General features: G+C 39.3%; 1 protein-coding gene across 3 annotated transcripts; it reads left to right on the top strand.

The window, feature by feature from the left end:
• The first annotated feature begins 18,474 nt into the window (after window positions 1–18,474).
• PRTFDC1 (phosphoribosyl transferase domain containing 1) lies at window positions 18,475–112,241 on the top strand. 3 transcript variants are annotated; one of them, XM_041768077.1, is made up of 9 exons: window positions 18,475–18,690; window positions 27,654–27,760; window positions 33,472–33,655; window positions 93,925–93,990; window positions 104,810–104,827; window positions 106,182–106,264; window positions 106,754–106,800; window positions 109,755–109,831; window positions 110,992–112,241. In XM_041768077.1, exons 1-9 carry the CDS (start codon window positions 18,643–18,645, stop codon window positions 111,037–111,039), a joined length of 678 nt encoding a protein of 225 aa, XP_041624011.1. In that variant the 5' UTR covers window positions 18,475–18,642; the 3' UTR covers window positions 111,040–112,241. The 3 variants fall into 3 exon arrangements, with proteins under 3 accessions (XP_041624011.1, XP_041624010.1, XP_041624009.1); XM_041768076.1 differs by lacking the exon at window positions 109,755–109,831 and having other exon boundaries at window positions 18,510–18,690; XM_041768075.1 differs by lacking the exons at window positions 109,755–109,831; window positions 110,992–112,241 and adding an exon at window positions 109,258–109,714 and having other exon boundaries at window positions 18,510–18,690.
• Window positions 112,242–134,216: the final 21,975 nt, after the last annotated feature.

Raw genomic sequence — 134,216 nt, 5'->3', positions numbered from 1 at the left:
AGCTTAAGTATATTTTAAGCAATTACTTGGCATTGATTTAGCATCTGGTATTGGGGGATTTTTTTAGACTGAGGTATTTTTCACGGAAATTCAGTTCAGTTCAATTATAATGAGTGTTTAGATTGATATATGTTTTTAAAGATTTATTTGTTTTAGAGAGATAAATCACACATGTGAGGGGGGGGGAGGGATAGAAGGAGAGCGAGCGAGAGAGAGAATCTCAAGCAAGCTCCCCCCTGAGTGTGGAGCCCAACGTGGGACCCTGTCTCAGGACCTTAAGATCATGACCTGAGCCAAAAATCAAGAGTTGGATGTTCAACTGACTGAGCCACCCAGGCACTCCTAGATTGATATTTTATCATTAAGATCCTTTTAATACACACATTGAGACTAATTTTCTTAAAATAGATTTTAAAAACTGTTTTAAATTATTAGATTCTTTTAAAAGTCATTTCAGATTTCATGTGTGCTATATAGTTTATTCAAATGTTTAAGAGAAAACTAAATCTAAAATTATTATATTTGCTAACCAATATTTTTCTTAGGATCTTCTGTGGTATGACCTTTCACCACCCCTTCCACCTCACATATTGAACTTTTGCTTTTCTATTGCGTGTCTTCAAGATCACATTTTCCTTCTTCATCCTTCTCCTATGCCCATATTTCATTAAACTTAAGATGTCATTGTAGATATATCATTTCAGGTACCATTAAGAAAAAAAAAAAATCTTAACAAACTGTCACAATCCTTTCTTATCACTTAGAATTTTTAAAAAGATTTTATTATTTATTCATGAGAAACACAGAGAGGCAGAGACATAGGCAGAGGGAGAAGCAGGCTCCCCGCAGGGAGTCTGATGCAGAACTCTATCCCAGGACCCTGGGATCATGCCCTGAGCCAAAGACAGACACTCAACCTCTGAGCCACCCAGACATCTCTCACTTAGAATTTTTATTTTATATGATTTTCAAGCCCTTTCAACTTAAGATGCAGACTTCTTCATGTATTTTTATGTGAAATAAAAAGATTAAGGTTAAAGTAATCCTAAAATGTCTTTACATTCAGAGCTAGACTCAAACCCAGCTCATTGTGGAGGCATTCATAACTCTAACCCCACTCAAAACTTCCCATTGCCCACAGAACCCTATGTGGTGCTCTGTCACATTTGCTCTCTTTTTCAGAATAAATTCTTATGAACCATGCTATAAGACTCCTCTTTGATATTGCTTGGCACAGCTTTCCTCAAAGAGTTGGGGTGATGCCCTTCTGAGAAATTAGAGCAAAATTTTAAAAAAAAGGAATAGGCACCAAAGTGCCTATTTTGATGGCTTACTGAGCAAATCTAGTTTGATCATTGTATGTACAAAAATTTTCCTTATATTATAGTCCTTATCCTCCCCCTCCAACATCAACCTATGAAATCCACAGCCTGTTGGATTTCATTCCCAACTGATGCTCAATTGGTGTAGCTTAGATATTTGTGTGGAAATTTACTAATGTGACTCCCCTTCCATCTAATGGGGAAAAAGTTTTGTTCCTATGGTAACTTTCAGACCAGTGCATACTTACTATACTTCTAAAATATGCAGCCCATCCTTACGGGAATACACATCATCTTGAAAAACTTTTTTTACCCCTTCAATAAGCATTGATTTTTAAAAATTTTCACCTGATTTCTGAATAAAATAAGGCTTTGTTTGTAAGAACTGTTAAGGAAGAGCTTCAGGAAATATGAACCATGGATGAGCCTGACCCCTGGCAGCTGTCATGAAAGAGCAGAGACACAGTCCTCAAGTGATTTCTGGGAACACATGACCAGTCAGTCCATTGCTGTATTTCTCCCAGACTCTTTCTATTTTCCATGCATCATCATGTTTGCTGTATTTGAGATGTTGCTAAGCAAAACGATATAAAAGAGTGTTTTTTTTTTCCTAAGGCAATTAAGTTTAGCAAATGCTACTCTAAAATGATGCAGAAGTTCCTTAGAAAAATTTTAGAACTCCTTGGGTAATGATCTAAGAATGCTCATGATAAGAAAGGATAAATGTCAATAATGAACTAAAATGTCATTCCACAGGATAAAATTTATCAGTTCCAAGGACTTTGTAACTATTGACATCACTTAAGCCACAGTTTTGAAAAGTGTTCCCTGTATTTTGCAAACAAAAGGCCCTCCTGATCTTTTTCTTCAAATTCATTGGCCTCTATGAATTTTTCCCTGTAAAAATTATATACTGCAACCTTACTTTAGCAAAAAAATGAAAGAAATAAAGAGAAGAAAATACCAAAATTACAACTTAAGCATTTGTTAGAAAAGTTTGCACTGTGGTCTCCTTTTCATCTTATCTTTCTTTTGTCAAGTTTTCTTCAGAGCTCACTCTCAGAACGAGAGATCTATGGATTCTATAGTTCTGTGATAGACTTTTAGAAGAGGAGTTATAAAGCATGTTCATAGTATCTCAAGCACATAATCCCCATCCTCAGCAAACATGTCCTCTATAGAGTTTAAAATTGTGAATCTTCATGACTAAAGGGGAGGAATGAGCTTACCGAAGGGTGGCAGCATCCATCTTGCTACTTATATAAAGAAGCCAAAATGCAATGGGTTGGGAGAGTAAAGAGTAAGCGATTATACTTTTGGGTCTCCAAAAGGTAGCACTCTCTGTGTGCAGGTCAACCCAGAGTAAGATACAGGGTTTCTAGATGATACTATGGGTTTCCAAACAATCTGCCTGTCCTCCTTAACATGCTGCAGTGTCTGAGATTCCACCATCAAGTCTCATCAGGTCCTCTGGAATTAGATTATCCAAATAGGTAGAGGGGCCCCAACTGAAGGAGTCAAAAGGCACATAAGGAAACAGGAGCAGCATAAGGGCCTGAAAAGAAGCCATGGGCATAGAGTGATGCTGTTCAAGGCAGGTCTAGGGGGCAGGACCATGGGAGGAGCTTGGAGAGCAAAGGATATTATGAAGGACATTAGCTGCTTGAGGACTGAAGGAGTGTGGGCATCTTTAAAAGGAGATTGCTGAAAGACTGAGAAGGTTTTCCTGCTTGCTAAGTTTGCCTTGCAAGATAGCAAATTTGTGCAGTCTTGTACCTCATGGGCAGGAGGACCTCTACGTGGCTAGGTTTCCACTTTGTTTGCCTTGTTCGTCTGGCCTGGATGAAGATTGTTGTCAGAGAAAAAGGAAACAGAATTCTCTTTCCTCTTGGGCCTGGGAAAACCCCACTCCCTGTATGGGGATCAGAAGGAAGAAGGAACGGTACAGTATAAGATCTAACTTACCAATAGGCTTTTAAAAAGTCTACCAGGTGATGACATTTTCCATGAACATTTTCCACTCTTTTGGTCTCCCAATGATGATTTTGCTGATAACCAGAAATACTAGAAGCCTAGTTTATGGAACTCTATTAATATCTTTTTTAAAAAATTATGCATTGCTTTACTACTTCTTTTTATCTTTAGGATGACTAATTTCATCCAGTCTTGGGTGTGTTAAGCCAAAATTATTTGGTCAAAATTAAATATATATATGTATGTATATATATAAATATACTAAATAATTATATTTTTTACACACCTATGTACATAGAGGTGTGGTCACTACTATCCAAGTAAGGACATAAAGAAAGGTCAGGATCACAGTGAGACTGCTGGAAAGTCTCTTGAAGAATTTTTATTCAAGGATCTAAATACTGAATTACCCAAGAAGTAACACAGTGAGAAATACTAGGGTTTTACTGAATGAGAAAAAAAATACAATCCATGATTTTTTCCTACCCTACCTCCGTGGTGAGTATTCAGCTCATTTGGAAGGATATTCTCATTTGTAAGATCCAAAGCCTTTCATCATTTCTGAGCATGATGTCCATTAAAGGCAGGCCAGGTGGTGCCAGCTGCACTTGCTGAAAGAAATCACACGGTTTCATTATGTAGAGTAATGACAGAAGAATGGGTAGTTCAGACCAGCTGGATCCATCTCTGCCACGTTCTCAGTGTGTGTGGGCGTACATACACACATGCTCGCACATACACATACTCCAGAAAAAAAAAGACTCAGAAGTTCTGAATTTCTGGAGGCAGAAATTCCTGGTGCCTGTGGAATCTGGTATCTTCTGGTCTGGTATGATCAGCAAAGCAGTGGCTCTTGCTCATCGTGGAGACTAAATCTGCTCATTAAATTAAGTAAAAAATAACTAAATTATTATATGACTTATAATATAAGCCATGCATAGCCAATAACATGAGACACAGCTATTGCCACATTTTCTTCTCTGTTACAGTAATAATATCAAATATATACAGTAGTTATACAGTCTGTATTGTTCTAATTGCTTAACTTAAACTCACTGACTCCTCATAATAACCTTCTGGTGTAAGGATGATTACCACCTTCCTTTACCAATAGGGAAACTGAGGCACGATTAGTTAGGTTATTGTTCAAGATCCCGCCATTAATGGTTGGTACTGGAAGTGTTGATCGAACAGTGTGGGTGTCCATAAATAAAGGCATATATTCGGGCACCTGAAGTATATCTTACAAAGATTTCAATTCATCTCTAGCATCCTTTGTGTACCATATTCCATTCACGTCAAGCCTATCTGTGTGGAGTGACACATTCTAACAGAAAGAGGGAGATTGCATAACGGAAAAGGTGTCCGGGAACCAGGTTGGCAGCATGGGCTGCTCAGTTGACCCTGGAAAGTGACTCAGAGGAAGGTGTTTCTGGTGTCCAGAAAAAGCCCTATGGCACTGAGAGGAAGGATGAAAGGAAACCAGTGAGTGTTATGGTCCCAGAGAGTGTAGGCATTGCTTTCAAATTTAGTAAGAAAGTTGCACATACCAAATGTAATGGGGTCTCCCCTTTATTAGCCACGTTAGTATTAAGGCCTTTTCATATATTTCATTTAAAACATTTTTTTCTTTTGAATACAGTTGACACACATTATATTAGTTGCAGGTATATAATAGAGTGATTCAACTATTCTATACATGATGCTGTGCTCACCACAAGTGTGTCGCTACCATCTGTCACCATACAGTGTTATCACAATATCACTGACTACATTACCTATGTTTGTACATATTTCATTTTTCTTCTCCAATTACAAGGGTGACATAAATGCCTACATGGGAAATTCTGTAAAAGTCATGTTCAAGTTTCTTTTTCTATTTTCCAGACCTACCTGGAGGTTTTATTTCATACTCCTTTCGGAGAGTGTTTGAAATTTATTCTTCTGGAGGAAGACTGTAAATCTGAATATATTCTGTAAACCCTTCATCTGAAGTTCAGATCACTGGGAGATCAGTCATCTTCCAAGTTATATAGTCCCCATTAAATGCAAGAAATGAGACTATGTTTCGGGGGGTTGTGTGGTTGCAGAATTAGTTTCATTATTTTGTATTTGATGTATTCACATATAAAGCCATTAAGTGCAGCAAATTTATGGGCTTGTGGCCTGCCAGTGGCCATGCAGCTCATTAGTGAATGAGGAAGGAGATTAAATCAGTAATGTTCCAGAAGAAAACCCAAAATATAAAAGGTAGGGCAGTAGTAAAATTAAAACTTAGTGAGATGGGTCTGAGTACCCCTCAGTGAAAGTATCCTGACCATACACCAGGCACACTCTACAAGGAATCCTTGCTGGTCTGGATGACTTGCAATATTCCTCCTGCCCCAGCTCTTGAAGGTTATTAATTCATTTCACAGAAAACTAAATTTTTTATATGCATAGACATCTAAGCATTTGGACATTTAATGAAACCATTTCAAATAATAAGAAATTAAAATACAGCCCTGTTAAATTTTTTTGAAGCATGTGAACTTGGTTTTCTAAAAATCCAAGAGATTGTGATGAGCTTTCCGTAGTGCTGGGGCTCAGAATTGGGGCTGAGCAAGTAGGCAAGGGCTGTGGTTCCTGAGGCCTGGTCATGTCCAAGGAACAGACATGGTAGAGAGAAAGGAAAGGGAGGGAAGAAAATTAAAATAACACGAATGATGGTGATCATGATGCTAAAGTAATCATCACACCAATCACATCAGTTAATCATGGAAGTTCTCATTTTTTACAAGACGGACTGAGTCTCAGGATCTTGAACCCCAGGGTCACTTAAATTGCCAGAAGCAGGACACAGATTTCAGAGCTGTGACTCTTAATTCTCCTGATTGCCTGTGAGATCAGGTGGGCTCACCTATGCAGTGGCTTGCTCAGCCCAGTATGCACAGCTCTCTATAAAAGACTGATCTAAAAAGGGAAGATCACTTCTGAATTCTGCTGTAAGCCTCATGAATTTAAAATGTCAGTACTTTGGGGGGTGCCTGGGTGGCTCAGTCGGGTAATCATCTGCCTTCAACTCAGGTCATGATCCCAGGGTCCTGGGATGGAGCCCCTTGTTGGGTCCCCTGCTCACTGGGGAATCTGCTTCTCCGTCTGCTCCTCCCTCTCCCCATTTTCTCTTTTTCTCTCCCTCTCTCGCTCTCTTTCTCTGTCAAATAATTAAATAAAATCTTAAAAAAAAACCCAAAATATCAGTACTTTGGGCAGTCTAAAGTATATTGCACATCAGCCTCCTCAAGACTCACCTTTCTTTATATTAAATGGAAAGAATATTAATGAACCTTAGAGGTCTATGAAATATTATAAGCTCAATTCCCTATTTTGATGGACCAGTAGAAAATTAAAAATGATTGAGTCATTAAGAAAAAGACAGTGTAAAAAAAAATAAGATAAATAAAATAAAAATAAAATAAAAAAAGAAAAAGACAGTGTAGCAGCCAAGTTTTGGTTTTGCTTTGTGACCCGAACTTTGTTTTGTTTCTCTATGTTTGAAACATAGTGTTTTCTTTATGTTTGGTTGTATTTCTCTATTCCAGGAAGCATGAAAAAAAGAAAACCCTCCCTCAGACTTTTCTAGTATTATTCCATAGCCAAGAGGACTATTACTGTTTATGGGTCTATTGGCTATTGGCTAAAGTTTCCTTTACCTAAGAGTTGTCACTCTAGGACAGTGATTCTTAACTGGAAATGACTTTGCCCCCAGTCCCTAGGAGGGATATTTGTTAATCTCTGGAGACTTTTATTTTTTTAATTGAGAGCATGTGCTCACACTTGGGGTGGGGTAGGAGAAGAGGGGCAGAGGAAGAGAGAAAGATCTCAAGCAGCTATGCCCAGCATGGAGCCCTATGTGGAGCTTAATCTCATGACCTGAGCTGAAATCAAGAGTCCAGCCTTTAACCAACTGAGCCACCCAGGCATCCTTGGAGATATTTTTAATTACCACAGCTGGCACTACTACTTTGTGTGGGTAAAACTCGGGGGTGCTGCTAAACATCCTGCAATGCACATGACAGCCCCAACAAAGACTGATTCAGCCCCAAATGTCAGTATTGTTCATGCTGAGCAACCCTGATCCAAGACCAGGTAAAATGCATATGAATTTACCCACCTGGGCTTTTAGGCCTTCAAACCTAAAGAATCTCAGCATAGTGGAGTTGCCTAGAGCTTTTCGACAGGTGGAGAGGGAACATCTTTCCCACATTCCCTGTTAATTTTCCAAGTTCATCGAATGGGCTTAGGTAATTACTTCTACCATCTCCTTTCTCTGTTTTTCTCATTACATAAAAGTAAACTGGCTTTTGAGAATTGCTGCTAGTCTGTTGTACATCGTTTTTCATAGCTTGATTTTAAATCCAGAGTTTCCTTCCTTTTTTTTTTTTTAATAAGGAGCAGAAAATGTGTAAGATTTGGAAAAAAGAACCTTTCTAAAATATCCAATCTCTTTAAGAAGAAGAGAAATCATTGGAAATCTATGTTTTAGGTTTTCTGGATTCACACAAAGGGGCTCCTGAATAACCACACAAGTGACAACCTCAGTAACCATTCTCAATATTTATCATTTTTAAAGGTCTGCTACTTTAGGGGCGTCTGCATGGCTCAGATGGTTAGGCGACTGCCTTTGGCTCAGGTCATGATCTCTAGGTCCTGGGATCAAGCCCATGTTGGGCTCCCAGCTCAGTTAGGAGTCTGCTTCTCCCTCTGCCTCTCCTCCTGTTTGTGCTCTCTGTCTCTGTCTCTCTCTCAAATTAATAAATAAAAAATCTAAAAAAAAAAAAAGTCTGCTACCTTAAATAGTGCACTCTAGTTGATTAGATAACTGAACCCAAGAAATGTACCCAAAGCAAGAACTTAGAAACACAAGTGAGCCTTAAGACTTAGGGATTTAATTTATTTATTCATGAGAGACATAGAGAGAAAGGCAGAGACATAGGCCGAGGTAGAAGTAAGCATCCTGTGGGAGAGCCTGATGCAGGACTTGGTCACAGAACCCTGGAATCACACCCTGAGCCAAAGGCAGATGCTCAGCCACTGAGCCAGTCAGGCATCCCAGTCTTAAGACTTAGGAAAAAAAAAAAAAAATGTTGAAAAAGAAGGCCAAAAAGTCCTGGGTAAAAAAAAAAAAAAAAAAAAAAGTCGTAACATAAAAGGTAATATGACATGACTATCAAGGTGAAAAGGTAATGAGTGCAAAGTCCAGGTATGGCATTCATAATTTTGTAGGCTGTCTGTATCACTTAAGCTTTGGCAAAATCCTCAGACCCACAGAGAAGGCTGAGTCACCCATCTCTCATTCCTGTATTCTCTGCAAAGGTGACCTGGGTGTATATTCTGTGGCTAAGTGTGTAGAACATGCTGAGGAAATCTGAGCACAAAAGGCCATTGGTGTCAACTGTAGGATGAGAAAGAAATTATTTCTCAGGTAAGCATTTGGCCTTTACCATACAAACTAGATTTTTCTAGTCTCCAATTCCTTTGAATGGCCCTTAATTTAAAGACACGTTAAAAGCTTTCATTTCTTTGATTTTCTGGGTTGTTTGCCATTTGTGTGTCTGGTATGAACCAAAGAGAATCTGAAGGTTATTTCTCAAGCTAAGAACGAAGTCAGATAATGTCAATGTTGGCCTGAGCTTTGAGTGCAAGAGGCTCATGACAATTTGGCTGAGCTAAGAAATAGTGGAACATCTGAGGCAAAGTGAGAGCTTTAGCTCTGACCACAGTAACTGATTAGCATCTAACATGGCCTACAGAAACAGAAAGCTATTTTGCCAAAGCACCCCTTCTGCATAAAGGGACAACTTTTTGCTATACTATTTTCCCAATTGTACCTTACAGAGACACTGAGAAAAATGTTAAATTATTATAATTTTTAAAAAAAATATTTATTTATTCATGAGAGACACAGACTAAGAGAAAGAGGCAGAGACATAGGCAGAGGAAGAAGCAGGCGCCACGCAGGGAGCCTGATGTGAGACTCGATCCTGGATCCTGGGATCATGACCTGAGCTGAAGGCAGACGCCCAACCACTGAGCCACCCAGATGTCCCTAAACTATTATAAATTTTTTAATTAAATAGGTTCCACGCCCAACATGGGGCTTGAACTCATGACCCTGAGATCAAGAGTCCTGTGCTCTACTGACTAAGCCAGTCAGGTATCCCTAAGTGATTTCTAAATTTGGTCCATTTACACTTATTCTTTAGATATAAACTATAAATATTGAGATTATTGATGTATTTATATTTGACATAAGCTTATTTGAAGTATATTAATACATTGGGAAGTTAACTTTTATTGTTGTCTTTCCTATTCCAAACATTAAAAGCATAAATCAAGTTAATGTTTTACTTTCTAATGTAAAATTTAAAAACATAAAAATAGATCTCTTAATTCAGAGTCCATCATTATTTGTACTATTTAAATAGACTCTTTTCCTGTAGATTTTTTTTGCTTTATACACACACACACTTTTATAATTTCAAGGAAAATATGATCACTTACATGAGAACACTTTTATAGGTTATAGGTTTACTGATTCAAAACTCCTCAATGGCTCCGTTTATTAATGCAGAAATGCCAACTGGCCAGAAATTCCATTTAAAATTATTCTATTGTAGCCGGTGGCTCAGTCAGTTGTGCATCTGACTCTTGGTTTCGGCTCAGGTTGTGATCCTAGGGTTGTGAGATTGAGCCCCATGTCCAAGTCTGCTTTGTCCTTCTCTCTCTCCTGCTCCTCCTCCCCCCTTCCAGGGTGGGTTCTCTCTCTCTCTAACAAATGAATAAAATTTTTAAAAAACAAGAAAATTATTCTATTTTGATAATAGATTAAATGTGCTGGGTGCTCCTGACTACAATACTCTGAGTACATTATTTTATCTACGCCTCACAACAACCTCAACAACTTTAAGAAGTAGGAACTGACATTATCTTCATTAACAGATGCAGAAATTAAGGCAAAGAAGTTAAAAAAAAACTTGCCCAAGTTCAGGCAATAGGTGGTGAAGCCTGATTTTAAAGCCGTTTGCCTGACTTGGAGCCAAACCCCTGAAACAGAGCACCATAAACTTTTCATTAGTCTAGGTACTACTTTATGGACTACGGCAATAAAAGCACATTGTTATAAAGTCATCTTTAGTTAAGAATTAAGCACAAATTCAAACTGACTTTTCTTCAAGTTCCAATTACTAAGCTTTTAACATATGTTAACTAATACCTTTTTCCTCAAACTTCAAATTGTTTTTGCAGTAAAATTTTATTCAATTTCAGTTAAAAATTGTATGAAATTTACTATAATTTTTCCATCCAAGAGAGCCACTAATATTGTAAGCTACATTTAGCAATATATATCAAGAGCCTTAAAATATTTATACTCCCTTATTTAGGAATTCTATTTCTGGATAATTTATCCTCCATAAATGGTTAAAATGCATGTAAGTTTTTATTACAAACAGATTTATTTATATGTAATTATGAAATCAAAATTTGGAAGTACTGAAAATACGTGGAGAGAGGCTAAATAAATAATGGCATTGCCATTTCAAGTGACATTTGTACAGAGTTTAGTAGACCATGGAAAATACTTGTGTTATATGTTTATTTTGCTTAGAGTGTGAGACAGAGAAGTATAGAAATGCAGAGCAAACGTTTAGTCACAACTATGTGAGACATTTTCGAGAGTCACAAAATTGGGAGACCTCAGAACATGTTTAAAATGCCTTCATACTTTACTTCTGTTTTTCTCAAATGTTCTGATTTAAAATTATTGGCACATGCTAAATTTAAAATGGAAAAATACACTCAAATTCTCTTTTTAAAAAAGTTATAGGTCAGCAAGATGGTGGATGAGGAGGTCCCTTGTTCATATTCCTTCATAGCAACAATTATTTGGCAGACATCCTAGAGGAAGAATGCCTTTGTGGAAGCTGTGGATCCAGGCAGGAGATTGTGAAACCCTGATGGAGCCCAAGACTTAAGAAGGCCGCCATTTGGAGAAAGCAAGCCCATACCCACATGGTAGACTCAACACCTGTGTTTCTGGCTACAGACCCAGAAGTGGCCCTGGGCTCCTATGGACTTGCTACAGCCCTGTTTGGCATTGGCCCACTCTCTGGGAATCGGGTTTGATTTGCCATGAATCCTACAGGTACAGCTGAGGTGATTAGTAAAGAGATTCAGAGTTAGAAAAGACAAAGAACTCAGACCCTTCAAGTACGAACCACAGGACTATTACTGTGTGTGCTGCAATAGATGTCCATTGTCCTGGATATGATAGAGACCTCCTGGGAAATACCAGGAACCCATCATGCCCACACCCTATATGCCAGCTGGTTCACCTCAATATTCTCTAAGCGGGAAGCGTCTACAAACGGTTGCCTTTGAAAGCCACCACACCATCATTGAGAGACCAAAGGGAATTGATGCAATGAGATGGCTTTCATCTTTCTTGCTACTCAGAAGGTTGCTCTTATTCACAAGCTGGGGGGAAGGAGAAAGTACAAATGGGGGTAGGAATAAGTTCCTTATCTTCTAGGACTGTGCAAAGTTTCATGTCAACTTGAAGGACTGAACAGAGATGGAGAAAGGCCTCATGTCCAGGTAAGTTCTTAGTGCATATATTTTCTAAAGATTTCTTTTTTTTGAGAGAGAGAGAGAGAGAGAGAGAGAGAGAAAGAGAGAGAGCACATAAGTGAGGGGAGAGGCAGAAGGAGAGGGAGAAGCAGACTCCCCAGTGAGCAGGGATACACCCCTCCACCCCCCCCACCTCGACCCGGGGTTCCATCCCAGGACCCTGGGATCATGACCTGAGCCAAAGGTAGATGCTTAATTAACTGAACCACCGACGCGCCCATTAGTGCATATTTTTAAAAAGAAAAACATACCAATACATAGTAGGAAATGTTATATTTAAAGATTTAGTTCTTTCAGTGTATTTTTGAGACCACATAAAACTTCTTACTGGGAGATAGTATTAAAGTTATAAATTAAAATATTTACCATAGTGTAACTTTTAAAACCTTTTATAAAACACCCCCTGTGAAGGTTGCCATGGTCAACAAAGTTAGGGAAACAGTCCATTTTGCTACAAGCTTCTTGAATATTGACAGTGTGTGTTGGCATATTACAAGCTCCGAGAAGCCCCACAAGACAGAAGTGTGTTGAATTTTGTTTATCTCATTGTTTGTCCAACCTAATGAATCACAATGTCATCTTTTTCAAATCTAAAGGAAAGTGACACAAAGCACACCTTGGGAAAGTTTGCTCTAGGTCCCCCAGTGTCCAATCCCTTTTTCTTTCTTAGTATCCTCCCTCATATGAAACAACTCCAGACCTCAAGCCACGTCTCCCCAACCTCTTTCCCAAGCACACCCTATTTTCATATCTAGAATGCAGCCCAGACACTGGCGTACCAGGAGTAGCAGTTCCTGGGGTATTGCCAATGAGGACAGACAGCACATCTATGCTTATCTGAAGAGAATCTATGTACAGCTAAGAGAATAAGCAGCTCAGTTCCCATTCTATTTGGTCTTTACTCTCCCCACACCAGCCAAAGTTTCAGGAGATCTCCTTGGGTTTTTTGTTTTTGTTTTTGTTTTTTTAACTGGACATCTTTCCGTTAGAAGCTCAACACTGGCTGAGGCATCAATTAATTTTGCATAAACTGCCATGACACTGTTAGATGCTAATCCGTTCATTCATAACCACAAGGTATTGTGTTAGGGTCATGGACATGACTTGTGCCTCCAGCCCTGTGGATTTATTTAGTGCTCAGACTCTAGTTCCTGCAGCTGTGTCCTTTCAATGACTGCTTTATGGTGGCCAAGAGAGTTGAGGTCGGTTGCCAGGACTCTGAGATCTGCAGGAACACATGGACACATTATTCTTCTACTCTGAAGCTATCCAATTCCTGTTCCGGTCAGATGGGGAGATAGTGAGAGAATATCTCTGAAACAGCCCAGCAGTTAGTGTTGATGATATTACTTAGGCCTGACATTAGTGCAAAAAACAGGCTTAAGTCTACCCATAGTGTGTTCTTCAGTGGAAGGTTAATTACTAATGAAAGTGTAATAATACAAAACATATTTCTGAATGTAGCTCCTGGCTTTATTTGTAAGAACTACCATGGAGCCATTATTTCCTTTATTCTAAGACTACACATTGGACCCAGTCTGCTTCAAACAAGAAGCCATGAAAGAGGGCTTACTATGCTAATTGAATACTAATGAGGCTTTTGGTTAAGTTGTTTTGTGTTGCATTTTTTTGCAACTATATTTCTTCTGTTCTTAGGTACAAGGGACAAAATACCTCAAAGGTAGCAAGATTCTCACTTCCCCTGAATATTTGGAAGAAAGTTTCTTGCCACTTTTTCTTCCGTAGTTGTAACATTTGTAAAGGGTTTTGTTCAGCCCTAAGGAAAAGCAAAATATCATCACCATTATTACTGGCCTTTGTCCACAGTGGATTTCATCCAGATTCTAACCAGTGACTCTGTGACTAACAATCTGAGTCACTAAGTTTCATATGTTTATGTATTTCAACACAATTCCCAGGCTGAGAGGTTTTTTTTTTTTTTTAATTTATTTTCATGTTTCAGAGCTCAGAAAAAATAAATGCCTTTCTGTTATTTTGAATCCAGTATTACAGTGACAGACTTTGGGCAACCCAGTTGCATGGACTGAATTGCTCCTTCAGTAACAGATTAGTATTGGCAAAAGCTTAAAAACTACCAAAGTGTCATTAAACCAGTATGTGTTTTGGGGATAAAAGTCGTTTAGCCTGCTGGAGAATTCAGGTAAATATAAATATTTGTGATTTTACCATGGTAGTGGCACAAGATAATCCCAGAATTTAAAATGCAGGGAATCTCAGGGCATCTGGGTGGCTCAGTCAGTTAAATGATTGACTCTTGATTTCAGCTCAGGTTATGAGCTTGGGGTCCTGGGATTTGAGCCCTGAGAACCCCACATTGGGCTCCCCACTCAGAGGGCAGTTGGCTTAAGGATTCTTGCAATCCCTCTGCCCCTCCCCCTGCTCTCCTATGGACACACACACACACACACACACACACACACGCTCTCTCTCTCTCTCTCTCTCTCTCTCTGTCTCTCCCCCTCTCTCTAAAATAAATAAATCTTTAAAAAAATAAAATAAGATGCAGGGAATCTACAACTAAAAGGTAATATAGAGAATGACAGAAAAACTCAAGTATATTTATTGGTTATTAATTTAGCAAAGATGTACTTCTACAACTCCTTCAGAGAAATATCAGAAAATGGGCATTCTGAGCTAAAATATCCCTTTTTTTGTGTGGAAATTTCCATTGTTTTAATATTTTTCTCATATTCCTTATCAGTTCTCATACCAGCCCCAACTTGTCCCTAGACTATAAGCGTTCCTGATTGATCACATCACACCCATCTTAGAAAGGCAATTACCCTGTCATTTTCAGATCAACTAACTTTACAAGCATTTATTCATATATTTTCACGGTATCTCAGATTAATAAAACACCTTACAGTTCATAGGACTTTTCTAAGGATTCTCCTGCCTGTTATGTTAATCTTGTCATTATATGCAATAGAACAGCAATGTATTGCCCTCTCTTATAGACGAGAAAATTGTGGCATATTATATTGATGTAATTGGCTTAGCCTCATTGGCTAAGACCATATGGATTGTTACTAAAAAAAAAAAAAAAATCAGAATTCTTGTGGAAAGCTATTCCACTAGGCACATAACAGAAATTTGAGATTTAAAAAGAATTTTGCCTCTAAGTTCTCATAATGCAAGAAGAAGAATTAAGCCTGGCCAGATAAGCTGTTATTCTTGGATATTGGTCATTGTAATTACGATTTGTGATATCAAGTATTACATCGTATTACATTAATGCTGTCCAAAGAAAAATTAGATCACACAAAATGTTATCAAAATATGACAAGATAACAAATTTGCTTTTAAAAATGATTTGTTGGGCAGCCCAGGTGGCTCAGCGGTTTAGCGCTGCCTTCAGCCCAGGGCATGATCCTGGAGACCCTGGATTGAGATCCATGTCAGGCTCCCTGCATGGAGCCTGCTTCTCCCTCTGCCTGTGTCTCTGCCTCTCTTTCTCTCTGTCTCTCTCATGAATGAATGAATAAAATCTTTATTAAAAAAAATAAAATAAATAAAAATGATTTGTTTAAAAAAAAGTATATTTAAAAACTAAAACATCCAACTAGTTGGTGTCAACTTTTGTATTGCTAGTATAATTTCTATCAACTTCTTCATGGAAAATGTATTGATCAATTATATTTGAAATTTCATCCTTTTCTTCTCTAGTTCCTTTCACTCCTAAGGTCTTCAAGTCAATGCACTAAATTCTAGAGTACTCGAGATTTGCAGCACCCAAGTGTGGGAACCACTAACCACAGGTGGCCACTGAAAACTTTAAATGTGGCCACTTCAAACTGAGACATGGTATAACCACAAAACACACCAGCTTTCAATGATCTTTTTTTTTGAAAAAAATGAATAAACATCTCAATCTCAATAAATGTTGAGAAACTTTTGCTATACCGGTTTCAATAAAATGAATTATCAAAATTAAAAAAAAATTGTTCATCATTCTGTGGTCTTCTTAGGATATCCTGTACAGGATGTTCTTGAGCATACATTCACGATTCCTGTTGTCATTCAAGCATGTTATATTTTTTTCATTGTGATCCCATTTGGTTTTAAATCAATGGCTTTTATAAGGAGAGATTTTTTTAAAAGATTTTATTTATTCATAAAAGGCACAGAGAGAGAGGCAGAGACATAGGCAGAAGGAGAAGCAGGCTCCCTGCAGGAACCCGGGATCATGACCTGAGCCAAAAGTAGACAGACGCTCACCCACTGAGCCACCCAGGCGTCCCTATAAGGAGAGTTTTAGCCACAGTTTCTCTCCTACCTTCCACAGTGCCTGCGCTGGGCCCAGAGCTGTTCCTTTTTGGTTTCTGCTTAGCAGCTACCTCTGTAATTTATTTTGAGACCCATTGCCCCTAATCTGACCCATGCACCCACATTGAGCCTCTTATGGGTAAGTTTGATTTTGCAGCAATAAGAGAAAAAGAGGTAAATAAGAGGTAAAGCATGGTTCGAGAACCACAAGCATTTGGCTCATCTGAGAGCCTTAGTTGTGTGGATTTCCATGTCTCACCCCCATGCTTTTGGCTTCTCCACGTCACCTGCCTGGTAGGGGGCTGGCCTGAGGCTGCTTTATCCAGCTCCACCAGCCGGTGTGGTGAAACCCAAAGCCTGATCACACCACAATGATAGTACTTCTCAGTTCCTGGAAGTTTTAGTGACCAGTGGTTGTGAAAATACTTCTGGGCTTGGTCTTTGGCAACGTCAATGGGAGGTAAACTGTCACCTTTGGGAAAAGAGGTGAGAGGCAGATTATACACGTGGCCCTGAACAAGGACCTCTGACTAGTATGAGGAAACGACATCACCCAGGCAGAAGGGTGGGTCGGCAAGCAAGGTGCCCAGTGTTGGCGACTCACACGCTGTCTCCCTTCCTCTGCGTTGGCATCTGGGGGAAGCCTAATAACAAACAGTGCTGAGCACGGCCACGTCTGAATGACTAATAATTTTCCAACCTAGCGCGACATTAACTGATTGATGACTATTTTCCCCTCAAACCAAGCAAAATCAGCATTCCTCTCCCTGCCGTGTGCCAGAACCCAGACATGAACAAAATAGCCTTTTGGAGAGAGAGGCCTAAGTCAGAGAACTGTGTTCAGAAGCTCGGGGCTTCAGGGGATCCCTGGATGGCTCAGCGGTTTGGCGCCTGCCTTTGGCCCGGGGCGCGATCCTGGGGTCGCGAGATCGAGTCCCGCGTCGGGCTCCCGGTGCATGGAGCCTGCTTCTCCCTCTGCCTGTGCCTCTCTCTCTCTCTCTGTGTCTATCATAAATAAATAAATCTTAAAAAAAAAAAAAAGAAGAAGAAGAAGAAGAAGAGGCTCGGGGCTTCAAACCCAAAAGCGGGGCTGCAAAGAATGGGGCGGGTCAGCAGACACCGGGGATGAATCTCCCTGCCAGGAGAGCTGGCCCTTGAGGGATGGACAAAGAACCGGCGCATCGGCTGGGGGCAGGCTGGGATTAGGGGTTCAATTAACAAAAGATTCATAAAAGCAGCTTTCGAATCTGAGAGCAGCGATTGCTTTAAACTGCAACCCGAAACCATTCCAGTCGGACCATATGGTCTCACAAAAGTGGTAAAGTAGATAATCTGTAAAAATGCTCCCCCCCCCCCCCAATGCAGGGAAGGCCGGGCCCCTGCTTCGCATTCCAGATCCTCAAGTGCGGGCTTGGGCCGGGGTAAAAGCAATCACGGGGCTCTTTCACACTCCCGGCTTGGAGGTTTCGAGGATTTAAAACCAAAATTAAAAAAAAAAAACAAAAAACATACAACAAAATCACGGTCGGGGTAGTTTCGTCTACAGCCATAGTTCGAGAACATCCCACATCGTGGACTCTCACGGCTTTGCTCAGAGCGCAGGAAAATCGGCAGGAAGGCTGCGGAGACCCTGCGGGCCTGAAAGCGGGGACCACGGCCTTGGGAGGCGGGGACCACGGCCTTGGGGAGCGGGGGCGCGGGCCGCCTTCCCACGGGAAAATAAAATCGCAGCCGCGGGCCGCCGGGGAGCAGGCGGGGGGCCCCGGGGCTCCCGCCGCCAGGGACGCGCCCCGGGGAGCCGCGGGGAGGGGGGCGGGGAGGAGGGGGACGGGGAGGGGGGGCCCGGGGAGCCGCGGGGAGGGGGGCGGAGAGGGGGGCCGCGGGGAGGGGGGCGGGGAGGGGGGGTCCGGGGAGCCGCGGGGAGGGGGGCGGGGAGGGGGGCGGGGAGGGGGGGGCCCGGGGAGCCGCGGGGAGGGGGGCGGAGAGGGGGGGCCGCGGGGAGGGGGGCGGGGGGGGCCGCGGGGAGGGGGGCGGGGAGGGGGGCCGCGGGGAGGGGGGCGGAGAGGGGTGGCCGCGGGGAGGGGGGCGGGGAGGGGGGCGGGGAGGGGGGCGGGGAGGGGGGCCCGGGGGGGGCCGCGGGGAGGGGGGCGGGGAGGGGGGGCCCGGGGAGCCGCGGGGAGGGGGGCGGAGAGGGGGGGCCGCGGGGGGGGGGGCGGGGAGGGGGGCCCGGGGGGGGGCCGCGGGGAGGGGGGCGGGGAGGGGGGGCCCGGGGAGCCGCGGGGAGGGGGCCGGGAGCCAGGCCTGGGGTCGGCGGCGCGCGGGCCCCGGCACCATCCCCCTCCAGCTCCCTCCCGCGCCCGCTTCCCTTCCCGCTTTCCCCGGGAGCAACATGGCCGGGAGCAGCGAGGAGGCGCCAGACTACGGGCGCGGCGTCGTGGTAAATGCGAGCTCCGGGTTTCGGGGCTGAGTCGGGCGCCCCCGCTCTCTCCCCTCCCCTCCCCTCCCCTCCCTCCTCGGCACCCTCCTTTTAGATTAAATGCCTGAAATGCACTCGCGGGCCGCTGCTTTGCCCCCGTCCCCGCGCGGACGGCTTCCGCGCTCCCCTCCCCGCGACCCCCGACAGCCGTCGCCCCGCGTGCCCAGGGCCCCCCGTCCCGCCCCCCGACCCGGGCCTCGGGGACCCCCGCGCTCAGGCTGCGCGCGCCGGCTCCGCTCCCCGGGCGACTCCCCGCGCGCCCCTCTGCGGGCCTCCCCCACCCCCACCCCCCCGGGCTTCCTCCTGACCCCTCCAGCGCCGGCCTCAAGTTTTGTTTCCCAAAAGGATGCTGAGGGCTCTTGAGGCCGGCTAGGAAAGAAAGTGGCTCCCATGGCCGGAGCTGGAGCTTTGAAACCTGGGCTGGGGCTCCGGGGTCTTGGCATGAGCCCCAGAGCCTCTGGAGCGTCCGTATCCTTGTCAGCAAAAGGGAGACACAGCGGGCTTGACCCGATGAGCGAGCGAACTGGAGAGCCTGTATGTGAGGTGCCCATGTAGTAGCGTGTCTGGATGGGAGGATGTGGGACGATGGATCCCCAGACCAGAGCCTCTTTATCCCTGGGAGCCCCTCAGAGTCAGCCAGAGGGTACCCATCTGTCAGTGTCCAGGAATCAAATCCGATCTTGCCCTGTGGCCACAGGCCTCAGCTCCGGGCTCCTGTCCAGAATAGTTTGTGTAGAAGGTGGTGGTTATTAACAGAGGTGAGGGTGGAGAGTGGGGCGAACTTGCTGCATTAACAATCCTTTTTATCAGAGATCTGTGGTATTCACTAATAAACTAATTATGTGCATGGATTGCTGGAGTAAGGAGCTTGGGGAAGGAAACACTGCACCCGCAGACAGAAGGAGTCAGGTTGAAAGGTGTTGCTCAGTTCGTAATTTATCAGCAGGACCTTTTCATCGTAAAGGACCAAGAATTCATTTATTTATTCATTCCACACCTGTTGTCAGTCCTGCGGGGTTCCAGGTGGTGTTCTGGGCTCTGTGGATCCAACAGGGACCCGGATAAAGCTCTGTCTTCATCGGGCTTACATTCTAGAAAAAGGGACATAGGCAAGCAAAGAAGAAGATTTCACATAGTGACCTGTGCAAGGAAAAGAAAAGGGGGAATGAGATATGGAGTGATTGAAAGAGGGCTGGGGAGCACTGCTTGTGCTCAGGTGGTCAGGATGTCCTCTTGACAGTGATATTTGAGCCCTGACCTGAAGGGCGAGTAGGAGGTAACCATGTGAAGAAGAGAAACTGGGCATACCGATTGCAAAGAAATCATTGTATCCTGAGAAGAAATCCTCACACCCAATTTATGCTTTAAAAAAAAAAAAATCACTCCAGTTGCAATGGAGAGAACAGTCAGGCCCAAGGGGGTGTGTGTGGGGTTGGGGGGAGGGATGAAAATATACAAAGGGAAATAAGTTTAATTCTAGGCAAACTGAGTCTGCAAGGTGCACAGGTCAAGATGCACTCACTGTAGGCAATTTGAAATTCATATTTGCAATTGAGGAGGGTGATTGGATAGACTTGGAAATCTTCAGAAAATAGACAAATATTTGATGCTTGGTATGGATAGGGATACCCATAAAAATGAGGGGAAAACTATAAGTTTATGGATAGAAACCTGGAAATCCCCAAATGTAAGAGGCAGCGTGTCCAGCAGAATCCCAATAAAGAGACCAATATTGAAGAGCCAAGTCGGAGAGGACAGACAGGGTGGTAGGTGTCTAGGGAACAGGGTTTTGTGGAGAGGTGAGAGGGGCCATTAAAAGTGTCAGATGCTCCAGAAAGAGCAAGCAGGGCTAAGGTGGGAAAAGAGTCCATTGTATTCAACAATCTCAAAACCATTAGCAGTGAGAATCATTCAAACAATCATCCCATCAGTAGAATGGCTACAATATAGGCTATCCTTTAATTAGATACACCCTTAGAAAGGAATTAGGTAAATTGATATGACTAATAAGATAGGCAGATCGTTAAAGTCTAAAAAGCAACTGATGGAACAGTACAAATAGCCCAACCTATTAGTGTCAGAAGCTCTCTGGGAAGCAAGGTAATTTTGTGAGAAAGATGGTGTGAAGCAGCGTGAGGACCTCATGAGAGGATGGAAATAATGTGTCATGGGGAGAGCCCCTGCGTTTTTGCTCTCCAGTAGAGCTGGGCATAATTAGATGAATTCAAATTGGATGCAGGTTGGGAAGGCAGATTCAGAGTGAGTTCGAAGCCCATGGCATCTAGGGTAGAGAGGAAAGGCGGAGCTCAGAAAGGAAGCTTTCCAGGGAAAATAGCCCTCCAGGATGGTTGCAAAAAACAAAAGGGAAGATCTGGTACCGGTGAAAAAGGGGGCAGGTAGTGATAGCGAGCATGTATTGAGCACTTACTGTGTGTTTTTGCTGTGTTATTCATTTACTCCTTGCAAATCTGTGAGGTAGGAGGAATAGAATGATCTCCATTTTACAGAGGAGGAAACAGACCCTTAATGATTAAGAAAGTCACCAAGGTCACATAACTAGCAAATGACAGAAGCAGGATTGAAGTCACTCACTGTGCTATGTAGGAAGCTGTGATTGCAGGGAAGTACTTCCAAGATGAGATTGCTCTGGAAGATTGGATGTGGCATATAAAGATGAGGCCGTTTGGGTTAAGGCAGGTGAAGGATGTAGTGGCTAGTAGGATGTAGTGGCTAGTAGGATGATGATGGAGACAGGTTTGGGGGCTGTTCAGAAATGAGGTGCAGAAGAAAATTCTGAGTTGGTAGAAACTATATGATGTAGATGGCAGGGAGGGCATAGAGCCAATGACTTAAGCATGAAACAAGAAGCATGGTTTGTGCAAGAAAAGGGAATATTAAGAGTTAAGATGACTCTTGCCTACAGATGGCTTTCCATTGAATGGAGGACGTAGGACATTAGTAGATTATTAACAATGAGCAGTAGCAAATGTTAATTGCCAAATAGAGTTGTAGACCCTGAGTTCAGAAACTTTGCTCAAGATTGACTGGTTATTTGATCTGGAGCCAGTAAGGTCACCAGCCCATGGCTGGTACATCTTTTTTACTTCTCAGGAAGAGATAAAGATCTCTACTAATATGGCCTTTTTGGATCAGGTTCTTAGCTATGTTTTATTTCTATTTCTATGTTTTATTTTCTCTTGAAGCATTATCAAGAGAATCACAGTTAGTACCTGCCCAGTGAGTTTGGAAGGCATAAGGAGGAGAGAAAAATCTAAAATGATTGTGTTTCTATTATGGGTGCTCCCCGCCCCCCAGTATTGTGGCATTATTGGAGATAAGTAATGAGATAACCATCTAAAACACAACTTTACTAGGTTGGGTGCCGAACCCACCACAGAAGAGAAGGGCACGTGTGATACAAGGTGTCATTTGGTCTGGCGAGTCCCCTTCATTCTTCTGGTAGCAGAATCTGGACCCCCTCTTTTTAGGGAGCCGCTTCTACACATTGTCTCCACGTGTGGTTTGAGGCACCCATCAGAGTGCACCTCGTTGGCCTGGGCCAGTCAATGTTCGATGTTTGTGTGTGGGGTTCCTGGAAGCTGCTGAGGGATGAGACTCCTTTTCTCTCTGACAGCTGAGGGGTAGATGTGAGCCTGAAAATTGGCACCAACCAGGCTCCCAGTCTGAAGGAGAGAGTGGGGCCCAGGGTGTGGGGCTCAGAGGCAGAGAGGAGTAGGGATGTGTTTTTTCATGTGTTTTCAAATTGTTTTTCTCCCTAGGGGAAAAAAACTGGAAAATGGTGCAAGAAACATGCTAAGCCAAAAAATATTTTTAATGACTTCTAAAGAAGGTTTTCAGTATATCTTCAAATAAGAAAAAAAGAGAAGCCAAATGAGTTCTGGGGTTTGAATTTTGTATAAAATGGCTCAGTTGATGTGTTTGTCACTTCCCTAGCCTAGCCATGTTTTGTGTTTTTGAACAGAGAAAGTATTGTTCTGGCTAAACTTAGAGCATATTATCTGTGATGCTGAAACTATTTAAAGATTTCTTGTTTTGATTTTTTAAAAAGCCAATGAATAACATAATTATCTACAGTTCATAGCAGCCTCTATTCCTTCAGATTTAGGACTTATTTGCAATGCAATTTTCATGTGCCATTAAGAATTATGAGGAGTAAACCAGTAGTTGCTGTCTTTTTTTTTTTTTTAACGGCATATTCTTTTTTTTTTTCTATCATGGTGAGTGTACAGTTTAATGCCCATCACCTATCTCACCCATTCCTTCCACCCATCTCCCATCTGGTGACCATCAGTTTGTTCTCCATAAGCAAAGCCTGTTTCTTGATTTGCCTCTTACTCCCTTTTTTTCTTCCTTTGCATGTTTGTTTTGTTTCTTAAATCCCACGTATGAGTGAGGTCATATGGTATCTGTCTTTCTCTGACTTATTTCGTTTATCATAATACTCTCTAGCTCCATCGGTGTTGTTGCAGACAGCAAGATTTCATTCTTTCTTTATGGTTGACTAATATTCCCTTGACTATATACCACACCTTTATCTATTCATCTATCGATGGACATTTGGGTTGCTCCATAGTTTGGCTATTGTAGATATAAACATCAGGGTGCATGTATTCCTTTCAAGTAGTGTTTTTGTATTTTTTTAGGTAAATACCTAGTAGTGTGATTCCAGGTTCATAGGGTAGTTCTATTTTTAATATTTTGAGGAAACTGCACCCTGTTTTGCACGGTGGCTGCCCCAGTTTGCATTCCCACCAACAGTGCACGAGGGTTCCTTTTCTTCACATCCTCACCTGTTGTTTGTAAACCAGTAGTTTCTTTACCTCTAATTGTCTTTTATCTCAACAAGGAAAACTCATGATTTCAGACTAATTGGAAAAGTCCAGTTTTAATTATAAAATAGTTTTAGACAAATACTCTTCTTCTATTTTTAAATGTGTAACTTTTACTAAGGTAACATGACATTGACAAAAAGGTTTGAGGTTCTTCTGTAAATCAAGACCTTTAATTTGCAAGTTAACTAGTGATGTTTTAGCACATCTAGATGGTTAGCAGTTACTATGTAGGTACTATAGATTAAATAATGATATAAGAATTTTATTTCCATTATACATCTTATTGAATCCTCGCAATAGCCACGTGAGGCAGGCACTGACTCCATTTTATAGATGAACACACCAAGGCACAGAGAGATAAAACCCTAAGTTAATTCCCAAGCTATAAACCCCCCACTTCACATGTGCTGGACTTCTAAGTCCATGTGCTTGACCACTACTCCATGCCACCTCTGACTACAGGTTACCATGATGACACTTAAAAATAGGTTGGTTTTGTCATTTGTTTATCATTCTTTTCTTCTTTTTGACATCAGTTATTAGGCACTGATTATATACCAGGAAATGTCCTAGAAACTCTAAATAAATTCTCTCTCTCTCTCTCTCTCTCTCATTTTGTTTGCTTATTTTAAACAATAGATGCGTATTTCTCATAGTTCTGGAAGGTGCAAGTCCAAGATCAATGTGCTGGCTGATTTCATTCCTGATTAGGACCCTTGCTGGCTTATAGATAGCTGCCTTATTCTTCCCATTGTGTCCTCACATGGTAGAGAGACACAGACAGAGACAGAGAGAGTAGGGCGGGAGCAAAGGAGGAGGAAGAAAAAAAAGAGAGCATGCAGGAGAAATTGCTGGTTTTCTTATAAGAGCACTAATTCCATCATGCGGGCTCCACTTTCATGACCTTATTACTTCCTAAAGGCCTCACCTCTTAAGGTCACCACAGTGGGAGGTTAGGGCTTCATCATATGAATTTTAGGTGGGGGGAGTGCAATTCAGTCCATAATACTGGAGAGGCAGCTGCTTTGTAGCAGATCCTCAAATGGGGTTGCTCCTGCCTGGTTTGGAGACTCTGTTCTTTCTTAATCTTCACACCAACCCTGTCCGTAGGTTTTATTGTGTCTTATTTAAAGGAAGGGGAAACTGAGTCTCAGGCAAGATGAGTACTTTCCCTAGCATCACAGCCAGTATGTGTCGGAGCTGAGCTCTAGAACACCGAGAAGAATGTAGGCTCTGAGATGCAGCAGGGGGCAGGGGGCAGTAAAGGATTTGCATGGTAGGAAGAATGGGCTCAGAAGACCACTAGTTAATGATGCCGCCACCTGGAAGGGCTCCAGGAAGTGGAGTGGGTAGTGTGTGTGGTCTGGAAGGAGAGCCAGAAAATGCTATGCACTTGAATGGTCTCCCTAGGGCCTCATGCCCATTGGGGTTCTTGTCTGGCCTTTACCGTGGCCTGCCAGAGGATCTTCTGGAGGCTCTGCACGTACAGCTGGTGTTCAGGCTCTGACAAGGAACTGTGGTGTTGATGGTTAAGGGCCCAGGGAGTTCTCAGGGCTAGGAAACAGAGTTGCTCTGTGCAAATTCAATCATTGCACACAGCCAATTTGCTGATAGAGGCAGAGCAAATGTGGTACTTTTCAGATATGCAGATGACATACACCATTTGGCTAACAATCTGCCCGTGGTAGACATGAATTTCCAGAGCCTTGGGCAGTGGTGATCTTTATGCAAGGAGACAAATCAAGGCAAATCAGTTTGGGTGGGAGCTCAGGTAGTATTAAGTAGTCTTCGGATGGAGAATTGTGAACATTTTTAAGCACTTCCTGTATTCTAGATCAGTGTTCTAGGCACTGGGGTTTCAACAATGACTCAGACACGGTCTCTGTCAGAAGGCATTGACATTCTAGTGGGAGGAGACAAGACAAAACACACAGATGTATATGCGTCACATCCAGTGGAAATGTGCTGTGAAGAAAAATAAAGCTGGGGAAAAGAGATTCAGAGATGAGTAGGAAGGAAGAGGGTGCTATTTTATATGAGTGATCAGGTAAGTCCTCTTCATGGAGGGGAGATTTAAATGGAGACTTGAAGGAAGTGAACTGTAAGCCATGTAGAAATCTGGGGGAAGAGTATTGTAGGCAAGAGAAAGAGCAGGTGCAAAGCTCTTGAGGCAGGAACATGCCTGGCATATTGAAGGATCAGGATCAGCAAGAAGAACGTAGCTGAAGCAGAATGAAGGAGGAAGAGAATGCCTACAGATGACAAGTCGAGAGAGTTAGCCCCTGTGGGCCATGATAAAGACTCTGGATTGTACTCAGAGAGAAATGGGAAGCCCCCCCAAAGAAGATAAGCAGAAGATGGCAGCAATCCAGCTGCCATGTTAGAATGGGGCGGGGGTGTCAGGGTGGAAGCAGGGAGGCATGTCTGATAACCATGGCGGTGGTTCCTGGAGAAATGGTGGCATGGACTGGGAGGTAACAGTTGGGATGCTGAGTGGGAGTCCTGTTAAATTTTAAAGGAATTGATGATAGGATTTGCTAATGGGTTACATGAGGGAATGAAAGAAGGAAGTCAACAGCAACTCCAACATTTCAATCTGACCAAGTAGAAAAATATGTTGTCCTTTGCTGAGATAGGAAGGAGATACATTTGGAAGAAAATGCTCTGAATTTGGTTTGGCTGGCATTCCAGAACCCAGAACTGCGATGGGTGTGGGTGGAGGCTGGACTAAGGATTTGAGTCCTGGTTGAGGAGAAAGGTGGAAAGCTGGAGGACATGCCAGAATGAAAGGAAGTACGAATGGGTTCTATAGCAGACAAGATTGAGTGAGCTGGAAGAGGCAAGAGTCGTCTCAAGGAGGCTGAAAGGGAGCCTTTAAAAAGACAGAGAGCTATGAGGACCTCATCTATGAGGAGTTTCAGAGAGAAGATCAGAGAGTATGAGCAGTGAGCAAGGCCTCCAGAAATAAGTGGGGCCTGTGACCTGAGCTTCTGCGGATTCCACTGGAGATACAGAGGGAGAGGATGCAGAAGCAAGACAGACAATGAACAGAAGACAGAAGACAGAGCTGGGAAGGGTCACCACTTGACCAAAGACCAGTCTGAGGATGGGAAGATGATGGTGTAGGGAAATGGGCTGGAGATTCAGGATAGCTCTGCATTATAAAAGCTTCATGCTGAATAGAGGAGTCTGATGGAAGGGTGCAGGGGTCATCAAAGATCAGGAATCTGCAATACAGCTCTGCAATGAGTTGAGTGCTAACACTTCCCTGTTGTATCCTCTCTCGGTGATCTGAAAGTAAAAGGAACTCGCTCTTCACCTTCATTTTCTCTCCCACATTTTTCCTGTTCTAACCATAAAAGTTGCACATCTAGTGCTAAGAAAGAGGAAGACTGACTAGTATTGTATTCACTGCATGAACAGGCTGATTTTCTGTAACAATTTTTCCCGATGGGACTTGACTGAAGTTCCCACCATGTTTGAAGTATTTATTGTAATGAGTAGGCCACTCAGAAGTTTGTGTCTATATTAATCCCAAGACATATTTACTGTAACAGGTAATCTTTCCCAGACATATGAGGCATTTACAATGTATAAAAATGTAATAGTATATGTATTAATATTTATAATAATTTATGATGATACTGTCCATATTAATATACTTATGAACATAGTGTTACTTATATTCATGATACTATATCATTTATTTTTTTGATACTATATCATTTAGATATAAATGATATATTCACAAAAACACACTCTTACAAACAATACTATCAGTTTAGCTATAAGACATCAGGTTGATATTTCACTGTATGATGCCAAAAGTTAGGATTGCAAACTCTGTTCATTTCAGTACTAGATTCTTTGTCAGCTTTCATGAAACAAATTACTTTCTCCCACTGAGCTTTCAATAGATTGACGGAATGTAATCTAATGTATTGATTGTCAGACCTTTTCTCTGTTTTTAATGCTATTCCTTTTTTCCAAATGATATACATTTTGTTTATTTACATTTTCCAAATAAATTTCCCATGAAAAATATTTTGACCAAAGTAATTTGATTTACAGATTATGGACAGTTGGCCAGGATATGACTTGGATTTATTCACATACCCACAGCACTATTATGGAGATCTGGATTATGTCCTCATACCTCATGGCATCATTGTGGACAGGTGAGTGTTATTTCTTATGTCAGTCTTGGTCCTGTGCTGTCTGGCCCCCTCTTGTGCAAATCATACAGTACACTTTATGACCCTATTCCTGAGTCTGCCATATAGAAGTAGACAGAACTTTTTTTAAGGCAGAGAATTTGGAATAAAATGAATTGATGCTTTAACTGAACTATTTACCTGGACATTTGTCCCAGAGAAATGGTAAGAAAAAAAAAAATATATATATATATATATTTGTCTACTGGACAAAATTTGTCTACTGGATATATATATATATATATATATATATATATATCAGCCTCAAAATAACAATGTCCTGTACATACTGATAAAAATAGGATTTGGGAAAGCATTGCTCTTTACCCGAGAATGTCTGTCTTAAATTATTCACAGACTCTTGAGTTAACTAGGGATAATTAACAGGTGAACTTTGCCTTCATGGGACACACCCCTGAAGCCCTGACTTTTCCTGAAATTTGGCATATATCTTGGATCAAGCAATGTATCATAGATTGGCCAGTCTGTGCACAATTATGGTTTCCAGGCAGTGGTAATGTTTTGGGAATAGGCATATTTTCAGCTTAAAAATATCTGCACAGAACTATTTCTAGAATACTATTTCTAGTTCTTTCTGACCCATCTATATAGATATCCTTTAGCTCTTGTCTGGCCAACTGGCTTTGTAAAAGACAACATTTTCTCCTGTTCTAAGTCACTAAGTCACCATTTGTTTCTTGGTTTTCAGAGAGCATCCTCCACTTGAGTCCACTTAAAGCATCAGGATTTCAAGGTCATACCCCTTTCACAAAACTGCCTAATGCCCAGACTCTTATCATTCCATGTACCTCTGTTTTCTTGTACAAATATCAACTACTTAAGCTTCACGTTTACATGGAAAGCAAGCCTCACAGTGCACTCCCAGGAACATAGAGATTCTTTAAACACCCAGAAATGGGGGTGAAAGAAGCAATGGGAAGTAGGAGCAAATCAAAACTTTGGACTCCGCATGCTTTCCTTTTTCTTAAACTGTAATACTTTTGCCTCCATTTAAAAAAAAATCTATTATATTCTTCTGAGTTAATATTTAACTTATGAAATAAGTCCTTAGCCAAAGTAAAGTTTGAAAAACATTAGACAGTCCGTATTCCCAGGATATTATCTTTCCATTAATTCCTGTCTATAGCAAAAGGAAATGTCATTCTTTTGCTCTAAAATTTGTCTACTGGATAATACTTGGATATTGCACGTTCTCTCAGACTATTATATTTTATCAAAATACAGCCTGGCTTGGAGTTTCTCATGGCCTACAGTGGCTTTCTGTGGAATATAAGTCCCAATCCTCAAAGGGAACAAAATGTTCTGTGATCAAATAAACTTGGGAAATTTCACATCTCCCAAATGGTCAAATCTCCCTGTTAGCAATTCATATTAAAAATAAGGAAATTCCTGCAAAAAAAAAAAAAAAAAAGGAAAGAAACCTGCTTGACTTTAACAATTAAACCAACTTTTGTTGTGTAGTGGAGTCGTCGTATTCAGTTCACATCTTAATAATTCAGACATACTTTTCCCTTAACACTGTTTTGGGAATCCCCCAGTTTAAGCAAATTCCTGCTTTTTTTCACCTGAATTTTATGACTTATTTAAATGCATCCTGATCTAGTACATGATTGGGTCCTGCTAGGGCTCCTCAAAGTCAGTTCCCAGTACAGGAGACTTAACCAGTGATTTGTTAAAATATGTATTTTTTTAATGATTTTATTTTATTTATTCATGAGAGAGAGAGTGGGGACGCTGGGGGAGAAGCAGAGGGAGAGAGACAAGCAAGCCAGTGCTGAGCACAGAGCCCTACACTGGACTTGATCCCATAACCTTGAGATCATGACCTGAGCTAAAAACCAAGAGTCAGACGCTCAACCCATTGAGCCACCAGGTGCCCAATAAAATGTGTATTCTTATGCTTTATGTCTGGAAATTCTGATTCAGTGGTCTGGGGTGGGCCCCAGGAATGAATTTAATTAAGTGTGTAATTTACATACTACAAAATTCACCCATTGCAGGTCAATGATTCAGTGATTTCTAGTAAATTTTTATGGTTGGGCAAGCACAACCATCATTTTATAGTATTTCTTTCATCCCCCAAAATTTGTTTACTGTCAATCCATGTTCCTCCTTGCAGCATCAGTCACTAGTCTGATTTCTTTCTATATAAATTTGTCTTTTCTAAACATTTCATATAGGTTAAATCCTACAATATCTAATTATTGATTTACCAATCAATGATTATTTGGATGTCTAGTTTTGAGTTACTATGAACAATGCATCCATGGACATTCACATATAAGTCTTTGTGTGAATGTATGTTTTCATTTTTCTGGGATAGATTTTTTGGAGCAGTATTCTGGATTTTATAGTTCAGTTTAAGAAAATGCCAATTATTTCCAAAGCAGCTGTACCATTTTATATTTCTACCAGCAAGGATGAGGATTCCAGTTTCTCCACACAGTTGTCAACATTTAGTGTTGTCTGTACTTTTCACTATAGCCATTCTAGTAGATATATAAAAGTATCTCATTGTGGTTTTAATTTGCATTTTCCTAATGATTAGTGTGCTTGTTAGCTATTTATGTTCTCTTTGAAGAGATGATTATTTAAGTCTTCTGCCATTTTTACTTTGGGTGGGTTGTCTTCTTATTGAATTGTTAGGGCTCTTTATATATTCTGGATACAAGTCCTTTACCAGATATGTGATTTTTTGAATACCCCACCTCCCATCTGTGGCTTGTCTTTTCATTTTCTTATTTATATGTTTTGAGAAGAATGTTATAAATGCTAGTTAGGTCCACTTGATTTATGGTACTATGTGATTCAACTATATCCTTAGTGGTTTACTGACTGCTGGATCTGTCAATTACTGATAGAGGGGTATAGAAGTCTCCAACTACAGTAGATGATTTATTTCTTGTTGTAGTTCTATCAGGTTCTTAACACTGTTGTTAGGTGCATGCACATTAAAGATTGTCATGTCTTCTTGGAAAATTGACTTCTTGACTATTATATAATACCCTCTTTATTCCAGATAATTTCATTGCTCTGAAATCTGCTTTGTCTGAAATCAATAAGCTACTCCTGCTTTCTTTTGATTGATATAAGTATGGTATGTCCTTCTCCATCCTTTTACTTTTAATCTATTAGTGCCTTTATATTTATAGACAATATATGTGAGAGTCTTTTTTTAATCTACTCTGACAGTCTGTCTTTTAATTGCTGTATTTAGATCATTCACATTTAAAGTGATTATTGATATAGTGGATTTAATACCTACCATATTTGTAATTATTTGCTGTTCATTGACCTTTTTCTTTGGTTTCGTTTTCTGGTTTTAGGGGTTTTTGTTGTTGTTGTTGTTGTTGTTGTTGTTGTTTGTCTTCCATTCTGTGGAATTTGTCTCCTCCACACTGTGTAGCCTCTGGTGATATGCAGTTTTCTTGTTTCTACTTGTAACCCTCACTTACTAGGACTTACCCTGTGTCAGAAGAGCTTAGTCTTCAGCCTAAGATTGGTTGGAGATTGTACTCAAACACCTCAGGCCAGTAATGCTTCTACTTTCTGCTGATGAATGTGTGTGGGCCTGACAAGCACATTCAGATTTCCAGCCTCTTTCAAGTCTTCCCTGGCTTTTATTGTTTCATTGTGCTTTCTTGTGTCTCCTCTGCACATACAGCCTCCATCATTCAGAAATGTATAGGCAACCTGAACCATGCTGGTCTCTGCTGGGCATGTGCATAGATTCTGGTCAATTTGGGATACATGAAGAGTTTATTATCTGTCCTTTTTCCCATGACTCTACCCTCCTGGAACTCCCTATTAAATCCTTGACTAGACTAGTCCCAACTAGACTAGCAATTAAACTAGATTATTTGCAACTTCACGATAATGGAGCCATTGGCTCTCCCTGTTTACAGGCTACCAAGATAGCCATACTAACCGACGATGCTCCCTATCAGGTGAGCTTCCTCTGGCAGTGGGCCACCTTCGTTGAACTATCTGGTTGAACAATGGAGCTGATGAAGGGCTCAGAGAGGTGGGAGCATTCTCTGGCAAGAATGCCAAATTTGTGCTGTTTCTACCCATTGTTCAATGTTTTCATGAATAAATGATTCACAGTTTGTTATGTGTCTCTGGTTAACTTCCAGAGTGCCGAAATGGTTGCTTTTGGCAGTTTTATCCAGCTTTATAATTACTTTTTTGTGGAAATGTGTTGACTGCCTCACTCCATTATGCTGAAAATGAATGTCCCTTTGTCTTGCATGCTGATGTACATTTTCTTGATGATCATATTTTGAGAAACATTGTCTGAAACCATGGTTGCTATTTAATATGTAAATGTATATATATGTATAACATATGTATGCATATACATACATAAGTTATATAACATAAAATATATTATGTAATATATTATTACATATATGTAATATATGTAGAACATACATGATATAATGCTTTACATATACATACATACATATATATATATACGGATCATTCAGTTAACATTTTTTTATAGATTTTATTTATTTATTTATTTATGAGGGACACAGAGAGAGACAGACAGACAGAGAGAGAGAGACAGAGACACAGGCAGAGGGAGAAGCAGGCTCCGTGCAGGAAGCCCGATGTGGGACTTGATTCCAGGACTCCAGGATCACGCCCTGAACCAAAGGCAGATGCTCAACTGCTAGGCCACCCAAGTGTCCTAAAAGGTTAACACATTTTAAATCTACTTCTATCTGAAGTGCCAGTAGGAATTTTTTTTTTAATTTTTATTTGTTTATGATAGTCACAGAGAGAGAGAGAGAGAGGCAGAGGCACAGGCAGAGGGAGAAGCAGGCTTCATGCACTGGGAGCCCGACGTGGGATTCGATCCCGGGTCTCCAGGATCGCGCCCTGGGCCAAAGGCAGGCGCTAAACTGCTGCGCCACCCAGGGATCCCAGGAATTTTTTTTTTTAATATGCAACCCTAGCTCCTGCCTCCATTCAAGGTTTTAATATTGTATGAATGCTTGGGCAATGGACTTACAAGACATGAAACAATTAGAAAAAACACAGTGACAGTTTCAAATCAGGCATTGGATACCAGCCCAAGGCTGCCTAACTCCAGGAAAGGATCATTCACATGGTGCTCCCTGGAAGTGATGCCTATTGGAATTGTGTTCTAGGCACTTTTCACATAGGTCATGTGCCATTTTTGTCAAACAGAAAACAGAGATTATTCTTTTGATAGTTACTATGGAGTTGACTTTTCTTCCAGTCTCCTCTAATGTCATAAGGTGGGTGAGTCATTTTCCCATGTCCTCTCTCTTTGCTATAAAGTGAGCAGATACCTTCATGGCATTGTTAACAACCAGGCTCTGTAGTGATAAAATAATAGCATTCATGATCTTTGACATCTATTTTACACCTTACTCATGCTTGTGACACAGAGGAGCAAAAATGTGCTATGGATGATGTGGTTATCAGAAATATGTTTCGAACACTCTCTCTTTGTCCAACCTTAACAAAGCTTCTTTATCTGTGGGCTTCTGTCTCCCAAGCTCTCCTCCACAATCCCCTACGTAATCTAATATGGGTAGTACATCATGCATTTTCTTTGAAAGGAAAAAAAATACTCAGAAGTACTTATGCTTTACTATATCTTTTAATTCCTCTTTCAGAATTGAACGGCTGGCAAAGGATATTCTGAAAGACATAGGATACTGTGACATTGTGATCCTGTGTGTGCTGAAAGGAGGTTACAAGTTCTGTGCAGATCTTGTGGAACACCTGAAGAACATCAGTCGAAATTCAGATAGATTTGTCTCTATGAAGGTTGATTTTATTAGACTGAAAAGTTACAGGGTAAGTTGTTAATTCCGTTTTCATTATCTAATGTTTAGAATAATGGATTTTCTAGAATAAAAAAATTGATAATATGATGAAAATGAAGAATGTCATTTTTTAAATTTGCAAGATACTTCAGCCTATAATTGAAATACTGCGGGAGCCCCTCTTTCTGTTATCACATATATGGAAAGATGCTTTGGGAATGATTCATATTTTCTTTTATGGTTTTAAAGTGAGTGGTTATTTCCTGGTGACTAACCTCACAATTGAGTGTGTTAACAATGAGTGTTAAGAAAGTCCGGTGAACACTGACCTGTTTCCGGTCTGGATGTCACCGTTGGCCCTTGAGACCCATAGGAAGGTGTCCAGCCCAGAGAGGACAGTATTAGTACTGAGATGGCTGTAGTCATGGCCTGAAAGTGTAAAAGGGAAGCCTGTAGGGACAATGAGTTACCATGTGCAGTGAGCCAAGATGAGAGAACCTCCAACAAAAGGCCCCTCCACCAATCTATACTGGGTTTTCTTAGACAGCACTGGATAGAACCCAGGGAGATTATCCTCCAAAGACATCATCCACTGGGTCCTTCCTCTTCTCTGAAGTTACCTTCTGTGATGCTTTTTGATTCAATATATAGTAAATCATCAAAACTAGCCTACTGTTCGGTGAGGAACTGTTGGAGTCAAAGCCATAAAAGTATTCTCTGATTAAACTAGCTTGACACATTTTAATTCATTGTTTAAATGGCTTTTCTACTGCAGTGTGACAAAGCCACCACAAACTTAGTTGCTTAATCCAACACACATTTATTACCTCAGTTTCTCTAGGTTAGACATCCGGGCCTTGGTTCTCTGCTCAAGAGTCTTCCCAGGCTGAAATCAAGATGTTAACCAGGGGTATGATCTCCTCTGAAGTTTGCAGATGAGTGACATTTCCACGATCACTTGTTGGCAGAAGATCATTTGTTATTGGCAGAATTCAGTCTCTACTTCCCTGGTGGAAACGCTTTCAGCATCTACAGGCTGCCCTCAGGCTTTGCCTCATGGTCCCCTCCACCAGGCAGTTCCTGGCACAGTGGAACCTTTCCATTTAGTGGTGCTCTGACCCCTCTTCTAATAGCTGACCTGGAGTGCCCAGTTGGCACAGTCAGTTAAGCGGCCAACTCGTGATTTCAGCTCGGGTCAAGATCTCAGGGTGGTGAGACTGAGCCCTGTGATGGGCTCCACACTCAGTACTGAGTCTGCTGTTGATTCTGTCTCTCTCCCTAATCATGGGAGTGCATTCCCACATTTACTAGTCTCACCCACACTCAAGTGGAGGAGATTAAACAGGGCGTGTCCACCAGGGACCAGATGGGCATGTGCCTTAGGGTTCCACCTACCACTCTCTGTGATTCAGTTGCTTCAGCTCTTGAGCAACTGGCAAATTATTTATCATTTCTTCAGACATTCTGTATTCTCCCAATGACTTCTAAGCTATTTTTTATAGACATGTGAACCTTAAATTGTTAGTTTCATCTTTTCTTGGAAACCTTTTCTTTAGGTTCCTTTCATCCTAGATTAAGTCGCTGAGCTTCTGTAGAAGATTTTTTTTTTTTCTCATTTGCTTGGCTCTGATCCTTATTGGATTTTCCCCTGGAAAACAGGTTTTTAAACTCTTTTAAAAATTAAAGTTAGATTTATTGAAGTATAATTTACATGGAAGAGAAATGATCTGTTTTAGTTTACAGTTCTGTAAGTTTTGACAATTGCATAGTCATGTAAATCACCACAATCAGTATATAGAACATCCCTCACCTTAAAAAATGCCCTTGTGTCCCTTTGTACTTTGTAGTCACCTCTTTCCTCAGCTCCTGGATAGCACTGATACATTTTCCGTCTCTAGAGCTTTGCTCTTCCCATAATGTCATAGAATGTAATCATACACCAGGTAACCTTAGTACATCTGTAAATCTTAACATAATTCATTTGAGATTCATCCATGTTGTTATGTATACCAGAAGGTTATTTCTTCTTATCGTCAAATACAATCTCATTATATGGAACTATCACAGTTTTAAAATCATATATTCAGGAGCCCTTGGGTGGTGCAGCTGGTTAAGCATTTAGCTCTTAATTTCAGGTTGTGATCTCAGGGTCGTGAGATTGAGCCCTGTGATGGACTCTGCTCTCAACATGGAGTCTGTTTATGATTTTTTTTTTTCTCTCTCTCTCTCCTTCTGCCCCTTCCCCTGCATTCATGGTCTCTCTCTCTCTCAAATAAATGAATAAATCTTTAATGAATAAATCTTTAATGAATAAATCTTTTATGAGCAAAGCTGCTATAAATATTCAGATAGGGGTTTTTGTGTGTACTTATATTGCATTTCTCTTGAGTAAACTTCTCTTGAAATTGCTAAGTCATATGGTGGGTGAGTGTGTACAAGAAATTACCAAACTGTTTTTTAGAGGAACTGAATAATTTTGCACCTCCACCAGCAGATGAGAGTTCCAGTTGCTCCCTATTTTCCACAGTACTTGGTATTGCTAGTTTTCCTTTTTTTCTTTTTTCTTTTCCTTTGTTTTACCCCTTCAAATAGGTGATAATAATCTCATTGCGGTTTTAATTTGCATTTCCCTAAGGAGTAATTATATTGAGCATACTTTCATTTGCTATTCATATTGGTTTTTTGTTGAAGTGTTTGTTCAATATCTTGCTCGTTTCAGTAATTTGGATCATATGTTTTCTTATTATTGAGTTTTGAGAGTTCCTTATATATTTTAGGCACAGATTCTTTATTAGGTATGTGTCTTGAGTGCATTTTCCAGCTAGTGAGTTGTTCTTTTATTTTCAGGAACAGTAATTCTTTTTTTCAAAGAGCATAATTTAAGCATTTTGATAAACTCCCAATTTATCCATTTTTTCTGTTATGAATCATGCTTCTTGTGTATCTAGGTAATCTTTGCCTTATTCAAGATCACAAAGATTTTTTTTCTGTTATTTTTTAAAGAATTTTGATAGTTTTGGGGTGCCTGGGTGGCTCAGTCATTTAAGTGTTCCCTTTGGCTCAGGTCATGATCCCAGGGTCCTGGAATTGAGTCCCATATTGGGCTCCCTGCTTGGCAGGGAACTGATTCTCCCTCTCCCTCTGCTACCGCCCCCTGCTTGTACTCTTTCTCTCTCTGTCAAATAAATAAAGAAAATCTTTTAAAAAAAGAAGTTTTATAGTTTTAATTTAAATCTAGGTCTATGATCCATGTTGTGTTAATTTGTTAATATGGCACTTTTTTTCTTTTTGCAAGTGAATATCTGATTGTTCTGGGATCATTTGGTGAAAAGACTATCCTTCCCCATTGTATTGTCTGCTCTTTCACTGAAATTCACTTGAGTATAAGTATGGGTCTATTTCTGAGACTACCTAGTTCTGTTCATTTATATGCTTATTCTTTGGTCAATACCACACTGTTCTGATTACTATGACAGTATAATCAGTCTGGAAGTCAGGTAGCATAAGTCTTCCAACTTTGTTCTTTTTCATAAGTGTTTTAGCTATTCTAGTTCTGTGCCTTTCCATGTAAATTTTAAAACCATGTTGTTAATTTCTACAAGACAACCTGTTAGAATTTTTATTGGGATTGTTTTGAATCTATAGATCCATTTGGGGAGAATTAACATCTTAACACTCTTTAGTCTTCCAATTCATGAACAGAATATATTTCTCAATTGTTTAGCTCTTATTTAATATTTAATATGTTTGTCTAGTTTTCAAGAGTCAGATCTTAGATATCTTTGGTTAGATTTATGCCTAAATATTTAAAATGTTTTGGGTCCTATTGTATTTGGTAAATTTTTCTTTGACATTCAATTTCCAATTGTTTACTGCTGGTATATAGATATACTACTAAAAACGAAAAGAAATACTACTGATTTTGTATATTGAATATTAAAACTTTTCAAAACTCTTACTAGTTCTAAAACTTTCTTGTAGAATTTCTTATAATTTCTTCTATGAACAGAGATGGTTTTACTTCTTCCTTTCTAATTTGTAGACTTTTTATTTCTTTTTATTGCCTTATTGCTCTGGCTAGGACTTCCTATACAATTCTGAATAGGAATGGTGAAAGAAAACATCCTTGCCTTGTTCTCAATCGGTAGGATATTGACTATTGCATCCCCCAATATTTAATGCTTTGTTTTCATTTTCATTCAACTCAAACTATTTTCTAATTTCCTTTGTGACTTCCTCTTTCTCTCATGAATTATTTCTTGTTTAATTTCCAAATATTTGGGGATTTTCCAGAGATAGTTCTGTAGGATTTCCAGCTTAATTCTGTTTGCAGTAACTATAATTTGTATGATTTTAATTCTTTTAAATTTGTTGAGGCTAGTTTTATGACCCAGAATATCATCAGTCTTGCTGAAATTAACAACAATGTAATCTAGGTCAGATTAAATAATACTGCTGTCTCTCATTGTCCATTTCTCTGCACATTTTCTCTTTATTTGATCAATATTTTAACCTAGAGGCATACATTCTAACACTTATATGCCCTGTTAACTCATATTTATATGATACTAGTTCAAAGGAAACATATCCATTTCTAAAACTCCATTAGCATTGTAAGCATTATTGCAGCATCTAGAAAGATATTTTCAAATCAACATATGTTTCCTGGGGAGAGGGATATGGGGGTTCCTGCCTAGGGTTCTGATGAAGGAGGAGGCAGTAGTAGACTTTAAATTTTCACTACCTTCACCTATTTTCATACACTGTCCTGTAGGACCTGAGGATAATTGTCATGTGTTTTCTTTTCTTGCTAAATGTGTTTCCTCATATCTATCAATAGAGCAACACGGATCATCTCCTGAGAAATTACCTCACATACAATATAAAAGCCTACTGCTGGGGTGCCTGGGTGGCTCATTTGAGTATCTGTCTATGGCTCAGATTGTGGTCCTAGGGTCCTGGGATCAAGTCCTGCATCGGGCTCCCCACAGGGAGTCTGCTTCTTCCTCTACCTATGTCTCTGTCTCTCCCTCTACCTATGTCTCTGCCTCTCTCTGTGTGTCTCTCATGGAAAAAAAAAAAAGCCTACCTGCTCAGTCAGAGCAAGTTTTTCCCCTAATAAAATATCCTCAGAAATGAATGGAAAAACCATATTCATAGACTGAGGTGTGATGTGAACAGCTTTCTACTTATAGCATGTAAGCAAGCTGTCTTCATCCAGAGATGAATTAATTGCTGTGTCAAGCTAGGCTTGAGCTGACCATCCCTTTATATACTTGAGTTCTTTCAGCATTCCTGAGGGCAGAGATATATTTTTAAAAAACCAAAACCTAATAAACACCACCAAATAAGGGGAACAGGACCAGCTAATTTTCCTCTGAGCATGTTTGGTGTTCCCACATACCTCCGAACCTGTTCTTGAGAACTTCTCAGCAGAAACAGTGACCATGAAATGTTCTTTCTATTCCTTTGGAAGTTTCTGGAGAGAGAGCAGGACTCTGTACAATTGTGGGTGCTGGTCAAAAGCATTGTGTAGTTTTTTACTTCCTCCTAGCCTCTTGCTCTGTGATTCTTTTTAGATTTCCTATTTGGGGCAGAGGCCATATTTCTCCCTGTCACAGCCATCATGTTCGTAAGTCACTTGAGGGGCTCTTTTCCCGAGAGGGATCTCATTGCTTGGTGCTCTTCACTCTTTACTAAGGGACCTTCCTGAAGGGGTGGATGGATTCAAGCATTCCAGGTTCCAGGCAATTTGACTCGTCTTTGTTGTTATATGAAACTTTTCATAAGACATGGAATGAGTTTGCATGAATGATAGCAATCTGGCCAAAGCTTATTTAGAAATTAGCATTAAGCTAATTCCTTGGAAAGCAGGGTCAACACACTCCTGTCCTTTAATGAAATGGAGAACACTGGCAGCCTCAGATCCTTAGCATTTCAAGTTTTCCCTTCTTCTCCTTGCCTTTTTCCCTTCTGTCTTTCCTTGTCTTTCCACCAATGTTCATTCAGCACTTGCTATATGAATTCATTATCTCATTTAATTCTGTCTACAACCCTGCCAGGTATCTCTCATTTCTTCTTTTAGTGATAAAGAAAAGGAGGCTCAGAGAGGTTCATTAACTCACCCAATGTCACACGGCCAATAAAGAGATGGCCGCAGAACTCAGGCCCATCTGTCTCTCAAGCCTGTGCCCTTTACAACATATCCACATTTCCCACAAATTTTTCTAAGTTTTCCCACAAAACTTTATTGTTTTATAAGATATGAACATGTTTGCCAACATTTATGAAGGAGTTAGTTATATTTTTCTCTGAAAATATATGTTAAATACATATTAAGTACATACATACAGTTATTATCATTATGCAAAAGTGCCTTAAAGAAGTGGTGGCCTTGGAGCACCTGGGTGGCTCAATCAGCTAAGCGTCTTAATTTCGACTTGGTCATGATCTCAGGGTCATGAAATCGAGCCCCGTGTCAAACTCCATACTGAGCACAGAGCCTGCTTAAGATTCTCTCTCTCTGCCCCTCCATCCCACTGCTCATGTGCTCTGTCTCTTGAAATAAATAAATAAATAAATAAATAAATAAATAAATAGTGGCTTTACTTGAGAAAATCTAGAAGTTGCATCAGAGAGAGAACTTATTACATGTATGACATCCCATATGCACACAAGTAGCCATAGTTTGTGGCTTTTCTTATAAAATCAATGAAATTTCTGAAAGTATTCAGTGTTTATTTAACAAAGAATCAAATATCAATTATTTCTCATAATAAGAATTTATTCACCTATTAGGCCAGATTTTTCAGCAGATCTAATCTAAGGAAACACTACATCTCATCTATTTGAATTATACCACTACATGACAAGTTTTAAAAACATTGTCTTTTACTCAAAGTAATATGCTCAGGTAGGTTAATAGACCAAACACAGTTTAATTGCGGCAGTTTTATGGAACAGACAACTTGAAAATCCTCTTTATACCAACACCTAAAACTGCGAGGTGAAATATAATGATAGTTTATTAAACCCTTTTCAATGCTCCCTGGAGCTCACAAGAAGTTACCGCGTTTCCAAGAAATAGAAATGAAAATTCTGAGAATCAGACAAGAGATGAACTTGGGACTGGGCTTGTGAGGGGGTTGTGGAGGAGGAGTTGAAGCCTCAGCATCTGATTTTCACACCTATACTGAGACAGATGATAAAGCCTTGGACCAATATAAAATAGGAAGCTGAATGAGACCCTCCAGCAAAGCCAGTGCCCTCAAAGATGCATGCCCTCAGGGAAAAAATCCATCCTTAAATAATGGGAGACCCCAAGAAACTAGCTGGGCTGGAACAGGAAAGTAAAATATCCTGTGGGGATTTTTAAATTCAAGTCTGTACCACATGTGAGTTAAAGGTTTTAATTTACTTTACCTGCATTGTCTGGGAAACTCCAAGCAGAGAATTTAATATTAAAATTGGTCTCAGACCACAATATCCCCAAGGTGCCTGGTAAAAGCCAGAAAACCTTTCTGAAAGGAATGCCTCCACCTAGGCCGGTTCCTTCAGATAAGCTGTACTTAAGCTGAGTGCACAAATCCAAAGCACAATGGATGCAAAGAAACAATCCACCATGGGCAAGATCAGCTGGCAAAAATAAATAGCAGAAATAGGTACACAAACTATCTGAACAAGAATATAAAATAATTATAGGTATTATGACTAAAGACATAAATGAAGGAATTTAAAGAAAAAAGTAAGATAGCACGAGAAGACAAAAATAAATGAAAACTTTTAGAAGTGGGGGCGCCTGGGTGGCTCAATGGTTGAGCGTCTGCCTTTGACTCAGGTCATGATCTCAGGATCCTGGGATCTAGTCCCACATCGGGCTACCTGCGAGGAGCCTGCTTCTCCCTTTGCCTATGTCTCTGCCTCTCTCTGTGTCTCTCATGAATAAATAAATAAAATTTTTAAGAAAAAAAAAACTTTTAGAAGTGAAGCAATAGAAAGTCTAGTGGAGAAAAATATTGTAACTGAATGGATAAGATAGTAACTCAGATGATAGGATAATGTTGATATGGATGTGGATTCTGAACTGAAAGATAGATCTGAAAAAAATACCCAGAAGATAGCACAGATGGAAATGGAATATAAGAGGGAGAAGTTAAGGGGCATAAAAGAGTGCATGAAAAGCCCAAATTATGTCACCTAGGATTTCCAAAAGGAAAGACTATTCTGTAGAGAGAATTGAGTAGAGGGAATTTTTGATCAGATAATGCCTAATCCTGGGGCACCTGGGTGGCTCAGTTGGTTAAGTGTCTGCCTTCTGCTCAGGTCACCATCCTGGAGTCCTGTGGTCAAGCCCTGCATCAGGCTCCTTGCTCAGCAAGTAGTCTGCTTCTCCCTCTCTCTGCCTGCCATTCTGCCTACTTGTTCTCTCTCTCTCTCTCTCTCTCTCTCTCTCCCTCTCTCTCTCTCTCTTTGTGTCAAACAAATAAATACAATTAAAAAAACCTAATCATATTCTAGAGCTGATGAAGGAACATGACTATTCAGAGTAGGAAGCACAGTAAGATCATACCTAGCACATCATCGTGAAACTGAAAAACAAAACACCAAAATCAAAGAATAGATTGTGAAAGCAGATGAGGAACAAAGAGAAATTGTCTCTAAAGGAATCACTAGTATAGGATCAACAGACTTCTCAAAGGCCACAACAGAAATCACAAGACATGGAGTATTATCAGCAACATACTGAGAGAAGATAACTGTCCACCATGATTTTCATTCTCTATTAATCTTTAACTCAAGTGTGAGTGCCAGCTAGAGACATAAGCAATCACATGCTGAAAGTTTCCCGGTAACAGACGCTGGCTGAAAGCACTTCTTAAAGGGTGTATTTTTGTAAGAAGGAAATTGAACCCCCCAAAAATAAATGCAATGAGAAGAAATTGACAAGCATGTGGGTAAATCAAAAAAGTTTTGATTGGTTAACATAATAATTGACAAAATAAAAATACTGAATACTAAATGCCAGTCCACATTCAATTAAAGCATTCTAGTGTTGAGCGTTGTTTAGGAGAAGCCTAGAGATGTTGATGACTTGCAAACTTTAAGTTAGCTATGCCTATTTAAAATCTAAGAAGAACCATTGAAATAGGAATATTATGTATATTATTCATGATTTCCCAGAAAGTGGAAAGGATAAAAAGGAATAAAGAAAACTCATAACTTCATTGATGTGATCATAGACAGAAAATGAGAAATAATTGGGTAACGATATACGCATTTCTCACATGTGGAAACTGAGGCCTGAGATACTAAGTAACATGTCCAAGGTCAGACAGTTTGTAAGTGGAGGGTCTACTCTTCAAATTCAAGTTTATCCAAAGCCCAAGATTGTGACCACTGAGACATTACTGTCTCTCTAGAATGTGTTGATGTGTGAAGATGTAGTAGGCTAAAAATTTCACCAAAGGAATCAACTTTAGGGGCTCCTAGGTGGCTTAGTCTGTTAAGCATCTGACTCTATTTCAACTCAGGTCACAGTCTCAGGGTCATGGGATCAAGCCCTGCGACAGACTCTGCGCTTAGAGTAGAGTCTGCTTGTCCCTCTTCCTTAGCTCCTCTCCCTGTTCTTGCAATCTCTCTCTCTCTAAAATAAATAAAATCTATTTTAAAAAGGAATCAACTCTTTTTTCCTGAGGTTTATTTTAATACCTACCTAACGAGGTTAAGCCAGCTCTTGTAATTGCTGGAAAAAATGGCAATGTCTATGAATAGACAATTAACTGCATAGTTTTTAAAAACTTTTAAAAATAATATTAATAAACTATGAAGAAGTTCCTTCCAAGAAAATGAATAATAAATGTTGACTGTTGGTTTTCCTGTAAATTGTGGGAAACTATGCTTCTCTTTTCATCTTTCCCTCTTACACCATGGAAACTTTCCAAAAGATATGAACGTTCACTACACCTGCTTGCTCTCTGGATTCATTTAAAGATGATGCTCTTGGAAGCCAAATCCAGCAGAATTGCAAACGAGCCTTGAGCATTGAGCTCCTGGGGTAGTAAAGACTTGAATCAAGGAGAAACAGGCATCTTTCAGCTGCCTCTTGAGCTCCCCAAGTATGTGGGGAAAACTCTGTCAGGATCCGGGTGGGAAAACTTTGGGAATATCTATGCTAAGGGGCTTGGAAGTAGAGAAACAAAGGAGGATTTGAGAAAAGTTGGAAGGGAATATTGGTGGGTGCCAGCCAATGACTCTTCAGCCAGCTTTTTTTGTATGTGGATATATCATTTGCCAAGCATTTTTTTTCTTTATTGCCTCCAAAATGTTGCCCTCACTTAAAGATTGTTAATTTACATACAACCCAATGTGAGGTTAAAAGGTAATTCTCTGACTTCTTTGTTTTCCATCCATTTGGATAGCTAACCTGTGAGTAGACTAAAGTCTTCATCAAACTTCAGGGTTTATAAACCAACAAGAATTTTTATATGAGGCAGTCTAGGGTTTCCCAAGATCATTCCCCCATGCTGTTTGAATGTACATTGCTTAGTATCAGTAATTCCTATGTGTTGGCAGCTCCAACAGAAAGCTTTTTTGGAGATAAAACACATCCTGAGAGTTGCCATGCAGGGCATGAGAGCCCCTGGGGAAACTGGCCTTCTTTATTAAAGAGGCTCATTAGAGCTCAGGATTGGCCACAAACCTATTCCTATGAGGGAAGAGAAATACAAATACATCTTCTGTCTCTCATTCACAGAGTTCATTCCTCACTAGCATGGTGAGGAATGCTAAGGGGGGAATGGGGATGGGATAGATAGTGAGGAATGGGGATGGGATAGATAAACCAGATGCTAGTGAGGAATGCGGATGGGATAGATAAACCAGATTCAGCATCCTTAGTGTTAATGAGAAGTTTTCACTTTGCCCTACAACTGGCTTTCACTGAACTTTTCCTACATATAAGGAGGCTTTGAGTTGAATGTCCCTTTTCATCTTGAGACAGGAACCCTACCTTTAGCAGAGTCTTGGGTTTGGGTTAAGGAAAAGGATTCCAATTCAATTCTTTGATATAGGCAGGTAGAGAAGAGAGGTCTCCAGTTCTCTGGGGGTGCTGGACCGGTTCAAGCCAGGTATATATGTGTGTGTAGAGTGTATATGAATATATATAATTTGTGTATATGTATACCTATTATCAATATATCTTTTTAGGTGAGGAAAGGAGGAAAACTAAAGGAATGGGAAAGTCAAAGAAAGTAAAGGAATAGAGAAGGAAAAGTGAGAGACGAAAGAAATTCCAATATTCATTAAGCCTAAGGCATCATAGACTGTAAAATACATGACAAGTTCATGTACCACTAAGAAAGCAAAAATAGTCAAAATTAAACCATGGCATGACATGGATTGTGTGATGCATCCTGATTTTGGATATATTAAAATATGAAAAAAAATGCCACTTGGAATTGATGAGTTGGTAGTCCCCCCTTTTTTTGGCAATACCATTGGCAAGGGTTTGAATAGCTGAAATGTAGCAGAAAACATTGTCTTTAACCTTTGGTTATTCTTATGTCTTAGGTCCTGTGACATTATTCCAATACCATTTTGCAAATGGCAATATACTTCTCTGAAGCTGCAGATTTTTTCCACCTTAGTATCTGAAATATTTTTAATATCCTCAAATCAGTTTTGCAGACTTCAAAGGGAGAGTTATTTACTAAAGAATAAACCATGGAGAGGTTTGAATCCATCCACCAAAATCCTTAAAATTAATCAAAAGCATTTACAAAAACCAGAGTATAATTTCTATGTGACCTCTGGATAGAGATGCTGGAACATCTGTCATGTTCATATGTTTATTAAAACAGAGTGTTGGCATTACCTGTTTTGTCTTTGACCTTTAGTTCTTAAGTTCTTAAGATGTATTTACTACTGGCTTTCAACATGCATGGATGAAGAAACTTGGCATGAAGCAAATATCTAGTCTGACCTTAAAAGAGATAATTTAGCATTGCTCTAGGCAAGTTTACTTTGAGATTTCCAATTCTGTCAAGTAAAAGATATTTTAAAAATGAAACCAAAGCCCATTGTGTAATAAGGGTAATGGTGAGTTTATAGCAATATTTTTAGTTATCATCCGTTATGGTCTTTATTTTGTAAATAAGTCTACATTTTACCGGTATACATTCTTTGTGTTCAAATTTCGTCTTCTGTAGAGATGCTTATTAGGATTTATCTTTCCTTACAAAAAGTTAACACTGACAGGGCAAATAAGAGAATAATGCAGAAGTAATTATTCAGTTGTAGAGGCAACCAAGTTTCCAGACGACTCTGGGGCAGAGTTGTGCTTAACTGCTACAGGCTGGGGCTGAATCCAGGATAAGAAACAAGACCCAATGCATGGTGGAGTGTGTGGAGTTCAAGTTGAAGTCCAGCAACAAGTGTAATAGGTAGTTGAAAAATTAGATGTTAAGATCACAGCCTTTAGAGCTCCACCCACCAGCCTGATAGTGTCACCTGGCTTGTATTCTACTATTGCTTCTGCTATTAATGCAACCTAATATTCACCAAGTACTTATATATTATGGCCAACTATTGTGCTAAGTACTATATATGTATTAACTATTAAACCCTCACAAAGCCCCTATAAAATTGGTGCTACTAATATCCCTTTTGCACAGGTAAGGACATGGAGGCCACAGAGGCTAGTTCTTGGACCTGCAAGGCCTGTCCAACTCCCAGATCAGAACAATTAACCACAATACCATGGCTGCCTCTTTGGAGCTGTGTATGGGTGAGGAAAAGGACCCCAAAGCCTAGGAGGCAGATGGGCAGGAGAAAGGAGCACCCCAGTTCTTTAGGAGTACAGCATGAGTTTCTAGGAAGGGACTTGGGCACAGAAAACAGGACAAGGCATAAATCTAGAACCCACAGTGGGTACTAGATCTTTTTTTTTTATTTTTATTTTTTTTTTATTTTTTTTATTTTTATTTTTTTTAGATCTTTTTTTTTTAATAATAAATTTATTTTTTATTGGTGTTCAATTTACCAACATACATTATAACACCTAGTGCTCATCCCGTCAAGTGCCCCACTCAGTGCCTGTCATTCATTCACCCCCACCCCCACCCACCTCCCCTTCCACCACCCCTAGTTCGTTTCCCAGAGTTAGGAGTCTTCATGTTCTGTCTCCCTTTCTAATATTTCCTACCCGTTTCTTCTCCCTTCCCTTCTATTCCCTTTCACTATTATTTATATTCCCCAAATGAATGAGACCATATAATGTTTGTCATTCTCCGATTGACTTATTTCACTCAGCATAATACCCTCCAGTTCCATCCACATTGAAGCAAATGATGGGTATTTGTCATTTCTAATGGCTGAGTAATATTCCATTATATACATAAACCACATATTCTTTATCCATTCATCTTTCAATGGACACTGAGGCTCCTTCCACAGTACATTAAGAAAATTATTCACACACAAAAAAAAATTATTCACCATGACCAAGTAGGATTTATTCCTGGGACACAAGGCTGGTTCAACACTCGTAAAACAATCAATGTGATTCATCATATCAGCAAGAGAAAAACCAAGAACCATATGATCCTCTCATTAGATGCAGAGAAAGCATTTGACAAAATACAGCATCCATTCCTGATCAAAACTCTTCAGAGTGTAGGGATAGAGGGAACATTGCTCAACATCTTCAAAGCCATCTACGAAAAGCCCACAGCAAATATCATTCTCAATGGGGAAGCACTGGGAGCCTTTCCCCTAAGATCAGGAACAAGACAGGGATGTCCACTCTCACCACTGCTATTCAATATAGTACTGGAAGTCCTAGCCTCAGCAATCAGACAACAAAAAGACATTAAAGGCATTCAAATTGGCAAAGAAGAAGTCAAACTCTCCCTCTTCGCCGATGACATGATACTCTTCATAGAAAACCCAAAAGCCTCCACCCGAAGATTGCTAGAACTCATACAGCAATTTGGCAGTGTGGCAGGATATAAAATCAATGCCCAGAAGTCAGTGGCATTTCTATACACTACCAATGAGACTGAAGAAAGAGAAATTAAGGAATCAATCCCATTTACAATTGCACCCAAAAGCATAAGATACCTAGGAATAAACCTAACTAAAGAGGTAAAGGATCTATACCCTAAAAACTATAGAACACTTCTGAAAGAAATTGAGGAAGACTCAAAGAGATGGAAAAATATTCCATGCTCATGGATTGGCAGAATTAATATTGTGAAAATGTCAATGTTACCCAGGGCAATTTACACGTTTAATGCAATCCCTATCAAAATACCATGGACTTTCTTCAGAGAGTTCAAACAAATTGTTTTAAGATTTGTGTGGAATCAGAAAAGACCCCAAATAGCCAGTGGGTACTAGATCTTGAGAACAAGAAGGAATGCCAAAGCCAGCAGGAGAGGCATAATAGTGAGTCATGAGGCTTTAGGCTCCAGTTGCCTGCCCAGCAGTTCCAGAGTTCCAATCTCATCTAAGGTTGGGTTTGTTCCTAGAGATTCACTGAGGTTGAGTCAGTAGGTGAAATGGGCGTGGGAGTCAAGTGACTTAGCTATTAGGGGTGGAGGTCCCACAACTTGGGCACCAGGCAAGGCCTGGCCCAGCAGGTGATGGTGACTGCATCAGATGCCTTGGGCTTCCCATTGTATCGTATGTCCCTGTTTTTGTCCCATTGATCTTTCCCATGCATTCTGGACCTGTGGAACTTAAGGACTGTTAGTCATTTTAATTAATTTGTACCTGACCTTTTCCAAAAAAGATGCAATGCAGTATTTTATTAATTATGTCCAGAGAATGTCTAATTTTCAGCACAAAAAATAATTGCAGGCAGCAAAAATCTCTGCTCTGATTTAAGTTGGACTATTTATCAACATTTTGTAACTGATATAGAAGAGAAGACCTAGCATCAAGGCCATAAAAGTATTTATGAAATTACATATTCTGTACATATCTTATGAAACAACATGGACTTTATATGCCAGGTAAGAATACCAGGGAATAATTTGGATTTAGAGGGGGGAAAAAAACAGATGTAATAAAATGACCTGGGGAAATATTTATGAGAAAATGATCTCTTTAGATGTCTTTTACGATGGTCATTATTCTTATTTTAGATTATAGCATGGGCTACTTCACGGCATGAGTTTGCCATTTACTAAATGCAGTTATTATTGTTGACAATTTAGGTAATTTCAACATATATGAAAATGCTTGAGATTTACAGCTTTCAAGGACAGGAATTATTTAACTTTCTTTTTATTAATTTGGCATTCATTTGGAGGATAGCTTTAAAAATATTTCTTTTGCATGGGCCTAACATTTTTTTTCTCCTCGAGAACAGAAATGGAATCCAAACAGACATTGACAAATTAGAGAATAATGCACAAAAACAGGATGACTCTCAGTGAATAAAAGGGCACAACAATACGTCAAGGTCCCCGAAGCTCACGCCATGGATAGAAATGACGAGGCAGAAATGCCTCAGGAAGAGACTCAGCACTCATGGTAGACCAGTAGTTGGTGATGAGTCAGCACCGCCTTTACTAAAAATATTAATCAAATACAGTAGTGGGAAGCATTGGTAGTCATGTGACCTGTAAAATCCCGGAATTACTCCTTCCTCTCTCACGAGCTCTTGCTAAAGTACTGGCAGGGGCTTTCGTGCCCTACTAACCTCTTGTCTGTTTTGTTGTAGAGCCTCTTCTAATCAGCAAGGGCAGATGTAAAGAACGCTCAGAAGCTGCCCCAACTAGAATTCTAGTAAGGGTGCTCTTCTGAAGTTCCTCTTAGGCTGTGTGTAAGAGATCAAAGAAGTGAAAATGTACACTGTTATCCTTCCTCCCTCTATTAAGAAAATGTCTTAAGATGAAAATAGGGTTTTCCCTTATTCCACTGATTTCTGAGCTTAGGTCACAGGAAGATATTAATTATGCCCATATTCAATTCTTTAAATCATTGTTCACTGTTGTTGAATTACAGGCAGGGAGATACTTAAGTGTGAAAGAAACATACCCTGGTTTCATTTCCTTATTTAAAGGAAAATCCACTCCCTTTTAATGCAGATCAGTTGGGACCAGCAAACAGGGGTAACTTTCAATGTTTTCAGGTAATATTCTTCTAAGAATTAGAATTGTTAGTAATTGTAGATGACTAATGAGTATATTTTAACTGAAAACCATCATGTAATCTAGTTCATTTCTTTTATTGGATAATTTTAAACATATTTCAAATGGATGTGCTCATGCAAACTTTTCCAAGGATGTTTTTTCTGTTAGCAGCCTTATTAAGCTTATCTCTACATATAGAACACCCATACTTAAATAAATCAACCCTAATATTATCTGTGCAAATTCTTAGCTTAAGATCTCTTTCTACTGCAATAGTATTATCCATGGGTTTTTTTAAAGTTGAGCTAGATTTATTCACACTAATAGCAATGTTGATTAATGGACTGCTGGGTAAAAGTGCTATTTTAAGTCCTTCACAAAGATTAATGCATTAATGCCAACCATGACCTGATGGGTTAGGTAACTGATGTTATCCCCATTTTACATATGCAGAAAGTGAGTGACAGAGAGTTTAAGAAACTGTTTCAAGATCACAGAGCTGGTTGAGAATAGGGCTGAAATGCAAAACCAAGTATGAAGGCCTGACATCTTCACACTGGCTTCCAGGAGCGCCTAATAACTGCAGTTCACTTTGGGAAAAAAATCATTTCTCAGGGCTTTCCTGTCTTCTTTTGTGAAATGACAAGGTCAGTTTTCAAGATTGGTAGGGTCTCAGCATATTTGAATTGATACCATCTTTAAAATCTGTTTGAATATCGGTGTAAAAATAACAGACTGACCCCACACATTTGATTTGCATTCTCCACTAAAATGACATTATATATTATAATTAGTATATTTTAATATATGATGACTTTAATATGTTAACTATATATTTATATATATGATATATAATACATGATGTTTGATATATATAATATATATATGAAACCTCCATTGACAAATTGAACAGGAGAGGCATAGAACAGTGGCAGACATAGTGGACATAATCCATAATCCATAATCCATAGTGGACATATGGAGGTGCATAGGACCCAAGTGCCTACAGAGGAGGACACCAAAGAGCAACAGAGAACAAATCAAGAAGGGCCTGGAAAGACTGTCAGGTACAGGGACTAGTGAGCCAATGTCTGCACAGACCATTTTTACTTCCTGGCACCCTACCTCCCTTTCCTTGTTTAAAGTCAGGTGACTGCTCAACTCCCCTCCCAACCCACCCTTAGCACCCCTTTTCCACTGTTACAGGAAAGTAAAATTGAATTTCGCAAGAAAAATTGAACCAAAGAGGTGCCAAAATTGTGGACGCCATGTAACATAGAGGCCTATGGGAATTAAGCTAAGATTTCTATATAAAATTCTAGGATCATTGGTCCCCTTCTTTAGCAGCCAGGCACATTACTACTCCCCACCCCACCAATGAGGCACTAAGGTTTGAGAATGAATGCTTTTCTTTGAAGAAACTGAGTGGCCTTAAAGAAAAAACCTCCACATATTGCATTTGGGAGTCCCCCACAAAAAAGGACATCTCTCCCCAAAGGAATCCTTTAGTAAATCCATCTGTCATGACTCTCTGCCCCTTGATGGACACATAACTCTTCCCAATCAGTTTGTTCGGTGTCTCTCTTTTAAATAGGAAAAAACCAACAAGAGGAACTGTTTCTAACTTGGATGAGAAAGGCCACACAAAATACAATAAAGTAAAAGGGAACGTCAAAAAAATAGAGATAAAGCAAGGAACAGGAGAAAACTTCAAAATATTATGTTTAAAATTCCCTTGGAGACAAAATAAGATATAGTATCTCTAAAGCAAGAACAAGACCCTGTAACAGAATAAGAGAAGATGCAAAAGAGAGAAGAAAAATTTCTTAGAAGTCGAAAGTACTCGCAGTGCAGCACTCTTGCTTGCTTATCCAAAAGATGTCCTTACTCCCAACCTCAATTTTTCTGTCTTCCATGACAGAGGCTGCTCATGCCAACTTGCTTTCTTAGCCTCACTTTCACTTAAGAAGTGGGCATTTGACACAGGAAAGGGAAACCTGCTGCAAGTCTTCCCAGAGGAAGGAATGGTTTATTTGTCTAATGAGGAAATCTCTTTCTTTTTTTAGTAAGATTTATTTTGTTGTAAAGATTGTGGCAGTCTTCTTGGGTCCACAAGAAGACAAGAGTTAGGACTCAGCTAATTACCGAGGGTGGCAGAGAGGAAAGAGAAGAGATAGAGATGAGTCTACTCAAATGGCCCTATTGAGTCCAGGAACTAAGTCTGAGCTATAGGGCAATAAGAAGACATGAATATATGGCAACTGGGCCATAAGGGAAGTTTAAAGTTTAGGTGGTGGAGGTAGTCTGTCAGAAAATAGAAGATGATGTTATTGGGGGTTCTGTGAGGACAAAATTACCATAGCATGGTCATTCCACATATATGTTATGGGTCAGACCCTGTTCTAGGAGCTAGGGATACAGGAGTGAACAAAACAAATTCCTTGCCATTCTGGAGCTTACATTCTAGGTAAAACAGGCAGGAAATAAGAAAATGAGAAAAACAAGAAAATATGAAATATGTCAAATAGTGAAAAATACTATAGAGAAAAATAAAGCTGGGCCAGAGAGATGGGGTCTGCTGAAGGGGGCTGTGGGAAGAGTGGTCAGAGAAGGTGGTATGTAACAAGGGGGTCATTTGAAACAGATACTTAGAGGAAACAAAGGAGCAAATAGTGTGGATAGGAGAAATAAATTCCAGCAGAGGGAGCATCAAGTGCAACATCCCTGAGGTGAGCTTAGGCTTTGTTTGGCACATTTGAAGAAAAACAAAGGAGGCCTGAGAAGAGTAAGTGGGGTGAGAGTAATAAGAGATGAATTCTGAAGTAATGATAGGTAAAATCACGTAGAATCTAGCAGGCCATTTTAGGGAGTTCTCCTTTTGCTCTTAATAAATGGGAAGACTTTGTTGGGTTTTGAGTAGAATGATATGATCTTCCTTACATTTTAAAGAAGTCTGTTGTGTTAAGAACAGAACGAAGAGGGTAAAGGTTGAAGCAGAGAGATTTTTTTGTTTTTTTAATATTTTATTTATTTATTTATTCATGAGTGACAGAGCGAGAGACAGACAGACAGACACAGGCAGAGGGAGAAGCAGGCTCCGAGCAGGGAGTCCGACGTGGGACTCAATCCTGGGTCTCCAGGATCATGCCCTGGGCTGAAGGTGGTGCTTAACCGCTGAGCCACCCAGGCTGCCCCAAGCAGAGAGATGTTTGCAAGGCCCCTACATGAATAACAGTGAGAAATAATAATAACTTGACCCAGAATGGTTACAGAGGAGGTGGTGAGAAGTATTTAGGTTCTGCACATATTGTAGAATGAAGCAGAAACCATCCACCAGATTTGCCAATGAATTTGACATTGCTTTTCAAGAATGACTCCAAGGTTTGGGGCCTGTGCAATAGTATGAACTGAGTTGCCATTTACGAAAATGAGGAAGAATGTGAAAAGAAGAGATGTGTAAGGGGAAACCAGGACTTTGGTTTTGAACTTTATTTCCCCTTTGAACATCCAGTGAGCAGGACATTGGATATACCAGTTTGGTATTTAAGGAAGAGGCTGTGGATGAAGACATTAACTTGAAAGCAGTCGATGTATAGAAGGGATATAGAGCTATTATAAAGGATGAGGTCACCCAGGGAGTCAGGATAGATGGGGAAGAGATCCAAGGACTGAACCCTCAGGCATCCCAATATTTAGAAATGAGGAGGACAAGAAGAAACTAGCAAAGGAGTCTGAGGAAGAGCAGCCAGGGAATCATGTCCTCCTGGAATCCAAGTGAAGGGGAAGCTGATCAACCATCAAGGGCAGTTGATAGATCAAGTAAGAAGACTGAAAACTGGGGATCCCTGGGTGGCGCAGCAGTTTAGCGCCTGCCTTTGGCCCAGGGCACGATCCTGGAGACCCAGGATCGAATCCCACGTCGGGCTCCCGGTGCATGGAGCCTGCTTCTCCCTCTGCCTATGTCTCTGCCTCTCTCTCTCTCTCTCTGTGTGACTATCATAAATAAATAAAAAAATAAATAAATAAGAAGACTGAAAACTGGCCACCCAATTTAGCAAAATGGAGCTCATTAGTGGCTTGACAAGATGTCTTTAGGAACAAAGAGAGAAGGACAGGGTTAGGAAATGATCTGTCAGCAATAGCAGCTGATCTAGACAACGAGTCATAGGAAGTAGAGTGGGATGTTGATTATGACTCCTTGTCTAGGAGGTGTGCAGAATTCCAACATTGCCTATAGAGGTATGACAGCCAAATGTGGGAAAGGGTCTTTAAAAGAAAAGAAAAACAAGAGGATCTGAGTTTTACCCTCTAAGTTATGCTCTTTGCAACTCTTATTTATGTGGAGCTATTGTAAAGGAAGCTAGATGAGCCCTTTCCCTATCTAAATGTCAGAGGTCTTTGAAAAAGCAAGCAGAGGGATCCCTGGGTGGCGCAGCGGTTTGGCGCCTGCCTTTGGCCCAGGGCGCGATCCTGGAGACCCGGGATCGAATCCCACGTCAGGCTCCCGGTGCATGGAGCCTGCTTCTCCCTCTGCCTGTGTCTCTGCCTCTCTCTCTCTCTCTCTCTGTGACTATCATAAATAAATAAAAATTTAAAAAAAATAAAAAAAAAAAAAAAGAAAAAGCAAGCAGAATAAAAAGGAATATGGAAGTTGTATGCACAAACTTTCAAATAAAGATGTATCTGGTATAAATTCCAATATCATGTACTAATTTTTGATACCAAGTTACTGAATCTTTCTGAATCTTAGTGTTCTTGTCTGTAAAATAAAGCTATTCATGCCTATCTCATGAGAAGATTTTATGAGCACTAAATCAGATAACATATGGAAAACTCAGTACAGAATCATGCAAACAGAAAATTAACAAATAACAACTATGGTGATAATGATGATGATAATGATGATGATCATGATGATGATGATTTGTATTACATCCTAGTTAGGCCTGAGACAAGAGGCCACTTGCTTTGATGTGGAAAAAATGAAATATTTGTTGATATGAGCCTAGTTGGAAAAGGGTTTGGCTGTGCCTGTTGTTTTAACAAAATTCTTTGAAAGAATTTTAACAAAATTCTTTGAACAAAAACCATTTATTATGCCTTTTAGGGCCCAAGGCCATATTTTCTTGATATATTCCAAAATAAATTTCACTGACTTGTCTTAAACTCTACTCATTAAACTAGATCATCATGTGTAAGGTTAAGATAATACCACACCCTTGGGATGTTGAGAGCAGAAAAGAGAACACCTTGCTGTCTAAGAATGTTGCCAGGCCAAGAAGTACATCTTTGTGAGGCACTAAATGGCCCTAAGCTCACCTTCATCCTATGTTTTCCTTCTCATTCATGTATTTTTACTTCAGAACACTATGTACATACACATGGGTGTTGGTTTTATTCTCACTGGTTCACCAAATAGAGAGCAGATAGCAAAATGCCTAAGAAATAATTTTGTGAAAGTACATGATGACTTTCTTTTTATTTTTATAGTAATTCAAACCAAACTGGAATATTTCTAGTAGAAATAGTCGCATTCCTCACACTTGAATAAAATATTTGGAAATTTAGCGAATGGGTTCTATGTCCTAAAACAATGTTTACTTGTAGCTATTATTAACTTTATTTTCTTATTTAAATATGTAATTTTGAGTCCTGGTTCTAGGACTTATTTTTTCTAACTGACTTGACTATGAAACTTTATGGCACTTGAAACACATTAGCCAAGAGATTCATAGGGCAGTGTTAGTTTTGGATTTTGGTTTTGTATTACAGTTCATGGGCATTCAACATAAAAAAAAAAATCAAACAAAATGGACATTCCCAGAAATTAAGTACAGACAGTGCCCAACTTAGGACTTTTTGACTTTGTGATGATATGAAAGCAATATGTATTCAGTAGAAGCTGTACTTTGAACTTTAAATTTGGATCTTTTCCCATGGCTAGTGACATACAGTCCAACCCTCTTTCATGATGCTGGGTACAAGCGAGCCACAGCCCACAGTCAATCACGAGGTTAAACAATCGATACATTTGCAGTCATCCTGCGCTCATACAACCGCTCTGTTTTTCACTTTCAGTACAGCATTCAATAGATTACATGAGATGTTCAACACCATTCTTATAAAATAGTCTCTGTGTTAGGTGACTTTACCCAACCATAGGCTAATGTAATTGATCTGAGCATGTTTAAAGTAGGCTAGGCTAAGCTATAGTACTCAGTAAATTAGGTGTATTAAATTTTTTTGACTTAACTATATTTTCAATTTATGATGGGTTAATCAGCACATGAGCCTATTGTAAGCCAAGGAAGATCTATAATTTCCCCAGAGGGAAAATAAAATTTCATTAGTTCCCACATTTAAAAATCTTAACCCTATTTAAAAATAACTGTGGAAATCCTATTTCTTCACATGTGACTCAAAGAAAGATTTGTTTGTGTATCTTGAATGTACAACTGTTTTGTGTGTTTCGTAACCTTCACTTACATGAGTTATAGTCCCTATATCAGAGGTAAATAGATTCTAAACATTGCTTTAAAACCATTACCGGGATCCCTGGGTGGCGCAGCGGTTTGGCGCCTGCCTTTGGCCCAGGGCGCGATCCTGGAGACCTGGGATCAAATCCCACATCGGGCTCCTGGTGCATGGAGCCTGCTTCTCCCTCTGCCTGTGTCTCTGACTCTCTCTCTTTCTCTCTGTGACTATCATAAATAAATAAATAGAGAAAAAGTAAATAGAAAAAAAAAAACCATTACCTGATTTTCCCTTACCCTTCTTAGCCTCTGACTATAACTGAATGAAAATAAATTTTAATAGGGGCATCGCAAACCATTTAGGTTAACTTGAAAGGGACATTTCTAGCAGAAATGCCAATTCCTAAATACTCAGATTAGGTACAGTAAGCCTAATTTGATTCTGATCTCTCTTTGTTGTGAAGATCACAGTAGAATTTTACTTAACAAGTTTATGAGCATAAAGAATTCTCAATATGGGGCTGCCATAAGTTACAATATTTGGAGTCACAGAACAAGCATGTCAATGATAACACCCAACAGAGAACTTTAATATAATTAAAAGCTGCATAATTAATGATCTCATAAACCTATCATATACACATGAAGTTACTTAAAGTGTCAAGCTAAAAGGAACAGCAAGATTGCTTGCATTCGCTGACAATCTTGCAGTGGCAAGATTGCATCACACCCACCCCTCTCTTAGCTAACCTAATTGTGAACCAACAGGAGGAAGCCAATTACAAGGTTATCTCTTTTTCAACATAGTTACTCTACTAGATGACCCTGCCTTGGAAGCTGGGCAGCCCTAGAAAAGTTAGTGTTTTCCCCCAAAAGTGGCTGAAGTTTCTATGGCAAATGGTATTAGAACTCTAGATGCTGTACTTGAAATTCTTTATATTTGATTTACTGAAAAGATTGTATTACACTGTATTGTCGTAGCTGATTTCAAAAAGTGAAAAATGGCATTTTCTGTGTTTTAATAAACATCTACAGTTTTTAGCTTAATAAAAATAAGCTTTTGGTAGGTTTTGAGTGGAAAGGTGATGTGTTGCTCTGTATAATTTAAAAGGATCACTCAGGATGCTGTTTAGAATAGAATGAAAGTAAGAGAGACCTTTTAAGAGGTCATAGTTAAGATATCACCACAGTAATCCAAGTGAGAGGTAACAGGGCTATCTGGTAGCAACGGAGATGGTGAGAAGGATCAGATTCTGGATACATTTTAAGGTAGAGCCAGGATGATTGGATTGTAAAGGGAATGGGAACCAGAGATGTCAAGATTGACTCCAACGTTTGGGACTTGGGCACCAATTAGAAGAAAATATTTGCAGAACATATCTGATAAAGGTCTTGTATCTAACCATATAAAGAATTCTTATAACTCATTAATAAGAGGACACATAACCCAGTTTTTATAAGCAGGCAAAAGATTTCAATAGGCAGCGCGCCAAAGAGATACATGAATGGCAAATGAAAGCATAGGAAGATTCCCAGCATCATTAGTCATCAGGGAGATGCAAATCAAAACCTCAGTGAGCTACTACTTCCCACGCCCTAGGATGCCTATAACTAAAAGGCCAGATAGTAACAAGTGTTGAAGAAGATGTTGAGAAACTGAAACCCTACACTGCTGGGAGGGAATGTAAAATAGTATAGCTACTTTAAAAAACTCTTTAGCAATTTCCTATAAAGTTAAATATAGTTGACCATTGAAAAATGCAGAGGTTAGGGACACTGACCTCCCTCAAAGTCAAAAACTCACATATAACTTTTGAACTGGAAAAGGGATAGTCAAACTTTCACTTAGCAATGAAAAGGGTTGAACACCATGCAAAGAATGATACATGCAACCACATGGATGAATTTTCAAAGACATTATGCTAAGTAAGATCCAGACTTGAAAAGCTATGTAATGTATAATTCCATGTAAATGAAATTCTAGAAAAAAACTAAAACTATCAGAACACTAAGCAGAACAATGTTTGCCAGAGCCTACAGACAGAGGCAAGAGAAACAACTCACAGGGGTTCAGAGGAGCTTTTTGGGATGAGAGACATATTCTATATCATGATCATAGTGATGGAGACATAGCTGTAGACATTTGTCAAAACTCATTGAATTATATACTCAAAATTGTAAATGAAACCTCAAAAGAGCCGATTTTTTAAAAGTTGTGCTAAATATTACTGCTTTTATTTTGGGGGCTTAGCACATATTAATTGTTTGGGATTTGATAAGTAAACACACAGGTGTATACTGTATAAGCACTCTTGAAAAACATACTTACTTCTCTAGCCATCTGTCTCCTCAACTGTAAATTGGAGACCATAGTTCTTGATTTAGTGACTTTTTAAATCTGAAAAGTCAGGTATGAAAACTGTTTTTGTAAGTTGTATTGAATTTTAATTGCCCCAGTTTCAGTTTTTATTTATTGGATTCCAGTGGTGATTCATTTTGTAAAATATCCTTTTGTAGTAAAGTAAGTGGGCTGGAATTATTTTGTAGATTGCTATTTTTGAAGACTAGATTTTACTAAAGCTGGATGGAGCTATAATAAGATATTTCTAAGTTGGAGGGGGAATGCTTGCTCTCATATGGACAAACAAATTCTAGATTCTCAGGTGGTTCACACTCAACTGACATTGATTGCTGTATTCACTGCGATCATATACTGCATCTTCAGATACATTATCCTAATCTTCCAGAGTCCTCTGAAATAGGTGTTATTATCCCCAATATGCCTACAATGAGATAAAAACCCATGAGTTGTTAGATGACTTGCTTGAGGTCACCCAGCTTGTAATTGGTAAAAACCAGAATTAAATCTTACATTTTCTGGCTTTATGCTCTTCCCTCAACCAAAACTGCCTTTTTGCTCTAGTCTTTAAAATACATGTACATTGTCAGGATAATAATTGACCTTCACTTACTGAATCCCCAGCCTCCACCATTATTCAGCATATTGGACAAATGTATGCATCTTATTAGAATATATCTGCATAGAACCCAGCCATGTCAGTAAGGTCTGGCCATGGGCACTAAGAAAGACCCCTGTGCTGCTAATTTAGCCCTTCACCTAATTTCAACCGAGGTGCTAAGTGCTTCTTAGACTTTCAAAAGTGGCATTTTTCAAAATAGAGGGTAAAATATGGAGTGAGAACATTTTGAAATCTACATCTAATGCCAGGTGCAGCATATTAGTCTTTCACTATTAGAAGAAAGGGACATTTCTTTCCTTATATAAAGCTGACAAATTAAGAAGAAATACATGCAGTATTTTAAAATTCATCCATGTAAGTGAATTGCTGAAAGTCTGTGCATCAGTGATTCTGCTAGATCTTGCAAATTTGTGAAAACATTACACAATTGTAGACAATCCCTGTCCTTAAATGGACCCACAGCTTAGTAAGGGAAACAGATGTTCCAACAAATGAGTGCGGAACAGTGAGATAATGAGTAATGGATACTTTTGTATAATAAAAAGGGAACTTGCGCCCTAGCTATTTATTGAAAGTTCTGTGATGTTGTTCTCTAATCTTTGCGGTAGATCTTCACTTATGAGGAAGGTTAGATGCCCTGTTTAAGGCTGATCATCCCAGGAGGGGAGTTTATGTTTAAAACGCCTGCTTCCTTTCCTACATGCTCACCCCAGCCAGAGATGTTCTGTATTTCTCGAAGGAGCTGGAATCAAAGGGACTACTTAGAAGAAGGGTTAACTCTAAATGTTCATCCCCTGCCTCCACACCCCACCTCAGTTACCAGGGCCAGAGTGGAAATAGGTCTAGATCCAATGAGTTGCACAGCAGCTCATGGAAAACTCCAGCATTCAAGCTCTTCCTGGTGGTGGGGAGAAGGGGACACTTCATCACTTGGTGGTATATTTCTTCCTGCCTGAGATTGTGAAAAATATCAAAATGTGTAAAGAAACATTGTTTGGGCATTAGAAACACTGCCTTGAAATACAATATGGTGGTCTTCCAGTTCTTTATTTGATGAAAGATAGAAGTCATGTTCAATTCAATTCAGTTAAACAAAAATACACTGAGGGTCTTCTGTACCAGAGTGGTGGTGATAGGAGCGTGTGATGTGGGCCTCAAGGGCCTTAGCTGCACATCAAGCAGCAGTCAGTGAAATGATTCTAAAAGGCCTTATTCAATGTTCACTTGAAATGTCTTGGATCAAATCCTAGAAAGCAGTGCTGCCCTCAAGTAAAATTTTCCCACATTTAACGTTCAAAACACTTGGTTGCTAGAAAACTCTGTAAAGAACTTTTACAGAAAATCAAACTCTTAGGGCAAAGGTTATGACATTTTGTTGCCTGACTCCAGAATGAAATAGTCTTTTATTCCTTGTCCTCTATTTGTACTGGGTTAGAATACTTCACTTTGAAATGCATTTGCATGTAGTTTAAAATGAAAGAGGATGGCAAGAAAAAGAAAGAAGGCAATTACTCCAAATATTTTTTGATTGTTAGACGTTATATTTGAAACAAATATAATTTCCTCTGTGGTGTTGGTGGGGCTTCACAAGATTGACAGAACCCAAATGAAGTGTCATAATCAAAAATGATTATGTTGCTATTTTCATAGAAGTCATTTTTTCCCCAAAGAATTAGCCTGGAAGTGATTGAAGTCAGATACTTTTATCCTGTGTAAATTCTAACTCATACAACTCATTATCAGTTTCCAGTTCTCCATTTTTATGCTTATCTACACTATCCCATTTTTCTTTCTCTTTCTTTCTTTCTTTCTTTCTTCTTCTTCTTCTTCTTCTTCTTCTTCTTCTTCTTCTTTTTCTTTCTTTCTTTCTTTCTTTCTTTCTTTCTTTTCCTTCCTTCCTTCCTTCCTTCCTTCCTTCCTTCCTTCCTTCCTTCCTTTTTTAGAGAGAGAGAGAGAGTGGAGGGAGGGAGAGAGAGAGAGAGAGAGAGAGAGAATCTTAAGCAGGTTCCACACCCAATGTGGAGCCAGACATGGGGCTCCCTCTCACAATACCCTGAGACCGTGACTTAAAACAAAATCAGGAGACAGATGCTTAACTGATTGACTCCCCCCTGCCCCAGGCACTCTACACTATCTTGTTTTTCTAAAGTGTTTTCATGTGACTTTTATACTCAGGAAAGTAAGACATAAGCTGCTTTATATTCTCAGTGGATATGATTATAACATAACTATATGCCTATATTCCAGAGAATTCCATTTAAGGAAAGATAAACCAGCAGCAAAACCAGGACGAGTAGCAAGATCTCCTGACATGTCCATTTCTCTTTTCCTTTGAACCCCTGCCTTTCAGAACCAGAGCCTTGATGCTCAAACGGGAGCAAGCAGCTAGCAGCCCTCAAGCCAGCTTTCAAGGCTTACATGTGAGCCTTGTGGCCACAGTTGCTCCCATGAAATGAGGTCTTGTAGAAATCTCACTTTTATTTCCCTGATTAATAAAAATATTCCAGTTCACTGGCCTCTTAGCAGAAATGCCAAGGGTATTTTAAAAAGAAAATTAAAGACAGCCTTTCGTGTGCCTTCTGTGTGGTCTATATTCTGACCATTTATGAAGAAAAATATTATTCTCTTTGTTTCACATGGTAAGACACATTCATTCATTCATTCATTCATACAAGTCATTTGTCCCAAGTTTCAGTATAGTCCACCTGCATCTAGCAATGGGTGTGTGTGTGCATGCATGTACATGTATGTGTTATGTAAGCATTCTAATTTGCACAATTTTGCAATTCTTTATCTTTCTGCATAATCAATATCTTTAGACTTCATAAGATGGATGGCCCAGGCCTCTCTTGACTTTAGAGAGGACCAAGCAGTCACAATGGAATCAGAACTGTCATGAGGTATATTTACAAAGCATAGGAGCAGAGGGAGATGGAGGAGGCTCCTTTAGGTGGGTCATGCATGTGCAGTGGGGCTCTCCTACAGACAAGACAAGATGGGGTGTTGGAAGTTGAGAAATCAGGGAACCTGCTGTGGCATGGGTAGAGGACCACGTGCATGGGACATGCTAGGAAGCTGAGCGGCAGAGATGAGCATGCTCTACATCTGGAGTTGACCCTGACCCTCTGGTGTGGAGTATGGGACACCATGGGAGGACTTTAAACAGGGAAGTGCACTCAGCTGTGATGCATAAAGTCACTCTGAGGGTGGGGTGAAGCATTAGAGGTAGAAGAGACTAGGAATGGGGAAGCTAGTTAGGAGACTATTGCCATAGTCCAGGCAAGACAGGAAGAGGTTCTAGGCTAAGGCAAAGACAGAGGGGAAGCAGCAGATAGAACAGGCTTAGCTTGAGACTTTGTGGAAGTATTTTGAAGGCAGTTGGACAAAGAATTGAATCTTGATAAGCCTCAGATTTCTAATCTGTGAGGTTAATATAATAACACTTACTTTGAAAAATTATATCAGGGTGAGATGAGGTCACCATCCTCACCACCAATGAGCCCTTCTTCTTTCTACTCCCATGCGAGTCATACTGGCCCCCTGGTGTTTCCTGAAATATACCTTGTATAGTCACACTCAGAGCCACACCACCCACTGCTCCCCCTGCTCGGATGGTTCTTTCTTTTTTTTTTTTTTTTTAATGGTTCTTAATTAAATGCCACCTCATCAGAGATGTTATTCTGACTGCCCTGTTTAAAATAGTGTCCCCCACATCCTTTATTCCCCCTTATTCTGCTTTATTTTTGATAGAAATTTTCACTGCAGATATGTTTTTTATGTATGTACATAATCCCTGTCTTTGTTCACTAAAATGTAAGATCCATAAGAGAAGATACCTGTTTTGTTCACTAGTGTCCCCAGAACCTAGAAAAGTTTCTAGCTTATTGTAGATACTGTGGTTTATCATAAGAAATACACATTTGATTTTCATCCACTTCCTGACACAGAGCTCCCCAAGCCCTTGGAATTTCCTGTGATGAGAATGATAAAGGTTTCTTTTTATTGTTAATGAGTGAGTTTTGGAAAGCACCTAGACATGGGGGCTGGTAGCCCATGGAACCTACCATATGATGAGAGAGTTGAAACTCAGAGTCCCACCCAACCCTCTACCCCCATACCCTGACTTTCTGGAAGGGAAGAAGGTGGGAGATTGAACTCAATCACTGATGGTCAGTGATTTAATCAATCATGCCTATGTAATGAAGCGTCCCAAAACACCCAAAAGGCTAGGCTTCCGAGAACTTCCAAGTTGATGAACCAGAATCCATCCATGTGTTGCCGTGCTAAGCCCAAGACTTCACAGGGACATAAGTTCCTGTGTTCAGGGACTCGCCCTATGCCTCTCTTCATCTGGCTGTTGATTCATATCCTTTGCAATAAACCAGTAATCAAGTGAGTAAACTGGTTTCCTCAGTTCTATGAGCCACTTTGGAAAATTAATTAAGGAAGGGGTTGTAGGAGCCTCTCTGATTTATAAACAGATGGTCAGAGCACAAGTAACAACCGGAACTTGCAATTGGCATCTGAAATGGAGAGTAGTCTTGTAGGACTGAGTTCTCAACCTGTGGAATCCGATACTATCTTCAGGTAAACAGTATCAGAATTAAGTTGAATTGTAGGACACCCAGAAGGTGGCAGAGAATTGCTTGGTATGGTGAAACAACCCACACATTGGAATTGGTGTCAGCAGTCTACAAATATTTTGAGTGAATACCTGAATCCTGCCACTTTTTATATCTCTACATCTATCTATGTTTCTATCCATATACCTACCTGTCTCTCTGATCAAAGCAGCTACAGTAGTGGTGATAAGACTACCAGGACTGATAATCATAATTTATTGAATATCTACTACTCAGGCACTATATAAGTGATTTATATGGACTTTCTCATTTAATTCTCAAAAAATATATGAGGGGCATGGGGGTGTCTGTCAGTTAAGCATCAGACTCTTGCTATCAGCTCAGGTCGTGATCTCAGGGTTGTGAGACTGAGCCCCACATTGGGCTCTCTGCTGTGCTTGGAGCCTGCTTGGGATTCTCTCTCTTTTCTTCTCCCTCTGCCCCTCCCCCTGCTGGCTCGTGCTCTCTCTCTCTCTCTCTTTCTCTCAAAAAACAACAACACAAAAACACAACAAAAATTGAAATAGGTAATCACTAGTAACCAATTCCTCTGGGTGATTAAATTAATAGATAACATTGAATATGGATGATAAAAAGAAGAGAAGAGAATTTTATGACTCTTGGCTTCTGGCTTGAGTATCTATCTGATGGATAATGTGTCCTCACTGAGACACGGGAGGAAGAAACCAGTCAGCAGGAAAGACAACAGACACTTTTGTACAGACTGACTTTGAAGGGCCTATGGAACACCCTGGTGGAGATTTCCAGATTGTTAGGAATATGAACTTTTTGTACTCTAAAGACACCTTAACAAGCCATAAAAATAAAACAGGGAGTCGTTAGTATGCAGGTGGAATTGAGACTATGGAAGAGATTGCCTACAAAATGTGAACATGAGCTGAAAATGGGGGATAAGATTTTGGGTAATATCTATATAGTAAGAGGTGGGGTAAGGAAGAAGAGCGCACACTTGCAAGATTCAGTAGGGAAGGGAAAGGACCAAGTGAGAACGGGTTTCATAAACAATTGTTTAGTCTTCTCTGGCTATTTCTGGGATAATCAGAGGTCCCTAGAGGTTCAGATGTATTCTTAGGGTTTCCAGAGGAGATGGCTCCGGCATGCTAAGTCAGGGAGAGGAGATCCAAGAGCTAGCATAGAAGATGACCAGTGCCATGCACCTAACATGTTCCAAGCTTCCCATACAGCTGATTGCCATGCCCCGTGATGTGCTCTCACAAATACTGGCATGCCTACTTCACCTTGCAGGACCCCTCTGGTACCACTCACTCTTGATGTGGAGGAAACTTTTTTGGGGAAAGATATCTCAATGAAGATATGTAATAGTATGACCAATTCCTCCAAAGTGGATAACTGTCACATACTAGTTTTTATCAACTTTGGAAATGATAAGGAGAATCTCAGACTTGTAAATGCAAAAAAAATAAACCTTTCAGATGAAAGAGAACCTTGGTGGTTTGGTGTTTGGTACAGAGGCAACCTCCTTCGTTTCTATCAAATAAACTTCACTTGAAAGGAGGTAACTCTATCAAATTTCAGACATTTACAGCATAATATATCAGCATAAAAACTAAAAATTTCAGCTTATAGTTTAGAAAGACTAGAACAAGGCTAGGAAGAAATGAAATGGTACATTTTTCTGAGTGACCCTCTTCAAAGATGGCCCTTAAACAGAAGGCCAGACTGATAAAGAGAAGAAGCACAGTAGGAAGAGAATATCAACCAGGAAACCGAGTCCTACCCCTGGCTCTACCAAAACCAGCCCTGTGACCCTTCTAGGCTTTAGTACTTTCCTTTGTAAAATGAAAGAGGAGGACTTCTTTTTTTTTCTATAAACATAATAGTCCCCAGTTACCATGGGGGATTACATTCCAAGATCACTAGTGGATGTCTGAAGCCACAGAGAGTATCGAATCCTATATATACTATATTTTTTTCCTATACGGATATACCTATGATAAAGTCTAATTTATAAATCTGGCACTATAAAAAACTAACAACAATAATAAAATAAAACAATTTAGTAATATGTGGTAATGAAAGTTATGTGAAAGTGGTCTCACTCAAAAAAATCTCATTGTGCTATGTTCACCCTTCTTCTGATGATGATGTGAGATGATAAAAGGCCTTCATGAGGAAATGAAGTAAGGTGAATGACACAGGGTGACATAGCTTTTGATAGATCAGATGTAGGACCATCTGCTTTGAGACCACGGTTAACTGCAGGTAATTCAAACTGAAGAAAATAAAACTGCAGATAAGTGGGTATCATAGGATGACTGCATTAAAATATGAGCTCTTTGAGAACTGGGATTGTGTCTATTAATTCCTTCCTGTGGTTTGCATCTTTTATTTATTTTTTTATTTTTGAAGATTTTATTTATTTACTTGAGAGAGAGAGAGCAGAAAGCACAGTGGGGAGAGACCGTGTCACTGTGTGGTGAGAGAAGAACTCCACTGTCACTTTCTTTGGTCCAGTGTGAAAGAAAATGTGAAAGTCCACTTCCCCTGGGGCTTCTAGAAGAGTCTCTCTTCCTAAGATAGGCAGTTTGCAGTGGATCACAATTTATAAAGATGAGATTCTAGTCAGGGTTCTGATGAGACCTACTGAATCACAGGGTCTTGAGCAGAAGTGGACCAGGTCTCATATGTAAAAAGACAGACCTGGATAATTGCTAGAATTCCTCCTTGCTCTAAGATTCCAAGAACATCCACTTCTTTACAATGACTGGCTGTAGCCCACAGAGCAGATAAAAATGACCTGGGACCCCACACCCACAGTATGAGCCATTGGCATAGGTCCACGGCTGTATGCGTTCTGATCAAACTAACCAGGAAGAGATGAATGCCAGGCAAAAGAGCATTTTAAAGATTAAAAAAAAAAAAAAATCCTAGGGAGTCCATCGCTCTGCCATCCAGCTAAACAGGCAGCTTTGATGAGTAATCTGTCCGTTGCTCCAAAGCATCAGCTTTCTTCTCTCGCCCACTTTGCTGAAGCAGTTTTCGCCTCCAAAGCAACCCCAGCTGTGCAGATTTCGCCTACCTAACACTTCTCTGTGGATAGATGGTGCAAGGATTGCAGGGATAGTCATGGGGAAGACTCCAGGGCTTGGACCCTTGTAGATGGATACCTGTGACAAGTCACCACATCTTTAGACCATCTCTGCTGCAGTGGGTAGGTATTCACAGATGTTTAGGAAGAGAAATCCTAATAAATGCAGAGTGATTCAGTACAGAAGTAAGTCTTACAGAAATAAGACTTAAGTGTGACCAGTAAAACATTGGAAAATTGGAAATTTTGTTTTAGCCTTTTTAAAAACACATTTTAGCATGTATCAGTGAGGTGAGGCCATGATTGTCATTTCTCTTTAAAAGCTGGTTTCTCGGGATCCCTGGGTGGCGCAGCGGTTTGGCGCCTGCCTTTGGCCCAGGGCGCGATCCTGGAGACCCGGGATCGAATCCCACATCGGGCTCCCGGTGCATGGAGCCTGCTTCTCCCTCTGCCTGTGTCTCTGCCTCTCTCTCTCTCTCTGTGACTATCATAAATAAAAAATAAATAAAAATTTAAAAAAAAAAAAGCTGGTTTCTCTTACCCTTCTAATTGCTGACTTGATGCTGACAAGGAAGCATCCAGTTAGTTTCTTTCTCATACAATTGTAGGTTCCTTTTTTCTTACTGACTGATGTTACCCTGCTCTGCCATTCAATAAATGAAAGCCTGACTACTGAGGGATTTTCATGGTGGCCTTGGGATCAACTATGTGTAAATAAAGGAACCTAGATACAGTTGTCTATTAAATTATGTTATGGTGTCTGAGGCATATGATTCTGAAGCACATTGGAAACCTAGACACATTTCTGATGCTAAAATAGGATTTCCGGGGTTTAACTACTTTGTAGTTTGATAGTTGGTTCAACTTTGAGACCAAAGATTTCAAATTATAATTTCAAACACCAATCAGTGACAGGTGGTCATGAAATAATCTCCTTTCTTAAGGACATGCACAGGAAGCAGGGTATTTCCTTTTTTTAAATATAGCCTTTATGCATAGATTTTATTTATATAAAATGTTTATATGGAGTCTTCATAAACAGTACTTACCCTAGTAAGGGTTAGTGTTTCTTAATTCTGCAAATAAACATGCATGAAATTTAGCAACTAGAATCCAAACTCACTGGGTTCACAAGTGATGTTATCTAGATATGTTGATTGGATTTGCTGGAGAAACAGTTGATATTTTTTTTAATCCAATGAATGGATCTGATGAGAATATTTAAAAGACTAAGAAGCTATGTATCCCAAAGAGCATGTTTTTTTTTTTTTTTTCACTCGATTTCTGTTTCACAAATTGGTTAGCACATTCTTCTCTATCTCCACGCAAGATTCTGGAAGGTTCTGAGGTATTGCCTTTCTGTTAAATGGCCAGGGTAAGAGGGCAACTTCTCTAGTGCAACAGAAGTCGATGGGAAAAATTCAGTTGCAAAAATACCAAGTTACATAAGGTTATATAAAAATTCAGCTATAGAACCAAGGCCACGGAGTTTCTGGCTTTTTGGTTTCTATTCCTCTTTGAGCCTTGGTATGAAATAGTGCGTGAACTACCAGCGTTTGAAGGGTCTGTGGCCCAATACCCCTGCCGTGTTCTGTTTTTCACATCTCCTCAGCACTGGTTTAGATGTTCACAAGAGTTTATATTTGGAAAGAAACTCTAAAGAGGCAAATATTTAAGTTCTCTCAATTTAGCGGTATGAGAAATGATATTAAATTAATTTGTGGTTTTCGTAAGGGAGAACTAGGTTGCATCAGTCAATTGGGTGAGCTCTGGAATTATGCCTAGTAATGGACAATAAGCAACAATTAAAGTTCCTTTTGATTAATTTTCAAACCTTCACCAGCTAGCAGTCTCTACACATTTACTACTTTCTCCATTAAAAACAAATCTGTGAGTTCATTTTCAATCCATCTTTGCTTGCTTCCTAAATCCCTTTAGGGGGTCCACAGATACCTACATCTGTGTACTAAAGAAAATCCATCAAAGCAACCTTGCTGTCTAATTCAGAATACTTCCCACAACATTGTTGGCTATTCTCAAGCAGAATTAGAGAATTTCACTGCTGTGGGAACATGTTTAAAATAACCATCATTTGTCATAGTCATCTGTCTCCATTGTCTTGAGATACTGGATTTTTAAAGGCTCTTGTGTATTTCTCTTTCTCTTTCTCTCTCTCAAGTATATGGTTCACATATGGCATCTCTAATGATAGCATAATAGAGTTCATTTCTGGTTAGTCAGAAATCAGCACGTTTTAGAAATACTGTACTGGATTTCTATGTAATAGATAAATGGCTGTTTCCCATGACCACTTCTTATCCACTAAGTTCTGTGGCAGATATGAAGTCTTTTGTCAGTGATGGCAGCTCATCTATCCGATCCCACTCAAACAATGTGGCTGGGCATAGTTATGCACAGCTCCAACAGTGCAACCCTTACCCGATGCCCTTTATCCCAGAGCACTTCCCAACCACACAGTCACAAAGGAATCCCTTTTCTTAAAAAAAAAAAAAAAAAAAAAAGTAAGACAAAGATACTCTTTAACCTCACAAAAAGATCAGTACAAACTACTGTGGAAAGCACTGACAAATCATATTATCAATATGATTATCATATATTATCAACTGATGTTGTGGGAGACAAATTAGTGTGTCTCCCCAGCCTCTAGCAATTGCACCCGTGGCCTTGATTATGCAATTCCATCCACTTCACTACTCTTATGGAGGGTCCAGGTTGCCCCCTTGATCACATCTGTTGACCTAAGGGTAGATATCTGACACAAAGCAGGCTAATCCCTGCATCTCAGTTATACTTAGCCATAATGATTGGTCCAAGGGACCGACACATGATCCAAGCCAGACCAGTTAAGTCTTCTATGGAATTTTTCACAGTTCAGTTTAGAAGGAAAAATCCTTTTCTCTTGGGTGAAGAGGTTGTTAAGATGTCAGGCTAGAGAAAGAGTGGAAGCAGAGGACAGAGAAAGGGAGAGTCCTAAGGCCCTCTGAGTCCCTGGTTCTAGAGTCTCACCATTCTTCAAACTGCCCTGTGTCCTACCTTCCTAAACTTGGTTGTTCAGCGCTTCCTTTCAATTAATCACCTTTCTGTTTAAATTAGTTCAGTTGGGGTACCCATCACTTGTACTTGAGAAAATCCTGAGTACTTTTTAAAATTTTTATAAAAATTTTTAAAAGATTTTATTTATTATGAGAGAGAGAGAGAGAAGCAGAGACACAGGCAGAGGGAGTAGCAGGCTCCCCTCAGGGGAGGATGCAGGACTTGATCCCAGGACCCCAGGATCATGACCTGAGCCAAAGTCAGATGCTGAACCACTGAGCTACCAGGTGCCCCTATAATATCACTTTTAATGCAAGGAAGAATCCCACCATCTGAATATATTCACAGTTTTCAAGTAATCCTCTCTTATTGGATTTAGATCCTTAAAATTTACTGCACCATAAATAAGGTGTGATAAACCTCCTTATTCATAAAATGCTTTATATGTCTTGGATTGTCTCATTAGGATGTACTTTGAAAGCTTTTGATATGTTGATATGTTGTCACCAGATCTTCCTAAAAGTTTTTTTGTAATTCAAGTATAGTTAGCATACAGTGTTATTAATTTCAGGTGTAGAGTATAATGATTCAATAATTCTGTACATTACTCAGTGCTCATCGCCATAAGTGTCCTCTTAATCTTCTTCATCTATTTCACCCATTCCCCCAGCCACCTCATCTCTGGCAACCACCAGCTTGTTCTCTATACATTTCTCTGAAAGTTTTTGATACATTAGCACCAGATTTCCCTCACAAACATTTGTATTTAATGTGTATTTCCAAAAGCAGTCTATGCAAGTGTGTGTTTTTTTCAGCTGTCACCACCTCGGGATATGATCATTCTGTTTCTTTAATATGTTTCTCAATTTTTATAGCAAAAAGCGCTAACTCATTGTTTTTTCAGTTTGCACTTCTTGGGAAAAGCAGGTCATTCTATAAAGAAGGCCTGGGTTTCTGTTACATTTTAAAGCATCATGCTGGTGGCGCTCCTATCACTGTACTAAGGCTTGGCCGCTGCCTGACTCACTCTATCAAAATGCTAACAGAGTTTCCTGCCATCAGAGGGTTTTGTCAAAATATCACGTTGCCTAATTTTGATCCAAAATACCAACAACACTCTTCATGCTGAAAGCAGGAGAAGAGAAACCATCAAGTAAACAGCCTAAGAGATGATTGCAGGTAGCAGGAGCACTTTTGCTTTATTTTGTTCGGTTTTGTTACATTTAGACTTAGTGATTGAGGGGGATGGGAAAGCCCTTTTACTGGCAGAGAAACTGACCCTAAGGAGGAGACTTTCTTTGGCTCATATTGCTCTCAAATTTTTTTTAATGCACTCACAATAGTTTGTTCTTTTGCTATGGAGCTGGAATGACCTTGGATTTCACAGAGGCACTTTTCAGGACTCTTCCACGTCATCCTTTTCCAAAGCATTTGCAATGTTTGACCGCCCAGTGCTCTCACAAAAGACTGAATGACACACTTTCTCTTTTCCTTTGCAGTGATTCCAAATAGGGTGCATTTGCACTCCCTTCCATTAGCAGCAGGCTAAAACTAGCATTATATTGTCAGAAGTTGAACTTGTGAACTCTGGGATTCTCAAGAAGAGTCCCCAAGTGAAGACAGGCCATGTCTCATAATTAAAAACTTGGGGAAGCATCCTTTAGAGCACACACTGTTGACTTCTCTGCTGCTCTTGTCCAGGACCAAAAGCCCCTTTTGTGCATACATGGCATGAGTGTGATAGGGCCAAAGAGTTAGCCGATGCTTGAGATTTTCACTGTCCATGCAATAAAAGAAAGAAAGGAGGGAACTATTTTCACTTTATTTTGTGATTAAGTATATGTTGATCTAGTATCCAGTGGTCTGAAAATTATTATGTGAAAAAAATTAATATAGTTGGATCTGTCCTAATATATCAAAAGATTTCATTAAAGCATATTGATTTTAGGGCATCTAGGTGGCTCAGTCAGTTAAGCATCTGCCTTTGGCTCAGGTCATCATCCCAGGACCCTAGGATCGAGCCCCACTTCAAGCCTGTTGTTCAGCGGGGAATCTGCTTCTCCCTCTGCCTCTGCCCTTCCTCTTACTCTCTCTCAAATGAATAAATAAAATCTTTTGAATTTATTTATTCATGAGAAACACAGAGAGAGAGAGAGGCAGAAACATAGGCAGAGGGAGAAGCAGGCTCCCTGCAGGAAGCCTGATGTGTAACTCTATACCAAGACCCTGGGATCACAACCTGAGCCAAAGGTAGATGCCCAACCACTAAGCCACCCAGGTGCCCCAATAAATAAAATATTTTAAAAATATATTGATTTTAATTTTAATCCATTTACATTTATATATATATATATAAATACGTATCTATGAAAAACACAGACTGATTTAAAAGTGAAAATCATTATGCCTTAATGCAATCTTATTTTAACCTATTATATCAATAATAATGATATTTAAATATATATATATGTATGGTGGGGATGCAGGCCAACTCTATTTCTCCTACGTTTTAAGGTTTTTCTTTCCCTTTTTGTCCAGTGTTATACCTTTTCCCTAATGTCACATGAGCACCAACCCCCGCCCCTCCATGTATAGAAAACTACTTTATTTATTTGAGTAAGAAAATTTAGAGATTTCCAGAAGGAAGAAAAAAAACCTATTTGGAGATAGAAACAGAATGGCTTATAGGCTATAGGCTTTTAATTTAACCTTGGTACAAATCACAGCTTCCCTGGATCTCAGTTTTCACATTTATAACAGGAAAGGGATTGAGTATTCTCTACAGTGGTATTCAGTTTTACAATTAGAAGATATAGCACAGGCGGGCCTGTCTGGGGAGCCAGGCCCCAAGTTTTTCTTTTATAAAGAAAAGCATTAGGCATTTTTTCTTCTCTTTCTGGATTTTAACCTGATTCCCCCCTTGTTCGTCATCCTCTAATGGGACAGATGGTAGTGTTAATAACGATCATTTCCTGATGCCTATTCTAAGCCAGGATGTATTTAGGGTTCAGAAGGGGTGGATTAAGTTGCTCTGTGAGCACATGGTCCAGGAATGGTAGAACCTGAACTTGAACCCACATTATCAAGCTCCAAAGCCATGATCTTTACCACCATGCTATGTTGTTTCCCAGTAGGCTGGTGGTTTTCCAATGTGTTTTCACACTGAAATGTTTTAAGTGATATCTGCCATAAAACCTCAAAAGTGGAGCTACTATATTCTTTGGGCTAAGTAGAGTGGGAATGTGGGTGTCGGCCCCTTTGCCTCATCTACAAGCCTACATTGGCTCCACTGTGCTTTCACAGAACTCTGAACTGCATAACATGGGAAAGAAACCACTACACTCCCATGACTACACAAGGCCGTGATAGAGCAACACCCACCTTGCCTCCTCTCCAGGAGAGTTTCTAAGTGAAGATCGAGCAGTCAGCGTCCACAGAGGCAGAGGCCCAAGAGCATGACTCACAGCTTAAGCGGTGGTTCCAATAGCCAAAGAGCCAGCAGAGCAGCCCTATTTTAATACTTCCTTTGCGGGCCACAATGACATTATCAGGAGACAAGCAGTTTCTGCACTTCCTTCTGTCTTGAATCCATCACATTATGAATAGACATAATAAGTAGGAATCTTCAGGCCCTTGTTTTTGAGCACCACTGCCATTAACATTGCCAAGTTGATTACTGCATCATTTCCCTGAAGTTCAACATAATGGTCAAATGTGAGGACTTTGCTATGAGCAGGCCTGGGTTTCTGTCTGGCCCCACCAACTACTGAGTGGGTTTGGACCAGCTGTTTAATTAAGATGCCATTTTCTCATCTATAAAATGAAATAAAGTAGGTAAAACCCAACACAGTATCTATCACAATAAGGTTAGCTATTAATATTGTAAGTTAATGAAATATATTCTTCTAGTTATAAAAAAATAAGTATTTCCAAAACTTTATTAATATGGTAATCTGATTATTGAAACATGGGCTCTTCTCTTTAAGAACTTTTTTTAGGTGCTCCTGGGTGACTCAATTGCATAAGCATCCGATTCTTGGTTTTAGCTCAGATCATGATTTCAGGGCCATGAGATGATGAAGCCCGGCATGAGCCTCCATATTCAGCAGGGAGTCTGCTTGAAGATTCTCTCCCTCTGTTCTCCCCTACCCCCACCCCCCTCTCTCTGTCTTTTCAAATAAATAAATAAAGACTTTAAAACTTTGTTGTTGTTTGGATACTGTCCTGAATTGCGTCTAAATTTTTTTGTTTTTATGATTGCCGCAATAAGTCTAGTTAGCCTCATCAGCACGAATAGTTACAAATTTGTTTTCTTGTAATGAGAACCTTTAAGATCTACTCTCTTAACATGATGCAGTGTACAACATGGTGACTATAGTTAATAAGAATACTGTATTGTATTTTTGAAAGTTGTGGTTGATTTTTATGTGAGGTTTCTTTCTCAAATATGTAATATTATGTCATATGAGATGTGCTATTTCCATGTTCCTGGTAGCCAGACTTTGTCATTACAAAGACAGATGCTGTAATGATCAGAGTTTAGGTGGATTTTATTTTCTATTGATAGCTAAATCCCAGGGTTTTAAGAGAATTTGGAAACTCCTTTTCCCTTTTCTCTCAGCCATATGAAAACTGGAATTACAGAAATCAGTGTTCTGTGTGGCAGGTTTGAGAATTCACTAATGCAGCCTTAATATGGAGCCAGTGGTGGCAAAATTTGCTTTTAGGTCTTTACTGCTCCAGAAATAACTAATGCTTTAATAAAACCTGAAATGTCAATTTTCTAGTGAAGAATTTGCTCTTATTGCCACCTACCTCCTGAAATACCTCAGTCCCTTTCTATTTGTGGAGAAGTGTACTTACAGCACCCACAATTCATCTTTAAATTTCAATTGTTGAATTAGGTGTGCTTGCAGGGCATATGAGCATGGAACCACACAGCTCCATCACTTATTGGCCCCAGCAACAGATAAATGGGAAGAGAAGAGGATTTATTTTGACTGTAGGGGGTAAAAATAATAGTGCATAGCCAATCTGAGCAGATGAGAGTCAGGGGTGAATGTGCAGAAGAGAGAGATGGTGGTGAGTAAAGAGAAGGAGGCTGGAAGTTTTAAGAAGTGACTTAATCAGAACACTAGTGACTTGAAGTAGATTTAAAAAGCATATTGGAAAGAAGTTTGACTTGGTCTCTATGGTGGCAATGGGATTAGAAGACTTGGAGTGAATGCCTAGAATTTTGGCTACAGTAGAGGATAAATATTTAGCATTCATTAAATATGTGTATTGATTTTTTTAAAAAATGACCTCTCCTAAAAAAAAAAAAAAAACAACAACAACTTAGCGTAGGCATCTTACTGGGCATTCATTCACACAGTTGCCACTGTGAGTCATTTCCACCTCCTATGCTCAGCAGCCTTCTTTGAACCCATCTAATTGGCACCTGTTGATGGACATGTGGGTAGGTTCTAGTTTGGGACTACCACAAATACAGCTGTTATTAATATTTGTAACAGGTCTTTGTGTGGACATAGGATTTCTTTCTTTCTTTTTTTTTTACTTAAATAAATAATTAGGGGTGAATGGCTGGATGTTATAGTAGATGCATGTTTAATTTTCTAAAAACCTTTCAATTGTTTTCCAAATTGGCTGTACCATTTCACATCTCCTCACCAACACTTGATATAGTTTTTAATTTTTGCCATTCAAAGGAAAAGAGGTGTCTCATCATGTTTTAATTTGTATTTCCTTAATGAATACTAATGTTATATATTTTTCTTTTCTTTTTTTGCTTTTTACTTTTACCCTATTTGTTTCTTAATATGCAGAGGCTGGTGTCTTGAAGGCAGCATGTAGCCAATGTGATACCGTTTGTTTTTTACTTGTGATGTGGATACCATATATATTCAGTGTGATTATCGATATGGTTCAAATCTGTCATCTTGTTATTTCTCCCCATCATTTACTATTTTCTGCCTTCTTTTCATTTCATTATTTTTTGTGATTCTGATATATCGTCTCTGTTTGCTAACTAGCCCAAACTCTGGGTTCTTTTTTAATTTAGTGGTTGTTTGGTATTTATAGAAACATCTTTAACTTACCACAGTCTACCTTAAAGTTTTAATATACCATTTCATCTATGGTTATAAGAACCTTATAATAGTATATTTACATTTTTACCCTTCTGTACTTCACACTATTGTTATCATGTATTTTCCTAATACATGTGTTATAAATGCCACAATGTATTATTACTTTCTAAATTTTCATTTAAAGATAATTCTTTTAAAGGAATGTAAATAATAAGAAACTAAGTCTTTATGTACATTCACATAGTTACTTTTTCTGATGCATTTCATTCCTATGCACATCCATATTTGAAAAAATAAGATGGACTCCAAAAATTCTATGTAATTTATGTAGACACCCCTTTCCCAAGAGAAGGAGATAAATTCCCCATCCCTTGAGTGTAGGCTGTGCTTAGTGACTTAGCAGAATATAGAAAGCAGAGAAAAAAAGAGTCACTGGATAGTGGAGAAACCTAGCAAACAATTTCCTGACCAGGTGATCAAGGTTAATATCATGAGTGACAAGTCATGTTGATAGCATGTACCCTTGGTATAATTTAATGAAAACGCCATTTCAACTCTGTGATCATCTTGTCAGGAACCCATAATCCAGTCTAACTATGAGAAAAATATCTCACAAACCTAAACTGAGGAACATTCTACAAAACATCTGACTGGCACTCCTCAAAACTGTCAAGGTCACAAAAAAGGAAAGTCTGAGAAATAGTTACAGACCAGAGTAGGCTAGAGACATGATGACTATATATAATGTGGTATCCTGAATGGGAGACAGATAAAGGACATTACTGATCTCCAAATAAACTTGAGGGTTTAGTTAATGTAATATAATAATACTGGTTCCTTAGTTGTGACAGATAGACCACAGCTATCTAATATGTTAACAATAGAAGGAACTTTGTAGAGGGTATACAGGAAATCTTTCTACTAACTTTGCAACTTTTCTTTAAATCTGCAATTATTCCAAAATTGACAGAGTACTTTTTAAAAAGATTTCAATACCAAGGTTTCAATACAAAATGTAAAAAATCTTCTCTACTTATTTATGTACTTAACCATATCTAGTCATTCTCATTCCTTTGTGCAAACCCATATTTCCTTTTCAGATCATCTTTCTCCTGCTTGCAGTTTGTCCTTTAACTTTTTCCCCAGTGTAGTTCTGCTGCTGATGAATTATTTCAGCTTTTGTATGTCTGACACCATTTTTATATCACCACCCTTTTTGGAGAGAGAGAGAGAGAGAGAGAGCACACATCGAGGGGAGGGGCAGAGGAAGAGGGAGAGAGGGAGTCTTAAGCAGGCTCCATGCCCAGCGAAGAGCCCTTTTCAGGGCTCGATCTCATGACCCTGAGGTCATGACCAGAGCCAGAGTCAAGAGTCAGATGCTAAATGGACTCCGCGCCCCCCAGGCACCCCTCACTCCTGGTTTTTGAATGATAATTTTGCTGGGTACAGAAGTCTAGATTGGCAGTCTTTTTTCAGTACTTTAAATGTGTTGTGCCATTATCTTCTCACTTGAATTGTTTCTAACCAGAGCTACATTGTCATGATTATTTTCATGCTTTGGTGTCGTTTTCTTCATATGTCTTGTACCTGGATTTTGTTAAGCTTCTTGGATCTGTGGGTGTATATATTTAATCAAACCTGGAGATTTTCAAGTATTATTTCTTCTAATAATTTTCTTCACCACCTCCCATTCTCAAGAGCTCTACAGACATGTCATTTAGGCCATATCTTAAAGTTGCTCCACAGCTCATTGATGATCTTTTTACCTTTTAAAAATTGTTTTTTGTCTATGTGTTCCATTTGGGGCACTCTCTATTGCTGTTTTCAAGCTCACTAATCATTTCTCCTGCAGTATCTCATCTGCCATTCATCTTGTCATCTGTATGAGTTCTCTATTGCTGCATGACAAATCACTACAAATTTAACAGATTAAAACAACAGACATTTATGATCCCACATTGTCAGGGTCAGGAGTCTGGTGCCAGGATGTTCAGGGTCTCCCAAGGTTGTCAGCTGGATGCATCCTTATAAAGCCAGCTGAGGAAATACACCCTTGCAAGCTCCTCCAGGTTGCTGGCAGAATTCATTTTCTCATGGCTGCAAGTGAAGAGTCTCACTTTCTTTCTGGTATCAGTGGTGGGCAGTCCTCACCTACTGGGGACTGCCCCCTATTTCCTGCCACTTGGCTCTCTCCACAGTGTGGCAGTTCACAAAGCCAGCTGTTCACAAAGCCAGCAGAATGTGTGTCTGCTTCCCAAAGCCAGCAAGCTTCCTATTTCTTTGATGGACTCCCCTGAGTTCTCAGACCTACCTGGGTCATCTCCCTTTTGTTTAGCTAAAATGAACTGATTGGGGATTTTAATCACATCTGAAAAATTCCTGTTGCCATATATGATAACATAAGTGTAGGAGTGATATTCCTTCATATTCATGGTTTCTTTCACACTCAAGGATGTGTATACCAGAGGATGGGAGTCCTGGGACCATCTAAGAATTATGCCCACCACACTCATGCATTTTTCATCTTAGATATTCTACTTTTTAGAAGCTCCATTTGTGTCTTTTAAAAATTTTATATCTTCCAAGTCTCTAAGGTTTTGAGCATATAGAATACAACTCTAAAAACTATTTTAATGTCCTTATCTTCTAACATCTGGGTCAGTTCTTGGTTGGTTTCAATTGATTTTTATTTTCTTCATTTTCCTGCCTCTTTCTGTGCCTAAGAATTTTTCATTAGATGTCAAACACTTTGAATTGTACCTTATGGAAAAAAAAATGAATTGTACCTTATGGTGTGATGAATTTCTTAAATAAACACAATTATTTGAAAAAATAAAAACACCTAAAACTTGCCACATTAATCATTTTTAAGTGTGCAGTATTACACTTTGTTGGCAGGAGACCTCTAGAAATTTTTATCTTGCAAAGCTGAAACTCTGTGAAACTGAACAACTCACCCATTTCCCCCTCTCCCAAGTCCCTGGCAACCACAGTTCCACTTTTTATTTCTATTATTGTAACTACTTTAGTCACCTCAAATAAGTGGAAGCTACCAGTATTTGTCTTTTTGTGACTGTCTCACTTTGCTTAGCATAATGTACTCAAGGTTCATCCATGTTTCAGCATATGACAAAGTTTTCTTCTTTTTAAGGCTGAATAATGTTCCATTATATCCATATACCACATTTTGTTTATCCACTGTTGGACATTTGGGTTATTTCTACCTCTTGACTGTTGTGAATAATGCTGCAGTGAACCGGAGTGTGCAAATATCTCTTCAACATTCTGCTTTCAGTTCCTTTGGATATATACCCAGAAGTAGAATTGCTGTTTCACATGGTAATCCTATTTTTAATTTTTTGAGGAACCACCACATTGTTTTCTAAGGAGGGTGCACCATTTTACATTAGCACTAAGAATGTAGAAGGGTTCCAGTTTCTCTACATCCTCATCAACACTTGTTATTTTCTGGTTTTTTGATAGTAGCCATGCTAACGGTTGTGAGGTGATATCTCATTGTACTTTTGATTTGCTGTTCTCTTATGATTAGTAATGATGAGTATCTTTTCGTTTGTTTATGGCTGGGTAATTTTTTTTTATTCCCTTATATATTCTTGAGCCTTATTTTGAGATGTAGTTGTTACTTGGAAGCAGTTAGATCATTTCAAATCATATATTTATGATTTGTTAGGTGGGTCCAGAGCAAACCTCGGGCTAGGGCTAGTAATGCTTCACCACTGAGGCAAGATCCTCCAGAGTACTCTACGCAACTCCCCATCAATTGTGGTATTTCCCCTTCTGGTGGGGACAGGTACTATTCCTGGCCCTGTTTATGTTGGGCACTGTTCCCTCTAATCCATTTAGATGGTTCTTTCCTTGGCATCAGGTAGATTCTTCGTCTGTATCTGTAGAGCTGCTGATTCTCCTTCTGCAGGCCTTCCCTCTGGTATCCTGTCCTGAGAAATGGCTGTCAGGTTCTTCCAGGATGTTCAGCTCCATCCTTTCCACTCAGTCTCCCAGGCCCCACCATTTCTCCTTCTCTATGCTGTGGCCTGAAAACTCTACCAAGACAGTTAACTAGGCAGTCCTAGGATCCACTTCATTTGTTCCCGTCTCAGAGATTGCTCTTCTTTGTTGCCTGACATCCAGTGTCTTGAAACTGTTGTTGCCCACATTCTGCTTTTTTTTTTTTTTTTTTTTAAAGGAAAGAGGATAAATCTGGTCTTTGTTATTCCATCTTGGCATGCAGCAGAAGTCACGGGGACTTATCAAAATACAATGAGATTTTAAAACTACGACAACAACAAAAATCACTCCCTTAAAATTTTTAAATAAAAAACCAAAGTGCCATAATAGGAAACAGTTTCATGAACTCCGTTATGTGAAGGACATTGTGAACTTGACAGCAAATGAATTTGATGTAATCAGAGGGAGGTTATATAAATACCAAATAAATATTCGAAGTTTCTGAAACCCAAATATCATTCTCTATGCAGCTTTCACCTTTAGCACTACCAGTCACTAACTACAAAAGTAGATCCAGGTATGAGTATGCCAAAGTGCACTGAGTTGGGATTACACGTCTCCCACCTGCCCAGTTAAGAATTTACTCTTCAGTTATTTCTGAGTTCACAAGGGCATCCTTACATGTGTCTATAAGTCAGTCTGTCAGCTGCAGTTACTACAGACCATCTGCCACCTACTCTGCCAGCCCCTGCTCCAGTACCTGCTTTCAGTGTTTCTTCCTGAGAAGCCCCTTCTTAGGATTGGTACCGAGGCCACTGCTAACGGTGCCTGTTGTGAGTGCCTGTGTCTGTGCGAGTGAGGGTGCCAGGGCAGGATCAGATTTTTCACAGAGGCAGGGGCCCCAAACATTTGTGAACATGCCCTGCTTCAGACCTTTGACTCTTCCTATAATCGTAGCCTCTAATGAAAGCAGTTCAGTCCTCCAACATCAGGGCTCAAATGCAGTCAAAGGAACCAGACAGAGAACAGTGGTCATATCAGCCTCCAGCTTCCTCTTCTCTCTTTCCTGCCATCTCTGACTCAAACAACTTCTCCTGCTACTCTTACAAAACAAAGGCCCTGGTGTCATCAGCCAATGACAACAAATACTTGATGAGCGTAAAGAGAGAAGAGTAGGTATTTATGCATTAGTAATATGTGGATGCATAAGCAACAGCCCAAGTGCCTTGTTCCATGGCTGCTGGTTCTGTCAGGCCACCTCATGTGGACATTCTGACTTTTGGGGCACAGAGGTTGTCGGGTCTACAGCCTTAGTTGGATGCGTCATTGAGTTCTTCTTCGATCATCTGGTAGGACCTAAGAGCAAAAGCCACCTTCCCTGGGTGATCTGGCATTCCTCAATGGCAAGTATAGTATAAGGTACTCTCCTGTACCTTAGTCTATATGGAACCCCACCTTTCCCATCTTAAAGAAGGCATGCCCACTTTAAGTCAGACACAGCTGTGGTCTACTCCCTTCTCCCATTCTTCTTCCAGGCTTCCGCCAACAAATTGGTACAGCAGAGTCTCATTTCCTTTGCTGTCCTAGACCCTTCCTTTCCACTGTGATTATAAAAATATTTATTAGAGAATAATTTATTCCTCAGGCACATTAATGGAGTCCAGATTCTGTTTGTATAATATGGACAGACAGATGTGCAGGGTATTGTGCTACTTTTAGATGAGCAACGCTGTTTACACAGAATTTTCCCGAGACCACCCAGCTCAGTTCACATGTAGTCTTCAGCTACTTCCAAGCCCTGGCCTCCAGAGGCAAAGAAAAAATTTAATAACTCAGCGCCCCACCCAGTTTTGAAGACATGACTTAATACTGAAGGAATTTGCAAGCCTGCACTGCCAATCAACATGCCTACATCACATAAACCATCTTTTCTTATTCTGAAAAGTAAAAGGTGGCCCTAGAAGCATTCTGCTCTCGAACCTTCTCACGTAATGCTCATGTCTCATTAGATACCTGGAGAAGTTGGCCCAAAACCATAAACCTAATATATAGTAATAGTAAATGAAATGCTTGACATTTGGTATTCTACTTTCTTTGTATTTCATATAAATTGCCTTTTCCCTCTAGCTTTGTATTGTGGCTGAGGATATTGTTAGTGCATTTTTGCACATAAAAAGTATGCTCTATTTTTTGTAGCATTTGCAAGCATTGGCAACCTATTTGTTCTTGACATGAATTCTGGGAAGCAAGTAAGGCAGGCAGTATTATCCCCATTTTTCAGATGGAGTAAATGAGAAATCAAGTGAGTTTGCCAAGGTGTCCTGGTGAGTAATTGGTTAAGATAACCATTGTGTCTGGTCATAATTATTTCTTCTTATACAATCATGTTACCTGAAAACCATTACCTAATTTTAAATTTGGTTGTTTTGAGTTATATGGACATACCACTAGATTATAGATGTACATTAAATGTATTGTTACATTACCTTATACTTTACCATGATGTAAGGACACATTTATTCCTTGTGTCTGTAAGCCATGTTGAGTTTTAGACAATGATTTCCATAGAAAATGTGAACCAGGAAATAATACTCCAGGTTCCTTCTATAAATACTGATAAATTTTAGTTACATGAATGACTGGAAGTTAATAAACAAAACAAAGTGAAGTAGAGCTTGATAGAAAAAAAATCATGTGAATAAAGTTATTCATATGATTAAGATACTTTAAGGTAGGCCTGGCTTTGTCATTAATTCACTCCCACACTCTCCCCCTTCCCTTTGATGGATAACAGAGAAGGAAAATCCAATTCAATAAATATTTATCAGGGGCCTACTCTGGGCAAAGCACTTTACATATGACATTTGACTTAAACCTCACAACAATCCAAACAATAACAATAACAGTGTTATTGTCCTCACTGTACAGAAAAGGGGAACACGTCATGTTCCATTCTGCATCCAAGGCTTGCTCAGTGTTAAGGAACGTACAAAGATGAAAGATCTAAAGTCTCTATCCCCAAGTTGCCTTTAGAATAGCAAAAGTGAACAGATGCATAGATGATGAGCAAGGAATAGTAGTATAACAAGAACTGCAGGAATTGGTGCTTAATGCAAAGGAAAGACATTGGTGGGAGAAATCAATTCTGGCTGATGGTGGTGGTGGGCTGAGGATCAGGTGATGTTTACTTTATATGTCTAGGAAAGTTATGATTTTAACAAGAAGAGACGTGACATAAAAACATTCTGGGTGGAGGGAGCATCCATAAGACACACGATGATAAAATGCAAGGTGTGCGCTGACTTAGCTGGCAGGGTAGAACATAGACCTTGATGACTGAGAGGTGGCCTAGGGACCTGTACCCTCCCCATCACCTGGGAGCTCACTAGGAATGCAGATTCTTAGGCCTCAAGATCACAGTCTGTACGGGTGATTCATGTGAACATGACACACCTCTAGGGGAGACAAAGTATAGTATGAAGGTAGATTCTGATCAGACCCTAGAGGAAAACTCTAGAATATATTAGTTAAGTGGAGGCTTTGGAGCAAGACAGAGGTTTATCCTGTTTCCAGCTCTGTCACTTTCCAGTTGTGGAACCTGTTACTGTTATTTAGCAAAGTTACTTGAATTGGGATGATAACAGTACTTGTTATCTCATAAGATTTTTTTTTTTAAATGGACTTAATTTTTTAGAGCAGTTTTAGGTTCACATCAAAATTGAGGGGAAAGTACAGAGAGTTCCCATGTACCCCCGACCCCATACACCCACAGCTTCCCCCACTATCAACATCCCTCACCAGAGTGTTACATATGTTACAACTGGTGAACCTACATTGACATCTCAAAACTATGTGTTTGGGCAAATGTGTAATGACACATATCCATCATTATGGTATCCTAGAGTATTTATGCTACCCTAAAAATCACCTGTGTTCCACTTGTAAGTGTTCCACTTATGCATCCTCCCCACAACCTCTGAAAACCACTGATACCTGGGTCTCCATAGTTTTGACTTGCCCAGAATGTTTTATGGTTGGAATCATAGAGTATATACCCATGTCAGATTGGCATCTTCACTAGGAATATGCATTTAACCATCTTCCATGTATTTTCATGGCTTGGTAGCTCATTTCTTTTTTAGCACTAAATGATATTCCATTGTCTGGGAGTGCCACAGTTTATTTATCCTCTCACGTACTGAAGGACATCTCCGTTGCTTCCAAGTTTTGGTAACTATGAATAAAACTGCTGTAAACATTCAAGTGTAAGTTTTTGTGTGGACATAAATGTTCAACTTGTTGGGTAAATACCAAAGAGTATGGTTGCTGGATGGTACCTCATGGGATTTTGTTAGAATTCATAAAAGTGATGTGTTTAGCATAGTGCCTGGCACTTAGTAAATGTTCAGTAAATGATTCTCAAAGTGGGATCCCTGGGTGGCTCAGCAGTTTGGCACCTGCCTTTGGCCCAGGGCGTGATCCTGGAGTCCCGGGATCAAGTCCCACATCGGGCTCCCTGCATGGAGCCTGCTTCTCCCTCTGCCTGTGTCTCTGCCTCTCTCTCTCTCTCTCTCTCTCTCTCTGTCTTTCATGAATAAATAAATAAATAAAATCTTTTTTAAAAATGGTTCTCAAAGTCAGCCTTGCTTCTAATATTTACAGGGCCCAAGGCAAAATTACAAATGCAGATCCACATACCATATTTCTAAATATTTAATATTTTGAAGTTTTATAGCTTTGTCCATGGCTGGGCTCATGTTTCTACCCAGATCACCTGAGCTGGAGATGAAAGGAGCTGTACTCATCATCCCTGCAGGCTGCAAGCCTGAGCAGAGCCTGTGTCTGTTGGGCAGGGCAGGGCATAAGCTGGGCCCAGGACCAGCTCCTGGGTGGTGACTGAACCTGCCTAAAACCCACAAGAGACTGACCCACTTCAGCTCTTCAGGGAGTTGGGACAGCTAGGTTCTTCTCCCACAGGCCTCTTTCTCCTGATTCAGGTGCCTCCAAGACTATACCTTCTGAGTAGAGAGGTAAGAGGGAACACAGTTATCTGGTTATCTGGGGAGCTTGGTCTCTGAGACACCTGCTTTGAGTGATTTAGGGTCGCCAACTTGAAGAAATATCAGCCCCTTTTTCTGGTTTCCCAAGAAAAGGCTTGCCTTTCTCCGCCACCATACTCTCCATCCCCCTCACCGCACAACAAACCTGACTCTACAAGGGGATAGAGAGCAAAGCCCAGTTCAGCACACATGTCCCTGTTGCATAATTCTCATTAGCTCAAACTGTTAACAGAATTTTCCAGAAACTTCCTTATTAAACGAAAAAGAAAAAAAGCAAATGTCTTTGTGTTTTGGTGTTTGTGGTATGCAGGGCCCCTCAGGTGGAAAAAAAAAATCAGACAAAATCAGACATCATTTTGCAGCATGAGCATCTTCAGAAATATTTTGAGCTAAGAAGTGACACAAGAGAGCAGAACTCTTTGGACCCAGAGTATAATTGGGTAGGAAAGAAGATAGACCCAAGTTTAATGTCCAAAAGTGGTGTGTGTTCTAGAAGTTTCTCTGGCATGCTATCGGCTGCCAGTCTTGGTCTTTGCTGTCCACCATTCCTTCCCCTGGCAATCCTAAAACCAGTTCATGAGAGCTGGTTTAAGATTTCATTACTGTTGAACAACTATTTTCAATTGTGTTTTTTTTAAGTTATAATTATAAATCTTCCCTGGGTTATTTAGGGGGAAAAAATTGTGTGGAGAAAATGGTCTTTCAAGAAAGAGTCACCACTGCAATATGGCCATCCACGTTTTAAAACACAGATTTTACTGAAGTCTTTTGGGGTCACTCACATGTTTTGAGAGGCTTCACTTGTTTGTCCTTCTGATCCATAATTTAAAAGCATAACTTAAACCAAAACAGCAGTCCATACTAAGATTCAAAACAGAAGGATATCCCGCTTCAAGATTTCAAACAGAGTTCATGTAAAGCAAACCCACTGGATCTGTTTTCAAACTGTGTTTCCTCCTTCCAGGGGTCCTTTATAACTAAATTAAAATAAAGGTCTATTTTCTCCTTCTTCCCTCCTTCTCTTCTTTTTTCTTTCTTTCTTTTTGATGACCCTTCATTATTCCTTCTAGCCTATAGATTCTTCACATCATTGTGGCCCCTTCTTCTAACTCAACTCTCCTTTATTTCTCATAAAGAAAAGAGCCTTTCTCTGTTGGGTAGAGATTACTCTTAGCTAACCACTACCCCTCTTGGAGACTGGGTGGAGTAGAATACCAATCACAATGGAGTAATAAATCATTGTCATTAAAAAGAAAGACATTTTGTCTTCGAATAAAGTCACATCATGTTTGGAAAGTTAGACACACCAAATTCAGGAAATGCAAAATACATGTGGACTTCCAAATGAATGAAATTGTACATACTAACCTATTTGGGTTTTTTTCTGGTTAAAATATGAGTTTGGCTTTTAAAATGTATCTTTTACTAATCATGAAATGAATTCCTATTATTAAGTATCTTAATAAATCATATTCTCACAATTTTAGTGTTCAGAATTCACATGGATATTTGCATTTAGGTTTTTAAAAATATTGAGGAGACTGTTTGGGAACTGACATAATAAAAGCATGTGAATAAAGAAATATAATTTGGATGGAAATCAGACATAACAGAGGAAGGTTTACATTTTTCCCGTATTCCCATCTTCCAAGTTACTCAAGTCAACTTTATTTAAGTCCTTCTCAATTGAGCTTTACTGTTATTTCTCATGAGTTTGTTTATAATTTTCATTTTTCTCTGACTCCCATTGAGTAATAAGCTCCTTTAGGCTTCTGGACAGCTGGAGAAAGAGCTTAAAGTAATAGAAACCAAGTGCTGCCAAGAACACTTGTTGTCTAAGTAGCAGAAGTATTAAAAATATAGCCAATGTATGTACTCAGATGCTTCAGTATGGCTTCAGAAACACTGGATACCACGATGTGCCAGCAACAGAGGATACAATTAGGATGATAATAAGGCTGTTATGCTGAAGGAGTTTCTATTCTATTGGCAATTGTTACATTCATAAAAAATTCCAGTTGATTATGCTCTATTAACACGCAGATCTGCATAGAGTGTTCTTGGGACACATATAAAGTCCAGGGGACTCTAGGAAAGCTTCCTAAAAGAGATGAGGCCTGAACTGAGTCTTGATGAAAGAGTGTGAATTACCCATGTGAAGAAAGTTGGAGGAGTGTGGTATGAACAAGTATAGGCTAAGACACAGAGGGTAACACAGTAGATTGTATGCCGGGAACTCCTGAGGTCTCAATGCAGGACAGTGGTGTTCATCAATAGGGATGAGATGTGCCACAAGTAATTTGTCACTAGTAATATTTATCAAAATTTGCAAATACTTTTTCCTGTAAGTTAGCATGGTATCTTAGTTGAGGTTCTTTTGTTTATAAGTAGTATATAAATCAATTTTAGATTACATTAAGCTAAAATGGTGAATTTATGGTTAAGCTAAATGGTGAAAGAAATTAGGGTATCTCATGATCTCCAAAGTGAAAATAGCTGGGCCTGGAAAGAGAGCAGAAACCCAGCCATCCATTCTCACGTTCTACCACAGACCTTCTGCTGCCATCTTGTAAGGCAGTTTCAAGGTAAACTCCTTGCTCTATTGACTTGTAGGTGGCTCCCACTAGGATCTAATGAGAGCTAAGTACAAAAGTAGGTCAGAGCACAATCTCTGGTTTCTGCCTGTTGAGGAGAAGGATGAAAACAGAAGAGTGAAATGCCAGAAATTATGCCCACCAAATGATCCACTGTAAAGTTTCAGACACCACAGTGTGGGAACTGGGAGGTCACTGAGAAACCCCAAAAGAAAACACATATGAGGTCGTTTTTAACCAAAGCTGCCGTCGAGATACAAAGTGGCAGTGCAAGGACATGAGTCCTCCTCACCCACATGCCTCATGGGTAGTGGTTAGCCTTGGTAAACCCTAACCACAGAGTGCATGGCACCCGCAGAGTAGTAATATGCTGAGTGGACCGAACAAAGAATACATCACAAAGTCAGTGTTTGGGCACCAGGTAGATATGCAAGTTCCTTAGGAGAATACAGGGCCTAGTTTATGCACTTGATAATTTTAAATCCACCTTTCTAAGTGCTCCATGAACATGAATTCATTTAGTCTTCCAATAATCTTAAGAGGTAGAAACTATTAATATGCTCTTTTTTTCAAATAGGGAAACTGAGGCACTGAAAGGTTAAGTAACTTCCTCAAGGTCCTACAACTAATGGAGAGTGGAGCTGTGAGTAGAACCCAGACAGTCTGGTCCTTGTGGGTAGCTGGGGACCCCAGCTGCCTGGTCAGTTAACCCCCACATTCTTCTTTCCACAGCATTCTCCCCCATAGGTTGTAAGAATGAGTTCCTAAACGATCTCAGAAGCAGATGGGTATTTAAGTGAACAGGAAACCAAAAAGTAAGCCAATTTCAAAGAAGAAAACACTAACACAATGATTTTAGAATCTTTTTTTTTTTTGCCTGCACCAACTAACTTTGAATCCAGCCGATGTAAGTGGAATTGCTCTGTTTGAAGCAAGGGGCACAGAAGCTACACAGGCTTCGACTGCTCTGTGCCCTCCACTCTGATATCAGGCAGCTTAAAGGACTAAGGGATCCAGTGAAGAGTCCTGTCCTACATCAACCACTGGTTGAAAAGAAAACTGGGAATGCTGGAACCGATTCACCTGTCTTCGTTCTGTGACTTGGCATCAAATGTTAGAGTTTAAAAAAAAAAAAAAAAGAATAGTCGTTTGCACCCTTTTAATTAGAAACTCAGGCAGTTTGGTCATTAAAACTCCTTATAATGAAGTATCTCTGGTTTTTGTTTTGTATCTCTATCCATTTAATATAGGATCAATGACCTTACTGAGCACAGAATAGCTGAGAGGAAAAATAAGACTAATGGGGGAAAAGCAAAATTGAGGGATCTGTGGTAACTGAGAATATTGAAAAAGCTCTCCTGTGTACAGATTCTGAAGCAAGTGTCTCTGACTTTGAAAATGAATGGCTTAGGGGAATCCGTGGGTTTGGTGTCTGACTTCGGCCCAGGGCGTGATCCTGGAGACCCGGGATGGGGTCTTGCGTCGGGCTCCCTGCGTGGAGCCTGCTTCTCCCTCTGCCTGTGTCTCTGCCTCTCTCTCTCTCTCTTTCTGTGTGTGTGTGTGTGTGTGTCTTTCATGAATAAATAAATAAATAAATAAATAAATCTTTTTAAAAAAAAAGAAGAAAGAAAATGAATGGCTTAGAGAGTGGTTTTCTGTTTATTTATTTTCCTTACTTTTCCCCTTCCTGTTCCTCAAAAGGACAGGAATTCAGGATATTTATTCTTGCTCAGTAATGTTTTTTTTTTTTTTTTCTAAACATTATCTAAGCAGTCCAAAGTCTCCATGGGAGGAATCGCCACACTTGCAGGGCTACTTGGGCATGCCCTTTTTGTACCTGGAGACCAGGTCACCTAAACTGGTAATTTCCAAAATATTTCCTTCAAGGAAGCCTGAACCAAATGTCAGAGATTCCCTTGGCACTTTAAATCTACATAACTGCTGCCAGCATTCCTACCAAGATGTTGGCTTCTCTTGGCCATTTAAGCTCACATATTTCACTTCATTAGTATAAGCAGGATCCACTCCTTCTTCAGGTTCCTCTCAAAGACATACTATGGGCTTCTTTCTTCTAGGAATATTGCAGGTGCTGGGCTGGGGTAGGTTACACCAGAATACTATGAAACCAGGCAATTCCAGGATTGAACTGGATCCCTTGACTTATTAGCAGCTCTTCTTTGGGAAGGTCTGTAAATGCTCATTGCTCAGATTCCTCTTTTGTAAGTTGTGGATTAAGTAATACCTATACTGAGCTCTATAATACCTATACTGAGCTCTACTGAACCTTAGCAAAAGAGATCAGTCCATTCCTATGCAAAGTCTTCTAGAGCATAGAAAAAAGATAACCACTCAATGAATTGTATGAGGCTAGTATAACTTTGTTTTAAAATTATAAGCCAATCTTACTAATGAAATAAATAAGACGAAGCAGTCTTATGAAGATAAGACTTGGGAAGATAAGATGAATGAAGATGAGATGAATATGAAGATAAGACAAATAATCCCAAATAAAATATTATCAAATCAAAACCAATGATGTTTTAAAAAATACATCAATCCAGGTGCCTGGGTGGCTCAGTGATTGAGCGTCTTCCTTTGGTTTAGGTCATGATCCCGGAGTCCTGGGATCAAGTTCCACATCAGGTTCCCTGCTGCTTCTGCTTCTGCCTGTGTCTCAGCCCCTCTCTCTGTGTCTCTCATGAAAAATAAATAAAATCTTTAAAAAATATACATCAATCCTAGGAATTAAAGGATGCTCTTGGACCATCAGAAAAATATCATGGCTACATGCAATGGATTGAATGCATACAATTTGCTCTATTCCCTCCTGAAATCCCACCAAAATACCAGTAAAGAAATAAATGAGGTATACACATGTGCAAGGACAAAGAGGAGGGAAGAAGACCTCAGCAGATAAGAGATGTCAGTGCTTTTTAGGAGGCAAAACGGATTAAGGAAGGGCACTGACTCAACCGAATAGGCAAAGTGAACACCTAAATGCCTATGGAGGGAATTGTCAATGAGAAATACAGGATTCATACCTCAGAATTCCTGAAAGGCTCACAAGTTAGTCTCTAGGTTCTTAGAAGGTGGAGAGAAGGAGGAATGGGCTAAAAGCAGCAAGGTGATGGGTAATGAATGAATGGAGAAGATGGTCCTGGAAGTTCTGCTCTCCCTTCCAGCAAGACACGAAAGGTTTCTTTGCTGGCGTGATCAAACCAGAGGGAGCTCCAGACTCCAGAGTACCAGAGAGGTCTGAGGAGTGACCATTTCCTAGGAAGGAAGGAGGGAAGGAGAAAAAGAAGGAAGCAGAGAAGAAGGAAGAAGAAAGGGAGGGAGGGAAATATTTATGGTGTGCCAGGCTCTGTTCTAAATAATTAGTATATATTAATTCATTTGACCTTCATAACAGCCCAGTAAATTGGCAAATAGATATACAGAAATAGCTAAGACCATTTCTTAAAAAGAACACAAAAACAGGACTCTCTCTACCAAATACTAAAAAGTGATAATAATTTAACAGTATATATGAATGTGAAAATGGGCATTTTAGGCTAATGAAACAGAATAATATAGAAATTGGCCCTCACATGTAAGAAAGAAAGATAGGATAAAAATGACATTTCCAACCAGAAGGGGGGAAATACCCCAAACAATTCAATAAGTAGTATTGGGACAATTGACTATATACACACTTGGAAGACATAAGTTCCAGATGAGTTAAGGACAGATCTAATAATAAAAACATGTTATAAACCTGGACTCTAAGTAAGACCTTCTGATATAAGACTTGCGTGGCAACATGCTGAATGGGTGACTTATAACATATTATTTAGGTTTCTGATATAGTGTGGTTCTTGCTTTCAATCAATAGAATGAAGATGATCATAGTAGAATTATTATGAAGTTTACTCTGATTTGGCAGAGGGTAAATCTAGTTTGTTACATTAAACTTTGCGGTCTAGTAGTTGCATCCAATTCTGCATACCTCTGTCCTCTGGAGGTATTGAAATTTTATTTTTCCTGCTGCTATTAACAACACATTTCAGTCTAATATGCAGACAGTCCCCCTATGTTAACGCCTGTATCTCAGCACCTCTAAAAGTGACAAGAAAATCTTCTCCTTTGACAAGTTCCTAACCTAAAGCATGACTCTTTGTGAATGTATGATTATAAATGCCTATTCAAGGGACACCTGGGTGGCTCAGTTGGTTAAGTGTCTGCCTCCAGCTCAGGTCATGATCCCAGGGTCCTGAGATCAAGCCCTGCATGGGGGGGGGGGGGGGCGGGGGCGGGCAGGTGTCCCTGCTCAGCAGGGAGTCTGCTTCTCCTTCTACCCCTCTCCTTGCTTGTGATTCTCTCTCTCTCTCTCTCTCTCTCTCTCTCTCTCTCATGCTTTCTCTCTCAAATAAATAAAATCTTTAGGGATCCCTGGGTGGCGCAGCGGTTTGGCGCCTGCCTTTGGCCCAGGGCGCGATCCTGGAGACCCGGGATCGAATCCCACGTCAGGCTCCCGGTGCATGGAGCCTGCTTCTCCCTCTGCCTGTGTCTCTGCCTCTCTCTCTCTCTCTCTGTATGACTATCATAAATAAATAAAATTTAAAAAAATAAATAAATAAATAAATAAATAAAATCTTTAAAATAAATAAATAAATGTTCATTCAAAAACAGCAAGAGATCTGTGAATTCTGGATGTTCTTTGACTTTCTCCTTTTGAGATCAGTTCCCATTAAGAATTTTTTTGCACTTATCTAATTGTTGGACATCCCTTCCACCCTGTTGCCATAAAGAGTGAATGCTTTACCAAGAGGAAGTGAAAACATTTTAAGGTCATTTTTCTCCTCTCTCAAGCAGTAAGGTAAAAAGACAAACAGCTGCTTCATTGGAACAACGATTCTATTGGTTATTTGGCTGCTTTTTCCCTTCCCAGATGACCAATTCTATGACCGAGTAACTATGCCTCGATAGAGACTCCGTTGCAAGTGACAGAATCCAATTCAAACCAACCCAGGAACATTCCTAAGGGGAGACCCTGGCTTCAGTAGCTAGAAAGTCCAAGGCTGGATTCGGCTTCAGGCGTAGCTGGTTACCTAGCAAGGCCTGGCCCCACCTGATCCTTAGGGAATGAACGACATCCGCCCGCCCCACACAGCTCCACCCAACCTCCAGGAAGGAGTCAGAGCCTTGTTGCTGGAATAAGAGAGGAAAATCCTAAGCTAAGAAAGCCACAGCAGTGACCTAAGGTGTTTTCTGGTTCAGCACATACTTCACAGGGTGCCTGCACCATCATCTTCTCCCTAAGGTTATTGCTAGAAGGGACTGCAACATGACCGCATTCTTGCTTGGTCTCCGAGCCACTGTCTGTAGGGTTTGTGTGTCCGTCCCTTTGCCCTGTCTCTGCAGTGAGGCCAGAAAACTAGTTGCCTGCTTTCTGTCTCCTGTTCTGTCTCCATGTTATTTTGTTGTGATGTGTGCTATGTGACAATCCATTTTGGGGTGTGTGTGTGTGTGTGTGTGTGTGTGCGATTTAATTAGGACAGGATGATGTATGATATAAAAACATCACAAAAGTGCATATGCAAAAAAAAAAGAAAAGTGAATACTCATGATCTCTAATGAAAGGGGTATAAAAAGTCTCTTAGACGTATTCCTGGGACTGCAAGAGTTTCTTGAAGCTTCTTCAATCCTGCCTGAAGGCCTAAGTGCCATAGTGCTTGATCTGTGAACTGTTAGAATCACCCTCAACCTCAGAGGACGGTCTGGACCTGTGTTGGCAGGAGTAGAGGAGGCCTCAAATCTCTTGGGGAATCACCATCTGATTGCTGGCGGAGGACTGGGGCTTGTTGGCCTAGCACACAAATGCGTGGTCCACTTCTGGGGGCCCCCAGGGGAGCCCCCTCCACCCAGGGAGGTCCCAGAGTAGGACTGCCTGCCCCAATTCAATCTGCCTTGGGGTAGGTTCAGGCACCTCCCATCACTTCTGTGTTCCTAAATTAGGTTTGTTCGTTTTCTCTCCACTCCTTTAACATCCCCCCACCGCAGTGTCTCCCCTCCCCTCAAGCCATTAGAATGCTTTGTCTCCAGCACAGTAGCAGGCGAGTGGCTCTCGGTAACCAGGGGCAACCAGGAATCTGTACCAGCTATTTGTGCCGTATTTGTCAGGCGCAATCCAGCCGCAAGCTGGGTAGATGGGGGAAAATGTGCTGTAAAGGTTTTCTGGTACAGTGAAATATTATCTTTTCTTTTTTTTAGAACGACCAGTCCATGGGCGAGATGCAGATAATTGGAGGCCATGATCTTTCAACACTGGCTGGAAAGGTTTGTAAATGTAACTCTGCTCGGTCTGCACTGATGTCATGGGGAAATCAATGACCTTCATTTCAGGTCAGCTCTTGCAATGCATTTCAGACACTCTCCCGGGTTTGCTAATTCATGCAAATGGATGTGTGAATCCTTTTAATGATTTCTTCCTTATAAAACACTCCTTTTATAATGCTTCCAAGACCTGAGTCCGACCAGATCTTTCGTCTCCAACCTTCCTTCCAATCTCATTTCAGACAACAGTTCATTACAAAATCCCTTGGCACTCCTGCTCTCTTCCTTTTCTCCTCTAGCAGGTTCTTCTTGAAAAGGAAGCTTTTTCCTTTATGTGTCTGCTTTTTTTTTAATTGGCTCTCATCTATGCCTCAGCACCTGGGCACTGTAGTAAGACATTTAAACAGGGTTGTCGAAATATCTAAAATTTAAGGAGGGAATAAAAAAAGGATTTCTTGAGAGCACAGTTTTCAACCTTATGCCTTTTTCACTCTCATGCAAAAGAACATAATACACTAGCTCATGGGGCAGACAACTCCACTTTCAACATGGAGTTCCAAGCCTGCCAATGCCTAATAATTACGTGAAAATCTGTTTGGATTGTGACATAAATGTATCCCGTGGAAGGAAGAGTTGTTTCATGAAGCACATGGCCATTGTGGAAATGGGACTTGAGATTCAAATTTTGCTGTGAATGCAAGCAACAGCTCTCCAGACTTATCTTGTATTCATTATCCTTGAACAACTTCAGCTGTCTGAGTCAAATGGATCAGTTTCTTCCGCAAGTTTAATCTCTCACATTTGTGGCTGTTATTGTTATGCAGTGTCCGGATGGGGAGAAGGAATAGCAGGCACATGTATTAAAAATCTGTGTAATAACATTAGGAAAACTACAGAGTCACAAGGGCTCTAACTATACAAACCAGCTTCCTTCCCTCTACCCTGAAGATAGCATAGTAGCCATCCAAGTGTGCCATTGCTATCTAGACAGAAATTATGTTCCACAAAAACTGGAATTATCTTGCTTATGTTAATGCATCTCTGGACCACCATTTGAAGACGTCAGTGCATGAAAAAACAACCTTGGGGCACCTGGATTGCCCTGTCTGTGGAGCCTCAGACTTTTGATCTCCACTCAGGTCTTGATATCATGGTTGTGAGTTTGAGCGCTGCAAAAAAATAAAAAATAAAAATAACATCCTAGAAAGCTAAAATACTCTAAAGCAATTTCCAAAAATTCACAACTTTTAACAACCCTGAAATGGCCTTTAAAGGATAAGTCATTTGGGGCCTTAACAGGTGTATGACACAAGAGAAAAACCATACAGTGTGTGGTACAAACCTCTTGCTGTGGGCTATTACCAGCAGAACTGTTAGAGTGGCAATTCTAAGAATCCTAAATGAATGCCAAGAAGAAGGTTGCACCCAAAATTGGGTTTCTCTCCTACTTTCTAAAATCATCCTCAATTTCATTTTATTTTTTTTATTTTATTTAAATTAAATTTGCTAGCAATAGTATAACACCCAATGCTCGTCTCATCATGTGTTCTATCTCATTTTAAAGTGATCTCCCTCTTATGTAAGTACTGGATATTCCCTTTCCTTAAGACGTAGAGAAGAGGATGGGGAAAGGGTATTTCTAGGGTATCACTAGGGGCCGAGTGATAGGAGAGGTCATAGTGCTGTGCCTCAGTATCCCCTCCTAGAATTACTACAAAGACACTCTCCCTTCATGAGAAAGTAGAGATCATGGGAGGTGAGATGGGAGAGATGGAAAATGAGCTGGCAGTAAGCACAAGCAGGAATCAACTTCAGTTTTTTCTCGAATGACAAATGATTCTTCCAGGTTACCAGTTGCTGTTCCGTGGTATCTTTACACTTGCATTTATGGGTGCGTAGATGGATTTCTATATATATCTAAATGTGTGCTGAGTAACCCCTTGAGCTTAGAATGGGTAAATATTTCTAAGATGAATCAACATTGATTAGCCAGGTTCTCAATTGTCGCAACAGCTTAGGTTTAAAGATGCGTTTTTATGTAGTTCAGGGTACCTGGGCTCACATCAGAGGGGAGTGTTTCATTATTCAGTGCTCTCAAATGTGTCTTAAATCTGCCCACTTCTCACCATCTTCGCAGTAATCACCCAAGCCTAGACTTTTGCAGTAGCAAGATGTGGTCTAGGGCATAGGTTAATGAACTTTTTAGGGAAGGGCTGGGTGGTAAATGTTTTTAGATTTTGTGGACTACACAGTCTCTGTTGCAACTGCTTAACTCCACTATCATAGCATGAAACCAGGAAGCAGCTATAGAAAAAATGTAAACAAAGGGACATGGATCATGTTTCAATAAAATTTTATTTAGAAAAATAGGCAGCAGGCCAGATTTTTCCGATGGGCCATAGTTTGCTGACCTTTGGTCTAGGAAGCAGCAAGGTCAGCCCCACCTACAAACTAATTAGAAATGCAATATCTCAGATCCCACCCCAGATCTTCTGAGTTAAGTCTTCCTTTTAACAAGATCCCTAGATGATTCCTACGCATATGCAAATTTAAGAAGCACTGGTCTTCTAGGGCCAGACCACTACTATCCCTCCTCTGGGATGTTATGGTAGCCTAACTAGTCTCCTTGAACTTCTGCCTTCATTTAACTCTTGCTACCCTCCAAACTATCCTCCAAGAAACAAAAGCCAAAGGGATCTTCTTAAAATACAAATTGGATCGCCTCACTTGCCTACTGAAAACCTTTCAGCGCCCTCTCAATTAGGGCTGTCAGACTTAGCAAAAAAAGAGAGAGAGAGAATAGGATGCCAAGTTGAATTTGAATTTCAAATAAATAATGAATACATTTTTAGTATAAGCATGTCACAAGCAATATTTGGAACATACTTAAGCTCAAAAGTTATTTGTTATTCATCTGAAATGTAACTGGGTGTTCCATATTTTATCTGGGAACCCTATTCCCAGTGTTCTAAGATTATAATCCAACCTCTTTCTCACAGCCTTTTAGACCTGTGTGGTCTGGCCCTGCTTCCTTCCCAGCATCATCATACACCACTCACCTCTCCTCATAGTGCCATAATCACACTGGTTAAGTTCCTTCCTACCAAGACCTTGGAGGAAATGTGGCCTCCAACCTGGAATCCATTTTCTGCCTACCTTTTATGTCTCAGCCTCCAGTGTAAGGGAGTCCTTCCCTGACTATCGGTCTAAAATGAGCACTATTCCCCTGCATGCTACTCACCTTCCCCAGTCATTTCTATATCAGTACCCGGTTTTAAGTCAAGCCCTTTCCACAGTTTGGAGTGTTTACTTGGAGGCTAACTAACATTTTTATTTGTCTATTTCCCCCACCAGAATGTAGTATAAGGTGGATAGAGACTTGTCTATCTTATTCACCATCCTATCTCCTGCATCATGCAAGATATCTAGCTGACAAGTCACTCATTCAATGCAGGCTCTTCTTTCTCTTAAAAAAAAAAAAAAAAAAAAAAACAGAAGTGTTCAATGAAGGGTAAGAAAAGGAGGGCATGGTAGAGGGAAAGTAAATAGAAGCCCATCTAGCCAGACCAAAGAGCACATCAGCCAGTGAATTGGGTTTAAGTTCAGTGAGAAAGCTGTCAAGTGAGGACACATTGTCTTCAAGAAGCATAAGGGCTTTGGTGTCATAAAAGATTCAAAGTGGGGACTGGGTTGGTGAACGCTGCACACCTGAAGGTGGAGGAATGAAAACAATTTCACTTAATATTTGGAATTCCCTTTTCCTTAAAACAGATGAAGGCATTTATATGGCCTGATCTGTTCACCCACTCTTCAGCTTTTCAGAGAAAGGCTAGGTGTTGAGTTTGAGAGAACTTTAAAAATAAGTTTCAGAGGCCCTTCAGAATCTTTCCATCAAGCAGAATATACACCAGCTGGGGGGAAAAAACTTGAAATAGTACCAAACAATTAGTGGGTACTCTTTTTAATGTTGTAGAAGAAAGTCAAACTGCAGTAAATACCTGCATAGAATGGAAGCATTGCTGTAAATCATCATCTAACTTTTCCCTTACAAAGTGATTATACGTTTTCTCAATCAACAAATTTATACTGAAGCTTTATTTATCATTATATTATTAGTCTGCCCTGAACTTGTACACTCCTCTTTTTTTTAATGCTCAGCCCCTAGGGAAGAGCTTCACAGGTATTTCCACATGAGACTCTTTCCTTGCCCATAAAAGAAATCCAAAGTAGGAACGATTCCTTGGGACTGTGACTGTCTTCATAAGAGGAGCCAGAGGTATTACTTGGGACCAGAAAGCTGGAGAGTAACACAGAAAAGGGAGGAAGAGGATCATGAAATGAGGTACAAAAGAGAGAAATAGGAGAGCCAGAGGACAAGAGCAGACCAATGTGACTGAAGGAAATCAGCCTGAAATAGAGAAACAATACTTTAAAACCACAAAAATGTAAGTTAAGTTTGGTTTGTAGAATATATGGAATGTCTCAGTAAAGAGTTTAACTTTGCTCAGAAAAGGAAAGAGGAGTTGCAAAAGTTTTTGGGCAAAAGTGACATCGAGAAGCTATGCTTTGGGAACATGAACTTGATAGGAGGGTAGAATCACTGAGGACTGGAAAGAGATTCCAGGCAGAGAAACTAGTCTGGAGGTCAGATGGGTGGAGCAAGTGTGAGCACTAGAACCACAAGAGCCAAATAGGAGCACTGCAGAAGGCACAGTGCTGTCCAAAGTAGCAGCAGCAGAGCTCAGTGATGAAATGAAGGAGAGAAGGTTAAAAAAGATTTTTAAAATTTTTAAAAGATTTATTTATTTATTTGAGAGAGAGAAAGAGTGTGTGGGCGGGGGGTGGGGGGATGTGGTGCAGAGGGAGAGAATCTCAAGCCGACTCCCAGCTGAGCATGGAGCCTGATGCAGGGCTCGATCTCACTACCTTGAGATCAGAACCTGAGCTGATGGAGCCACCCACACACTGTGAAAAGATTTTTTTTTTAACTCAGATTTGTCCATAAAAGAACACTGTGAAAAGATTTTTTTAAATTCAGATTTGTTCATAAAAGAACCTTTAAAAACATAGGGACATCGCTCACCTATATAATTGTCTATACATTATAAATCCCATAACTGTACTACATAACTTCTTAAACTCTGTAAAGATGCGTGGATTAAAATATTCAGAAAAGAGACAATAGCCCCCATGGACCTGTCTCTTTCTTGTCTTCTATTTTTTTTTTCCTTCTTTTCTTCTTTCTTTTTCTTTCTTTCCTTCCTTCCTTCTTTCTTTTTTCTTTTTCCTTGCCTTCTTTCTACTTTTTTTTAAAGCAAAGAAAAGGAAGCTCATAAGGGAAGCTGGCTGAGTCATGGTTCTAAATAGGTCATGGCTGTTGAATAAAGGGAACCCTCAATGATTAAGTTAAATGGCCTCGTCGGCTCACAATGTTTAAAAGCATTTTCCTTGGTGTGTTCAAGCTGTCTGCACAACGTGCTCTCTAGTTGATTTTTTTTCAAAGTTGATTTAATCCTGGCACTTCATAAAATGTGTGTATCCATTAAAGCAAGAAGATTTTGTTCATGTTCAAGGGAAATCTCTGAAAGGGGTAGAATAAAACCAAATGCATGGAAACAGACCCAAATCTGGCAACGGGAAAACACAGATGTGCAGGTTAAATGCAAGATTTCAGGAGACGTGCCACCTTCCCCCACCAAATAAGTTTCTAATCAAATGCCAGAATGAAGCGTCAGAACCTGCCAAATTTCCTCCTTGGCTGCCTTAACTATTTAAATCATTCCTTTTTATTGCATCTGACTAGGCTGAGAACAATAATGGAAATGCCCACCGACTGATGATTCTGGCAATTTTGTGACTTATCACATAAAGTGAAATGCTGAACTACATTCCTTTCTCCATGGGGTTCATATTCACACTCTTACCCATGCTCAGCACCCACAATGAGCCCATCATCATTACTGCCATCCCTCTGCTTGGCGTGACCATAGATGCGAAACTATGCTGCTGCCGATTAGACTGTGGCGTGCTAATCATTTTGCATTTTAAAAGACTGAAAGTGGGAATAACCTAGTTAAGAAAATCATTTAGATTTACATAATTCCTTCCTTCTTTCTTTTCTTCTTTTTCATCTTTCCTTTCTTTTCCTTCAAGAAACTCAAGGTGATTAGCTTCCATCAGGACTGCACCATAGCAACGAAAGGACACACTCCAGAGGCCCCATAGAATTTTTGCCTGTGGCCCTAAGGTTGCAAATTTTACTTACTTTCCAGGAGGAAATGAGCTAGGTGTGATGAGAAGACTAAGACAGTAACTGGCAGACATCTCAGATTCAGTGATCGGAATTATCAGATTGGAAGCGTTTAGGAGGCACGGCATGTCCTGAAAAAATTTCCAAGGTTACTTGCTCAGAAAAAGAGGGGAAAGTGAGGGGAATTTTGGGAGAGTTCTTGGTGCAAAATTAAAAGCAGTAAATATTAATTATAGCTCAGTTAAGGAGGAATTGTACATCATTGAAGGAAAAAAAAAAACAGAGGGGATATGTTAAAAGTATAAGGAACTAAAGAAAGAAATAAGGTCCAAATTGTCAATTTGTTGCATTTCTTGAGCACCTATTACATACTGGTCTCCATGATATATGCTGATCATATAAAGATGAATTTGTCTTTGTCCCTTAGCTTATGGAGCTAACCCTGGTATATTGAAGTGTGAAGAGATTAGTTCTCTCAGACACTACTGAAAATGCCTCTAAGGGTAGTCACTTTCTCCATACTCTTGGGCTACTTGTTTTGTATAGTAATTTCCAAAGGTACTAGGATATTGCTTTTTTGGAGGTGAACAGCAGATAGGCAGCTAGCAATCCAGACAGTAAACCCATGTATTACTTAGGAAAGAATTTGAAAATATGTGTGATGAAAATAGTGTGATGTTCAATAAAAGAAAAGAAATATATATGTATTGACTGTTCTATTTAACTCACTGAGAAACTGTAGATTTCTGCATAGCTCTCTTTCAGTAACAGATGGGTTTTTTATATCAGTATTCATTGGTATTCATATATCAGTATCCATCATTTATGAACCCACTAAATAATTTTACTTTTTAAATACTGTACACAACTCAGAAAGTTCTTTGTGTTGTTACAGATGTTATCAACCCACTTAGCTTCCTTAATCCTCCAAAATTCTTTGAGAAATATAGTTAAACCATAATTAACCAATATTTTCCTCATACTAATCCTTCCAAGAAAGAAGAGCTTGCCAGAAAGAAAGAAAGGCAGACAAGGAAGTGCTATTGCAGTTGAAAACACTGAATGATGACAGGAAAGCAATTAGGAATTCCAAGTAAAGAAACAAGCTTTAAAGGGGAACATAATTATAGTATACTACTTGACTTTGTACTGGGAAAAAAATGTGAGCAGTACAAGAAGATACAGTCATAACAAATATCTACCCTGGGAGATGGAAAAAGAAGCGAGATAGTATAAAAGAATTAAGTTCTCATCGTTATATAACATAGTAACTAGATGATCTCTAGAATTATTAAATTGAGAAATAGAAGAATAGTAAAAGAGACTATTTTAAATTAAAAGAGAATTAAAGACCCAGTGCATGGGCTTCAACTAGACAAACCAGCTACAAAGGCCATTTTATTTATTTTTTTTTTAATTTTTATTTATTTATGATAGTCACAGAGAGAGAGAGAGGCAGAGACACAGGCAGAGGGAGAAGCAGGCTCCATGCACCGGGAGCCCGACATGGGATTCGATCCCGGGTCTCCAGGATCGCGCCCTGGGCTAAAGGCAGGCGCTAAACCGCTGCGCCACCCAGGGATCCCACAAAGGCCATTTTAAAGATAACTAGGGAAATCTAAATATGTCCTAGGTTTTATACGATATTAAGAAATTGTTGCCAGATAAAGAACTTGTGATACACACACACACACACACACACACACACAATGGAATATTATTCAATCATAAGAAACTAGGAAATCTTGCCATTTGCAACAACATGGATGGACCTTGAGAGCATTATACTAAGTGACATAAGTCAGACAGAGAAAGAAAAATACTTATGATTGTACTTGCATGTAGAATCTAAAACAAAACAACACAAAAACACAACTCATAGAAAAAAAGATCAAATTTGTGTTTACCTGAGGCAGGGGGTGGGGAGCAGGGAAATCAGAGTAAGTTTGTCAGAAGGTGCAAACTTTCGGTTATAAGATAAATAAGTACTAGAGATGAAATGTACAATATGATGACTATAGCTAACACTATAGTTGTGTGGTATATACGAAGGTTAAGAGAGTAAATCCTAAGAGTTCTCATTACAAGGAAAACATTGTTTTCTTTTTTTACTTTCTCTCTTTATTGTATCTATATGAGATGATGAATGCTAACTAAATTTATTGAGGTAATCATTTTACAACATATATAAATCAAATCATTATGCTGTATGCCTTAAACTTTTAAAGTGTATGTCAATTATACTTCAATAAAACTAGAAAAAATGAAAAATATAAAATAAAATAGATTATTGTCATTTTTGTTAGATGTGATAATATTTTGGTTATGCATAATATAGAATGTCACGATAACTTTAAAGTACATAAGCATGGTCAAATACTTTACAATTGGGTCTACATCAACATTTACAAAATCTTTAGACTTTTCTATTTGACTTTGAATCTGTATATGCATTCCTTAGTTTTAAAATGTGTTTAAGTTATTTTGATAATATATCTCTCCATTATAATTAGTACACATTCAAGTCCCACTACCCAGCCACCACTATATCTTATAGTTAAAGCTATCTTTTCAAAGATGACTTTTGTTTTGCAAGGTTCTAAGCTTTTAAAAAGCAAATTTAATTATGTTCAGTGTGCTTTATTTAATTAGGCAAGAATGCAGACTAACAAAGTTTTAAAGAGTTTTACATTATAAGATTGAAACAAAAAGAGATTGTGAACCAGGGAATTAAATTAACCAAGTATTCTCCAAGTTTTCAGGTTGGTTACTAGGCATGGTTGGTTAAGCCTCAATCAGACTAAAAATGCACATCCTAACTAACTATTGTGGGTTAATGGTTAAGAACACAGCAAATGTGTTCAGAATACCAAGGGGACTCCTCTGTCACTGTGACTCTTAGAGTAGGGGATATTGTGGGCATGACCTATTTTAAAAATGGACAAGATAACCTTACATTTTAATGATAAAACTAAGGTTTTTAAACTGTATTTAATACGGGCACCTGGGTGGCTCAGTTGGTTAAGCATCTGCCGTGGCTCAGGTCATAATCCCAGGGTCCTGGGATGGAGCTGCACATCGGGCTCCATGCTCAGTGGGAAGTCTGCTTGTCCCTCTCCCTTCCCTTTTGCCCCTCCCCCCACTCATATATTCTTTCTCTCTCAAATAAATAAAATCTTTAAAAAGAATAAAATCTATTTTATGACTAAATGACTATTTAATGACTATACCCGAGAGAAAAACACTTCCAGAAAGATATTTCCACCTAAGAAGTATTTGACTCATAAAGTAAATTTGGTTTTGGTTGGGTAGCTAACACTTTCATTACTTAAATTTCTTTTGCATTAGACATAAGTGAGCTTTCTAAGGTGTAAGGCTTGATAGAATTTTCAAAGTCTTATATGAATCAGAGGGATAATGAAGAGTCATCTAAAGAGAGACACTACATTGAGGGAATAGCCACACCCTTTAGTTCATTGCAATATCATGTTAACAAAGTCATATTTTAATTTGGTGAGACAGTATTGACATGTAACTACTAATCCATTTAATTGGTTGGTTTTAATTCATTAATCAGTGTCATCAGTTATTAGTCCTCCACTCAGTAAATAATTGCTGAGCATCTATATGCAGGTATATATATACTAGGGACTGAGAATACAATAGTAAACAAAACAAACATGATCCCCACCCTCGTGGAGTTTATATTCTAGTAGGAAGACAGATATCAAACAGGAATTGAGGGATGCCTGGGTGGCTCAGCAGTTGAGCATCTGCCTTTGGCTCAGGGCATGATCCCGGAGTCCTGGGATCAAGTCCCACATGGGGCTTCCTGCGTGGAGCCTGCTTCTCCCCCTCTCTCTCTCTCTCTCTCTCTCTCTCTCTCTCTCTTCCTCTGTGCATCTCATGAATAAATAAATAAAATTTTTAAAATAAATTAAAAAACAGGAATTGATATGAAACATAATCGGTGTTTTTAGGTAGAAAGAGAAGTATGCCTTGTGAGCACATAGCAAGGAATCCAACCATGTTTCTAAAAATATCAACCAGGCACTTCACAGTGCTGTCTCCAGGCCAACCCTTCCTTCCTTAAGGCTGAAAATTGGAGAGTAAATACAGAATCCCTGTGACTGGTGGCTATGCAAGAATATAGGACAGTCACAGTTGAATGTGTGATCCTTCTGCAGAGCACGGTCTCCATTGACAACATAGTTTATATGGTTGTTTTCCTAGTAAACTTTGTATACCAAAGAATGCTGGATAGGGGTGTCTGCCAGAATTAGGGACATGGGATGACCTTGTGAATAGCTCTTCAGAGAGGTATAGGATCTGAGGTAACCCTGCTGCCAACCTGAATACAGACACCAATATTGCAGCACCCAGTAATTGCAGAGACACTGTTAACATGAATCTGGAATGCCTACATTACTTCCAAGCATTTGAGTTAGATGGATGGGGGAGGACCAGCTAAGCAAATTGTGAAATTTCTAACTGTAAGCAAAAATGTGTGCCTCTCATGAGCCAGATTTGCATCATATTCTAAATAACCGTGTTTTTTTTTTTTAATTTCAGAATGTCCTCATTGTTGAGGTAAGCTGACTTTTCTTTATCCATATTTGAAAGTTGAAAGAATCCAATGGTGAGTTTTGAAAATAGAACTTATTATCAAAGTAGACAAGGATTTATTGAATTCACACTATGTGCATGGCTCTCCAGATGTACTAAGAGCTAACTAGAATCAGTGGCTTGAAATAATTTAGAATAAAAGCTTTGTAATAATATTTTCATGGTACTTTATCTACTTTTATGTCTAATTTCACACATGTCTAAATTGGTTCTTACATCTATTTCCGAATCAGGCATTTTTACAGAAGAGGAAACTAGCCCAATAGAACCACATGTATATAATAGTAAAGCCAAGATTTGAACTCTTTTCACCCTTAATTCGATGTTCTTGCTAGCGACCTCTAATGACTTCTAACAATCCTACCTTCAGCAACCAAATCATAAACACAATCCATTTTAAAATGACAATCCAAGAAAAAGCTATAATTTAATTTACGTTTTCTGCTAATAAAAAAAATGAAAGGTAATGGGCCCTATGGCAGCCGTGGACTTAATACAGCACATGGCCACTTTTCCTTCAAGAGCACGCCTGTCTTATCAGCTGGCAAAAATTCAAGGGAGCTGTTTTCAAGCTTTTGTTACACAATTGCCTGTGTGTGCCATATGTATCTGCAGTCCTCCTGGCTCAGACATGGCCCACGAAGTAGGCTCTCTAGCCAAACGAATTGCCCAACCCTGGCTAAATCCAGACCTGTTGTTTTGATAATCAGCTCCTGACAGCTGATTTCTGTCCCAAGGACAATACACTTCTGCGGCCCATTCTCCTCTAATTGTGCAGCAGCTCATCAGCAGAGATGAGCCGAGGCTCGCCGCAGCCTCGCACCCTCAGAATTCACAGGCTGTCACCAGCTGCCGTCCAGACACATCTCACTTCCCAGCCGTAGAATCCCCTATTGAGTGGGGAGGGCAAGGGGGAGGTGTTTATCCATTCAGCGTATTCAGCTGTACATCCCATGTCCATGAAAATTCATGTGTTCCGTATTGTGTTGCATAACCTCAAGGCCAAATTTAGTCCTTGAATGTGCATGCACAAGGCCAAATGTACTCAGTGAGCAGCCCCGTACGCTCTCCAAAGGCCGAACGTAGCTTTCAACACAGTTCAAGGATTCCAAGAGGAAATATTCATCACTAAACCCGGCTTCATAGAGAAGCACCTGTCTAAAAAATGTAACCAACTCTGCTTCCTACTTTGACTCCATCTGATGGCAATTCTAATTATGATGCATTATTAATAAGGAGTACAATCATCTGTCTGGATGAAAAATCTATTATGCTGCCCAAATGCGCTCAACTGAATCTGTCTGTCCTCTTTGCAAAGGATGTTGTTGGAACTGGGAAAACCATGAAAGTGCTACTCAGTAGCATAAAGAAATACAAGCCCAACATGATTAAGGTAGCCAGGTGAGTAGGACATTCACATCATTGTTGCTTCTGCATCTCCCCATAAGCCCGAGAAGGATGCTAACACAGGATGTTGTCTCCAAAGAGAGCAGTCTATTCCAAACCAGTGACCCCTTTGCCCTGGAGTGTTATGGCTTGACCACACTGAACAAATAGCCCATTTGACTGCTGGCCTGAGAGAGAGGAAGGGGAAGAGGACATGCTTTGCTAGGTGTCTGAGTCTCTCGCTGCTGTGCCTCCATTAGCGGCTTCCAGGAGCAGCTGGCTGAGCCTGGTGCCAGAGTCTCTCTCCCTTCCTTTTATCTAGAATCACTGATGTGGTGCCACAGTAGCAGGAGGGTGAATTAGGGGACCGTGATGGTGCCCCACATGCTCCAGGGGGAAAATACATATCTTAATGATGTTTAGTTCTATTTGCAATGCACAGAAGTTTTATCTGGATCACTAAGTGCTTTTTTCTTTGTTCTTTCTTTTTTTTCTTAATGGTAGTTTGTTAGTGAAGAGAACACCTAGAAGTGATGGCTTTAGACCCGACTGTAAGTGGTTTTGGCTTTTGTTGGTTGGTTGGTTGGCTGGTTGGTTGGTTGGTTGGTTGGCTGGTGGTGTTGATTCATGTTGAAGACTCTCTGATTTCCTATTTGCCAGTATTCCATATGAAGCACAAGCTGTTAAGGTTTGATACTCCCACAAATCTCTCGAGGTCTCCCCAGCCTTGCTGGGAGGATAGAGTCCTCTACAATAAGGGTTTTTAAATTTCCAGTTTGCGTTTTTCCCAGAAACTCTGTCGTGTGAATTGGATATTTTCATTTTTGGGTTTTCCATAGTACCGTAAAGCTAAAAAACTGAGCTAATGGGTATCAGGGAGGTAGAGGGAGACTTGACCCCGCCAGACTGGCTGACATACAGGATCCCTGCCTTGTCCACTGTCTGTGTCAGACGGGCATGGGAGGGCATCATAAAGGGTTAGAAGGATTCACATACTGCCTCCAGAAACCGCCACCAGACAATGCATAATGCTGACCTTCTGTAAGCCTGAATTTTAGCACACAGAAGGGGAAATCCGAGACACCTCTCCCATCACCTTCAAAGAAAAGTTCAGTAACACAGAGAATTGGCAGAACAAATATCTCCAGATACCATCTTCACACTTGACTTCGGACATATGTTCTGGAGGACTTTGCTCATCCAGGGCACTTTACTGATAATACAAATAGTTCCAAAGCCAGGAAGAATAAACAAGCAGCTTGATAATTTATTATTCTAACACTAGAGGCAACTTTTTTTCACTCATATAGGCGGACTTCAGCTTGAGTTTTTATAACTTACATTTGCTCTAAATCCTCTGGGATAATTTGGCTACAGTTCCCATCAGCAAGCTGAAAAAACATCAGAGCAAGAGGAGTACACTATGGCCGAGTAATGTGCCAATGACATTTCGCCAGTGACTCTTTATTCTAAAAATAAGTTTCATCTATGCTGGGTGTATTAAATCTAGACAACATCATTTCTGGGCACAGAGACCCAACAGCACGTTTCTGTCCAGTTACTGGCGTGGGGAATATAAGCTGGGTGCAGTAAAGTCAGGCAAAGTGAGGAAATAGAAATCTTCTAAGGAAATCACGTAAGATCCCATATAGATAAGATTTTAACTGAAGTTGAAAGAGTCACTTCAGACATAGCCAACTACTTACAGATGATTTGTGTCACTTACAGCAACGACATGAATAAAATAATAGGTAACACTGGTAAGAGGTTATGATGGGCCCTACACTCTTTAAAGAGCTACACAGAGATTAACACATTTACTCTTCACCACATTCATCCAAGGTAGATGCTACTGATATACCCATTTTGCAGGTGAAGAAATTGAACACAGCAAGGTTCAATGGCTTTTGAAGGTCACATTGCTGTAAGCGTAGCATCAGTACTGGACCCAGGCAGTCTGGTTCTGATCACTGCCCTTGCTCTTGCATGACATCTATAAGTAACACCGCAGTTGCAAATAGAAGTGTAGGAACTGCATCCATTTACCAACTAGACGTAGGTCACTCTGATTCCTAACCATTCTCCTGTCCAGCGTCCTTCTTCTACTCCATGACAGCTCTGAAGGTTTGGCCTTCTGAATTGGCTTTTCTCAGTCTGAGGTGCCATGCCTACTGTAGGGATTGCTCCATTTACTGTAGAGTCATTATTGTGGTAACAGCCTGGGTTCTCTGGGATTTACTGATATCCTTTTAGCTGGGTCAGAATCTCTGTTTCGTTTCCATGAATTTCTGAGGCTTGATACTTTTGATTCCTTTCTCATAATTGACTCTTTCCCATATGTTCAATGGCATCTTTTATATGCTCTGACATCTTTTCTTCTGTTCTTGCTTCTCTCCTTTGATTATATTTCTCAAAGCAACCTACAGTTTGGAGGGACAAAGGAGGGTCTTTATCAGTAATATGTAATGCAACCCTCTAGAAAGTAAGTGTCTCACCTCCAGCACTTTCTGCAAGCAGGAATCAGTTGCCTTCTCCATGTGAAAGCATCTTTGGTCATAGGGATCAAAATGGTGGTGAATAGTTCACCAGAGGGATAACTTTCTCCATGCTCTAAGTCCACTGGCTATACCAAAGTACAGTCTCATGAAAGTAAGCAAGAATATTTCTCATCTGCAATGTTGTAATAAACAGATTTAAAATAACTAGAGTTTGAAAAACCATTGGACCACAGGCACATTTATTCTGTTTCAAGACCTCTGAAGGAGAGCTATTCTCTGTTCCTACTATCTTTTCCATAAAAATTATCTTCCTTACAACAAATTTTCCTTTATTTAACCTAAGTACCTCATACTGCATTTAAATCCATTTATTTCTGTTCTTCCCTGAATAGAGATAGAGAGCTAATTAATATCATCTGCCTCCTTGATTCAAAGACTAGTGTTGGAATAACCCTTAGTGTTCTCTTCCTCACACTAAACAATCCCACTTCCTTTCATCTTGTCTCCCAGGTTTTGCTTCTCTGCCCTTTATCCAGCTGAGGACTCTGAGCACAGTGGGAGAACCACTTCCTGGCGGCAAAAGCCTGTGCACCTAGTCACCTACCAGAGGACTGGAATACCTTCTGTCTGAACTGAACTTTATGCTCCAAAGTGTTTCCTTTGGCATTATATCATTGGATACTGCTTGCTTTGGAACAGCGGGACTATATGACTAACTCATAGATACTTCTTGTTATCCCCTGGACTATCTGAGCCCTCTCTTAGCTCCGTGTGGTAGGAGTACAGCCATTCTTCCTTGTATGTTTGCTTGTCTATCTTGTCTTCCTGCCTCGTCACTCTGGTCCAGGTCCTATTGGGCTCATCCTATGCATTACTTATCATTTTTCTCACTTCTGCCTAAATGAAAGGTCCTCACAGTGTAAGTGCCAACTATAACATATGATGGCTTTCTCCTTATGTTATCTATATGTTATTCCTTTTTTTTTTCTCTGTCTCTCCCTACTCAGATGTTGGATTTGAGATTCCGAATTTATTTGTCGTGGGTTATGCCTTAGATTACAATGAATACTTCAGAGATCTGAATGTAAGTCATGCATGCAAATCCCTAGCCTTCTTTTCACAAATAACAGTTATATGAATTTAACAAATTACTGAAATAGTAGTAATGATGGGTGCCACTGATTAGGTATCTTCTGCATCAGAAATATTCCGGACACTCTGCATTCATAATCCCAATTACAGTTGTATACAATTCTAACTATTCCCCTTATGAATAAGAAATGGTTTCTTTAAAAAAAAAAAAAAGAAAAAGAAAAGAAAAGGATTTTATTTTATTTATTCATGAGAGACACACACAGAGAGAGAGGCAGAGACAAAGGCAGAGGGAGAAGCAGGCTCCCTACAAGAAGCCTGATGTGGGACTCGATCCCAAGACCCAGGGATCATGCCCTGAGCCAAAGGCAGACGTTCAACTGCTGAGCCACCTAGGCGTTCCAAAATGGTTTCAACATATATAGATGGACCGCCAGTTTATACCCCCAGCTGTGTGACTTCAAACAATGTTGAATGATCTAGAGATAGATATCCTACCCAAAATAGACCAATCATGCATGTGAGTGTCTCTCCTAAGAATTAGAAACTTAAACCCAAAGTCACAGAAATCAAAGGATTTTGGTCTTAAACCACTGAATGGCAGGACCCCAGAGAGCGTATCCACAAGCACCATGGACTACCCCATTCTGGCCTTCCAGTTGCTTCACTAGTGCTCTTCCTTGGATTCTCTGAGCTACCTCATTATCCTATCAATAACCCACCCTTTTTGCCTACATTAGCCTGACTCCACTTCTGTGCCTTGCAATCAAATTATTCCCAACATGTTTCTTGCTACCCAAAAAGGATCAGATAAGAGTCAATGTTGTGTTTACCATGGCTATTTCTCCATTCTCCCTAGAGGTTGTAATTTTACCAGGTGCAAACTTCTATCTCTACCATGGCTAACGATGCCCTCCTTCAGCATTTCTGATCTACAGAGCCAGATTTGGAATAGGGCTCAAAACTAAAACAATGAAGCTTTGAATGGGTCTCTTTAGATTTTATGTATGAGTACACACATAAATGCACACATGTATATTTGAATGAACTTTAACCAATTACAAGATGACATTCTGTTATTACTGCATTACATTTTCTGCACCTTATATTTTGTTAAAGAAATCAATTCATTTAAATCCTTTATTGTTTCAGCACATATGTGTGATCAATGAACACGGCAAAGAAAAGTATCGAGTCTAAAGAAGCAAATTCTCACCATCGAATCTCCAGATAACATCATACTTACGACTACAGTCAGAAAGCCAGCATGTAAAGTTTGTTTCCCCAGGCATCTTCACTCAGCAGGGTATAAAAGAAAAAAATGTTTTAATGAGAGAGCTTTCTTTTCTAAGGTTATAACATAAAAAGTAACAAATGCTTTTATTTGACTTGTTCCAAATTAAATACTCTGCCTTGTGACTCATGCTTTCTATCTACCTTCCCACTCTGGAACTTTACCTTCTTTTATTCTGACACAGTCATTATACTTGATTACTATTCTCCCACCTAGTTACTCAAATATTTTTCACTTAACTTTTTTTTAATATTCTATTTTGGTATTATTTTGCAATCTGAAGAAACTGGAAGCCTTTTAAGTTAAACTCTGAACCCAAATACTAGGAATGCAACTAGATTCCCATAGGAAAAAAGGAGGGAAAGGACAATTTAATATAAATTTCTGTTTGGGCATTGCTGGCAGGCCATTACTATTTGCTTTGACAAAACCTTTTTGAACTGCAGTGTATAATGAATCTTAATGATGTTATGAAATGAGCCTTTGCTCAGTCCTGTTGATCGGAGCTTCCGGTATGTGATAACAGTATGTCATGTATGCATGGATGTACTCAACTGTGTTTAATACTCTGCATTTTAATTAGAAAAAATACAATGGCAGCAAGGCCCTCATTTCTAAGCTGCATCTTTTTATTCATGTAGGACATTTGCAAATGGCAGATTCAGGGCGGTGCGGGGGTGGGGGGTGTCAATTCAAAACTTGGTGAGTATCAGGTTTTCCTCTTATTTACATCAAAGGACAAGACACTACTATATATTATCATCAACATGAACACAGAGATTGAATTATTTTTTGAGTAGTTTTATAAGACTTATCCTACAGCCCAAGGCACTATAGAAAACTAGCGCACTTAAGAAGGTTTTTTTTTTTTTCTAAATAACATTTTTTCTATTTCCACTGTTTTTATGAGATGTTTTCCAGTTTATGGGGATTTTAATTGAAAATAAACCTGAGTGTCAATAGAACTGTTTTTTCTCACTTCCTAACAGGAGAAAATGCAAAATAAATAACTAAGCAGCCTTTGTTTGGTTCTGAACCATATGCAGCATATTGTTATCAGGTCCTGGCTTCCTTTAAATTAATAAAGAATAAAAAACTTTGTTATGTTAACGTCTCATAACTGCTTACTGTTTTTCTTCCTCCTTCAACTTTTTTTATATACTTTCAGCCATTAAAATGTGTGTGAGCCAGTAATATGTTTAAGCTACTGGAAAAAATCCAGATTATATATGCACTAGTATAAGCAAACGATTAAGCTAGACTTGATCTACTGCTTTTTTTTCTTCTCAAGCTTGTTTGTAAGACAAAGAATTTTAGTTGTAAAAGATTTTCCTGCATATCTTTGTTCGAGTCAGAGAAGAAAATAAACCACACCCAGATATCCCAAGTGAGAAACCAGCAAAGGGAATTCCTTTTAGCGTTGTTCCACAGAAGAATCAGTATCCAAGTTAGAGACTGATAATTCAATTTGGCCAGTTTCTTGAATGATCAAATTCATGTTCTAAATATAATTTCCACTATGCCGCATTTATATCAGAAGATCTAGAGAAACCCAGATACATTTGATTATAAATATAAAATTATCCATAATTTGTATTAAAATATTTTTTTAGAATGTTGAATTTTAATAAACATCGGTATAACTTTTTGAGGACTGTATGTTTATTCGAATTAGGAAGGAAATTGATCTACCTCACAGGATTTTGAGAAGGACCTGTGCTAGTTAATGCTGAAAATGAAAAATCATTAAATACACAAGAAGTTTAATCATTCGTGCAATTTTTTTCATATCAAACAATATTTTGACAGTGATATCCAAGAATGTCATCTTGGGAAAAACAGTATTTCCTTTTCTCTTGCAAAATTCAAATCTATTTAATAGCACTGGGTTTTTTCAACCCAGACCAAAAATGTGAAAACTGATAGCCTGATTAGCAACCAATGCATTTATTAATTTAGTGTTCCAAAGCTGATTGGTAGTGAGGGACAAGTGTGTGAAATGCATTATTTGGATTCAGTTACAATAATTAGGAATACTTTTACTACAGTAATACAGTAACATAATCAGTAATACTTTGGGATATTCCAAACAAATTATAACGCTTCATTATAAATTGGTTCTTTCTGTTTAAATTGGAATGTATCCAATATTGAACCAGGCAATCTCAGTATGAATTGCAAATAGTCAAATCTTCATATATCTCATTTAACTTTTGAATATATTTGGATATAATATGGTTTACCATGTTTTAGGACTTCTGAAACTATTAAAAACAACAGCAACAGCAACAACAACATTTTAGAGCATAAGCAGGCATTTTTTCAGCCTCTCATGGCATGAACTTGTGTCTTCCCAATGGAGAGAGAAAGTGACCTATCCCACTTCTAGAGAACTGGTGTCATAGAAATATTTCCTCACTTTTGTAATAGAGGTAGTACGTTCTAGGAAATTGAAATCCTAAATCACACTCCCCACCCAGATGTCTGGCTGATTTGGGCCAAAAATAGCATTTGGGAGTTGTAGTTACTTTGCTATCATAGAGTTCCTTTAGGATCTCCAGATAACATGTGAGGGCTGGTGGGCAGGCTAATTTCAGGAGGAGAACAAGGGGATATATGGAAGGGAGGTTTGTGCATTGATGTTGGGATGTACATAGATAGATGAAGGACAGAAGGTGTACATGGAGAGAACTGCTTTGTTTCTTGGCCCAGCCATATCCCATGATTGGTTCTGAACCCCATGGAGAAAAGGAGACAAAGACTCCGGCTGAAAGAGCTGTGTTCACAGTAGCTTCTGGGCCACACATTGGGACAGACAGGTTATTCACATTTCACTGTGGGTCATGCACAGTCCGTTTAAAAAAAAAATGTTTTGTTTTGTTTTATTTTTAAATATTTTATTTATTTATTCATGAGACACACAGAGAAAGAAGCGGAGACACGGGCAGAGGGAGAAGCAGACTCCCTGTGGGGACCCTGGTGCAAGACTCCATCCCAGGACCCCAGGATCACACCCTGAGCCAAAGACAGATACTCAACCACTGAGCCACCCAGGCGTCCCCCCCAAAATTATTTTTGCAATTTCTTGGCCAAGAGGGCCCCCTTTTCTGACTTTTTCTGCCAGGGTTGGCTTTGCTCAGAGAGAAATAGGAAAGAACATGAAGACAAAGTGGAATAGTGAAGTCCTGCCTGAACTAATGTTACTGTGACTTCTTTTGTATCCAGAGCCTAATGGGTGTTGACTAGTTAATAAGCTGTGAACGAGGATGGTAAGTGCAAATGACTTTTAAAAGATGAGAAAGACTTGCACATTTTTATTTACTGTGGAAAACAAAAAACAAGTGAACAAAACAGTAGAAACAGTGTATTCATTACTGATTGCTCTATAATAAACCACCCCAAACTAAGTAGCTTAAATGAACGATAATTATTATTTCTTGGGGCTTATCAGAACTAGGAATATGGGGGAGACACTATGGGGACAGTTTATTTCTGCTTCATGACATCTTTTGCTTCAGCTGGAAGATTCAAAGGCTGAAGGCTATAACCAAGTAAAGATAAGAGGTCCAATGCAACCATGAGCCACATGTACTTGTTTAAATTTAAATCAAATAAAATTTAAAGTCCACTTCCTCATTCCCATTAGCTACATTACAACTGTTCAGTTGCCTGCTTCATAAGGTAGTAAGTTACTGTATCAGCACAAACAGAAAATTTCCGCAATCACAGAAAGTTCTATAGGTAGCTCTGATCTGAAGGTTTGCCTGGTGGTTGATAATGGCTGCTAGCTGGAACCTTAGCTGAGGCTGTCAGCTGGAATTCTTCTATGCAGAATGAACTTCCTCACAACATGGTAGCTGGGTTCCAAAGGCAAGTGGAGACAGAGACTGAAGCAGGTAGAAGCCATACTGCTTCTGACAGGTTCACTGCCTCTACCACAATCTGTTATCAAAACAGTTACAAAGACTCTGAGTTTAAGGGGAAGGAACATAGACTGCCACCACTTGATAGAAGAACATTATAAGTAGAGCAAGTAGGGTAGGATGTGTATGGCTCTGGCCATTGTCAGAAAGCTGGAGATGATATCTGCCACAGACAGGTTATTCCCCTGCACATTTTTCACTAATGAGACTAGTGGAGAAGCTGATTATTCAATGGTCATAATGCATAATTGAAAACATGCCTGCTTGCCTAGATTTTTAAGGATGACAGATACTAGGGGTTCTGGATGTTTCAGTCAGTTGAGCATCCGACTCCTGATTTCAGCTCAGGTCATGATCTCAGGATCGTGGGATTGAGCCCCACATCAAGCTCTGCAGTGGGCATGGAGCCTGCTTAAGATTCTCTCTCTCACCCTCTGCCCCTCCCCCATCTCAAAAAAAGAAAAAGAAAGAAAATTACTACCTGGTCACATGGGGAAGTATGAAATGATAAAAAGAACACCAGAGTAGCCCACCTTGATTATAAAGGTAGAAATACATGTTCTCCCACTAATAGTGTTTGGACTAGACTAAGAAGACTTTGAAAGAGCAATTTTATTTCTATTAAGATGCTTAAATTTAAAATATAAAGACCATAGTAAAGTAGTTTTTGCTTGCCAAGTATTCTCTAAGTGTAAATTCAAGCTGAAACCTTAGAAGTAGTTCCATTTTTATATGAAGAAATTGCTATATAGTTTGGCCAAGAAACTAATCTAGAATAGGGAGATTTTATATATATATATATATATATATAACATTATGCTAGAAATAGTACTCATATATATATACTCATATATACTCATATATATATATATACTCATATATACTCATATATAAAATTATATATAATTTTATATATATATATAACATTATGCTAGAAATAGTACTCATATATATATACTCATATATACTCATATATATATACTCATATACATACTCATATATAAAATTATATATAATTTTATATATATATATAACATTATGCTAGAAATAGTACTCATATATATACTCATATATACTCATATATATATACTCATATACATACTCATATATAAAATTATATATAATTTTATATATATATATATAACATTATGCTAGAAATAGTACTCATATATATATACTCATATATACTCATATATATATACTCATATATATACTCATATATAAAATTATATATAATTTTATATATATATATAACACTATGCTAGAAATAGTACTCATATATATATACTCATATATACTCATATATATACTCATATATAAAATTATATATAATTTTATATATATATATAACATTATGCTAGAAATAGTACTCACCAAATCAATTCAAAAACTTTTTTTTAAGATTTTATTTATTTATTCATGAGAGACAGAGAGAGAGGCAGAGACACAGGCAGAGGGAGAAGCAGGCTCCATGCAGGGAGCCCGACATGGGACTCGATCTGGGGACTCCAGGATCACGCCCTGGGCGGAAGGCAGGCGCTAAACTGCTGAGCCACCCAGGGATCCCAAAAAAACATTTTTAAAACAACAAATCACTGAGTACTAACCAACCGGACTTTACAATGAAAACTGCTGTCCCATTTATCTAATCTCCCAATATTGAATGACAGAGCTGGTTGACTGGAAAACGGAAGTGCTGTAATTTGTCTTATCTTTATTTGAGCAATGCTTTTGGTTGTGCTGTGTGAAGAATATTCATCAATAGCCTGGGGAAATGACTTAACACTACATAGCTACTGGGTGACTGCAGGAATCTTTATAGTTGTATTTAAAAGAGATCTAGTCTGAGCATAACAAAACACAGTGTGTAAAAGACTCAAGCCCAGGCATTGAGTGTGTTGACATTTCACGAAAGATCTGGCTGCAACTGCTGTGGATCATGGGCTACACAAAAACTTGACGATAACTCTATTTAGTGTTTAGCGTAAAACCCAGAGGTAGGAATTGGCATCTCCATTTTAGAGATAAGGAAAAGTACTCTTTAGAGTATCAAAGAGATTAAATCACTTGCCCAGGGTCACATAGCTTTGTTCAAAACAAGAATTTGAACCAGCATTATTAGACTGCTGAGTCAGTACTGAGTACACAGCGCTGAGTTCATGTACTACGTAGAAAGTGTGTCTCAACTCACCGGTGATGATCAGATGAGGATAAGAAAGAATGGTGTGGTATAATAAGAAATATATTCTTTTTCCCTGGTTCCTGGGGCGGAGCTCCTAATACCCTTGGAATTTCCAAAGTGGGGATAGGATATTTTGTTACTCTTAACAAACTCCTTTTATCATACCTAAGTTTATGTAGAGAGGTGACTTACGGTGGAACCCCTCTAGAAAGCCTCAGGATGGGGCTGGTCACCGGAAAGACCAGCGATTGGAGGGTTGGAATTTCCAGCCTTGCACACCAACCTTTGGGTAATTAAGCAACTAGACCTCATTAGCTGCTATTTTTATGTGTCTACGATCAAATATGAAATAGCCTAATAATTTTCTTCTATTTTTTTATGTGGTTTTAGCTTCAAAAAGTGACACCAACTTTTATATTTCTTCCATTTTCTCACACAACTTGCATAAGATCAGGGCTCTCTGTGTATTGATATTGTTACTACTTAAAATATCTCAATGTGTATGTAATCATTTCTTCTTTTTATTGCATATTTTAATTGCTTCTAATACTTTTCTTTTCCCCCTAAAGAGACTACTTTAACTTTGTTAATGTTCTTCCAATGGATTTTCTTCTCTAGGCCGGTGTACTCATCCTCCAGATTCCATGGAGTATTAGCTACTAGAGTCCCCAGTCACCCCTTCCCTGTGTCCTGAAGGCATACACTCTCCCGAAGGAAATCACAGCCAATGACTTATAGACATGTGAGCACCACAGAAGCCCAAGAGGAGTCTATGGTGCAATTCATGCTCTAGAACTCCCTGTGGCATCAGGCTGAAGTTCTCTGCATATCTTTGCTTAGCTTCCTCTGTCCCAGTCTCCTTTCTTCACTCTTCCTCCTCACAGCACTCCCTCAATACAACACCAAAGAATGAATGAGTGTGCCTGAGTAGTTTTCTCAGCTCTGCTTCTAAGACAGGGTGGGCAAAGCACAACCCACAGGTCAAATTCAGCCCACAGCCTACTTTGGTATGGACTGCAAGCTAACAGTGTTCTTCCATTTGTATGGGATTGAAAAAGAAAGAAAGAAAAAGAAAGAAAGAAAGAAAGAAAGAAAGAAAGAAAGAAAGAAGAAAGAAAGAAAGAAAGAAAGAAAGAAAGAAAGAAAGAAAGAAAGAAAGAAAGAAGGGAGGAAGGAAGGAAGGAAGGAAGGAAGGAAGGAAGGAAGGAAGGAAGGAAAAAAAAATTCAATAAACATCCTATGTGACTTGCCAAACCAGAAATATTTACTAGCTAGCCTTTCACAGGAAAAGCTTGCAGACCTCCATCCCAGGAAATCTGACTTAAGATATTTCTCTATTCTTTTATGTTCTACTTCATTTATTTCTGTTCTTAGATTATTCTGTTGCTCAAAAAGAGAACAACTATTGGAGCTGAATTATTAGCCTTTTTGGTTTTTAACTTTTGTTTCCTGATAAAGATCTTTAAAGTTACAGATTTTACTGTAAGTATATTTGTTGTAAATATTGGTATATTAGGACTTAATTTTTGCCATTTTATATCATAGTTCTCATTTATAGTACTTTCTGTTTCTTTTTTTCTCTTTTTCTTGGATTTCTTGATTTTCATTGGATAGACTTATGCTGGTTTGATAGCTATGTCTTCAATTTTTGTTCTCATGGTAATTGGCTCACATTCATGATTTTTTAAATCTTGGTGCCTATTCTCCCCCAATACGATAAGTTCTATGGCATATTTTCATGCTGATCTTGTCCAGAGGTTAAATTCTAAGTTTATAGATACTTATAAGTATATACACACTGTGTATGTATATACTTTCTTCTATTCTTTAGTTCTATTTTATCTTCTTAAGATAACATAAATTTTGCCAGGGTATTTGACCACCTCCTGGCCTTGTTTCTCTTCCTATCTAAATACTACTTTCAAGCAAGTTTTCAATGTGTGTGTGTGTTTATGATAAACCTTCTAAGCCTTAATATGTCTGTGAATTTTTTTGTGTTCCATTTGAATGGAAAATTGGCTGGCTTTAAAATTCTAGGTTTCAAAGTATTTCCTTTCAAGACTAATTTACATTATTTATTGATCTTCCTATGTCCGGTATTGCCTTTGGGAGCAGGATGTCCATCTGATCATTGTTTCTTTGAAGAGAATCTGTTTTTGCTCTCTGGACGCTTTAAGAAATGTGTTGCTTTCTCTCCTGTTGGGCACTGCTGAGCATTATAATCTGAGGACTTTCATCTCTTCCTTTAGTTCTGAGAAATTCCTTGTCTTTATTTCTTCTATGATTTCCTCCTTTTCTATTTTGCTCTCCCGGAGGTAGGTTTTACAATTCAGACATAAGCACTTTCACTTCAATCTTAGCCACTCCTGGACTTTTCTCTTATATCTTAACTCTGTTCTTTCCTGCTACATTCTGAGAAAGTTGCTCAATATGATCTTGCAACTCACTAATGCATGTGTCATATGCATCGGGCTGTTCTCTCATTTATTGTGTTCTTTATTTTAACTATTATATTTTGCCTATTTAATATTTTTATGTGGTCATTACTAATGGCTTATTATTATTGATCCATGCCATCCATTATCTTCCCTGCCTCCAGAGTAAATTTTTCATGTTTATTTTAAAATTCACATGTGTTTAGCTCAGTAACCCTCCTTCAGATGGTAAATGTTCAGCATAGTTTTTCCTTTATGATAATTGGATTTTTTAGGTATCTAGTTATTTTGGCTTGAGTTCACATCTCCCTGGATGGATCAGCTACTTCAGCTGGTAGTGTGTACTGCAGAAGGTCAAAGCCTAGTCTGTGCTCAACCAGGTGTGTTGAAAGTAAGGGGAAAAGATTATACCAGATACCATTAAACCATTATTGGTAACTCCTATTTGCTGCTATTCCTGCAGACATGTTCTTGGTTTCTCAAGAGTTTTCCATTTAAATTCGTAGAGGCAGTGCTGGGAGAAAGCAATCTCCTTAAATTACAATCCACCAGTCCTCAGGGGTTTACAGGGAAATATTCCCTCACTTCCCAGAGTGAATGCATGAAGCTGGCTGCTCAATCTGAATTTGTTTTTATCAGTTCCCCAATACTGAGGCTTTCTGGGCTACCTAATTTTACCCTCCTGGTTAGCAAATTAGCTACTGGCTATTATTCTGTGGTGGAGGCCCAGGACAATGGGGTTGAAAGAGGAAGGCAAAAACAAAACCATCTTCTAGCCACACTCTCTTTGCCACCTCCAGCCAGTCCCCAGCCCCCCCCCCCCCCCAACTCTAGACTTCAGTTACACCTCCCCGACACATCATTTGAAAGCAGCCTCCTATTCCTCCAGTTGAGGGCTGTTGTTATTAATTGACGGAACCCATACTATCCTTCTCACTTCTGTAGTTTCTCTAGGGTTTGAAGGGAGTGATCCAACAGTCCATGCTGGTTTATGTTTATCACCTTTATCCCCTCAACAGAACTTTACTTATAGATTTACAATGATATTCATTATAAAATATATACAAAAATAGACATTATGAAATAATGAATGAGATAAATTCAGTGACTGGACTTCTGAATGTTTAGATACCCTGACTGACCTCTTTGTAGGAAACAATAAAAATTGCTAGGTAAAATATTTTTAAAAAGTCATTTTAAATGTATTCATGAACTGCCCCCCCCCCCAAAAAAAGTACAAATTGCTCAGAAATTGAAACTTGAGTAAAAGCAGAACCCAGACAAGTAAGTTTGCTAAAGCAAGCTTTCATCTTAAGACTGTGCTGGCCTTGAGAATGAGCCTCAGACCTGTAACAACAGGGAGCCTGGGCTTCAGAGACTGGGGGCTTCAACTGCTCTACTCTGAAATCCATCACTACATTTTGCCCTGCAGCCACTCTTCCCACATGCTGCTCCGGGTTGGTGACTGAGCACAGCAGGTATACTAAGCCAGGTCTGTTCCTCGAGAACATGGGGGTCCTTTGTCAGGCATCTTTGTCTCCAAGGCTCCCTGATGGTCTTGCTGAAATTTCCTTAGAACTGTACAACAGTCTAAGATGCTTCTACTCCCTCTTTTTCCAGCTCCCTCCCCACTTTCTCTCACAGGAATTTAATTCCAATATAAATTTCTTGCACATTTAATCACATTGTGGCATCTGCTTCTCAGACAACCCAAAAGAACACAAGAGTATTTGCCAAACTTGCTGAAGTTGAGATTTCATTTTTATTGCCTTGTGAGGTGTAAGGAACAGAAGGAAAAGCCCAGAATCCGGGCCAGGTAGGAGTCTGATCATAGAAATACTCATGGCAAAAATGAGATTAAAAAGCAACATGTTAGCCTTAAACCTAACCACATCAACAATCACATTAAATGGAAAGAACCTTTAGGTTCTTTAGGGATAGGGATAGATAAACCTTTTTCTGTCAAGGGCCAGATAGTAAATATTTTATTCTTGCTGGCTATATGGACTTGAGAGTAATGAGTCACCTCTGCCTTTGAATGCAAAAGCAACCATAAACAACGTGTAAGTGAATAACTGTGGCTGTGTTCCAAAAAAAACTTCATTTGCAAAAATAGCATTTAGTCTAGAATGAGTAGTTCACTACCCCTTGGCCTGAACACCCTAGTTAAAAGAAATAGATTGCCAAACTGGATAAAAATCCAAGGCCTAACTATCTATCAGAAACAAACTTTAAATATAAAGACACGGATAAGTTCAAGGTAAAAGTATGAACAAAGACACAACACACTGATACTAATCAAAAGAAAGCTGGAATGACTATATTAATATCAAACAAAGTAGACTTCAGAACAAAGAATATTATCAGAGATTAAAGAAATACATTTTATGGTGATAAAACAGTCAATTTATCAAGTGGGCATGACAAGCCTAAATATTTATGCACATAATAACAGAACTTCAAAATACATAAATCAAAAACTGAAAACTATAAGAAAAAATAGACAAATCCACAATTATAGACAGTGGTTTCAGCACCCCTCTTTAAATAACTGATAGAGGGATCCCTGGGTGGCTCAGCGGTTTGGCACCTGCCTTTGGCCCAGGGCGTGATCCTGGCGTCCCAGGATCAAGTCCCACGTCGGGCTCCCGGCATGGGACCTGCTTCTCCCTCCTCCTGTGTCTCTGCCTCTCTCTCTCTCTCTCTATGTCTATCATAAATAAATAAATCTTTAAAATAAAAAATAAAAAATAAATAAATAACTGATAGAACAAGCAGGACTAAAATCAGTAAGGATAAAGTAGAGTTGAATAGCACTGTTGATCAACTTGACCTGATTGATATTTATGGAAAACACCATTCAACAACTGAATACACAGGGCAGGTAGACCATTACCAAAATATACCATATTCTATGGCATAGAATAAGGCACAAAAATTTTTAAAGGATTCAAGTTATATAAAAGGACTACAAGGGAATAGAAATCTTTAATAATGACCTATTTCTTGAAAATCTCAAAATATTTAGAAACTAACAGAGGTCTAAATAAATTCTGGGTCAAATAAGAGATCAAAAGAAAAGTAATAAAGTATTTTGAACAGAATGAAAATGAAAGCACAACATACCAAAGTTTGTGGGTTGCAGCTACAGCAATGTTTAGGGAAATTTTATAGCACTAAACACATATATAAAATGGAGTTTTTTAAAAGATTTTATTTATTTACTTATTTGAGAGAGAGTGAGTGAGCAAGAGAGAGAGAGAGAGAACATGAGTTGGGGGAGGGGCAAAGGGAGAGGGAGAAGCAGACTCCCCCACTGAACAGGGAGCCAAGATGTGGCTTGATCCCTGGACTCCAGGATCATGACCTGAGCCAAAGGAAGATACTCAACTGACTGAGCCACCCAGGCGTCCCTGGAGAATGGTTTTAAATCAATAATTTCATCTTTCACCTTTAGGAATTGGAAAAGGAAAACCAAATTAATTATAAAGTATATAGAAGGAAGGAAATTATAAATGTCAAAGTAGAAATCTGTAATATAGAAAATTGAAAAATGATAGGAAAAAATCAAGGGTTAAAAACTGGTTTTTGGGCAGCCCAGGTGGCTCAGCGGTTTAGCGCCGCCTTCAGCCCAGGGGCTGATCCTGGGGACCTGGGATCAAGTCCCACGTGGGACTCCCTGCATGGAGCCTGCTTCTCCCTCTGCCTGTGTCTCTGCCTCTCTCTTTCTATGTCTCTCATGAATAAATAAATAAATATCTTAAAAATAAAATAAAAATAAAAAATAAAATAAATAAAATATTAAAAATAAATAAATACAAACTGATTTTTGAGAAGATTAATAAAATTGATAAAATCTACGTACACTGACCAGAAAAAAGAGAGAAAACATAATGAGGGAACTGACATTACTACAGATTCTACAGATATCCAAAGAATAATAAGGAAATGTTAGCAATTTCATGTGCCTAGAAATAAAATAAGCTAGTAAAATAAATTTAATAAGGTTGTAGGTTACAAGATCAATATACAAAAATCAAATGTGACTAGTGACAACAATCAGTAATTGAAATTTAAGATATATCCTTTACAATATCAATAAATATTAAATACTTAGTGATAAATCCGAGGAAAGATGTGAAAGGCTTGTACACTAAAAACTACAAAAAGTGCTGAGATGAATTTAAGAAGTTCCAAATTAATGGAGAAATATATTTATTGTGTTCTAGGCTCAGAAGAGGCTCAATATTGCTAACATGTTAGTTCTCCCTAAATTACTCTCTAAATTGAACACAGTCCCAAATGAAACCCTAGCAAGACTTTTTTTTTTTTTGCAACAACTTAAAAAACTGAATTTAAGATTCATATTAAAATTCAAGGACCTAGAATAGCCAAAACAACTTTGAGAAAGAATAATGTTGTTGGTTAACACTATCTGATAGTCAAGTTACTTAAATGTACAATAATTACAACAGTATAGTGTTGCTATAAATACAGACAAATAGATCAATAGAACATAGTAGAGGTTAGAAATAAACCTACCGATACATAGACAACTGAGCTTCAGCAGAGATGCCAAGGCAGTTCAGGGGGAAAAGTATAGTATTTGGTACTAAAATAATTGGATATTGCATATGCAAAGAAAATGTACATTGATCTGTACTGCACACTATATAAATAGTTAACTCAAAATTGATTATAGACCCATATATAAGACCCAAAACTATAAAATCTAGATAAAACCTTTATGACCTTGGTTCAGGCAAAGACGCATTTGATAAAACACCAAAAGTAGGATATATAAAAGAACAAATTAATAAATTGCACTTTATCAAAATCATGCATTTCTGATCTTTGAAAGACATTATTAGGGGAATGAAAAGATAGGCCACATGAAGGCAGAAAATATTTATAAATCACTTATCAGATAAAGACTTGTATCTAAAATACATAAAAACCCTCAAAACTCAGTAACAGGGAAACAAGCAACCCAATTTTTAAATGGGTCAAGTAATTACTGCACCAAAATAGATATGCACTTGGCAAATAAGTACATGAAAAGATAACATCATTAGGCATTAAGGAAATGCAGATTAAAAGCACAATGAGATAATACTATAGATCTATCAATATAGCTAAAATTAAAAAGACTAATCATACCAAGTATTGTCATGCATTTGGAGAAATTGTTCTCATACACTGCAGGTAAAATTTATACAATATGTCCACTTGCCATACCAGTTTGGTTGTTTCTTAAAAAGTTACATATACACTTACCAGATTATCCAGCTATTCTACTCTTAAGTATTTCCCAAGAGAAATAAAAGTGTATGTCTAGAAAAAGGCACATGAATGTTAATAGCAACTTTATTCATAATAGCCCAAACTGGAAACATTTCAACTATCCATCAGTAGATGAATAAAAGAATTGTGGTATATCTCTATAATTAGAATGCAACTCAACAACAAAAGAAAATGAACTATTGATAGACACTAAAGCATGGATGAATCTCAAAATAATTATGCTAAGTCAAAAATGCCAGACCAAACAAAAGAAAGAAAAAAAGGAAAAGAAAAGAAAAGAAAGAAAAAAAAGAAAAGAAAGAAAAAAAAAGATTATGTGATTCTTTTACATCATCATCTTCTGGGAAATACCAAGCAATGTATAGTGACAGAAAGTAGATCAGTAGTTGCCTGGGGATGTGAGAAGAGAAGATTACAGAGATATAGCAGGAAATTTAAATCAGTGTTGAAATATCTTAACTGCAGTGATGAATTCACTGGTATATACACGTTAACAATGAACAAATTGTATACTTTAAATATGGACAATTTTTTTTTGCATTTCAATTATATTTCAACAAAGCTGATAGAAAAAATAAAACCAGGTAATAGAACTTCAAATTGATCCAATCAGAAATACCTTATGTGTGACATGCACATCGTATTGTTGACCCTTTAACATTATAGGCTTAGGTTATTTTAAACGCTGTACCAGCAATGTGACATCTGACATATGGACCACATGAAGTCTCCCATGACAATCCATATGGTAAATGCTAGTAGGGTTTAATTTCTTATTTTTAGATTTAAAATAAAAAATAAATAGAAGTTTTAGTGTCCCCCCCCACACCTAATGAATCATGTGTATTCATCTGGAAATATGAACATGCAAGTCGGGAGATAACTACATAAATGATGCAAAGAGCAAGAACTGAGTGGTCTGTTTGTCACCATTGCCTACACAACAGGTTGATAAGTATCTGTTGATTGCATAAAGTGGCTACTTTGTCCTGTTAACCAGAGAACTAATTTACTTTTTTTAGAGTTGCCAGCACCAGTTCTGGGAATAATGTTAATGTAGAAGATAAAGAGAGAGAGCAAAAAAATTGCAAAGAATAAAGGAGAGATTAGGTTTCTAAAGACAGAATAAAGAAGCTTAGAGAAAAATCTAGGGCTGGGATGGAAGTTTGGAGCTGTAAGGGTTTAATTCAGATATTCTGGAGGTGAAGGGCTAATCCCCCTACTCATGAAAATCAAATGCAAGCATTCCCATCTCCTCTGGGATAAAAGAAAAGACATGGCCCAACATGGCACCTGAATGGATTCTGATGTAAGGAGGGCGTTTTATTCAATTTTCTCTCTGGCAGACACTATAATAATTTTGACATTAAAAAAAAAAGGATTTCTCCGAAATGTGCTTTTGAGGGTAGAGGGGAAGTGAAAGGACATAGAAGCCATAGCTAGGACCTCTCAAAGTCCTTGCAACAGGTGAAGCTATTAAGATTTTCTAAATGGGGGACGCCTGGGGGGTTCAGCCAATTAAGTGTCTGCCTTTGGCTCAGGTTATGATCTGGGGATCCTGGGATTGAGCCCCACATCTGGCTCCCTGCTCAGTGGGGAGTCTGCTTCTTCTCTGCCCCTCCCCCCAGTCATGCTCGCTTGCTCTCTCTCACTCTCAAAAAAAAAAAAAACAAAACAAATGCATAAGATCTTTTTTAAAAAAAGGCTTTCTAAAAAAAAAAAAAAAAAAGGCTTTCTAAATGGGCAAGTGTAAAAAGTATTTAAATTTAAATCTTCATTCGGTACAGGATCTACATTTTCTCATTCTGTAACGTTGTTTATTACACATACCACAACATGCTTTAATTAAAAGAGCTGTAAAACTTTGCTTAGCTGTGGTTGCACCCTATGACTCATCAGCTTTTTCCTCCTTTCTTTTTAAAATTCAATTCAACAACATCTGGTAGCTTATATAAGGACAGAGGATGTTCTTTACAATCAGTGATTTTTCTGGACAATGTGTTTCTGCAATTGGCAGACTTCCATTTTTCTCTGAGTTGCTCTCTCCATGTAGTCTAACACTGGCATCTTACATTTTTCCTAAAGATTAAAAGAATTTGGGTGCCTAGGTGCCTCAGTTAGTTAAGCCTCTGCCTTTGGCTCAGGTTATGATCTCTGGGGACCTGGGATTGAACCCTGGGGACCTGGGATTGAACCTCCCCTGTCAGGCTCCCTCCTGTGGGTGAAGGGAGTCTGCCTGTCTGAAGAGTCTTGCCCCTTCCCCTAGTTTGTGCTCTCTCTTTCTCTCAAATTAATGAATTAATTAATTAATTAATTAAATCTTTTTTTAAAATGCAGGAGTTTGATCTAACATTGCACAATAAATTTTTGTAATGATCAGTTCCTAAATCTCTTCCACTAATTTGTTCTGAGTTGGCTCAACCTTAAAAAAGAAAACTGCAGATAATTGTGAATGAATTAAAAGAAAAAAAAAGTATTAGTCGTAGACACTTTACAGGGTGAATAGTATTTCTTTTAGGGGATTTTATATTTAAGAAATCCTTTTAAGTCTCCTTAACAACCACTAAAAGAGAAGATAAGGATCAGAAATTGCAAAATGTATTCTTAGCTACACATTATTTTTTTCTCTCCAGATGTTTTTAACATCCTTTTTGACTCACAGTCCTTCAGACAGAGATAAACTATGCGTGATATTCATGCTATTAAATGTTCTTGAAACATGTCCCTGTATTTTTAAATGTTCTTGCTTTGCTCTAGTCTTTTTATTAATCTTTGCAATGGGAGTGGGGAATTAGGCTTGTTGTCTGCAACAGGAATTACATTCACTTAAATAATATCCTTTTACAATTTTCTACTCCTGTTTCTTCAGGAAAAAATAACGTTAGCTCAAGCCACTTATTCTCTGTCTGTTTGCATTTCCATTTTGCCAGGGGAAAAATGCCCCAAGAGTTAAAAATACATGGTAATCAAGTTGAGCAGATAAGGAGATAATTATTGACTCCAGATACTTAAGAGTATAAAAATGAACTTTAGAAAAAAAATGTTGACATCCAATATAGGTTAATATTGATTAGAGATAAGATGTTATTCAACAAAAGCTATTTTATGCTTATCTTTGCATGGAACTACTCTAGCTTCGTAATAAGTGGATGGTTCATTTGCATATTTGGTATTTTGAATGGTTTTAATAACCATTTCTAATGTGATATTTCTAATTTCTTTTTTAAGCTGTGTTTCTGAATCCTTCATTAAAGACTGAATACTGTCATCAAGCCCAAGAAGAAAACAACTTGGTTTAACATAATTTGTATCAGGGGATCCTTGGGTGGCTCAGCAGTTTAGCATCTGCCTTTGGCCCAGGGCGTGATCCTGGAGTCCCCGGATTGAGTCCCACATCAGGCTCCCTGCATGGAGCCTGCTTCTCCCTCTACCTGTAATTCTACCTCTCTCTGTCTCTCTTGAATAAAATCTTTAAAAAAAAAAAATAATGTAATTTGTTTTGAAGAGAAACTAATACATACATTTGAATAAACTTATAACACAATGGCTGGAGGTCTTGGCATAGTTACTAGAGTTGCTAATATTTCAAAGGGTCATCAGTATGTCCCCTCTCCTGTCTCTACTCTTAATGAGACCTTAAATCCACTAATTCTTCTCTGAACAACATAGTACCCAGGTCAAGAAATGAGTATTCCTTGCATATTCATATTCATAGCAACATTATTCACAATAGCCCAGGAGTAGAAGCAAGCCAGTTGTACATTGATAGATGACGAGATAAACAAAATGGGGTACATACTAACAGTGGAATATTATTCAGCCTTAAGAAGGAAGGAAAACTTGTCACATGCTACATGGATGAATCTTGAGGACATTATGCTAAATAAAATAAACCAATCACAAAAAGACCAGCATACAGCATAGAATACATATGACATACAAAATATATGTTAATTGACTGCTTGTGTAATCAGCAAGTCTTCTGGTCAATAGTAGGCTGATAATAGTGAAGTTTTGGGGGAACCCAAAGTTAGATGCAGCATTTTGACTGTATGAGGGGTGGGTGCTTCTTACTCCCATGTTGTTCAAGGGTCAAATGCACTGTGTGTGTGTGATTCCATTTATGAGAGTTACCCACAGTAGTCAAACCAGTGGCTGCGGAGAGCGGGTAATAGGGAGTAATTATTTAATAGATAGAGCATTTCAGTTTTCAAACATGAAAAGTGTTCTGAAGATGGAAGGCAGTGATGGTTACACAGCAATGTGAATGTACTTAATGCCACTAAACTGTACATGCAAAATGGTTAAGACGATACATTTTATGTCATATGGTTTTTTGTTTTTTTGTTTTTTGTTTTTTTTTTACCACAATAATGAATGAATGAGGGCACCTGGGTGTCTCAGTCAGTTAAGCATCTGCCTTTGGCTCAGGTCATGATCCCAGGGTCCTGGGATCAAGTCTTAAGTCTGGCTTCATGTTCAGCAGGGAGTCTGCTTCTCCCTCTGCCCTTCTCCCCTGCTGGTGATCTCAGTCTCTCTCTCTCTCTCTCTCTCTCTCTCTCTCTCTCACTCTCCCTCAAATATATCAATAAAATCTTTTTTAAAAAGGGGGCACTTGGGTGGCTCAGTGGTTGAGCATCTGCCTTTGGCCCAGATTGTGATCCTGGGGTCCTGGGATTGAGTCCTCCCTGTGCCTATGTCTCCCTCTACCTATGTCTCTGCCTCTTTCTCTGAGTCTCTCGTGAATAAATAAATAAAATCTTTTTTAAAAAATAAAATAAAAGGGAATGAATGAATGAATGAATGAGAAATTACTCTTTCTTCAGAAAGGTTTTTAATTCCAAAAGTTTACTTCACTTTAGAATTTCCCATTGTGGTGAGAAAAGAATGCAAACCTGCTGTTATCTCGGAGTACCCTAAAAGTAACAGATGCACTTATTTCTTCTTTTCTTGCTCCAAAGATGTTAAATAATTCATCCTGCCAAAATCTGATGCAGCTTTAGAAGTTCCCAGATTTCAGACAGGAGGATTTTTAGGACTGAAATTAGAAAAGAACTGTGTTATTTTAAGAGGCATTGAAACTTGCAATCCGTTGATACCTTTACTTCCCTAGAGAAGTCTTCATTCTCACCAAGTGGCACAGGAAACTGCTTTTTAGATAAAGAGAACAGAACCTGGAATGCAGGCAATGTGCATGTGGTGCAAATAGCAGAGTATCTGGTGATTTGTCTGCTTACCTCTTGCACTCAGCCAATGCACTGTGGTCCATTTCTGTTACGTGGGCGTGGGAGGCAGAGTCTAAGTGACTAAAATCTCAATTTCAGATGCTCCCACATGCAACATTTAATAATGTGGCATTTAAGTCATTGCCTGACCTACTGCTGGTTACACATAGACTTCAGGCAGCTGAATAAATCCCTTTCTGGAACAAGGGGTAGTGGAAGGGAAGGTAGGCGGGGGGGATGGGGTGACTGGGTGATGGGCACTGAGGGGGGCATTTGAGGGATGAGCACTGGGTGTTATACTATATGTTGGCAAATTGAACTCCAATAAAAAATACAAAATAATAATAATAATAATAATAATAATAATAATAATAATAAAACAGCAAATAAGATAATAAATAAAATAAAATAATAAAATAAAATAAAATAAATCCCTTTCTGCACTGAAGTCTATAAGAACAGAAGAGGCAAGAAGGCTGATCGTGACCTTCATGGAAGATTCTCTGCTCTCACTCTGTTATCTACACTCATCTAATATCTCCTTCCTAAGCCTAAATTTCACACTTGGGGGGAAGGGGATGGTTTCTCCACTTTCCAAATACACTAAGTATTTCACCTGGGCGTTAGTTCCTAGTTTCTCCTGGTTCATGCTGACCTCCCTTAGCATTCTAAAAAAGATAGGCCTTCTTTTTGTTGTCAACGCAAGTTCATTCATTCATTTAACAAATATTTATTATTTAATATATAGTAGGCATTTGTTCTTTACCATGCATGTCTATTTAATTGACCCTTTAATGCCTAGATTTAGACCTTTTAAAAATCAGTAGGAAAAAAAAATCAGTGGAGTGTCTTGAGAATGACTTTATGTTTATTTATTTATTTTTTAAAGATTTTATTTATTCATGAGAGACACAAAGAGAGAGAGGCAGAGACACTGGCAGAGGGAGAAGCAGGCTCCCTGCAGGGAACCTGATGTGGCACTTGATCCCGGGACCCCGGGATCACCACCTGAGCCAAAGGCAGATGCTCAACCACTGAGCCATCCAGGCACCCCAAGAATGACTCTTTGCTTAAACAATGATCTTGACCACCAACACAATGCTAGATATATACAAAGGCATGTTTTTACAAAGTACACAGAATCTTGTTTCATTTCTGGAAATAAACAAACCATTTGTGTGTCAAATGTGGTATTTTCTGAAATGCATATGGAGGGGCCAACACAGTATTGCTCACAAGAATCTATGCTAGCCTTGAATACGGACACCCATGACCCAGCTCTAGTCTAGGGCCCCATGCACAGGCCTCGAGGCAGGAGCTATGTGCTGGGCCCCCAGACCAAGCCTGTTGGGTGCTGGGGCCTCAGGGGCTCATGTCAAACATGACTGCTCAGCTTATTTCTGTCCACCATTCCTTAACCTGCAGAGACTCAGTCTTCTCACATGACTTCTATACCTGAGCTCACCCCACAGCCACAAGCCCCACCACTTCTTGCTATTCACAGCCTGCTCCTGGCCTTGTGCCCTGCCTCCATTATCCACTTCTGCTCAAGCCCAAGCTTGACAGTGGTAACTAACAGGGAGCAGGCTATCCTTTTAGCTCCGAGGTGATATCCCATCTACCTCATTTGAGCTTGTTTTACTCAAAGGTATTCTCTTCCCAGCCCCAGCAACCTCAAAGCTACACTAGGTTGTGCATTTGCCTCCCAAAGTGTAAAAGCTTTTTAGGAAATAAATTTCCTCCTAATCCTTAGAAACAAATAGTAGCAAAAATTTACTAGACTTCACTCTGTAGTTTGACCCACCACTTACCCTCTCTGTTAGCTATGCATCATTTTACTTTTCTAGAACTCACACTGAAAACATGAGAGCTGAACTAACTCACTTCACCTCTGAGTAAAATACTAGAATATGAGGGTAAAGTCCCAGGCATTGGAGACAGGCCTGTGTTTGAGTCCAGATTTCCCCTTTACTAGGAACCAACCATGGACAAGTGGCTTAACCTTTCTGAGGTACAGTTAAATGGAGACAATACATACTTTCTAGAGTTGTCATGAGGATTAAAAAAGATAATATATCTAAAATCCCCAGCACTTTGTATTCACACAACTATATACAACATACAAATATATAGTCATAATGTAAATACTTAGTGCCGATATTTCTCTTGTTCATCTCTGAGTATACCCTTCAGCCTCATCTCAATGTATTCTAAATAATTACTATTTCCATGGTCAAGTAGTGTTTGCCTGAACCTTGACTTTGTTACAAAGGTACAAAAACTTTAATTTTTGGACTTACCCTAACAAACTATGGTTAAAATAATTGTGGTGCTGTTCTAACTTGAACAGATAGCTTTTTTTTTTTTTTTAAGTACAAATTATTTTGGTGACCATCTTTGAACTGAGTGTAGTTGAAACTTTCTAAGGAATTTCCAATTTTTAATCAGGAAGCCAGAATGATTGATAAGCCACCAGAGAGGTGCTGAGTCCCTGTGAGTTTAGTGTCACAAGTTCATAAACACTCTTTACAGCAATATTCAACTCAGGCATGGAAAACAGGAAGTGTGCCAACAGAGAGTGGAACAAAGAATTTTGATCTCAGCATAACTCATAAATTCAACAGTTAAGACCCAACAGGTTCTCCTCTTCCAGTGAAAGGCAAAGAAGGGAAATCTTAAAGCCAGAACTCAGAATCCAGTAACTCCAACCTTTACAACTTCAGGCTATCATTCTGGGCCCCATTGGGTCCTCTCTAGGACTTGGAGTTACTCATCTATAAACCCAGGCGAGATAAACAGGCCTCCTCGTTGTGTAGCTATGAGGAATAATGAGTTAATGAAAGAAAGGTAAACTTACCAGCAATAGCAAATATCAAGGTGGCCCAAGTGCTAGCATTTGGAAAAGCTCACTGTGAAGTCAAATGTCCTTGAATTGATATAAAATTCAGGGCAGAGTTGTTTTAGTATAAGACAAATTTGGCAAATTTACATGGTGAGCAGAGGCTCTAGAAGAAATTACTAATGTGCAACTAGCTGTTCATTCATTCCTACTGAGGTGAACAGAATAATAACCACCCCGCCCCGCCCCACCCCTCCAGATATCCATGCCCTAATCTCCAGAGCATGTGAATATGTTGCCACACATGACAAAAGGGACTTCATGTAAATGATTAAATTAAGGGTCTTGAGATGGGGGGATCATCCTGGATTGTCCGGGGGGGCCCCATGGTATCACAGGGGTCCTTATAAGAGGGGAGCAGAAGGGTCAGACTCAGGGAAAGAGATGCTATAACAGAAGTAGGGATCAGAATCAGAGAGATTGATTTGGGATGCTCCACTTATGGCTCTGAAGATGGAAAAAGAGGGCAAGAGCCAAGAAATGCAGGAGGGCTCTAGAAACTGAGAAGGCAAGGAAATGGATGCTCCCCTGGAGCTTCTGAAAGGAACAAAACCCTGCCAGCACTTTTATTTTAGCCTAGGGAGAGCTGTTGTTGGACTTCTGGCTTCCAGAGCTATATGGTAATTAATTCATATTGTTATGAGTTCCTAAATGTGTGATGATTTGTTACAGCAGCAAGAGGAAACTAATACACCTACAATATACAGCTGCTAGGAAATAGAGATTCAAACATGAAAAGACACATTCCTCCTTTGGGTATTTGTCCAACAAGTATTTATTGGTTGCTCAAAGTCGCATGATACGTAATGTTTATTAGGCATCCACTATGTGTCAGGTAATATGCTAAATGTTTTGCATGTATTTCTCTAACACTCACATCCATCCTGCGTTAGCATCCTACAGTGCTAAATTTATGAACACCATGTACTAGACACTGTCCTAAATACTTAACATGCATTATATTTAATTCTTTTAACCCTTTGGTGTAGATAATTCATTATTCTCTCTCATTTTACACAAGAGGAAGCTGAGGCTTACGGAGGTTGGAAGTGGTTTCCTGGGTCAGACTGCTAGAAGGAAATAAAACTTTAAACTTGTCTGTTTCCAGAGACTGC

This window comes from Vulpes lagopus, chromosome 8 (assembly GCF_018345385.1).
Source record: "Vulpes lagopus strain Blue_001 chromosome 8, ASM1834538v1, whole genome shotgun sequence".
NCBI lineage: Eukaryota > Metazoa > Chordata > Mammalia > Carnivora > Canidae > Vulpes > Vulpes lagopus.
Note: the sequence above shows the minus strand (reverse complement) of the source record. Positions and strands in the feature narration are given on the sequence as shown.

What these genes read in the sequence shown, in the direction of transcription:
- PRTFDC1 (XM_041768077.1), top strand. Translation starts at nt 18,643, where the DNA reads ATGGCCGGGAGCAGCGAGGAGGCGCCAGACTACGGGCGCGGCGTCGTG. An exon ending in ACTACGGGCGCGGCGTCGTG is followed by an intron (nt 18,691 to 27,653) that starts GTAAATGCGAGC and finishes TTTGATTTACAG; the next exon opens with ATTATGGACAGTTGGCCAGG. An exon ending in CATGGCATCATTGTGGACAG is followed by an intron (nt 27,761 to 33,471) that starts GTGAGTGTTATT and finishes TTCCTCTTTCAG; the next exon opens with AATTGAACGGCTGGCAAAGG.